General features: G+C 40.3%; 2 protein-coding genes, 2 long non-coding RNA genes and 1 pseudogene across 6 annotated transcripts; 1 reads left to right on the top strand and 4 right to left on the bottom strand.

The window, feature by feature from the left end:
• The first annotated feature begins 10,020 nt into the window (after positions 1-10,020).
• Positions 10,021-46,422, top strand: CNMD (chondromodulin). 2 transcript variants are annotated; one of them, XM_015121147.3, is made up of 7 exons: positions 10,021-10,225; positions 10,679-10,819; positions 16,838-16,978; positions 25,568-25,681; positions 37,104-37,257; positions 41,275-41,441; positions 45,897-46,422. In XM_015121147.3, exons 1-7 carry the CDS (start codon positions 10,073-10,075, stop codon positions 46,107-46,109), a joined length of 1,083 nt encoding a protein of 360 aa, XP_014976633.2. In that variant the 5' UTR covers positions 10,021-10,072; the 3' UTR covers positions 46,110-46,422. The 2 variants fall into 2 exon arrangements, with proteins under 2 accessions (XP_014976633.2, XP_014976632.2); XM_015121146.3 differs by having other exon boundaries at positions 10,024-10,225; positions 45,894-46,422.
• A 14,739-nt stretch (positions 46,423-61,161) lies between these two features.
• On the bottom strand, positions 61,162-97,692 carry SUGT1 (SGT1 homolog, MIS12 kinetochore complex assembly cochaperone). Of its 2 annotated transcripts, XM_077973854.1 has the most exons (14): positions 97,574-97,692; positions 97,429-97,486; positions 92,859-92,949; positions 91,989-92,058; positions 91,206-91,276; positions 89,190-89,283; positions 88,063-88,118; positions 87,645-87,661; positions 86,400-86,422; positions 84,644-84,740; positions 83,464-83,571; positions 73,528-73,618; positions 69,343-69,524; positions 61,162-61,721 (listed from the first exon to the last, which is right to left on the bottom strand). In XM_077973854.1, the coding sequence occupies exons 1-14, from the start codon at positions 97,609-97,611 to the stop codon at positions 61,620-61,622; spliced, it is 1,098 nt and encodes a 365-aa protein (XP_077829980.1). In that variant the 5' UTR covers positions 97,612-97,692; the 3' UTR covers positions 61,162-61,619. The 2 variants fall into 2 exon arrangements, with proteins under 2 accessions (XP_077829980.1, XP_001084516.2); XM_001084516.5 differs by lacking the exon at positions 89,190-89,283 and having other exon boundaries at positions 88,063-88,116.
• An 11,458-nt stretch (positions 97,693-109,150) lies between these two features.
• Positions 109,151-111,376, bottom strand: LOC144336150 (uncharacterized). Its single transcript, XR_013407661.1, has 2 exons — positions 111,235-111,376; positions 109,151-109,853 (listed from the first exon to the last, which is right to left on the bottom strand). It is a non-coding gene; the product is annotated as an uncharacterized LOC144336150 (long non-coding RNA).
• Positions 111,377-117,032: 5,656 nt separating this feature from the next.
• On the bottom strand, positions 117,033-130,262 carry LOC144336185 (small ribosomal subunit protein mS31-like; annotated as a pseudogene).
• A 400-nt stretch (positions 130,263-130,662) lies between these two features.
• LOC144336149 (uncharacterized) lies at positions 130,663-131,458 on the bottom strand. Its single transcript, XR_013407660.1, has 2 exons — positions 131,303-131,458; positions 130,663-130,955 (listed from the first exon to the last, which is right to left on the bottom strand). It is a non-coding gene; the product is annotated as an uncharacterized LOC144336149 (long non-coding RNA).
• Positions 131,459-144,179: the final 12,721 nt, after the last annotated feature.

Below are 144,179 nucleotides of genomic sequence, written 5' to 3'. Positions count from 1 at the left end.
TTATTAATACATTCCAAATATTAAAATTTCAGCCGAAGCACTGGGAAAATCATGGCAGGATCATAATTTAGGGAGGCCAGGTGGCTAATGAATGCTTGGTGCCCAGGAATATCTTGATTCCTCTGCCCCTCTCTCTCAATTAACAAAAGCGCTGATGATCTCGGGGCTGTTTCTGGCCAGCTGGGATAAATCAGCCCTCTGGCAGCTGCTCAAATGATGTATTTTAAGGGCACAGGCCATGTGGCTCACGATTGCAAAGCAATTGGGGTCACTGTGTTTGCATATGGATTAACTTGCTGTGCAGGGATCCTACCCGCTTACTGTGCCCGCTGTGGGTTAACACTCAGTAACTATTCAACAATGATAAAGAGGAGCCGGACCTAATGACCCTTCAGAATGCTCCCCATCTTCATTTCTCTCCATTCCTCTTTTTATTACTTGCAGCACAGAGAATTCAGTTGGCTTTCCTATTTTCAGAGTCCTTATTCTTCTTAGAAGTTTTCTACATTTGACAGAAAAAGGTATCTGGGTGACTATGGTTGGGAAAAAAACATACTGATAGGTTGAAAATTATTGGCCTGGCCCATTCTCCTTGGTGATTCCAAGGCAAGTCGCAAAAGTTAGAGTCGTTTTGAATAAACTATTAATTGGATGCGCTGTTCTCTGGGGAAATCCAGGGTAAGTCCCATTGATGGGCTTAGGTGGTAATTGCTCTGCTGTGAACAGTGTCTAGAAGTTCCCGAATAGTCTGTCTCCAGTCCCCTGAGCAATCATCTGTGGCACCAAGGAGGTAACTGACTTAGTCCCTATTTAGCCATTCAGTAAACATCTACCAGCAATCTACTGCATTCAACACACCATATTAAACATGGGAAGGTTCCTACGATGTAGAAGACAGTCCCAGCAAGCCAAGAGCTTGCTGTCTTACAAAAGGGATCACGGATTCACAAAATAAACACAACACAGTTCATACAGTTTAGGCAACAACAGTTTCATGATCATTGTGATGTGTGATCACAGGTCCTGGATTTTCTGAGCTCATTCTAATACTTCATTTTCTCTGTTATTATCCCCATAAATCAATGAAATATTCCAAAAATTCCAATAGTTAAAAATCCAAACTACATTTCTCAGACTACCTCTACTATTTGAAAGCAAGACAAAAATCCTCTGTTAAGCAGAAGTTCTGGTTTTTACCTAAAATGATGGCCACTGGCCACCTAAGTATTCTTACCATAGGTGACTGGCCCGCTGATGATTCTGCAGTGGTGATTAACAAGGAACATGAGCCTCTTCAGCAAGGTCTTCTGTACAATGACTTGGCGCATGTTTTCAATGGTCCTTGTCCCACTTTCTTTTCTTTTTCTTTTTTTTGAGATGGAGTTTCACTCTTGTCACCCAGGCTGGAGTGCAGTGGCGTGATCTCAGCTCACTGCAACCTCCGCCTCCCGGGTTCAAGTGATTCTCCTGCCTCAGCCTCCCGAGTAGCTGGGATTACAGGCACCCACAATCACACCCAGCTAATTTTTGTATTTTTAGTAGAGACAGGGTTTCGCCATGTCAGCCATGGCTGGTCTCAAACTCCTGACCTCAGATGATCCACCCACCACGGCCTCCCAAAGTGCTGAGATTACAGGCGTGAGCCACCGTGCCCGGCCCACTTTTCTCTTCATGTATTAATTTACTATCCTTCTGCCCAACGAACAACAGTAAATAAGACGCAGACCTGAACTCCCAGAAGCTTACTTGATGGTCTAGTGGGGACAACAGGCAATTAAACAGGTCAAGAGGAAAGCAGGGAAGGGACCAGAGCTTCAGATGTGCTTCAAAGGCATTTGGACTTGACTCTGATGGAACTAGGAGACACAGAAGGGTCTTGAGCAGAGGTGCGAGTGGACGTGAGTTGCACTTCAGAAAAGGTGATGTCACCACAGGGGAAGAGATGAAAAGGAGCAGGACTGAAGACAGTGAGGAGGTTCTTGTGTCATCCCAGAGATGACTGCCTCATAAAGCTCCACTGAAAGCGGTTTGAGTTCTTGAGAGCGGAAGGGTGAGATGGAGTCCACAAGCCAAGATACAGTCGCCGTGAGGGGTGCAGGGGCAGAGCATAGCTCCAATTATTTATACATAGTCTTGTATCACTATGCTCTGTGCAGGTCCTGCACACTCTGGTATTTGAATGAGAAGGAGGAAGCTTAGAGACACTCGGTAAAGATAACTTGAAAATTAACCTATCTGTGTGGACTAATATACTTTTAAAAGGCTCAAAATTTGCTAAACTAAAGGGAAGAAACCCTGTTTTGATGATTCCAAAAGGCAGATAATAAATGAATACCTGGTATTTGGCTTTAGAATATGACATTATTTTTTCTGGAGTGTATCTGTCATCAGTGCAATTTTTTTTTTATTTTGCCAATGTAAAAATGTTCCCTGCAGTAACTCCAAATAGGCTAGACAACAGGAAGTAGAAAAGGAAAAGCAAATAGAGCCCGTGAGCCACAAGGATGTAGGGTCTGTAATAATGCACAAAAAGTTAATTGCCGGGCCGGGCGTGGTGGCTCACGCCTGTAATCCCAGCACTTTGGGAGGCCAAGGCAGGTGGATCACCAAGTCAGGAGTTCAAGACCAGTCTGACCAACATGGTGAAACCCTCTCTCTACTAAAAATACAAAAATTAGCCAGGCATTGTGGTGGGCACCTGTAATCCCAGATACTCTGGAGGCTGAGGCAAGAGAATCACCTGAACCTAGGAGGCAGAGGTTGCAGTGAGCTGAGATTGTGCCACTGCACTCCAGCCTGGGAGACAGAGCGAGACTCTGTCTCGAATAAAAAAAAAAAAAAAAAAAAAAAAGTTAATTGCCTATGACAGCCAGATATCAACGCCCTCTCACCTCCCCTCCACCTAGGTTGTAAACATCAGTATCATCATCAGAAAATTCTAGAGATGCTTCAGTTGCTTGACTGGAGTAATTATGTTAGTGACATGGTGAAATTCCCTTAAAGGCTCTCCTTTATCTTCAACCACTTGTCCCTAAGCACCCTCCTTCTCCTAATCTAAACGCCGAGGTGTTCGGAAAGCTGTAGTGATGGAAAGCTGTACGTAAATGTAACTACAATAATAGTGCCATGAATTGGAGCTCTCCACTGCTTCCCAACCCTTCTGGAAGAGAGAAGCTCTGTATGGATTCCCAGGAGACAAGGGGCTGTTTCTGGTTCTCCACTGTCCATTCCAGGACTTGTTCCAGCACCCTCTATCTGCAAAATCTCTTCTGACATTCATGCATCCATTCATACTACCTTCTTCTCTCTCTCATCTCTGGCTAGGGAGTTCCACATAGAACATACTGCCACTCTCTGTCACAATTTCTGCAACTCCCTCACAGGTTTTTTGGTTTTATCCCTGTCGGGTCCCTATCATGCCCACAGCAACTGCTGTGGTGTAAATGTTTGTGTGCTCCCTGCCACATTCATATGTTGAAACCTAATCCCCAATGTGGTGGTACTGGGAGGAGGGACCTTTGGGAGATGGTGGGTCATACGGGCTCCTAGAATTAGTGTCTTTTTAAAGAGGACTGAGGGAGCTTGTTTGCTCCTTCCTCTGTGTGAGATGCAGTGAAAATGTTCCATCCTGAACCAGAGACTGAGCCCTCATTAGACACAAAGTCTGCTGGTGCCTTGGTCTTGCACTTCCAAGCCTCCAGAACTGTGATCAGTAAATTTCTATTGCTTATATGTTACCCCATTTAAGGTATTTTGTTATGGCAGCCTGAATGGATGAAAACAACAACTTCAAAATGCATGCTAATTTCAACACCTTTCCTTCAATATCCTCAACTCCTAGATGTGTCATGATCTCCAAACCTTTGTTAGTAAGTCCACGCTTTAGACCACATTTTTACGCAAAATTGGTCCACCCCTAAAATCTCAAAGTCTGAGTTCTCCTTCTCTGATTACAGACTTCTTAATTTCTCCCTCTCCTGTCCCATCCAGACACCATCATCATGCCAGTCCTTCCCTATTCCTGGTTCATGAACCTTTCCTCACTTCGTGGACCTTCCTTCCCAGCCCGTGTTCTAGAATCACCTAGACCCTGACTCTCTCTCCTTCTCAAGACAGCCTTCAATATCCAATACCCCACTGGGCACGGTGGCTCACACCTGTAATCTCAGCACTTTGGGAGGCCGAGGTGGGAGAATCACTTGAGGCCAGGAGTTGGAGACCAGCCTGGCCAACATGGAGAAACCCCGTCTCTACTAAAAATACAAACATTAGCCAGGCGTGGTGGCAGGCGCCTGTAGTCCCAGCTACTCGGGAGGCTGAGGGAGGAGAATCGTTTGAACCTGGGAGGCAGAGGTTGCAGAGAGCCAAGATCATGCCACTGCACTCCAGCCTGACAGAGCGAGACGCGTTTCAAAAAAAAAAAAAAAAAAAAAAAAAAAAGCCAGTACTCCTAACATCTTCCACGTTCCTCTAACCTGCTCTGTCCGTTCAGTGCTGATGGGGAGTCTTGGCTCCTTCATGTTCTCCAGCCCCAAGTGGTTGCTGCTCTTATAAATTCTTATTGTATTTCTCATGCAACTGATGTCAACTTCTCCCACACTCCCTAAACCCTGCTGGCTGCTCCAGCCTCTTTGTCTCAGCAGATGGTCTTCTTGGCTTATTTACTGACACTCTCAAGTACAACATCTGCACTTGAATTTTCACAGCTCTTCAACTTAACACGTCCAAAACTCATCCAGTCATCCTGACTTCCTCCCTCACTCACCTCACACTCAGCCAGTCTCCAGAGCATGTTGATTCTACCTCCTGCAGCATGGATCTGAAATCCTAATGGACTCCTTCGGATTAATATTTCTTCCCATCTGTATCACTTACAATTATTCTAGTTCAGACCAACATCATCTCTTGCCTGGACCACTGCAAGAGCCTCCTAAAGGGTCTACTCTTGGCCAGGTTCAGTGGCTCATGCCTGTAATCCTAGCACTTTGAAAGGCCAAGGGAGGAGGATCGATTGAGGCCAGCAGTTCAAGACCAGCCTGGGCAATGTAACGAGACACTACCTTTACAAGATAAATATATGTGTATATTAATTAATCAGGCATGGTGCATGCCTGTAGGAAGCTGAGGGAGGAGGAACACTTGAGCTCAGGAGTTCAAGGTTACAGTGAGCCTTGATCCCACTACTACACTCCAGCCTGGGCAACACAGCCAGACCCTGACTTTAAAACATTAAAATAAGGCCAGGCACGGTGGCTCACTCCTGTAATCCCAGCACTTTGAGAGGCAAAGGCGGGCAGATTACCTGATGTCAGGAGTTCCAGACCAGCCTGGCCAACATGGTGAAACCCTGTCTCTACTAAAAATATAAAAGTTAGCCAGGTGTGGTGGCGAGCGCCCGTAATCCCAGCTACTCGGGAGGCTGAGGTAGGAGAATTGCTTGAACCCAAGAGGCAGAGGTTACAGTGAGCTGAGATCGTGCCACTGTACTCCAGCCTAGGCAACAGAGAGAGACTCCATCTCAAAAGAAAAAAAAAAAGTAAAATTAAAAAAAACTACCCCTTCTATTTCACCCACTCCAGTTTGATTATTCTACTCCACAGTGACCAAAATGATATTTTTAAAATGCAAACCAGATCATATCATTCCACTGCTTTAATCCCCTTAATGACTTCCCAATACTAAAAGGAAATTTTTCAAAATTCTTAACATAGCCTAGAAGACTTTATTAGCCGAGGTAACTGTCTCTCTCTGTAGAGTCATCTCTGGCCACTCTTTCTTTTATTCTCTACAATCTAGCTTTCCCTTTTTCCAATGCCAAACTACCATTTCATGGCCTTCTAATACGCTGTCCCTCCACATTTCCCACACCCTTTCACCCATCTCCTTTCCCATTTGGAAAATTCCATTTCCCATCTGGAAAATTCCTCTGCTCTCAGTTTTCAACCTAAATTACACTTCTTCAGGTACTTTCCCCCTTCCCCACTCAGGGTAAATTAGATGTTATACGATCTTAGTGTAGCCTATGTTTTTTCCTCATACTGTGTGTCACAAATGCAATGACATCATATTTTGTGATTACCTGCTTAATGACCATGTTTTCCACTATTCTATAAGCTCATCAAGAGCAGGAGCCATGTCTCATTTGCTCAATACTGTGTGCCCAGACCTGGCACAGTGCCTGAGAGCAGAGTTGGGTTATAACCTCCAGAGAATGAGCCTACGGGTGGGCCCAGCAGCAAGGTGGGTGGAGGAAAGCAAGCCTGTGAAAGGGGGCACCCCTTTGATTTCATTCTTCACAAGTGTCTAAGTTCATTTTGTGCTGCTAAAACAGAATACCACAGGCCAGTTAATTTATAAACCAAGCTTATTTGGCTTATGGTTCTGGCAGCTGGGAAGTCCAAGAGTAAGGTGCTGTACCTGATAAGGGCCTTCGTGGCAGAAGGTGGAAGGGCAAGAGAACACATGCCCATGTGAGAAAGGGAAAGGGGGCTGAACTCCTTTTATCCTTTTATCAGGAACCCACTCTCACAATAACTAACCCACTCCTGCAGTAGTGGAATTAATCCTTTCACGCAGAGGCAGACCCCTCATGACCTAATCATCTCTTAAAGGTCCACCTCTCGACACCTGCATTGGGAATTCAGTTTCCAGCACATGAATTTCGAGAAACACATTCAAACCACAGCAGTGAGCCTCCCAGTCTTGCTCCCTTACTGCTTTTTCTACTGCCTTTTCATTATCTATAACCATCATCATGTGAACACACCACCTTAAAGTTGTTGAAAATATGCCACTTTAGGAGAATGTGCTCAGAGGAGGCAACTGATTTCCATACCCACTCGTCACCCCTCACGCCCTGGTCAGCTACTTTCTGTATATTATGTGTTAAAAATGTATGAATGAGACAAGGTCTTGCATTTCCCCTGATTCCTCGACCTCTCGTCAATGTCTGTTTGACCCCAAAGTATCCACTCACCACTCATTCCCTCAAGTCCTTCTCTCCTTCTCAAGGTTCATCAAGGGAAGGTGGTACCTTCCTTGATCCTCTAACTCCCCTCATCTAACCTCCTTAGATTCATCCTTCTTCCCCTCAAGTTGAAAGTTCTTGAAAGAATTGTCTCCATTTGTAGCATTCACTTCCTCCCCACCTACTCACTGTTATTTAGTGCTTTATTCACTCAGTTCCTGAGTAGCTAATACGTCTTCACAACATAGAATTCAAAACATTCCAGAAGGTTCACAGTTAAGCATCATTCTACTGGTCTCCCCAAGCTTCACATTTTCCTCAGCGGCAACCCCCACTACCAGCATCTTGTTTGTCTTTCCAGAAAGCATGTACTTACATTTATTCTTGTTTGTGTTTCTTTATACAAATGGAAGCATTTCTATGCATTTTCTACCTTTAGCTTTTTTCACTTAAAGTACCTTAGAGAGTGTTCTATCTACATCACGATATCCAAAGCTGCCTCATTCTTTTAAAGGGCTGCCAAAGCCCCATGGTGAGAATGGATCATAAATTCTCTACTCTGGACATTGAGGATATTACTCGTGCTTTGTTCTAACAAACATGCTGCAGTGAGCATCGTTGCACATACAGGATTTTTCCACCTTTGTGAGTGCATCTGTAGGATAAATTCATAGAAACGAAACAGCACTTTGCATTTTGGAATCAAATTGCTCTCCATAGAAGTTGTACCAATTCACCCACTACAGTAGTCCATAAATTCACTGCCCCTCATATTCCTCAACAGATTGTTTTAACAAGCGTTTTTATGTTTTTCCAGTGAACCAATCTACTTTTAATTTGCATTTCCTTGTATGAATGCAGTTGTTGCCGGGCGTGGTGGCTCATGCCTGTAATCCCAGTATTTTGGGAGGCCAAGGTGGGCGGATCACTTGAGGTCAGGAGTTCAAGACCAGCCTGGTGAACATGGTGAAACCCCATCTCTATTAAAAATAGAAAAATTAGTCAGACATGGTGGCTGGCGCCTGTAATACCAGCCACTTGGGAGGCTGAGGCAGGAGAACCACTTGAACCCGGGAGGTGGAGGTTGCAGTGAGCCAAGATCGCACCAGTGCACTCCAGCCTGGGTGACAGAGCAAGACTCTGTCTCAAAAAAAGAAAAGAAAAGTAGGCAAAACAATGCTGTTGTGCATTCTTCTTACATTTAAGAGCCCTTTGTACTTCTTGTTTCACCAACTCTCTGTTTCCATTCTTTGCCCATTTTTTCTACTACATTTTTGGTCTTTTGGTTTTCCTAGGAAAACACTATACAAGAAAACTAGTTCCTTGTCGTGGTATAAGTTGCAAATATTTTTAATTACTCTGTAACCCTTTGCAATGTGTCTTCTGTGTCCAGGGAAGCAAATGGAACTATTGTCTCGCTGGTTCCCCATGGCCTCCTGGTTGTGCCCTTCCAAGGCCTTTCTCTGTGCTCATTTTTTTTTTTTTTCAGCATTTGACAATGCTGACCCACCCTTTTTGAATGTGCCTTTAAAAATTACATGTACTACTTTGTATTGCACCATCTCCCACCTCTCTGATGGTTACTTCTCTTATTCCTTCACCAAAATTCCTGTGAAGAGATCTTTGAACTCTGCCTCAGCAGTTCCCCAGGGATGAGCCCTGGCAGAAGATCTTGCTGGAGTTTTTTCCAAGCACCTTAAGTCTAGTGTGATGCGCAGACAGCTATTTCCATAGCTGAGTCCAAGGCAGGCTCAGCATATTTCCTTGGGTCTTTTACTTTTCATCCCCACATCAAGCTCAACATGTCTAAAACTGTTCCTTCCAACTTTTTCACTTCCCTGGGGTTCCTATCACTCTCCCAATCCTCCTAGGTCTGAATCCTCCAGTTCCCACAGCCCAGGAGTTGCCAAGTCCTATCAATTCTTCTGTGAAAGTCATCTCCTCCACTTCTGCCCTCCTTCCCAGACCCAGGTCATCATGCTTGTCACCTCACTCTTTATCATGTGTCTTGGATGATTCTTCAACACTTTTTCCTTCGGCAGTCCTGCACATGCAATCTCCCGCTGCCCTTTGGGGAAGCCTCAATCCCTCCCATGCACCAGTGCTCCTCACTTACACCTCACCAGAGGGCTCTGCACAAAGCTAGAATCGAATGTGAATTAAGGAAGCCTGGATCCAAATGAAGTACCATGTATCCTGGAACTGGAAGATGGCATTTCCGAAAGTGAAAATTTTATATATATATACACACACACATATATATACATATATAACATATAGATATATACACACACACACATATATATATTTGTGTTATTCCTTTGGACACATCAGTTCTCTCTCTCTCTCTCTCTCTCTGTGTGTGTGTGTGTGTGTGTGTGTGTGTGTGCTCGCGCGCGCGCTTTGCCATTATTGCTTTTGTTTGCACTTATTTAATTTATTCAACCAACCAGCGTGTACTTTTATTCTGGTCTCCCAAACTCCTTCCCTCCAGCCCCGCTCTACTTAGCTCTCACTTTTGCTGCAGGTGTACCCACCCCCTAGAAAAATTGGTGGCAAGGAGCCATCTCCAAGACCCTGCTCCGTTTTCCAGTCCCAGGGACCATCCAGCAATGCCAGGCCAGTGAGAAGGTGGCCTAACCCTGACACTCTTAGGCCAGTGTCTCCTGTCCACCTGCGCCACTCTGCTGTCTTCTCCTTCACCTTCCATGAGCCATCTTTCCCCCACCCCCACCCCAACACACACATACAAAGACCCTGCAGGAAATGGCCTCCAGCCAGGTGTCACAGCAGAGTCCGCTGACATTCTAAGACATCCTCGGTGCATGGCTAGTTGCTCTGGCACTTGAGTATTTCTTTGGGTCCCAGGATTCAGCATCCCGCTCTGAGGGACGCAACCACCCTCACACATTCAGAGTCACCGGGATGCTGTTTGGGGGTCAGTAGACAGGATAGAGTGAGGAGAAAAGGGGGCATCCGGGAGTGCAGGACGAGCTGCCCGCGGCAGGAGAGAGAAGGGAGGAGAGAGGTGAGGCCCTGGAAGGGGTGGGGACCGCTGGGCTGGCCCAGGCGGGACCGTGCACCCTGTGTGCGCGCGGCGTTGAAATGCCCTGCACGTCGGGGCAGCGGGACAGAGCTCAGGGCGCCCAGGGAGTCTGCGAGCGCCTCGCTCCTCCTGCCGCAACCATGACAGAGAACTCCGACAAAGTTCCCATTGCCCTGGTGGGACCTGATGACGTGGAATTCTGCAGCCCCCCGGTGAGTACCGCCAGGGATTCCACACGCAGGGTCCGGGGTGAGTATCTGGTTCCACAAGTCCGACTCAGGGATGCGTGCCACCGAATGAGTGTGTTGGCGGGGGGGATAAATTTGGGTTCCAAATGTGTGCGTGGGGTGTCGCCCCACGCGTATGAGTGTGCAGGGGGCACGGCATCCACAGGCGGGTACGGAGGGGCGTCCCGTGGCCAGTGGAGGGTGCAGGTCCTGGGGCGAAGGCCCCGCGCTGCGAGGTTTGCTCACCGCACTTCCTCGCCCGATGGCAAAGGACCCTCGGGAGCGAGCGCGGCGAAAGAGGCACCCGTAGAAGCCCGGGCCAGCTGTTTCCCGCCCGACTCCCCACTCCCTGGGGGCCACCGTGTGGGCCCGGGTGCGCGCGGGGCGCAGGTGCGGGCGGCACAAACGTGACGGTCCCTCTCCCACCCCGGTCCGCAGGCGTACGCTACGGTGACGGTGAAGCCTTCCAGCCCCGCGCGGCTGCTCAAGGTGGGAGCTGTGGTCCTCATTTCAGGGGCGGTGCTGCTGCTCTTCGGGGCCATCGGGGCCTTCTACTTCTGGAAGGGGAGCGACAGTCACGTAAGTCCAGAGGGCGGCGCGCGGGGACACCCGTGTTGCTCACGGTGCCCCTAGGGGGAGCCCAAGCGCGGGCCAGCGAGGGGCGCGCGGCGGCTGCCGCAGGACCCCTCGGGGCCAGCGTGAGCTCCCCTCTCCGGTCCCACTCTGGCACGCAACTTTCCGCCTTAGGTCAACTTTGTAGAAAAGCAAGTGAAGGATTCACGGGAGAAGACTGAAGCGTAGAGTAGGGGAGAATGCAGTGGACGGTCCGAGAAAGGCCGTTTTCGGTCATCTCCCGCTAAGCAGTGGCGCGACAGTGGGGAAGGCACGTTACCTTTTGGCCTCAGTGTACTCCTCCTTAGGGAAAAAATGGAACTGGATGATCTCGAAGGCCTCTCCCTGCTGAGAAAGGCTATGGATGTAAAATCCAGGACAAAGATAGTGGAGGAATATTCAGACCCATATTCAGACCCATTGGGAAGGAATTTTTGCCTTTCAGAAGGTTTTTTTGTGACCTAGCCATGAACATTCGCTTCTCTCTCTGGAAAACAAAAACAACAAACAAACAAACAAACAAAAAGTCTAACTTCCTTAAAGGTGGAAAATCTCTTTAACAATTAATTCTGGCCTAGTCATCACATGTGATTTAATAGTAGGTGTTTTACTGACTGCTGTCCTACTTTCTTTGTATGCAACTATTTATTTTAAAGCTCCATGGCTCTCGAGGAGTATAAAGACTGCCTCTAAGTTGACTGGGCAGAGCTCCAGTGTGTTCTCTAAATACTCTGAATGTGTTCACCTATGTAAAAGGGGGCATTTTATCTTGATGACCACTGCCAGGTCTGGTATAAGCTTATTTCGACTAATGGAAAAGAATTCCATCTCCAGGGCACACACAAAGGGTTCTTTCATAATCACTATCCTCAGAGGATCGGTGATTGCTGTTTTTTCCTCTCTCTCCTACCATGAAATGCAAGGCATGAACGAATTCCAGTACTTACAGAAAATGGTGCTGAAAGCAATTCAACCATTTTACACATCACATCTTCTGCAGTCACTGCATAATTTGTATTTTTAACTCAAATGTCTAATGTAGATAAGCATGCCATTTAGCACCGAGTCTGTTTTAGAGACTATATCAAATTTACAAGCATCGATTTGTAAGATCTGAATTGCACTGTATTTTGTGGGTATTTGAAAAGTGCCTTAATGTATTTGTATTTTAAATATAGAAGCTGGGCCAGATGCTCATGTTTGAAACAGCAAATGTGAATAAGAGAATGATTTCAATATCTACATCTCCATTAATAGCGGGGTTTAGATTGTCATCTCTTTGGGGAATTCTGTGGTTTTAGAATGTAAACGATATCTTTTTTTTTTTTTTTCTTTTGAGACGGAGTCTTGCTCTATCGCCCAGGCTGGAGCGCAGTGGTGCCATCTCGGCTCACTGCAAGCAAGCTCCGCCTCCCGGGTTCACTCCATTCTCCTGCCTCAGCCTCCCAAGTAGCTGGGACCACATGCGCCCGCCATTGCGCCCGGCTAATTTTTTGTATTTTTAGTAGAGAAGGGGTTTCACCGTGTTAGCCAGGATAGTCTCGATCTCCTGACCTCGTGATCTGCCTGCCTCGGCCTCCCAAAGTGCTGGGATTACAGGCGTGAGTCACCGCCTGTAGATAGCATTTAAAATGCTATCTTTTAAATAACAAAGCCTCAGTGGTATAGGTCAATGGGGGATAAAAATAGCTATGCTTTTTTTGGGTAAAGATTCTGGACATGATATATATTTTAAAATGAATACCAGTTGGCATTTAATTATTCAAGGTAAACTTCACTAACTGACAAGCTTCTTTTTTTTTTTTTTTTTTTTTTTTGAGACGGAGTCTGGCTCTGTCGCCCGGGCTGGAGTGCAGTGGCCGGATCTCAGCTCACTGCAAGCTCCGCCCCCCGGGTTTACGCCATTCTCCTGCCTCAGCCTCCCGAGTAGCTGGGACTACAGGCGCCGCCACCTTGCCCGGCTAGTTTTTTTTTTTTTTTGTATTTTTTAGTAGAGACGGGGTTTCACCGTGTTCGCCAGGATGGTCTCGATCTCCTGACCTAGTGATCCGCCCGTCTCGGCCTCCCAAAGTGCTGGGATTACAGGCTTGAGCCACCGCGCCCGGCCTGACAAGCTTCTAAAAAGAGAGATTAAACAATCATACTGAATAAGCACAACTCCCTTTTTCATATCTTTTACTTTACTGCAAGATGATTGGTTGTCTGGTTCAGGAGAGCAGTATTAAATTCTAAGAATTCAGAGGAACAGTGACACACATTTTATTGCCAACAATCAAAGTTATTACTATATCCTATACAGACAGGAGAATGAAGAAAATCACGATAGTTTTTTTCTCCCTGATCCATATGACTTAAGTATGAAAAACAAATCACAAAATACTAAATAGAGTAACTTTGGCACCATCTAGGCATAGCACATACACAGGTCTCTTTGCCTGAATACAAATCTAGATAGCTCAGACAAAATGTAATCAAAAAAGGTAAGTCTCTGTCAAACAAAAAGACTTGTCATACCAGATGGATTATCCACTCTTTGGGGATTATCTGTGCCTCGGCTCCTCTGTATTGGTTTATAGAGGAGAACCAGCTATAATTCACCACCTATGCCTTTCATGTGGGGAAATCTCCTTAGGACAGGTTTACTGAAATTTAGTTGGAGGACTATGAAGCACCGGAGTACTAATAATCAGGGTACAACTGAACTGGTCTCCAATATTGAGGCCATTTTTCATCCACATTATTGTAAATGGAACAAGGCACTGAAATATGGGAGATTTCCACCAGTATGAGATAACTGACAACCCCACCCTGTGGGATGAGGGAAGGAGATCATTGCTTGGGGCCTTTCCTCTCAGACTAATTTTTCTAGACATTTTCCCAAACATGTAATTAATCTTATAGAACGTAGGCCTTGTTAAAAACTCATTAGCAAATATCCTTGGCTGTAAAAGGCACCATATTGAGCAGAATTTTGGGAAATAATAAATTTCATCTTATTTGGATAAAAATATCCTTGGGTGTCCACAGTTCCACGGACTTAGAGCAGATAAGGTAAATGCTGCTCCAACAGCCCAGCCTCGTCCCCAGCTCAGAGTCTAGTCTGTTAGAAACTGGACTGCCTCCTCCTCCTCCAACCTCCCCCAGTAGCTTTAAGAGGGCATGAGCTTTTCACTGCTGTCCCCATGCAGATGGCGCGGTGCACATAAAAGGTGGGCTGCAGGCTGGCCATGGTGGCTCAGGTCTGTAATCCCAGCACTTTGGGAGGCTGAGGCAGGAGGATCACTTGAAGTCAAGAGTTCAAGACCAGCCTGGCCAGCATGATGAACTTCCATCTCTACTAAAAATACAAAAAAGTTAGCCAGGCATGGTGGCGCATGCCTGTAGTCCCAGCTCCCTGGGAGGCTGAGGCAGGAGAATGGCTTAAACCTGGGAGGCAGAGGTTGCAGTGAGCCAAGATTGTGCTACTGCACCCCAGCTTGGGTGACAGAGTAAGACTCCATCTCAAAAAAAAAAAAAAAAAAAAAAAAAAAGGTGGGCTGCAGCTGCACAACCAAGATGCCCTACTGCCCTACGTCAAGCTTGTCCTGCATGCGGCCCAGGGCGGTTTTGGATGCAACCCAACACAAATTCGTACTTTCTTAAAACATTATGAGATTTTTTTTTTAGATTTTTTTTAAAAACTCATCAGCTATCGTTAGTGTTAGTGTATTTTATGTGTGGTCCAAGACAATTCTTCTTCTTCAATTGTGGCCCAGGGGAGCCAAAAGATTGGACACCCCTGCACCTAGTTAGGGAGGCTTTGTTGGGGAGAAGACAGCCAGAGGTAGTGGTGGAGGAATTTCAGTGGTGTGAAATTCAGACCACAGACCACTCTTCTAGTGTGACAACCTTGTCTCCTTAAGAACTGCTAAGAATTTAGAAATGGGTATGTTCTTAAATGTTGCATTGCTTCACTAGTAAAAGCTTATGTGCAATGTTCTTAAAAAAAAACAAAAAACTGAACCTCTTGTCACATGAGTGGAAGATATTCACATGGGTGTTGCCTGCCAGGCTCCTTCTGACAGTTGTCACTGACCCACATGAACACTGACTGCTCAGAGAGCACCGGACAGAACAGAGCCTGCTTTCCAAACCTCGCCTGCAGGAGTCTCACAGCCAAAGAAAACAGGTTTCCCAAACCTGGCTGATCATAAGGGCCACCTGAGGGGCAAGGGGAAAAGAGACTGGTGGGCTGTGCTCTAGCTCCACTAAATCAGAACCCCTAGGAGTGGTTCTTGTGATCAGGGAAGCCTAGGAGACAGTAAATTGCAGACATCTAAGTTCCTCCTAAAGAGACAGGGAAGGAGGGGCGATGAGGGACACTGGTATTTTCTGTCCTGCTGAATGAATGCTATTCCTAAAAGGGTGCTGGATAGCAAAGCCATTTCTGTATCTCTGCTGATAATAAAATAGTGCACTGTGGGTCTTGTAATAATGAGTCTTCTGCAAGAAATAGATCCAACAGTAACAGATCCTTTTTCCAGTGTTTGTGCACGTAGCAGTCACTTTTCATAATGAGGAAGAAAAATCAGACTTGAATTGGATGTGAGCTATTTGCAGTTTTGACTGGCTGACCTGACATTAAGTAGCAACAGTTTTTCATCAGTTCTCACTCCTCCCCTTTAAGGATTTATATATATGTGTACATATACATCTACAATTTATATATAAGATATGTAATATATCATATGTAAGATACATAGATATACATCCATATGCATCTAAATCCAAAAAACAAACCCACCTCCTAGCCCTGACACACAGAAAGGTCTACCAGGACAGCAGCACACCGAGCAGGAGCAGCATCTGAGTTATTTTGAAACCAGTGCAGTAATCAGGTGTCTGAGCCCTTTGGGTCGGCTAATTAGTGGCAAACTTAAAAAAAAAATGTTTTAAGTGTTGAAATTTGTCTTTCTAACAAAATGTTACTCAGAAATGCAACACATAAGACAGAAAAAGCAGAGCCACTCTGGTTAGACTGTGGATGGACAGGAGAGAACAGAGTGCTACAGTGCCATCCTCACCTCTAGGTCATGCCCATGAGATCCCAACAGTTCTAAGTACACGGATGAAAGCCACCTATGAGGTCCAACTTCATTCTACACTCGCGGCAACTCACAAGATCCAGAGATGAGTGGTGTGGCCACCTGTTTTCCTGATTCCTGGACCAGTGCTGTTCTGCAGTGCCAGGTCCCTTCCCCTCTTCCACACACCCCACACATCTCATAACAAAATGCCCTACAGCACCATGGGCCTGCCCCATAGAGTCGTTCAGGGAGTACTACTGTTTTGAACTGAAACAAACGTGCACATTGGCCTTCCTCTCCACACATGCTGCTCTATATCAAGCGTACCCTGGTCCTGTCTGCAGTCCTTTTCATATACCTAATACCATATACCATATGCCTAAGGCACTCCATGCCTAATCTTGACCAAAGGATGAAAACAACTTGTGAAACTGAGGTGCCACTGCAGACGTATTCAGCTGGGAGTCCAATTAACCTTCTGCCTCCTCAATTTCCATTTATCCATCAATAGTTCTCAACCCAGTTGCATAATAGAGTTGAGCTTTAGAATAAGAAAGACCTATGCCCACGCGCCCTCCCCACAGCTTCTGATTTGATTTGTCCAGGGTGAAACCCAGGCATGGTACCCAGAGAGTCTACCCAGATGCTTCTAAAGTACAGCCAGCATTACAAATTACTGAGCTATTGGAATAGGTGTCAGAGACAACCAAAGGTTTTACTCGTAAGGTGTTTTTAAGGAAATCATTGCATTAACTGATTGCTGTATGAATGAAGTCTTCGTATATAAATGTATTATTATTAAGGACTATCCCAAGTATCTCTGAAACATATGGACGCTACCTCATACACTGCCGTTCTAAAGATGAGCCCTGAATTGCTCAAAAGAGAAAACATCACTAACTCTTATGCTCACTTTCAGATTTACAATGTCCATTACACCATGAGTATCAATGGGAAATTACAAGATGGGTCAATGGAAATAGATGCTGGGAACAACTTGGAGACCTTTAAAATGGGAAGTGGAGCTGAAGAAGCAATTGAAGTTAATGATTTCCAGAATGTAAGTATATTTCATGCATTTACAGAGTTTAACCAGGCAAGCCTGGGGGACTTTTCTAATTCATGGAGAAGCAGCATTTCTCACACACATCCAAACGGTAACTGTTCTTTATAGCAGCTGTAATGCCACTAATCCACATACGTCATATAGCATATTCTCTTTGAGAAAGGACCAAACTTTGTCCTTCATATTTGCGAAAGAAAAAACAACACTTCAGTTGTAAAATACCAAAAACAAAAAGAACCACATTCATTGAATTCATGTACATAAGGATTTAGCTGTTTTGAAAAATTTTTTTTACTTCTAGGAAACTAAAGGTATTTCCTGGAAATCAAAATAAAACTTGATTTTTAAATGTGGAAAAAAAAAAAAAAACCATAGCACTGAAAAGAACAAGTTCTTCTTAGAATTATATAAAGTCTTGGCAGAAAGACTTGAAGGAGCTACTTCTTTTCAAGCGAATTTCTGTAACATGATGAATGAAATGCTCAAAACTATCCAAGAATGTTGTGAGATTTGAAATTTAAATTTCTGAAGTAGAGGGAAATTTTAATGACCTAATAATCTCATCAGCAACAAGTGGGATCTATTTACATACTTTTCTCAATTCCGATTTCCTATTTAATCCGGAAAATTACCATGAGCAAATTCTCCTATTATGGCATATGTTTTCTGACCATAGCATATTAGAGATAAAACATGCACACCTCCTTTGAAGAGGAGACACTGTTTTGTTTTGATTTTTTAACAAAAATTTCATTTACAGGCAATTTGAGACATTAAGCTGTGCAGCAATGTTTCAGTGTACATCTGCAAACCAAAGTGCCACTCCAGGCCGAATTTCCTGTTGGTCAACATAAATTTTTTTTTTTTTTTTTTTTTTTTGAGATGGAGTCTCGCTGTGTTGCCCAGGCTGGAGTGCAGTGGTGGGATCTCGGCTCACTGCAAGCTCCGCCTCCCGGGTTCACGGCATTCTCCTGCCTCAGCCTTCTGAGTAGCTGGGACTAGAGGCGCCCGGCACCACGCCCTGCTAATTTTTTTGTATGTTTAGTAGAGACGGGGTTTCACTGTGTTAGCCAGAATGGTCTCGATCTCCTGACCTCGTGATCTGCCCGCCTTGACCTCTCAAAGTGCTGGGATTACAGGCGTGAGCCACCGCGCCTGGCCTGGCCTGGCCAACATATATATTTTATGCCCTTTCATGTTTTATGATGAGGAAGAGGCATTACTATTTGTGTTCTCCTGTTAAATCTGCAGATGGAGTAGGTGAAACTTCATAATGAAAAAAGACTCTTGAAAATAATGTCTCTTCTGATAGTTTATTGGTCCACAAACACCTCATCGACCCATCTTCCTCTGATTGATGAGAAAAGCTAAAGATGCTTTTCATTTGAGTGAAAGCACTCCTCTTGTTGGTACCAAAATATACCTCATAAGTCCATTTGAATACCCAACAGATGCTAACATTAGAGCTGCTGTGATGTTAGATATTATTTGATCATGACAAGGACTGACTGACTATGTTCAGAATGATCTCTGCCCTGGGGACAGCCTCTGCAGCTCTGTATGTGCCCAGCTGCACTTTGTTTAGTCATAGCTTTGCCAATGATTCTGGTCAATGCACACGTATAATTTCTCTGCACTTATTAAAGGCTTTTACTGCAAGACACAGGATAGGGTAAAATCATTTTTTCTTTGTACTTCTCAATATAAACTAATAAAATGTGACTCCCCAACACACATTATTCAATCCAGAAATTGAATGCCTGTGGTATGCCGCAATATTAAGATATGCAAAAGGAGCTACAGAGATTAATAAGAAAAGATTCGTCTTTCCTGAGATGTTCATGTATCAAAAATATTCTTCTAACATATTTTAATCCCAAACCTGTATTTCTGTTTTATAATCCTTTGGTTCTTTTCTCATAATGGTATCGATTGTGTTTTGTTCTCGTAGACCAGCAGGGCCACAGATATTTTATAAACTGATCAATTCTCTTTGATAGCTTCCACATTTCTCTAAGTCAGAACTGGTGAGTAGAACATTTTTTTGATGGATAGAACCTGTTGTGGGTTTAAACAAGCCTGAACTTTTGAAAACACATGAATCAGTCACTATGGTACCTATGCTATTACTTTCTCCTGTATTTTGAATCAACAGTCAAATTCAAGAAGCATTTATTGAGACATACTGTGTGCAAGGGATGGTGCTAAGCAGGGGGAATGCAAAAATGATTGACTCTTCCCTCAAGGATCCTTCAGTTCAGTCCAGGAGGCAGACACACACACAGAAATAGCTTCAGGTTCGCCTGGAAAATGTGTTCCAATGGGCTATGAACAGAGAGGAAACATCCTTGCTGAAAAGGGGACTGGAGCAGGTCTTACAGAGGTGGTGATGGCCAAATCAGGTCCTGAAGAATGATTAGGATTTCAACCGTCAGACAGGTAGGGGAGAGCTCTCCAGGCCCAGGGAAAAATAGCGAACATGAATGTGCAGGCTTGTTCCAGGGTTCTAATTCTAAGTAGCCCAGTTCAGCCCAGCTTGGGGAAGGAAAGAAGATGGGGATACAGGTGGGGCTAGATCACAAAAGGTTTTGAATTGTAAATGAACAGTCTCCCCGGTTCATCCAGGACCCCACCAAGCTTTTAGTAGAACCCAGTGGGAAAAAACAACCCCCAAGGAAGGATAGCACTGAAAAAAGTGCTCCAGGCTCTCCACCCTGAGAGATAGAAAAGCCAAGTTCATTCAAGCTGTGTGAGTTACACTCCAGTTATACTCTCACAAACACCAGCGCTGTGCTTTAAGCCAACCCCCTTAGACTGAATGCCCCATTTATATAACAAAAAGCCTTAGAAATTGAAAGAATAAACTGATGGGTATATGGGTGTTCACTGTATAATTCTTTTAATTCTGTGAATATTTGAAATTTTTTATTTAAAAAGCTAGAGAAAGTAAAGACAGCATAACCTATCAATTCAGCCTCCAACTACAAGGTAAAGGAAAAAGAAAATGAAACTAATTTATATTAAAAATATGGACTTCATATGTAAATGTTCAGCCAGATGCACTAAAAGACATAAAGTCAAATACTTATAGTATAGTAGTAGTTGAATGACTGTCAGTGCCACAGCCCAAAATGCAGACAGACACAAGTGTGTGTTGGCAATTTAAATGCTATGTAATTTTCTCAAACAGTGAAGAAAAGCACTGTTTTCTCTCCATTTCACAGTAATTGCATTCCTAGGAAATTTGTTGTACATTAAGACTATGCCAGAAATTACTTTGTGTATACATATAAAACAACATTGAGTGCTAGGCACTGATATTTACAAACAGGTTTTTTTTCCTCCAACCCAGGACAATTAGTTCTTCAGGACTGTCCCAGGCTCTGCAGGACCTGACGTCCCTGGGCCCTGTGCAGTAAAGGTCAGGAGTGCCCCCAATCTTTGTGACAACAAAAAACTCCTCAAAGGATTTCTAAAGTGCTGTCTTGGGGACAGGAACTCCTACCATCCTTGGGAACCTCTGGTTTAAGCCATAGAAATAGATAGATGAGATACGTTAGAAAGAAAAAAACGTGCAGCCAAGGTAAGATTACCTCACTCTTTTGAAAAAAGAATGTTAGATTCTTGGACTCTTCACTCATCACCCTTGCTAGCAAATTTCTTCATTACCACTAGCTTCTAAAGCCTGTTTGTTTGCAAAAACAGAAGGTTTGCTCGGCTTTCTTGTGCTTCTTTCAGTTCCCTCTATTTAATCTCTTAATATATCTGGCTGCTTGATGTGGAGTTTTAGCTAGACATGGTGGTAAATATGTGTGAATTGTTTCCCACACTTCCCACCCCATGGGGGTTTCAGTTCTCGCTGAGGTGTGTCGACTGTCAGAACCAACTTAATACGAGATTCCCATTCAGGGCTGTGAATCCTTCAGTAGAATCAGCTCTCCCCTTTGGGGATATCGTGACGGTTGTATAGCGTTCCCTCCACACATGTCACATTCAGGGGATGTGTCTGAAGTTAAGAGAAAATGTCACATAAGGAGAATCATCTCCCTCCCTGCCTTCTGTTTTTCAAACTATGAGTCCTAAATTTACATGCCAAATAAGAGCAGTGGCCCTACAGGAGGTAGCATAGAGAAAGCAGTTATTCTCCACGTGTATTCCTCAGGCTGCCAGTGGAGCATCACTGGAAGGCTTGTTAGAAATGCAGATTTTAGGCCCCACCCCAGACCTACTGAATGGGAAACTGGGGGTGGGGTACAACACTGTTTAATTTAACAAGTCCTCCAAGTGATTTTTTTTTCTTTTTTTTGAGATGGAGTCTCGTTCTGTTGCCAGGCTGGAGTGCAGTGGTGCGATCTTGGCTTACTGCAACCTCCGCCTCCTGGGTTTAAGTGATTCTCCTGCCTCAGCCTTCCGAGTAGCTGGCACTACAGGTGCATGCCACCATGCCCAACTAATTTTTGTATGTTTAGTAGTGACGGGGTTTCACCTTGTTGGCCAGGATGGTCTCCATGTCTTGACCTCACGATCCTCCCGCCTCAGCCTCCCAAAGTGCTGGGATTACAGGCATGAGCCACTGCGCCCCGCCCAGGTGATTTTTTAATTTGCCTTTTTTAAATTGTTACATAATATTTTATATATTTATGGGTTATATGTGATATTTTGTTACATGAATAGAATGTGTAATGATAGGGTATTTGGTTTTCATTTCTATGTGTTGGGAACAAGTCCTCTCTTATAGCTACTTCGAAACATATAATAATACACTGTTGCTAACTATAGTCATCCCACTCTGCTATTGAACATTAGAACTTACTTCTTCTATCTAACTGCATGTTTGTACCACCCATTAACCAACCTGTCTTCATTTCCCCAGCTCCACCCATATACCCTTCTCAGCCTCTGGTGTCTATCATTTTCTGCTTCCATGAGATCAACATTTTTAGCTCCCACATAGGAGTAAGAACATGTGACATTTGTCTTTCTGTGCCATTTGTTTTTCATTTAACATAGTGACCTCCGGTTCCATCCATGTTACTGCAAATGACATGATTTCATTCTTTTCTATGACCGAATAGTATTCCATTGTGGATATATAGATATATATACCAGTGATCCTTCTCCCTTCCAAGTAGCTGGAACTACAGGCACACACCACCACACTTGGCTAATTTTTAAGTTTGTTTTGTAGAAATGGGGTCTCACCATGTTGCTCAGGCTGGTCACGAACTCCTGGGCTCAAGCAATCCTCCTGCCTCAGCCTCCCAAAGTGTTGGGATTAGAGGCATAAGACACTATGATTGGCCCTTTTTAAATCTTTTTTCTTTATTTTTTTCTGACTGGGTTATTTCAAAAGACTTGTCTTCAAGTTCTGAGATGCTTGAAATAGTCTATTGTTGAATCTTTTTTTTTTTTTTTTTTTTTTTGAGACGGAGTCTGGCTCTGTTGCCCAGGCTAAAGTGCGGTGGCGCCGTTTCAACTCACTGCAACCTCCGCCTCCTGAGTTCAAGCAATTCTCCTGCCTCAGCCTCTCGAGTAACTGGGATAATAGGCATGCACCACCATGGCCAGCTATTTTTTGTTTGTTTTTTTATTTTGTATTTTCAGGAGAGACAGGGTTTTACCATGTTGGCCAGGCTGGTCTCGAACTCTGGCCTCAGGTGATCCACCTACCTTGGCCTCCCAAAGTGCTGGGATTACAGGCGTGAGCCACTGTGCCTGGCCTCTATTGTTGAATCTTTTAAGTGTATATTGTATTTAATTCAATGAATTCTTCAGTTCCATAATTTCTATTTGGTTCTTTTTTATAATATACATCTCCTTATTAAATTTCTCATTCATATTCATATTAAATTTCTCAATCCTAAATTTTCTGATTTGTCATGTTTTTCAGTATTCTCTTGTATCTCATGGAGCTTCTTTAGTATCAATATTTAAATTTTTTTCTGGGATTTAATAAATTTGTTTTTGATTGCGATCTGTTGCTGGAGAATTATTGTATTCCTCTGGAAGTGTCATATTTTATGGCTTTTTCATGCTTCCTGTGTCCTTGTGTTGATATCTGTGCATCTGATGTAATAGTTGCTTATTACAGTTTTTTAAATTTGCTTTCATGGGGTGGACTTTTGGTGTTGGGTAGGTAGGGCACTTAGGCTTTGATTCTGGGTGCACGCAGTAGTATACTCTCTGTATTTTTTTTTTTTTTTTTTTTTTTTAGCTGTAAGCAGCATCAGTGGTGTCTGTGATTTTCCTTGGTGGCTTAAGGTGTGGTTGTTAATGAAGACTTCTGAAGTTTTGCTGGGGACCCAGGGGATTTTTGATACAAGGGAAGGTTTGTGAACCACTGATAAAAAGAAACTTGGGTCCAAAGGTTATTGCAATCATGTTAAAAGCTTTGTTACCTTGAATACCTTTCTCTTTCATATGGTAGTCTTCAACCCTGTCATCAACCCTTTAAATTATAAACACCTGGGGAGTTTTTAAGACTACCATTACCTGGCCCCAAAGCAAACCAATCAAATGGGAATCTCTGGGAAGGGGCACAGGCATCTGTGTTCTTAAACCCTCTCCAGTGAATTCAAGTGCGGTGAGAGCAAAGCCTCAGCAGTAAGCCTCGGAGTTCCTCCCCTTCTGTAAAGTGGGGATAATGCCCCTGCCTCTCTCTGAGTGAGCAGTAGTGCTGGGAGAAATAGGTGAAATGAGTTACATATGTATTCATGATTAATGAAGCCAAATAATGAAGAGCTTGAGGAAGAATGAGCCCTTTCTTCTGTGTTCTGCAGTCCTTTACTCACCAGCTTCTGTAGGACTCCTGGCTCTGGGACTGCATAAGGTAGAGCTATCCATGAATCCCCTCCAGCATGACTTACATTTAATTTTCTTCTTCATTGTAAAGGGCTGAATCTTGAGCCAGGATCCCTAGATTTTAAGTGTTTTCTTCCCCCATTCCTTGTCACTGGACCTGGTACCATTTCTATATCATCCCAACACTTGCCTCAACTCAACAGAGGACTGATAAGGTTCAGATTTGTGCTAGTATCTCCATTATTATACCATAAAAATTGTAGGCCTTTAATATTATTTTAGGTTCACTACTCCTGAAACTAATAGCAGCAGGGGAGAGTAAACATTCTTGGGACAGAACGTCCTGTTACCCATCATGTCCTCTGTGGGTAGAACCGGGGCTGTGCTGTCAGCCAAGACTGGAGCTTTGAGGTTGATGTTTCCCTTGAGGCAGGTTTTAGGCAGACCAAGAGAAGATATTGTTTATATCTCTCAGGAGACAAAAAAAAAAAAAAAAAAAAAAATCCGAGTCCTTGGGTAAGGTATAGAAGGAAAGTTCAGGACCAGGTGCTGTAAAAAGTTTTACTGTTTACTCTGGGCTCAGTAATTTAGGAAAATTCTGAATTCATAGAATTAATTAATTTGACCAACATCTTTCGAGAACCTTTGTGGGATCACCAAAAAAGAAAACAAAAAAGATTCAAATACTGATCTCAAGAAGCTTGTAACTAAGTAGGCTATGTCTAGTTGAGTAATTATCCCAGTTGAGGAATGAAGAGGGGAGGACTTACGGGAAAGCAGAGGAAAGATAGCTGCTTAGGCCGAGATGTTCAGAGAAGGCTGCATGGAGACGGTGGCATTTCATCTGAGCTTGTGAATATAGATGGAATAACTAACATACTCTGTCCCAGCTCAAATATCATGCCCTCACTGAGTCACCTCCCCTGAATATGCTGTCTAAATTACCACCTCATCATTCCTGTCTTATTTTTCTTCATAACAGTTATTACCCGACTTTATCTCTGTTTTTGTTTGTTTCTGTTTTTTTGAGACAGAGACTTGTTCTGTCACCCAGGCTGGAGTGCAGTGGCTATCTTGGCTCTCTGCAATCTCTGCCTCCCAGGTTCAAGCGATTCTCCTGCCTCAGCCTCCCAAATAGCTGGAGTTACAGGAGCTCGCTACCACACCCCACTAATTTTTGTATTTTTACAGAGTTTCACCATGGTGACCAGGCTGGTCTCAAACTCCTGACCTCAGGTGATCTGCCCACCTCAGCCTCCCAAAGTTCTGGTGGCATGAGCCACCGTGCCCGGCTGTTTTTGTTTTGAGACGGAGTCTGGCTCTGTCGCCCAGGCTGGAGTGTAGTGGCGCGATCTTGGCTCACTGCAAGCTCCGCCTCCCGGGTTCACGCCATTCTCCTGCTTCAGCTTCCCGAGTAGCTGGGACCACAGGCGCCCGCCACCTCGCCCAGCTAATGTTTTTTTTTTTTTTTTTTTGCATTTTTAGTAGAGACGGGGTTTCACCGTGTTAGCCAGGATGGTCTTGATCTCCTGACCTCGTGATCCACCTGCCTCGGCCTCCCAGAGTGCTGGGATTACAGGCGTGAGCCACCGCGCCTGGCTGCTCGGCTGTTTTTTATTATTGGTAAATAATGCTAAAAGGTAAGTTCCATCAGGGCAGTTTCATCTCTTTTGTTCATCCCTATCCCCAGCACCCAGAAAAGCATCTGGAACACAGTAGACACTCAATAAATGGAATAAATAAACAAACAGATAGATAGATGGATACACTTTTGTTTCATAGGGCATCACAGGAATTCGTTTTGCTGGAGGAGAGAAGTGCTACATTAAAGCGCAAGTGAAGGCTCGTATTCCTGAGGTGGGCGCCGTGACCAAACAGAGCATCTCCTCCGAACTGGTGGGTACCAACATGCCTGAGACAGTGAGACTGCTAGGCAAACATTGTTCGAAGGCACAACCCTTTCGGTTTTTATTTTTATTTTTATTGAGACAGAGTCTCACTCTGGAATGCAGTGGCGCTTTTGGCTCACTGCATCTGATTCTCCTGTCTCAGCTTTCCAAGTAGCTGGGACTACAGGCACGCCACCACGTCCAACTCACTTGTATTTTTAGTAGATACGGGTTTTCACCATGTTGGCCAGGCTCTTCTCGAACTCCTGGCCTCAAGTGATCTGCCCGCCTCAGCCTCCCAAAGTGCTGGGATTACAGGAGTGAGCCACTGCGCCCAGCCTAAAGGCACAACCCTTTTGGTTTCTAGTATCTGGATAGGTTCATGACTAGATCGTAAATTCTATTTCTTCTCTGCCAAAGGAATTTAAACTGTTTTTGTCCTACTGGGGTCAAGGGATTCTTCTCACATGATATAGCATATTTAAACGTTTTGGGAAGCCACATTTTAAAGTGCATAAAGGGGCTGGGTGCTCATATGGCCTTATTTGCCTGCGGTTAGGGAACTATCTGGTCTGTGGTTAAGACTCCACAATAGAGGCAGGCATGGTGGCTCACGCTGGTAATCCCAGCACTTTGGGAGGCTGAGGTTGGCAGTTCATCTGAGGCCAGGAATTTAAGACAAGCCTTGACAACACAGCAAAACCATGTCTCTACTAAAAACACAAAAAATTAGCTGGCCGTGGTGGTGCGTGCCTATAGTCCCAGCTACTCAGGAGGCAGAGGTGGGAGGATCACTTGAGCCCAGGAGATTGAGGCTGCAGGGAGCTAAGATTGCACCACTGTACTCCAGGCTGGGCGTCAGAATGAGACCCTATCTCCCCAAAAAAACCCAAAAACACACAAAAAAACAAAAAACAAAAAACAAAAACCCAAAAGAGACTCCACAATAAAGACAAAGGACTCCACAAGATAGAGTCTTCATTAAAGGGACCCACGATAGCGAATCACACAGCCTCCACTGGAAAGCAGCCACAGGGCACTCATCCCCCACCCCAATGCCAGCCAGCTTCACTGAGGGTAGTTCTAATTGTTTTGCCCTACATTAAGCTGAGATAGCTCCTCCTACAACTTCTTCCCACTGGTTCAGGTTCAGCCCATTGAAGCTACACAACATATATCCAATTCCTTTTCTATGTGTCAAACCTGTGAGGTTTTAAAACATGTTTCTTTCATTTATTATTAATAACTTGCCTTTGAGCTTGATTTTTTTTAAAATTTAGGAATTGCATACAGTGTTCTAAAGACACATTTAACAATAATACCTTTCTTTTAATAGTGGTTTAGGGCTTACAAAGTGGTCCCGTTGATTATTGTCTTTTATTTGAGTTGTGGCAGGAGAGGGTGGAGAGAAAATGGGCTTTGAAGTCAGAAAGACGTGGATTTACATCCCAGCTCTCATACTCCCTATGGATATTGTCATCTGCAAGCTGGGGGTATGCACACAGTACCCATGGCCCTGAATCTACCTGATGGTTGACAGATGGCTGCTGCTCATTGTTAATTTTATTATGATCATCTTTGATCCTCCCAGTATCCCTGAGAGGAGGTAAAGCAAGTATCAGCTTCCTCAAGGCAAAAGAGGAGAACTATGGGTAAGCAAAGGTGCCTGGAACCTGCCTGATTGTTTGCCCCCATAGGAGCAGCTGCAGGCAGTGTCTCAAAACAGAACAAAACAAAAGCTAAAAAACAAACCTGTGAGTTTGTAAAGCTGGCTACCATTCCTCTGTTTTCTCTTTTCTACTGTTTCCCATCCATCCTGTGAGATGTATTCCAGACCTTCCTTGCTCTGGTCATTCTCTCCTGATGGTGTTCCAGCTGGTTCCTTATGAGCTGTGCTGTTCAGAATCAAAGGCCATCTTCTCGGTGCGAATATGTTATACTAAGTATAAAAATGGGACCAAGACCTCCTTTGTTCAGACCCTTGAACTTCTCTTATTGCATTACCATTTTTTATAGTCATATCCCTCAGTTTCTGTCATGAAGACTTCAGTGAACTATAATCCTTGCCATTTTCCCTATAAATGGACCCAGAACTTGTTCTCTCCTGCCTTCTACAAGGACCAATTCCCCAACAATGGCTGACCCAAATTTAATCATAAGTTTGCAGTATATTTTCTGGGTTTTTAAATATATTTTTCCCTGATTTTTTTTTTAAAAAAGACTTTGTTACTGTAGGAAATTTGAGAGATACATAAAAGTATATATACAGATGGCCAAATAGGAACAGCTCCAGTCTGCAGCTTCTAGCATGATCAACACAGAAGGTGGGTGATTTCTGCATTTCCAACTGAGGTACCTGGCTCATCTCACTGGGAGTGGTTAGACAGTGGGTGCAGCCCACAGAGGGCAAGGCAAAGCAGGGTGGGGCATTACCTCACCCAGGAAGCTCAAGGGGTTGGGGAACTAACTCCTTCCCCTAGCCAAGGGAAGTTGTGAGGGACCATGCCATGAGGAACAGTGCCTTCCGGCCCAGATACTATGCTTTTCCCATGGTCTTTGCAACCTGCAGACCAGGAGATTCCCTTGGGTGCCTACACCACCAGGGCCCTGGGTTTCAACTGGGTGGCCATTTGGGAAGATACCAAGCTAGCTGCAGGAGTTTTTCTTCATACCCCTGTGGGGCCAGGAACTCCAGCACGACAGAGCCATTCACTCCCCTGGAAAGGGGGCTGAAGCCAGGGAGCCAAGTGGTCTACCTCAGTGGATCCCACCCCCATGGAGCCTAGCAAGCTTAGATCCACTGGCTTGAAATTCTTGCTGCCAGCACAGCAGTCTGAAGTCGACCTGGGACACTTGAGCTTGGTGGGAGGAGGGGCGTCCACCATTACTGAGGCTTGAGTAGGCGGTTTTCCCCTCACAGTGTAAACAAAGAGGCCAGAAAGTTCAAACTGGGCGGAGCCCACTGCAGCTTTTCAAAGCCGCTGTAGCCAGACTGCCTCTCTAGATTCCTCCTCTCCCGGCAGGGCATCTCTGAAAGAAAGGCAGAAGCTCCAGTCAGGGGCTTATAGATAAAACTCCCATCTCCCTAGGACAGAGCACCTGGGGGAAGGGGCAGCTATGGGCACAGCTTCAGCAGACTTAAACGTTCCTGCCTGCTGGCTCTGAAGAGAGCAGTGGATCTCCGAGCACAGCACTCAAGCTTGGCTAAGGGACAGACTGCCTCCTCAAGTGGGTCCCTGATCCCCCATGCCTCCTGACTGGGAGACACCTCCCAGCAGGGATTGACAGACACTTCATACAGGAGAGCTCTGGCTGGCATCTGGTGGGTGCCCCTCTGGGACAAAGCTTTCAGAGGAAGGAACAGGCAGGAATTTTTGCTGTTCTGCAGCCTCTGCTGGTGATACCCAGGCATACAGTGTCTGGAGTGGACCTCAGCAAACTCTAGCAGACCTGCAGCGGAGGGGCTTGACTGTTAGAAGGAAAACTAACAAACAGAAAGGAATAGCATCAACATCACCAAAAAGGATATTCACACAGAAACCCCATCCGAAGGTCACCAACATCAAGGAAAAACCAGTGCAAAAAGGCTGAAAATTCCAAAAACTAGAATGCCTCTTCTCCTCCAAAGGATCACAACTCCTCGCCAGCAAGGGAACAAATCTGGACAGAGAATGAGTTTGACGAATTGACAGAAGTAGGCTTCAGAAGGTGGGTAATAACAAACTCCTCTGAGCTAAAGGAGCATGCTCTAACCCAATGCAAGGAAGCCAAGAACCTTGAAAAAAGGTTAGAGGAATTGCTAACTAGAATAACCAGTTTAGAGAAGAAATTAAATGATCTGATGGAGCTGAAAAACACAGCACGAGAACTTCGTGAACCATACACAAGTATCAATAGCCAAATCCATTAAGCGGAAGAAAGGATATCCAAGATTGAAGATCAACTTAATGAAATACAGCATGAAGACGAGATTAGAGAAAAAAGAATGAAAAGGAATGAACAAAGCCTCCAAGAAATATGGGACTATGTGAAAAGACCAAACCTACGTTTCATTGGTGTACCTGAATGTGACAGGGAGAATGGAACCAAGTTGGGAAACACTCTTCATGATATTATCCAGGAGAACTTCCCCAACCTAGCAAGACAGGCCAACATTCAAATTCAGGAAATACAGAGAACACCACAAAGATACTCCTCGAGAAAAGCAACCCCAAGATACATAATCGTCAGATTCACCAAGGTTGAAATGGAGGAAAAAATGTTAAGAGCAGTCAGAGAGAAAGGTCAAGTTACCCACAAAGGGAGGCCCATCAAACTAACAGCGGATCTCTCGGCAGAAACCCTACAAGCCAAAAGAGAGTGGGGGTCAATATTCAACCTCTTAAAGACTTTTCAACCCAGAATTTCATATCCAGCCAAACTAAGCCTCATAAGCAAAGGAGAAATAAAATCCTTTACAGACAAGCTAATGCTGAGAGATTTTGTCACCACCAGGCCTGCCTTACAAGAGCTCCTGAAGGAAGCACTAAATATAGAAAAGAAAAACCAGTACCAGCCACTGCAAAAACATACCAAATTGTAAAGACCATCAACACTATGAAGAAATTGCATCAACTAACGGGCAAAATAACCAGCTAGCATCAGAATGATAGGATCAAATTCACACACAACAATATTAACTTTAAATGTAAATGAGCTAAATCCCACAATTAAAAGACACAGACAGGCAAATTGGATAAAGAGTCCAGACCCATCGGTATGCTGTGTTCAGGAGACCCATCTCACGTGCAAAGACACACATAGGCTCAAAATAAAGGGATGGAGGAATATTTACCAAGCAAATGGAAAGCAAAAAAAAAGCAGGGGTTGCAATCCTAGTCTCTGATAAAACAGACTTTAAACCAACAAAGATCAAAAAAGACAAAGAAGGGCATTACATAATGGTAAAAGGATCAATGCAACGAGAAGAGCTAACTATCCTAAATATATATGCATCCAATATAGGAGCACCCAGATCCATAAAGCAAGTTTCTTAGAGACCTACAAAGAGACTTAGACTCCCACATAATAATAGTGGGAGACTTTAACACCCCACTTTCAATATTAGACAGATCAATGAGGCAGAAAATTAACAAGGATATTCAGGACTTGAACTCAGCTCTGGACCAAGCAAACCTAATAAACATGTACAGAGCTCTCCACCCCAAATCAACAGAATATACATTCTTCTCAGTACCACATCACAATTATTCTAAAATTGAACACATAATTGGAAGAAAAGCACTCCTCAGCAAATGCAAAAGAACAGAAATCATAACAGTCTCTCAGACCACAGTACAATCAAATTAGAACTCAGGATTAAGAAGCTCACTCAAAACTGCACAACTACATGGAAATTGAACAACCTGCTCTTGAATGACTACTGGGTAAATAATGAAATAAAGGCAGAAAGAAAGATGTTCTTTGAAATCAATGAGAACAAAAACACAATGTACTAGAATCTCTGGGACACACCTCAAGCAGTGTTGAGAGGGAAATTTATAGCAGTAAATGCCCACAGGAGAAAGCAGGAAAGATCTAAAATCGACACCCTAACATCACAATTAAAAAGAACTAGAGAAGCAAGAGCAAACAAATTCAAAAGCTAGCAGAAGACAAGAAATAACTAAGATCAGAGCAGAACTGAAGGAGATAGAGATATGAAAAACCCTTCCAAAAATCATTGAATCCAGGAGCTGGTTTTTGGAAAAGATTAACAAAATAGATAGACCACTAGCCAGACTAATAAAGAAGAAAAGAGAGAAGAATCAAATAAACACAATAAAAAATGATAAGAGGGATATCACCACTGATCCCACAGAAATACAAACTACCATACTATAAACACCTCTACACAAATAAACTAGAAAATTTAGAAGAAATGGGCAAATTCCTGGACACATACACCCTCCCAAGACTAAACCAGGAAGAAGTCGAATAACAAGGTCTGAAACTGAGGCAGTAATTAATAGCCTACCAACCAAAAAAAGTCCAGGACCAGACATATTCACAGCCAAATTCTACCAGAGGTACAAAGAGGAGCTGGTACCATTCCTTCTGAAACTATTCCAAACAATACAAAAAGAGGGACTCCATCCTAACTCATTTTATGAGACCAGCATCATTCTGATACTAAAACCTGGCAGAGACACAACAAAAAAAGAAAATTTCAGGCCAATATCCCTGATGAACATCAATGCAAAAATCCTCAATAAAATACTGGCAAACTGAATCCAGCAGCATATCAAAAAGCTTATCCACAATGATCAAGTTGGCTTCATCCCTGGGATGCAAGGGTGGTTCAACATACACAAATCAATCAACATAATCCATCACCTAAACAGTACCAATGACAAAAACCACATGATTATCTCAATAGATGCAGAAAAGGTCTTCAATAAAATTTAACACTGCTTCATGCTAAAAGCCTTCAATAAACTAGGTATTGATGGTATCTCAAAATAATAAGAGCTATTTATGACAAACCCACAGCCAATATCATAGTGAATGGGCAAAAACTGGAAGCATTCACTTTGAAAACCGGCACAAGATAAGGATGCCCTCTCTCACCACTCCTATTCAACATAGTGTTGGAAGTTCTGGCCAGGGCAATCAGGCAAGAGAAAGAAATAAAGGGTATTCTAATAGGAGGACAGGAAGTCGAATTGTCTCATTTTGCAGATTACATGATTGTATATTTAGAAAACTCCATCGCCTCAGCACAAAATCTCTTTAAGCTGATAAGAAACTTCAGCAAAGTCTCAGGATACAAAATCAATGTGCAAAAATCACAAGCATTCCTATACACCAATAATAGAGAGCCAAATCATGAGTGAACTCTCATTCACGATTGCTACAAAGAGAATAAAATGCCTAGGAATACACCTCACAAGGGATGTGAAGGACCTCTTCAAGAACTACAAACCACTGCTCAAGGAAATAAGAGAGGACACAAACAAATGGAAAAACATTCCATGCTCATGGATAGGAAGAATCAATGTTGTGAAAATGGCCATATTGCCCAAAGTAATTTATAGATTCAATGCTATCCCCATCAAGCTACTACTGACTTTCTTCACAGAATTAGAAAAAACTACTTTAAATTTCATATGGAACTGAAAAAGAGCCCGTATAGTCAAGACAATCATAAGCAAAAAGAACAAAGCTGGAGGCATCATGCTACCTGACTTCAAACTATACTACAAGGCTATAGTAACCAAAACAGCATGGTACTGGTACCAAAACAGATATATGGACCAATGGAACAGAACAGAGGCCTCGAAATACTGCCACACATCTACAACCATCAGCTCTTTGACAAAACCGACAAAAACAAGCAATGGGGAAAGGATTCCCTATTTAATATGGTCTTGGGAAAACTGGCTAGCCATATGCAGAAAACTGAAACTGGGCCCCTTCCTTACACCTTGTACAAAAATTAACTCAAGATGGATTAAAGACTTAAATGTAAGTCCTAAAATCATAAAAACCCTAGAAGAAAACCTAGGCAATACCATTCAGGACATAGGCATGGGCAGAGACTTCATGACTAAAATACCAAAAGCAATAGCAACAAAAGCCAAAATTGACAAATGGGATCTAATTAAATTAAAGAACTTCTACATAGCAAAATAAACTATCATCAAAGTCAACAGCCAACCTACAGAATAGGAGAACAAATTTTTGCAATCTATCCATCTGACAAAGGGCTAATATCCAGAATCTACAAGGAACTTAAATTCACAAGAAAGAAACAACCCCATCAAAAAGTGGGTGAAGGATATGAACAGACACTTCTCAAAAGAAGACATTTATGTGGCCAACAAACATATGAAAACAAGTTCATAATCACTGGTCATTACAGAAATGCAAATCAAAACCACAATGAGATACCATCTCATGCCAGTTAGAATGGCAACCATTAAAAAATCAAGAAACAACAGATGCTGGAGAGGATGTGGAGGAATAGGAATGCTTTTACACTGTTGATGGGACTGTACATTAGTTTAACCATTGTGAAAGACAGTCTGGAGATTCCTCAAAGATCTAGAACCAGAAATACCATTTGACCCAGCAATCCCACCACTAGGTATATACCCAAAGGATTATAAATCATTCTACTATAAAGACACATGCATACGTATGCTTACTGCAGCACTATTCACAACAGCAAAGACTTGGAACCAACCCAAATGCCCATTAATGATAGACTGGATAAAGAAAATGTGGCACATGTATACCATGGAATACTATGCAGCCATAAAAACGATGGGTTCATTGGATTTGCAGGGACACGGATGAAGCTGGAAACCATCATTCTCAGCGAAGTAACACAGGAACAGAAAACCAAACGCCGCATGTTCTCACTCATAAGTAGGAGTTGAATAATGAGAACACATGGACACAGGGCGGGGAACATCACACACCGGGGCCTATCAGGGAGTTGGGTGCTAGGGGAGGAATAGCATTAGGAGAAATATCTAATGTAGATGATGAGTTGATGGGTTCAGCAAACCACCATGGCATGTGTATACCTACGTAACAAACCTGCACGTTCTGCGTATGTATCCCATAATTTAAAGTACAATTAAAAAAAATTAAAACAGTTGAACTCATGGAGAGAGAGAGCAGAAGGATGATCACCAGAGGCTGGAATGGTTGGGGGAAGGGAGGATGGTAATGGGCACAAAAAATAGTTATAAAGAACAAAAAATAGAAAAACTAAATAAGACCTAGTATTTGCTAGCACAGCAGGGAGACTGTAGTAAAAAATAATTGTACATTAAAAAAAACTAAGAGTATAACTGAATTGTTTGAAACAAAGAATAAATGCTTGCAGTAATTACCCTCATGTGGTAATTATGCATTGCATGCTGGTATCAAAATATCTTAGGTAACCCATAAGTATATATCTACTATAGATCCACAAAAATTAAAAATAAAAAAGAAAATAGGTGTAAGAATCTTTTTTTTTTTTTTTTTTTTTGAGACGGAGTCTCGCTTTGTCGCCCAGGCTGGAGTGCAGTGGCCGGATCTCAGCTCACTGCAAGCTCCGCCTCCCGGGTTTACGCCATTCTCCTGCCTCAGCCTCCCAAGTAGCTGGGACTACAGGCGCCTGCCACCTCGCCCGCCTAGTTTTTTGTATTTTTAGTAGAGACGGGGTCTCACCATATTAGCCAGGATGGTCTCGATCTCCTGACCTCGTGATCCGCCCGTCTCGGCCTCCCAAAGTGCTGGGATTACAGGCTTGAGCCACCGCGCCCGGCTAAGAATCTTAATTAAAATATGAGTAAAAGGAATATAGCAATATGTTGAAGAAGTAACATGTCATGACAAGGTAAGGTTTATTTCAGGGCTGTACAAATGGTTCGATACTGGGACATCTTAGGGAAAAAAAGTATAGATAATAAAAATTACATACAATTATATAATTCACAAAAAGCTAATGCTAATGTTTTGGTGAATTTTCTCCGTTGTGTGTGTGTGAGAGAGAAAGTGATAGTCTTTCCATAAGTGAAATTATACTGTTGTATGGCTTATTATTGTCATAACTTTAGTTCTTCTAAAATGTAGATTATAATGGACATAATGCTTTATCACATGATTATAATTTTAAAAGTCTTTTATTCTTAAATACTTTAGATATCTTCAATTTTTCATTAGTTTAAATAATAACAATAAAAATTACTATTTTTAAATAACATCATTTACCATGGTAAATAAATTCGCCATGATGGTGAATGCTTTTATATTTAAACCTTTGTCTGCATCTGATTCTTAGGCCAAAGAGGTAGATTATTTGTCGTGTGTTTCAGTTGTTTATGTCATGCATAATGGATCCTCTAGTGGACAGAAACAAATTCAGACAATACATTTGTGTGAATTAGGAATATATTTGGCTGTCAGTAGCAGAAAACTACCCTTAGAGTAACTTACACAAACTGGGATCTGTTTTTCTCCACAGTAAGCAATGCGGAGGCAAGTGGCTGCAGGCATTGGCTCAGTGGCCAGCATTTCTGTGATTTTTAAAAATCTTGCCTTCCAGCTCCAATCGGTTGCCACTGCTCAACCTCTTCCTGACTTCCTTAGTTGGCATTCAAGTAAAAATGCAGGAAAAAAGAGGTTGAGCAATGCCAACCACGACTTCCCTTTAATCAGGAAAAGCAGAAGGCCTCCCAGGCCCTCAGCATACTCTGGATCTCGCTGGCTAGCACTGGTCACCCGGGCATCCCGGATTGCTGGAGAACTAGAGAAAGCAAGTGTCTCTCCTGGGGCTGGGCTCACTGCTGCTTCCAATAAAAGGACTATGTTACAAGGCAGGTGAGGGAGGAAGGAGATTGGGTAGGCAACCGAAAGTACATACTTCAAGATTTATTTAACATCCTTAGCGTGGAGGATGCATCTATATGCATTATCCCAATCACCCCACTCTTCCCCACACACTTTAGACTAAGATGGGGTAGATTTATGTACCACTTGCTTTCATAAATTTTTCATCAGTTTTGTATAACTTTAAAAAGCTACAGTACTCAAAGAGCATTCATTTCCTGGATGCAGCCATTTAATTTAAGGTAAATAACTGTATTACCTGACTGTTAGCTTCCTCCAATAACTTTAAGTTGTTTTAATGCAGCCATAAGCCTGAGGGAGAAAGCATAAATGAAGTACCGCTTTTAGCTAAAAATTAGGAGAAAACATTTTAATTTCTCCAAGCTATTGCAAACTAATAAATACATGAAAGGAACAACCTGGCAAGATAAATTTGTCTCCTGGGTTATCAAACCATTCTCAGCATCTCACTGTGGAAGAAAATCCAAGGTTTAACTTTGAAATCTCAGTGGTGTGCTTGATGCAAGGAACATCTGAAATATGTGTTGTTACAGCTGGGAAATGGAGAAATGGTTTATGTTAAATAATACTTTGAACCGAAGACATTAAAGAGGCAATCACTTGCTTTTTCCATTGTTGTTCAGAAGCTGCAGAACAAAACCCCACAAGATTTTCACTTCAAATGAAGGCTTCCTCTATCCTTTGTAGGATTCCAGGGTTCGTTCAATTGCTTTTCCTCAAAAACATCTTTGATCAAAAACATCAGATTAACCTAAATCTCAAAGTTGGTATCAAGTAATTTTCACTTCAACTCAGGGCACTTATGTTCACACGGTACAGCTATCCAGAGTCAGGGCAACAGGAGGCGGCATGCTGAATATTGTGAAAAGAGCTACAAAGAGAAGAGATTAGAACCGTAAAGTGCACGACTGTACACACGCACACTCGGAATTCTCATTAATTTTTTATAAGGCAAAATAACCTTTTAGCAACACGTGACTCTTAATATGCAGCATGTTTCACTGTCCTCTTTGCTCAAATGCAATCGTTTTTACTTTCAGGAAGGCAAGATCATGCCAGTCAAATATGAAGACAATTCTCTTATCTGGGTGGCTGTAGATCAGCCTGTGAAGGACAACAGCTTCTTGAGTTCTAAGGTCTTAGAACTCTGCGGCGACCTTCCTATTTTCTGGCTTAAACCAACCTATCCAAAAGGTAACATTTTAAATTATCTTAATGCTGTTTACAACTCTCCCTGTTCATGCATGTGAGGTTCCTCCAAGCCCCTCCACAGGCCTGAGCATGTAACAAGGAGGATAAATCAGGATGCATGTGGCAGTATCTCAGTAATTAGCATGAGAGATGAAAGCAGGAAAATAGCCCATGACTATTGTAGGGAAGGGAGGGAGCAGTGGGGTTAACAGGAGGCAGATTGGGAAGACAATGCCAAGGCATTACCTGCAGCTTTTGTTTATGACACTCTCACTTCTTTCTGCTCTGCCCCTTAATCTCAGTTGTTTGCACCTTCCAATTTTACATTTTTTTATTTCTAAGGCATAGAATCAAGGGACTAAGAAACTGTCATACTGCTGAGTCTTTATTGTGTTCAAACCTAGAATTATGGGACAGCCAAAAGCTGCTGTGGGTGTTGGCTGAGATTCCTCAAATTCAGAGCTTGAATATTAGCTTCCAAGTCCAGTGAAAATAAATGCAGACTCCCTGGAGTTCACAGCTAGGCTGGAGCATATCTTTGAGCTATTTCTGGGTGATGAAGGGCAGGTGAGCTCGGTGGACCTCACTCTGCCTCCTGAGTTTCTCCTGTCCCCCGAGTTCTCTCACTATTTCTACTGCAGTCACCACACTGGCCTCCCAAAGGCCTATTTTGTAGCTCTGGTTCAAGTGTGGGAAAAAAACGCCTTTCTCCTAGCACAGCTGAGATAGGCTAATGTTTTCTGAAAGATTTTATGGAACACTAGCAGACAGCAGCATGGAAATAAAGAAAATATAGGCCTTTAAAAGCACTAAGCTTGGTGGGCACGCAGGGAAAAGACTGGGCAGTTAGTGTTTAATAGGTACAGTTTCATGTTTTGCAAGATGAAACATGTTCTAGATGGTGATGATTGCACAGCAATGTCAATGTACTTCATGCCACTGAACTGTACACTTAAAAATGGTTAACGTGGTAAATTTCATTATGTATATTTTACAATTTTTAAAAGTACCCACCAGGCTTAGGAAGTACAGGTCGCTGATTCTGCCATGACTAACTTATTCTTATGGTTCACAAGTCCCATTCTGTCCCAAAGCTGGAGAAGATGGCTCCTCTCTAGCCTGGGTGAGGCAAATAGGATTCAGTGACAAGCCACTGGCAGTAACTGCCCGGCACAGTGGGCTGGGAAGGAGCTCGAGACCATATGCAGGCTCAGTAAGAAAGAATTCCAAACTCAGTCAACACGGGCTGGCCGGCTGAAGCAGGCAGGAGAGGGGCTGCCAAATGGGCTGTGCTGTTGCCATTCCTTCTCTTGCTCCTGTGGGTGGTCACAACTCACAGTTCTATGATGGCTTGCCAAGTTCTGGCTTTCTGTTCCACACCTGCCACCACCTGGGTGGGCCTTCTTACTTTCCATCGCCCAGGAACTCCCACCTTTTCCAGTTGAGGACGAGAGTCTGCAGTGCGCTACCAGTTAGGGCTCTCCCTGATCACGCTGAGGACAAGCCTCTTACCCAGAGAGTTCATTCACTCATTTGACAGCCATTCATGAGGGCCTAGTATGTGCCATATACTTGTCATAGGTACTTGAGGTACATCCGTGAATAGAATAGACAAGAACCCATGCCCTCAAGGAGTTTTGCATTGTAGCAAGGGGAGACAGCAAATAAACACTAAATTAAAATAAGAAAATTGTATAATATGATACAAGGTGCTATGGAAAACACCAGTGCAGGGCCATGGGGTGGGCATTGGCGATCAGAACACAGCATTATCGGCAATGCTAAGACAACTGGTATGATGAGTAATTTCTCACTTGGGGAAAGAGCTTCTTCCCTACACATTCAAGATGTGGTTTGGTCCCTCCTAGCCCAATAGCATGAACACATTTTAAGTATTCAATCACCACAACATCCATACAAGAATCACACATATTATGTACACAAGAAAAGTGGAAAACACCTCAATGCCCCCAGATTAGAAAGGTAAATGTTGATATATCCATAAAATGGAATATCATAGATATGAAAAATGGATTCCCCCATCTCTCATAAGTACAGTTATATTTTACAATACAATCAAGAAACTAAGTCCCCCTCTGATGATGCCAGGCTTCCTACCACCTAATTCTAATAAAAGCACCACAATCCAGGGTCCAGTGGCTCATGTCCTTGGATCTTGAAGCCAGCAGGTCATCAGTGTCACACAGCTGTATTATCAGAGACACTGGGAATGACAGCTGGACACAGGTCAGAAGGGAAGGGGGAGAGCTGACGCCTGCTGAGATCTATGTGTCAGGCATGACACTAGAGCATTACGCTTTGTCCTCATTTAATCTTCGCCAACAACTGTGGGGGTAACTACTCGTTCCCATTTTATAGATGAAGAAACTAAGGTTCACAGAGGTAAGTAATTTGCCTAAGGTCATTTAGTTAGTTAAATGAAGCAGAACTGTGATCAAATCCAGGTCTCACTTGTGCCTCTCCAACCATGCTATCTGTGGAAGCTACCAATGGCTTTAAAGCACATCTGAGTTCTCCTAAATAACAAAGCATGATATAATCCTCATCACCTAATAGTTCAGTGCTTATTATATGCAACACATTGTGCTTAAACCTTTAGACAGATTCTCATTAACCCTATCACTACCCTATGAATTAGATACTATTATTATCCCCATTTTACAGATAATGTAACTGGGTCTCAGAGAGACACCAAAATCCAAGCTGTGTGGTACTTTCTACTTTTTTTTGAGATGGAGTTTCACTCTTGTCACCCAGGCTTGAGAGCAATGGCACAATCTTGGCTCACTGTAGCCTCTGCCACCCGGGTTCAAGTGATTCTCCTGTCTCAGCCTCCCGAGTAGCTGGGATTACAGGTGCCTGCCACTGCGCCCGGCTAATTACTGTATTTTTAGTAGAGATGGAGTTTCACCATGTTGACTAGGCTGGTCTCGAACTCCTGACGTCAGGTGATCTGCCTGCCTCAGCCTCCCAAAGTGCTGGGATTACAGGCGTGAGCTACTGCTCCTGGCCTGTATTTTTGTTAATTGGCAGCCATCAGCCCCGCTGCAGGACCCATGAGGCTGTGTGGTAAACTAGACCCAGGGTGTTCACGCTGGGCACGTAGCTATGCCAACCATTCTGTGATCTTGGCCAAGTCACTTGGCCTTTCTGAGGCTTGATACCCTCATATATAAAAGCATTTGCTTTTTCTATCCCATAGGATTTTTAAAAAGCATAAGCCAAGATATTTCCCTTGCAAACTGTAAAGCTTTATACTGATATAGTCAATCCATTAGGAATACTTAGGGCTATAATTAACAGAATATTTGATCAACAGTGGTTTCAACAAACACAGGTTTATTTTTTTCATATAGCCAGAAGTCTAGAGAGAGGAGGTTTTTGACACTACCTGCTACTCAATGATACGATCAAGTCTCTTCCCAGTTACCATTTTACTACCTGTAGCATGCTGGCTTATGATGCCTATCACTTCACAGTCACAAGTTGACTCTTATAACTCCAGATATCACATCTGTGTTCAAGAAAGGAAAAACAAGACAGAGAAGCCTGTCTGTCCCCTTTTACCGAGAAAGCAAAAGGCTTCCCAGAAACTGCACTAGCATATTCTGCTGATGTCTCCCTGGTCAGATATGTCTCACCTGGCCACTTCTAATTGCAAAGGAAGCTGGGGAAATGAGGGTGTTTTACTTTCTCAGCCCCAGTAGCGAAGGCAGACCAAAAGAAAGGAGGGAGGTGGTGTTGAGGTTTGCCAGGCCATCTTACAATGTCGTCCTCAATTAGTATTACAAAACCAAATTCAGATTATCTGTATGTTTAACTATTAGCCCAAGACTCTAAAACATGCTTTATTATTACAAACATCAGTACAAAAATTTTAAACCATCTGGTTATGCACAAACTTTGATATCCTTTTCTTACGTTTTTCACCCTGATAAACACAGATCTAATTTCCTTAATTATTCAAATAAAGGGATTAACTTACGGAAATTTTTGCAGAAATCCAGAGGGAAAGAAGAGAAGTGGTAAGAAAAATTGTTCCAACTACCACTAAAAGACCACGCAATGGACCACAGGGCAACCCAGGCGCTGGAAGACTGAACAATGAAACCAGACCCAGCATTCAAGAGGACTCACAAGCCTTCAATCCCGATAATCCTTATCACGTGCGTTCCGGTGCTTTATGACATGATTAGACAAATGCATTAAATATAGTGCCAAGGCCAGGTGCGGTGGCTTACACCTGTAATCCTAGCACTTTGGGAGGCAGAGGTGGGCGGATCACGAGGTCAGGAGTTCGAGGCCAGCCTGGCCAACATGGTGAAACCCTGTCTCTACTAAAAATACAAAAAATTAGCCAGGCATGGTGGCACACGCCTGTAATCCCAGCTACTCCGGAGGCTGAGGCAGGAGAATCACTCGAACCCAGGAGGCGGAGGTTGCAGTGAGCCGAGATCGGGCCACTGCACTCCAGCCTGGGTGACAGGGCAAAACTCCCGTCTCAGAAAAAAATAGTGCCGAAATGGTGTTTGTACGTGAGGTTTCAAACGAGCATTTAGGTATTCAACTTAGACTTTTATTCAATTATTTTAAAAATACATTTTCATTTGTTGCAAAGTTTTTTTGTTGTTGTTTCACTGCAACCTCCGCCTCCCAGGTTCAAGCAATTCTCCTGCCTCAGACTCCCAAGTAGGTGGGATTACAGGTGCCCGCCACCATGCCTGGCTAATTTTTTGTATTTTTCTTTTTTGGTAGAGACAGGGTTTTACCATGTTGGGCAGGCTGTTCTCGAACTCTTGACCTCAGGTGATCCACCTGCCTCGGCCTCCCAAGGTGTTGTTGGGATTACAGGCGTGAGCCACTGCACCCAGCCTGTTGTAAGGCTTGTAATTAAGGGTAAGAACACTTAAGCATTACCTCTGTAGTGTAAAATCCTGATTGGCTGGTAACCCTTATTCAGTTGTTTTCTGTGCTCTCTTTTTTGAGTCACAGGCAAATTCATGAAAACAAATTCATATGAGAAATTTGATTATTTGAAAATGTTTCCTAGAGTGCTCCCTGGAGGAAACATATGGAAGTATTCTCCTTCCCCCTTTATATCCACTTTATTCATTCATTCAACAGACAGTCATTTAGGCACCTGCTCTTTCCCAGGCTCTGTGCACAGTCAGGAGAACCTTCTGCCCTCAGGGGCTCTCAGTCCAGTTAGAGGATAGACCCACAGTTAGATGTAAAACGCTTTAGGCTGAAACACTAAAAAGTGATGTTTGTGAGGATGACACAAAGGTGCTAAAAACTCAAATCTTCCACAAAGTATTTACCCTTATACTTTTCAGGGAGTGAAAAAGTAGAATAAGTATTTATTTGTAGCTAGCTTTTAAAATAAAATATACAGGTTGGGCGCGGTGGCTCACACCTGTAATCCCAACATTTTGGAGGCACCCAAACATTTTGAACCCAGGAGACTGAGGTTGCAGTGAGCCAAGATTGCGCCACTGCACTCTAGTGTGGGTGACAGAGCGAGACTTCAACTAAAAATTAAATAAAATTTTAAAATACATGCAGAAATTGTTTAAAAAACAGTACAAAAGATATATTATGAAGTGTTTTCCTTCCACCCAAGACACCCTCCCCAAAGCAACCTATTAACAATGACTATTTGTCCAGTGTCTTTGCTTAAGTACACACAGACACAAGCACACACACTTTTAACACAAAAAAAGTTTTAACACAAAACTTTTATACCTTGCTCTCTTTCCAGTTACAGTATTTTGGAGACTGTTTTCCTACATAGTACCTCATTCATTTAATGACTACTATTCATTTAATAGTAATTCATTGTATACATAAATGTACAGAAATTTAGTTATGCTTTCATGACTATAAATTATTTCCGTCTTTTGCTGTTTGCAAATACTGCTACAGGATACAATCTTGTATATGACTTACAGGATTTGTACAGGATTATCAACAGTAAATCAAGGTAATGCAGGTGGAGCTCTTAGCACAGGGCTTGGGACACACAGGTGAGCAGTAACTTTCTCAATGTTAGCTATTAGTATTGTGCCACTTTGTACACACACGGAAGTCTATGTTTAGCATAAATACTGAAGCATGAGTCTGCTGCATTGAAGTAGATTTACATTTTAATGGAGGATACCAAATTGCCTTTCAAGAAATTACATCAGCTATATGTCTGCAAACAGTAATGGAAGGACCCACTTATTATCAAACTTAAAAAAAAAACTTTCACCAATCTCTTGGGTGTAAATTTTATCTCCTGGTTGTTTATCCTGCTTGTCTTTAATTATGCGTAAGGGTGAGCATCTTTTCATATACTAAGTCACCTGCACGTTTTTCTATGTAGCCTATTCAGTCCAACACTATTTCAGGTGTTGCCAATATATTTCCTAGTTTATCATTTTAAAAATATTTTAGAAAACCTTGGAGCAAAAAGTATTTTCTAAATAACCAAAGGCTCATCATAAAATTCAGGACACCATAATACTACCTTAGCTTGAAGAAGAAAAAAAAAGAATCTGAATAGATGAACAAAATTTAATATTGTTTATTCCCTGGGGAGCTGGGCTGGCTGAATCTGGCTCAAGGGGTGAGGGCATCAGTCCTTTTACAGATGGGCAGGATGTGACTTTGCCTTGGATCCAGTCTTGAGTGACCTGTATCCCTTGAAAAACTCCAATTATATCAATTTTTTCCTTTATTATATGTTGGACTTTAAGCAGAAATGTTTTCAAAGCATTTATCTCCATGATCTCAGTCCTTCAGTTATTCCTTTAAAAAAATGTATCTTAGGGTAACAACATGAGATTTCCTCCCAACCTTTCAATCCTAAAACTTTGTCAGACCCTCAGATAAGGAAGTGCCTCAACCGACAGGCCTTTTAACTCTCCCTGCCCCATAATTAATAAATGAGGTTGTTGTCTTTTTGCTGTCCCAGATTAACTTATTCAAGAAATAAGGCAAAGAACAGAGAGAGTCTGATGAATTAAAAAACGAATGCTTTAAGAGTAAGATAATAAATATTTTGATGACATAATTTGAATATAGGTTGTATCAGATCATGTTAATTTTGTGATAATGGCAATCTGGTTGTAAATTTAGGAAAACATCCTTATTTTGGGGGGCACATTCTAATTATTTATGGATGAAATGTCACAATTCCTCCAATTCTCTTTAAACTCACTTCAGAATTCACTTTAAAATACTAGTTTTGTTTTGATGGACATTATTTCCTTATCTTTTGCTGTTGCAGGAAGGGGAAAAGCAAATTTGACAATAGGTTAGCAATTGTCCAGTCTAGATGAGTCTACTGGTGTTCAATATATTTTTTTTCCTGTACTCTCCAGTATGTTTGAAATTTTTTTTTTTCCAAGACAGTTTCACTCTTGTTATCCAGGCTGGAGTGCAATGGCACAATCTCACTTCAACTTCCGCCTCCTGGTTCAGAAGATTCTCCTACCTCAGCCTCCTGAGTAGCTGGAATTACAGGTGTCCACCAACCACGCCTGGCTAATTTTTTTGTATTTTTTAGTAGAGATGGGGTTGGTTTCACCATGTTGGCCAGGCTGGTCTCAAACTCCTGACCTCAGGTGATCTACCTGCCTCAGCCTCCCAAAGTGCTGGGATTGCAGGCGTGAGCCACTGTGCCTGGCTGAAATTTTTAATAACTTCCTCCCCATCCCAAATTATGATTAAAGACTTTTTGTTTCAACACCAGAATCAGCTAACTTTAGGAAAGAGGCTTAAATTGAATCAAGAATTTTAAGATAAGGGCTTCTTGGGAATGTACTTCAATACTATATTAAAAATAATGCAGAATCTCTACCCTTAGAAGTCCCCTAAAAGGAAAACCAGATATGTAAACTGGGCAGGGTTAGAGGGATGGGAGTTCCTTCCAGTTCTGTAATCTCACCAGCAGTGAAGATGGAGATTTTTACTTCAATATAATCTTGTGTTTATATAACTATACTTACATAAAAAACTAGAAGGTAAAGTTTAAGGTCTTGAATTTTACATGTTTTTGTGGAGTCTTTTCCTGAGACCCCTTTGTCCCTATAGAGATAACATCCCCATTCTGTTACTGAAATGAAAGCAGGAGAAACTAAATGACTTGACAGTGTTCTCAGAGCCAGTGTAACTGGAACTGAAATCTGTCTTTAGCCTAGATTGATGAGTTTCAAAATGTGCTTCTAAAGAGCCTGGAAGCCATTACTGCAAGAAGTCACAAGCATTCAACTGACTTAGAATTAGCAGTGGCAGAAATGCTACTTTTTATCATAATGCTTCCTTTCTTGCTTTCCTACTTAAAACAAGCTGAGTTACTGAGTGGTAACCATGGTTCATTAAAGGCATGGAGAAACTCCAGAATATCATTTTAAAAGACAAAACAACTTTCTAGTCAGTGATAGGTGAGATAGGTGTAGATTCCTTGGTGTCAAAAGGAATTACGAATGACAGCAGGTAAACAAGATCAAAACTCTTTACAGCAGATTACAGTATCTCATAGTGAAAAATTCAGAATCTTACTTAAAAATAACATGCATGCTATGACCTTCTCATTATGCAGTTATCACAAATAATTATCTTTTATTTCACAGCAGCAGGAAGGGGAAAGCATGACATTCGACCCTAGACTGGATCACGAAGGAATCTGTTGTATAGAATGTAGGCGGAGCTACACCCACTGCCAGAAGATCTGTGAACCCCTGGGGGGCTATTACCCATGGCCTTATAATTATCAAGGTTGCCGTTCGGCCTGCAGAGTCATCATGCCTTGTAGCTGGTGGGTGGCCCGCATCTTGGGCATGGTGTGAAATCACTTCATGTATCATGTGCTGTAAAATAAGAACTAGCTGAAGAGACAACCAAAGAAGCATAAGGCATGCTGATGCTGATGGGACCACAAAATATTTTTACACTCTGAGCGGTTCTTCTTGACACTCTTAACAGAATTTTTTTCCAGAACTTTAGTATGTGCAAATGTACTAAAAGGGTAGTTCAAGTCTAAAATGCCATAACCCCTTTATTATTTGTCATTTTTTGCTTTGCTTTGCCATAAGTCTTCCCTTGCTTATATCTTCCAAAGCTATTTTGAAATAAACATGAAAATTTACAATTTGTCAAAAATCTCAATCGTACACGAGTTCCTTTTAATTAAGTCATAATGAAAATAAGTCATTGTTGTTTGTACAGAATTTCTCAATTGTTCTTAATCTTTTTTGCTCTTCCTCTTGTAAACGTGCCCCCAGAATTCCCAGATAAAAACACATAAAAAGGAAAGGATATATAATGGAATCTATCTAAAAGTGAACATTTTTAGCCTCAATGTGGAAGCTCATGGGGAATTATTTGAGTGCACTGGCATGTGACCTGTGTTAAGAGTCACCTCCAGGAAAAGAGCACTAGGATAAAGAAAAATGCAGTCGAAGATAAATCAGACTTGTGGGGAGGAAGGACTTTATTGACATTCTGAAAAGGTGGTCTTCACACCTTTCTCAATCTGTTTTCAATAAGTGGTCACTGGGCATGAAGCAGCATAATGATTTTTACCTTTGTAGTACAAATCAGGCTGCGGCTGTAGTCCAATTACCAATAAGTTACTCTCCTAGTAACAGGGCTGACAGTGTTGCTTGGCAGATACAGCTGAGGAGGAATAGTTTATTTATGTATAATGACATATAGAAAGTCTCTCAGGAACAAGGACTGTCTTTAGAAATTGAAATATTAGATCAAGAAGATGAGCAGGTATATTTTTGACATTTCAGTTTTGCATCCCACAGTTTGAGAGATAAACAAATTTCCTAAGGAAAATAAAAGTAAGTTTTCCAAAACACAGGATTCTGAGATGACAGAAAGGTCTTGATGCCATGATCTCACTACACACTCATATTCAGAATACACCTTATTACTGTGTATTCCACAGTAAATCCCTAATACTGGTGTTTTCCAATTAAAGTCTATAATGATACAATTTTAAAAACCTGGTTTTCAGGTGAACACTCAGATCCCTCCATTTAATGAAATACCCAGCAAGCCTAGGTCTCTGGAGAAAAGAGATGAAGGAAAGACACCGCAATGACATGTAATGGTCACCTTGTTCTCAGGAAGCAGCTACTTCCTACAGCTACGAATTTAACATGTTTAGTCTTTAAAACTGTTGTTACTCTATTAACTAAAGAAATATGCGCCAATGGTTATGCATATCATCTCCCACCCCCATGGCTCAGCAACCTCTACTGGGTTCTAAAAATAAAGAGAATGATTTAGTGATCCCAGCCCAGAAGAGCATATGGTCTCATGAGAGAGACAGATAATCAGGGTTCAGCACACCAGACAAAGCCTTGATAAAGATGGAGGCAATGGGCTCCTTGGAGAATGCCTGCTCTCTAGATTTTCAAGGATGAGCAGGAGTTAGCCAAGTGAAGGTGAGAGATTTGCATTCCAGGCAGAGGGAGTTTGAGTAAGACCAGAGGTGTGAAGCTGCATGGTACAAGCAGGAAAACAGCATTCAGGTCAGGGTAGGAAATATCAAGATGGAAACGTAGGCAGAAGCTTTAAGTGGCATGTTAATTTGGGGATATCATAATTTGGGGATATCGTGTGTGTGTGTGTGTGTGTGTGTGTGTGTGTGTGTGTAGGAAATAGGGAACCAATGAAAAGTTGCAGGCAAGGAGGAAGCTGGTTAAGTTTTCACCTTAGATGAATCCCCCTTGGTGGCTTCCCATGTGAAAACTGAGCAGGTGCCATACAGTCCAAAGAGGCATCTTAGTAAGGACAGCAGGTCATAAGGAAAGGTTGCCTTTTGAAAAGATGCTCCCTTTCAAAGCTTCATAATTAGATGAAAATATAGGAGATGGATCATTTACTTCTAACAGGTAAAGGGACTATGTTATGTTATGAAATGTCATTAAAATACCCAAGGACATCAGTTTAACAGAAAAAAAATCAGGATGATTTAAAAACAGAGGAAAAATTCAAGGTTGGATTAAGGACAGGAATGACAAAGGAGACTTAAATTGTATTCAAGGATGAAAATAAGGGTCTACTTTGAAAGAGAAGTGGACAGATGAGCATTCAATAAAATAAGAAACTGCAACAGGGAAGAATTACAAACTTCTTCACAACTTGGTACTAATTTCCCAAATTACTTTTAACCAGGCCAGTCTAAAAGTTGCAAATACAGCTCAGTTTGCTGTGCTGAATCTTGACTGAAAAGTTAGCATGTGTGTATAGACATATGACTTACTGGTACTTTATTACAGGTACTCACTTAATTCTCAGTAGTGGTACAAGCCAATCCTGATGGAACATCTCAAATTAGATTTCAAGGTCCTAGTTTGACTTGGAAAGGAAGGAAAAATGTGACAACTGCCATTTAGTCAGCATACTGAAAATGTTTTTTTTTTTTTTTTTTTTTTTTTGAGACGGAGTCTCGCTCTGTCGCCCAGGCTGGAGTGCAGTGGCCGGATCTCAGCTCACTGCAAGCTCCGCCTCCCGGGTTTACACCATTCTCCTGCCTCAGCCTCCCGAGTAGCTGGGACTACAGGCGCCCGCCACCTCGCCCGGCTAGTTTTTTGTATTTTTAGTAGAGACGGGGTTTCACCATGTTAGCCAGGATGGTCTCGATCTCCTGACCTTGTGATCCGCCCGTCTCGGCCTCCCAAAGTGCTGGGATTACAGGCTTGAGCCATCGCGCCCGGCCAAATGTTTTCTTTTTGTTTTCTGGCTGCAAAAACTTATGTTTTTACACCTCCCCTTCCACCAACACCTCAAATAACTGTGACGCTAAAAAAATAGATATACTAAGAATAACCACTTAACCCACTCAACAGTTTCTTACATCAGATTTTATTATACTGAAATACAAGCTACATTTTTACAAAATAGAAATTCTTTGTGAGAGTGGATTGACTTAATTTTATTTCTGTATAAGCTAAATATGTTAATCTGTTTTATGAACATATATTTTATAAAAATGGTCACAATATATTTTTTAAGTTAACTGATTTACTGAGGGAGGAGGAAGGAGTTGACCAAAGTCTACATGCACAGACAGTCCTAAAAGTATATCTCAAACATGAAGATGTAAATTTGAGAGTTAATGATACAAATTTCAGCAAGAAAATTTACAGGCAGAGAGTGTTTTGGTGTTTATAAAAGCTGAACTCCTTTTGAAGGGCTTCTGTACATATATGCATGCTCATATACTATATGCATATATAGGTGTGCTTCATTTTGAGAAAGTCCAGTATAATACTAGCATCAAATTTACAAAACAGGTTTAGTGTTGACTGACTGAAGAACTCACTACAGGTTTTACTTCAACTGCTTACATTCAAAAGTATTCAATTTACAATTTTTAGATACTTACTGTGTAAGGTAAGTACATCTATACATAAATACTTTTATGCATGTATAATCTAAACATAGCAAATAGCTGAGGCTATTTTCTAAGGTGTTTGGCTTAGTGAACCTTTTTTACATCTTAATAGTTTTAAAATCAAATACATAGCAGTCTTTATTTGGGTGTATGTTATCACAGAGGGATAAAAATCAGTAATGGGACTGGAAACAGTATACCCACTAAGTTAAATTAAGTCATTGGTTAAAACACCAAACTATTCAAAACCATTTAAGAGATATGCCCCCACTAAATTCCCTCTGAATTTAGTAATTTACAGATGTTGTGTTTCATATTCCTGTTCTCCCCTTTATGCCCGCTCCTTTGCAAACATTCTTTTCACACCAAATTCTTACAACTGAATCAGAACCACAGAAAATCCAACACCTTTTCTCTCCTCTGCACATGGCTACAAAAATTCTAATAGTAACAAGATAGTTTGAAAGACATACCTCTATACACTTTTTACTAGCATTGCATTTGCAAATTTACTTGAAATTACTTTTTTAAAAAAACAGGATCTCTATGGCTTCCTGTCCTTCAGGGTTCCTTCTAAGGTATGAATGCTAAGAATTTTCTTTTCAGCTGCCTATATTTCATCAGCCTAGATAATTAACCATCTTTTATATGAAATTTGCCATATGCTGACAAAGTCAAAGACCTGTAATAAACTAGACAAACAAAAACTTCCTCTTAGCGGGACTAACGCTGTTAAAGGCAAGTGGTTTCGTTTCCATTAAAACTATATTCCTGCCTGTTAAGTTACTGAGGTAACTCTAAAAAATTAAGTAGTAAAAAATATCTCCATGGGATGTGCCCTAACACAAGTTCTATTCTGCCTATTCAACCAGCACCATAATTTTTAACATTCACTTAGCACCTATGGGTAATTAAACAGGCATCATCTGAGAATATTCCAGTCGCTCAATAGTACCTCATTATTAATTAGTACTATGTCATGGCTCTCTATGACTCTTTCTCTGCTCAGTTCTAGTAATATCTTAGCAGTGATAAAGTAGTGTTTTGCCCAAGTAGTTATTCCTATTTTGTTTCACTTTGACTGAAACAAACATCTGATTTTCTTTCATCACGTGCTGTCATATGGCGATATGGATTCAATAACTTAATCATAATGACCCCCAAGGTTAAGAAGAAAAAAAGGATCATTCAGCATCTCTCTTCTAACTTTTACGTTAAGAGGGAAACAAAACCTTCAAAGGAGCAAGCCAAGTAGCTTTTCCCCTTATCTAAACGTTACTGGAAATAAGGCATTAGAGGTGATTAGTGCTAATCTCACTTCTGTTCTCTCCTTTACTCCTTGACATCACTGTGTTCTACATGCAGTCCTCCAGGTCACCTGCTTCAACACCATCAGTTCATTCACAACAAAGATTTACTGGACCCTCAAACGTACTGATTCAAAATCTCAGGAGGCAAGTAATGAAGGTCTACATTTTTAAACGTAAGCTTCCCAAGTGAGGGTTACTCACCAATAAGCTTAAGAACCACTACCCTATATATTATACAAAATAGCTGCCCAATGTTATAATTTTAGTTGTCTTGATATCAGAAGGTCAGCAGAGGATTAGGGTAAATCAGCTAAGCATGGTGGCTCATGCTTGTAATCCCAGCACTTTGGGAAGCCAAGGCGAAAAGGATTACTTGAGGCCAGGAGTTGAGAGAGCAGCCTGGGCAACACCGCAAGACCCTGTCTCTACAAAAAAAATTTAAAAATTAGCTTAGTGCACTAGTAGTGTAGTCCCAGCTACTTGGGAGGCTGAGGCGGGAGGATCACTTTACTCCTGGAGTTGGAGGTTACAGTGAGCTATGATTGAGCTACTGTGTGCCTGGACAGCAGAGCAAAACCCTGTCTCTTAAAAAAAAAAAAAAGATTAGGATAAATAAGTTTTAAGAGAGAGTCTATCACCAACTATCTGAGTGAGTTACATTAAAAACCTGTTACAAATAAAAAAGTATATGAGATGACAGCACTCTGGAAAAAGTGCATCTGTAAAACCAAAGGTTTGGACTACGTAGTATTTAAGATCCATTCCAGCTCTAAAATCCTGACTTTGTTTTTGTCTCCTCATATTGACAGTGGATGGAATGCAAATACATGTTTGCATTCCAGAGAATAAGAGGTTCCAAAGCTACCTCTAGTCTTGGTAGATGGCCCATAAAAACATGCTCTGTTGATCTGATTTTAACAACTCTAAAAAAAAATCCTATGCTACACATATTCCTAAGTCCCTGTTCACAACTGGTCATTCTCCAATCTTGCCTTGGTACTTATTCTGTTGTAACTGTACTTACATTCCAGAACAAGAAATAGCTTTGCTAAACAAAGATTAGACTCACATATGCCATTACCTATAGTTTAATGTGTTAAGAAAGGGCAGACATAAGTTGAGTATTCAGGCTGAGGGCTTCTTTCCACCACCACAAGCTAAGCTCCATGAAGGCAGAGAATTTTGTTTACCTAGTACCTAGCACCTAGCTCAGTGTCTGACGCATATTTGGCAATCAATGAATACTTGCTGAGTGAATAAATGAATGAGTAGATGTCATGAACTAATTTCTTTTTCAGTTACCTATATTATTCTATTACATACCTTAAAGTAAAAGCCCACTCAAAGAAAAAGTATATGGTTTTTGACAGCAAAGACTTCAAGGGCCTCAAGGATGTTAATACTGTTTAAAAATAAAGTATACAACCCTCATCAAAGAGGGCTTTCTAGTATTCAACCTCTCAAAATTTCTTCGGGGATTCCAGAAAAAAAATGGACTGGGGAGCAATTCAGACTTTTGTCTCCAAAGACTGGTATGCTTATAAATTGACTCACTCTGTTTCCAGATTGCCATATATGCTCAAACCTAATTCCATGCCTGGCTTTTAAGATCTTGCCTCCCCTGTACTCCACCCAAGACATTTGGGCTCATAACTTTTTTATGAATGGAGGGCTAACCTAGTTAAAAAGTAAACTTCAGTCTGTTCCATTGAAAAACAAAACAAAACAAAACAAAAATCAGCCAGGCACGGTGGCTTACGCCTATAATCCCAACACTTTGCGAGGCCAAGGTGGGAGGACTGCTTGAGCCCAGGAGTTTGAGAGACCAACCTGGGCAATGTAGGGAGACCCCATCTCTACACAAAATTTAAAAATTAGCTGGGAGTGGTGGCACATACCTGTGGTCCCAACTACTCAGGAGGCTGAGGAAGGATTGCTTGAGCCCAGGAGATGGAGGCTGTAGTGAGCTGTGACCATGCCATTACATTCCAGCCTGGGCAAAGAGCAAGACCTTACCTTAAAAAAAATAAATAAATAAATAAATAAATAAATAAATTTAAAAACTCAGGACACCCCTCCAAAAAATGGTATCTCAACTCCAGCCTGAGCAACAAAGTAAGACCTCATCTTTTTTAAAACAAATCACTATTCTACTTACATTGACAAATACATGATCCACTTTAAGGGGCTGATTTAAAAACAAAACAAAACAAAACAAAAACCAGTTTTAAACACTACAGTTTGGGATGAGTAACTTCCAATATTTGAGTACATACTATGTGAAAGGCACTATGCTATGTATCAAAGATCCAAAGCTTAAGTAACACTGACCAAGACACACAAGGTAATACAGACACAGCTGCAATTAACCCTAAAATATGTGACACCATGAGGTGTCATCATAGAGGCATAAATGAGGCACCTCCACATCACAACTAGAGTGGCAATGCATTTCAGCAGAGGGCTTGGAGCAGGGAATTCCACAAGAGTACTGATATTTTAATTGAGGTCTCATAGAATGAATGGAAGAAAATAAGGGCATTCTGTGCAGTGATAAGACCATGAGCAAAATCATCCAATTCTGAGAGCCTGTTCTGTATGCACCAGGTGCTACACATACAAAGATGGAAGCCAGCCCCCACACTCAAGAAGCTCAGTCACACGGGGGAAGAAATGAATCAATTAATGTACTGATCTGACAAACAAGGAATAGATCAGCACTCTCAAGCATGCTCATGACACACTGTAGTTTTGGTATGACTCCATCAAAGGATCCAATGATGACTCAACCATAAGCAAATAACCCAATCCAATGCCACAAAAGTCAGTAACAGAGTAGCAAAAGACTAGGTTGCTTTCCTGGAGGTAGCATACAAATTCAGTTTTGACACATCAGTATGAAACTGGAGATGCCCAGGAGGGGCAGAAAAAGGAATGAAAATACATAACATATTCAGATACAGCAGATGTCTGAACACTAAAAACAAAGAATACGCAATAGAGACTGTAAGTCTCCTTTAAAGAAAAAGTTTGACTATGTCTAAAAGATTTTTGTGTGTCTGGGAGCTTTAGTACACAGCAAAGCAGTGACAAGAGATGTGGCTAAAAATTTTGGCTGGGGTTGAATTCTGAAAACTCTTGAATAGCAGGTAAATGCCAGACTCACCCTCCTTTGAAGAATTTCAACACCAAACAGGACTGAGGGGAAAAATAAATCAAAGACTTTACACTTAAGTAGCATTTATTGATCACATAATTTGAGTCAGGACTTAGTTATTAAATCCTCACAATCCTGAGGGTTATCATCCAGTGTTATAAATAAGAAAAAAGTTCAGATAAGTCACTTGCCCTCAAAACACACAATTATTAAAGTATCAGAACTGGGATTCTAAGAGTCTAGATTAGTAAGTTACTCCTCCTTCCATTACAAAACAACAACTGTCTCTGTGGTGAAGTATAATTTTTTAAAGTCAATTGTTTTGAAATAGCAAACTAGTAATAATAATAATAATAAAGTCAAGGAAATGCACTCATTTTCTTAAGCATGTTTCATCCCCCACTGGATATATATCCTCGGCCTAAGCTCATTACTTATCAATGTGTTCACTTTTAGTCAATTCAAGTCACAGAAAAAGTTTAGAAAACAGATAATCAGTAAAAAGTGATAGTTGTGAGAACTCCCAGCTGAGAGTGAGCCCATATTAATGTCTATACACTTGTATCTGCTGCACACTGATTCATTTGGGGTAAGAAGAAGATTGATGAACTAACTCATAAAAACGTCTATCAGCTTCTTTTCACTGATGGGAATAACAAGATAATCTGTGGTTTATAAACAGTGTGATTTTGTACCTTGCATTTTTTACAGATCCTAATAGTTTTACCTTCTGTTTTGAGCTTTGCAATTGAAATGAAAACCAGAGAATTTCGGAAGGAAGTCCCTCAACATTCTACAAACAGTTGATATTTTCTGCCACCATTTTATTTTACAACTCTTTATAAAGTGCTGCTGACAATACTTACATAACTAAGATCTCTGTAAGTAAAATTATTAAAATTTATTAAAAACTTTTCATGAACTCTTACGCTCTCCAAAGTAGAAATTTTATAAATTACAGTAACAGTTGTTAACTGGCTGATACACTTTCCTCAGAGAGAATTCCAAATCTTGCAAGACTGAACTTACAACACAAAAAAAGCTTCTCTAGGATTTACACTTTCCAGCCTAGGATCTCTGATGTTATCTGTTACATGAAGCACTGCTCTTTGCACTTCACACACATAGATACGTAATTCCAAAACCTTCAGACCAGATGAGTTTTTGAAGTCAGAATTTTGGATTTTAGAAGATAATGCAATATAGATAGACCATTAATAGTAATTCCCCTTTATCCACGGTTTTGCTTTCCACAATTTCAGTGACCCATAGTCAACTATTGTCCAAAAATAACTGTTTACATAAGTTTTATTGCAGTATATTGTATATTCTATTTTATTATTAATATCTTACTGTGCTTAATTTATAAACTTTATAGTAGGCATATGTGTATAGAAAAAAATGTAGTATATACAGCATTCAGTACTGGGGGTCTTGGAATGTATCTGCCACAGATAAGGGGCAACTGCTGTATTTTGTAACAATTTCAGCAGGATCAGTGCTAGCATTCTATAATTAAACATTTAATATTTCTGCAGCAAAATCTGACTATACATAGTATAAATTCAGGTTGGGTTTTATATCACTCGTCATACAAATGTGCGCGCGCGCGCGCACACACACACTCACACACAAAACCTTAGTATTTTGAGCCTTTTGGATTAAGATAACTGTGGAGTTACATGAATTCATTCAACTCAGACCATGAGGCATGAGGTGGATCCTATTATCTCCTTTATAAAGACACAAAAACTGAGGCACAGAGACATTAAGCACCTATCCACTGTCACCCAGCTAGTAAGCAATGTAGCCAGGATGATCCCCACAGGATGGCTTCAGAGTCCACGAATTTAACCACTATGCAATACTGTCTTTTCATGTACTTAACAAAAGCATTAAATATATATTAATAGTATGCACAATTGTTTATTATTTAGAGCTTTTGTGGCTGCATTGTAGGGTACGGTTTTTAAGAAAACCCCATATAGGTATTAAGGACCATTTTCCTAACTCCTTCTAAAGAAACTGAAAATTACCTTTAGGTAAATAGTAGTGTTTCTGAAACATCTTTTTGTTATAACTGAATCCTTTAATCATAGGAAAAAATAAAGTCAATGATATAGGCAGAAGTCTCAATGTAAAAATAAAACCAAAAATTCATATGTGAAGGCATACCAAGTATCCAGAAGACTCAAGACAAGCCAAAATTTAAAAAAAAAAAGAAAAAAAAAATATATATATATACACACACACAGAAAATGCTAACTAAGTTAGGAAAAAGGAACTAACCTGAATTATTCTAATTTTATTGGAGAAATCAGTGATACACAAATCCTAACATGTCTGTAGGAATAAAACCTTGAAACAATCTCAGCATTTATTTGTACAACGGAACTGGTATGAGAGCTCTCAAGTTAAAGGAAAAAAAGAATTTCACTGACATCATGTGCCAGTCTTCTTACACATGCAACAGTTGTTAAAGGTATACTGTTTCTCTGTAATCTGGATTTGAGAAAAACATCACCCTCTCAAAAATCAGACTACTTCTTTGCATTACTTTCTGTATGAGGCAAGAGATTTGGATTCCTAATAAGCTTTCCTACTTAAAGTGAGGATCTCTAGGAACATATCTTCCCAGCTCATATATAAGAATTAGTTCTTGGCTGGGCACAGTGGCTCACACCTGTAATCCCAGCATTTTAGGAGGCCAAGGTGAATGGATCATGAGGTCAGGAGTTCAAGACCAGCCTGACCAACATGGTGAAACCTCGTCTCTATTAAAAATACAAAAATTAGCTGGGCATGGCAGTGTGGCAGCACACACCTGTAACCCCAGCTACTCAGGAGGCTGAGGTAGAAGAATCGCTTGAACCCAGGAAGTGGAGGCTTCAGTGGGCCGAGATTGCACCACTGCATTCCAGGCTGAGGAACAGAGTGAGACTCCGTCTCAAAAAAAAAAAAAAAATTAGTTCTTTAACTTGCATATTCTCTGCTTCCATTTCCAATCAGCTGATTTGGTAATAAAAATCATTCATTCCACATCTGATGAGAAGACTGCAGTTGTATGGGTAATGGAGTCTGACAGGTCTGGGTTCAAATCCCAGCTACTGCAATTACTTACTAGTAGAGTGACTTAGGCAAAGAGCTTTACTTTGGCCCCATTATCTTTCTGATTTGCAATAATGGGATGCTATTGAAGGGCTATTAAAAATGAGATAGTGCCACCCAGTCCGTAAGAAATGCTAGTACACAGTCACTACCACTATTTGCAGTAACGGGTTAGAATTGTATATGATTTTAGCTGACTTGGAGTGGCAACTTTACTAAGGTAGGAAGTGAGGCTAAGAGTTAAATTAATCTCAGAAACAAAACACAAGGATGGCTCCAAATAGTAACATTTGTAGGTAAATCAATATTTTCCCCACAAGTTCCGAAAATAAAATCTCTCGGTGTAAAATGATCTTACGATTTAAAAAATGCACAGATGGAGAATGGGAAACCGCATCAAAAGAGATGATCCCTTTTATTTAAAACTACGTATGACCCTTCCCTGCACAGAAACCAGCATTTTGTCCTTCTAGCTTTTATCATCTCTCTAGTTCCTCTAGGCAGAAATAACTTAAATCCATACTCTCATATGGTTACAGTAGCAGGTATGAGCAAAAGATGTACTTCTTTAGAGCTAGTTACAAAGGGTAAGTGGCTCTAGGAACTAAGAAAAACAACCACCACCTAGAAACCTTCTACCTTTTTTTGGAAATGTCAGTAAAGCTACAAGTTCAGAGAGATGCACACTAATCTGAACAAGAAAGATTCCAAAGGAATTTAAGTGCATTAGGCCGATTAGATGGTAAATTAATATGCAGTTTTGCTCTGGGTCAGAGATATATCTCAGAGATCAATAATCTAATCCAGTATGTAGGTAACTGAGGAGGGAGTAGAGAAAGGTAAAATGGGAAAGCATAGCCAAAAAATATTTAAGTACTGAACTAAATTAACATTTCTATCTAAATAACTCATAATAGCATTGTGATGTATCTCCATTTTAAACATTTACTTGAAGTTCATGACCGGGCCACTGTAGTGGCTCACTCCTGTAATCCTAGCACTTTGGGGAGGCTGAGGCAGGAAGATAACTTGAGCCCAGAAGTTCGAGACGAGCCTGGGCACACAGTGAAACCTGGTTCTACAAAAAAAAAAAAAATACATAAATTAGCCAGTCGTGGTGGTGCATGCCTGTGGTCCCAGCTACTCAGGAGGCTGAGATGGGAGAATCATTTGAGCCTGAAAGATCAAGGCTACAGTGAGCCAAGAAAGAAAATGTGGGCCAGGCACAGTGGCTCACACCTGTAATCCCAGCACTTTGGGAAGCTGAGGCAAGAGGATTACTTAAGCTTAGGAGTTGGAGGCTACAGTGAGCCATGATTGTGCCACTGCACTCCAGCCTGGGTGATACAGCAAGACCGTGTCTCTAAAAACTTTTTTTAAAAAGGAATAAAAATGTTCTTAAAAGCTAAGTTATTAATGCAAGCTATCCTCTTTCTCCATTCCATTTCATTCCCTATAGAGAGAAAACAGATTGGCCAGTAAGTGTCAGTGCTAAAGACTGAGTTTGTTAGTTGGCAATCAACTCTGAATGGGTATTAAGACGTAAGACAGGAAATTATCAAAATTGACCTTGATGTTTCAAACTTGTGGTATAGATACCTAACGAGATTACTAGATAGCAGAGTTCAAAGCAGCAGATAATTCTCTTTGAAGACAGTGGGAGAATTCTGGAGTCATCAAGGTGCCAATTATTATGGAAATCAGAAGAGATGAAGTCTATAAGACCAAGAAAGATATGTATTCCAGGGCTAACCTTAAAAGGGAAAGGAAACACTTAAGAGGAAAAATATATACATTCTGAACAAACAAAAGGCTACTAAGAGCACTAAGAGAACCAAAATTTGAGAAATGAAAATTGGAGTCTAGAAACAAAGAGGGAACAATTAATAGCTATAATGAGATAGCAGAGAATAAGGATAGAGTTAAGAGGCTCTCAATCAGAATGAAGTTTTTTGTTTTAACTTTCTGGAGGCTTACAAGCTTCCATTATCTAGAATGATTAAACAAAGCAGTACTTTAGAGTGGGATTCTTGAGCAGCAAAATCTAGCTTACTTTTCAAAATTCCCTTGACCTATAAATCTAATGTATTTGACAAGGTGCGTTTTATAATGCTTTCAGTCATGTGTTTTACAAACTCCCTTTAGACCAGCAAAATCCCAAATCCCACAACACTTAGCAAATCTAGCCAATAGGTAAGCATATTCTAGATAATATGTCCTTTAAAAACAACCAAAGATAGTACTATATTTTTTTTAAAAAGCAGCTATTTTATTTTTTTTGAGATGGAGTCACCCAGGCTGGAGTGCAGCAGCATGATCTTGGCTCACCGCACCCTCTGCCTCCCGGTTCAAGCAATTCTACAGGTGCATGCCACTACATCTGGTTAATTTTTGCATTTTTAGTAGAGACAGGGCTTCACCATGTTGGCCAGGCTGGTCTTGAATTCCTTACTTCAGGTGATCTGCCCGTCTCTGCCTCCCAAAATGCTGGGATTATAAGCATGAGCTAAAGCACCTGCTCAAAACAGCTATTTTAGTAGTGTCATTTTTAATAAAGAAAAAGTTAAGCGGCAAAAATATGCTTCTGTATTTAGAATCATGGACCTTTAATTATAACACTTAAGACTCTATGGATTATTTACAAAGGAACTAAGAAAGGCCTAAACCTGTTGAAGATTATGAAGGCAGCAATGACAGAAGATCTGCTAGAGCTAAGCATTCCTGTTTCTGGTGTAGTGCTGTACGTCCTCAACTATGCCTCTGCAGCAATAGCCTTCCTCCTCATCTTAGGATTATTGGTACTGAGAAAATTTAACACACAGAATACAAAAGTCACTATCCTATTTCCCTAAGGAGAAAACTTTAGAAATCCATCCAACCAAAAACTTAATTTTGCCTTTTCCTTCAGTGTTCAAGAACAAAAAATGTATCTAGTAGCTCTAAGTGGACAAAAGGACACATGAAAACTCTAGAATGCTTAACCAAGCTATAACAGGTTTGGGCACTATCTGGTATCACCCTACTGAAACTTTCCTTAGTAACTCCCCTACACCCCACAACAAAGGACTAGAAGGAAGGAGCTGAATTTCTACTGTTTTGGAGGCTGAAATGATGACCTGTTTGCCTCCCACTCACCCTGCTCTGATGGTACAGGGTAGTGCTTTGCCATAAAAATGTTACTGACACCTAACAGAGCTGAGACCAACCTCTGGGGTATTACAGTTGAGAAAATTATGGTGAGAAAACAAAGTCAGATCTACAGGTCATCCATAGCCTATACTTTATAACAGCTTAGACTGTAAACAATTTTAATCACAGAACACTTTCCTGTCCCTAAAGTGTATTTATGCTGAGTTCAGCATTCAGTCTTTACACAGTTCCTTCATGAATGTTATTTTTTCCCTGCTACATTTATAAGCTCTTTGAAGTTAATAATCATGTCTCTTACTTTTTGTATTTTCATGATATCTATATATTCTAGGCACAGAGTAAATAATAAACATATACACATTAACTTACTCACAGCAGTTACCATAAACCAATGAAACCAAAGTAATCATGGGGACGTGACAACAGAGATTTTCTAATAAAGAAGAAAAAAACACACCAAAAAAACCCACCAATGCTGTAATTTCAGGAATCCTGCTGTGATAAAAGCAGCAAGTGGAGTTGGGCTTTCCTAGAACCTTCTTTGCCCTACCTTTGCAGATTACCCTTAGTATAAACTTGCAGTGTGTTAAAACTCAGGTATCTATATTTTATACAGAAATTTGCAAGGTAAGGACCAAAATATCTCAGTGCAATCAAAATTACAAATTCTTCCCATTAAAAGAACTAAATGGGAACTCCCTGTGATAATTTCTCAAAGTTCTCATTAAAAACTTAAGAAAAAGGTAAATAAACCAAACGTCTTCATAGAAAAATTGTATTTACAACTCCATTCAAAAGCAGTTTTTAAAAGCAAACACAATGTAACACTGAAGGCGAAAAATCTATGCTCACCCAAAGCTGCCAGATCTAATAAATTACTGACAGAATACTGCATCAAAAATAAGGCAATAACCCAAAATATACCATTAAAGATTTCTCCATCCCCACAACTAGATAGAATGAATCTATCTAGGAGCAAGTGATACGCTTTATTCAGTTTCACCATGTCTGAAATCTTTAAGGACAGAAGTGATAAAATGTTATCTTCATTCTTCATTAGACTTGAACACTTGAAGGAAAATAATTTCTAAAGCACAAAGAGGTAAAGAGGTATAATCTTTCAAAAAGATATTCAGTGTTCAAAATTCAAGAATGCAATATCAATACACAACGGGCATTAGGTGAATATACATAATACAGTGAGAGCAAATTAATTTATTTAGTACTTTTTCCATTCCATATCATCAGGAGGGTTGATTTCAACTTTCCTTTTACCTACATCAGACCAGTTGGTACTCAAAACTGTACCACCCGACTCCATCTGCAATGAAAAATTAAAATGAGATTAATTCCTGGACCATATAATCAAAATAGAATATTTTTCTAAAAATGTTCCAAGCATAGAGCCCCAAATATTGGCTATTATATACAGCTCAATATAAACTCTATACAATACATATATATAACAGATTACACACAGACAAAATACATAGCCCAATATAAACTCAAAACAGTATTTTTATTTAATTTTAGGCATTCCAGAGGTTAACAAGTTAAATAAAATCTGAAAAGGAAATCCTAAAGTAGTCAGGGAGGTGCACTACATCCTTTGCTAATGAGCATAGACATATACGGGGAAAAACGACCTTCAAATGAAGGTTCAAATTAAACTACCTTCAATTATTAGCTCCCCCAAAACAGTGATTATTGTAATTTCTTTTGCTGAAGACCATAAAGACCAGTCAAAATAATCTCTTTCTATATCAGCTGAAGAGAACTTTAAGGCCTCTACTTTGTGCTCTCTTTGTGCCAAACACAAGCAAGTTTATCCAAAATTCTTTAAAAATCAAGGTACATATATGCAGGTATAGAAAGTCAGTGTCTCAGTGAAAAATTGGTCATTTATTTACCATCTACTGAATATACCACCCACTAACAACCCAAGAATATTCATTAATATATTTAAAAAACATCTGGACATTTCTTATTTTAATATGATAAAAATCAATGGATTTGAACCACAGCAAAGAATAGTGCAAATTATTAAAATATAAACACTTAAAAATAACCAACTGGGTTAGTGGCCAATGTATACAGCTACACATCCTACACACTGGAACCTCAATGTAACCCCATGTCCGACACGCTCTACTGAGCTCCCTTACATGGGCTTTTTTGCACAGCTGTGAGTTTTTGTGTCCTTAATCATCTTCCAAACATGAAATGTCATCACCTCTCCGTGGCTTTACTCTGACCTCTTATTTCTCTATTCCTGTAAATTCGTCTACGTAAGCCTAATTACACTTACATAACATGTGTCCCACTGCATTGTTGCAATTTAAGGTTCTGTCTTCTTATATCTGCTTTCCACCCTCGACTTCAACTAATGCTGAGAGCTCATTAAGGGCAAGGAGTACATTTTACTAATATTCATATCCCAGTTCTAAACACAGTGGCCTAGCACATAGTAGGCTTTAAATAAAATGACTGAATTACATTTGACAAATCTGTATAATAAACTACCCCAAGGTTGAGCGTAGTGGCTCACGTCTGTAATTCCAGCACTTTGGGAGGCTGAGGCGGGCAGATCACCTAAGGTCACGAGTTCAAGACCAGCCTGGCCAACATGGTGAAACCCCGTCTCCACTAAAACTACAAAAATTAGCTGGGCGTAGTGGCACGCGCCTGTAGTCCCAGCTACTCCAGAGGCTGAGTCATGAGAATCACTTGCATCTGGGAGGCGGAGGTTGCAGTGAGCTGAGATCGCGTCACTGCACTCCAGCCTGAGTGACACAGCGAAACTCTCTCTCAAATAAACAAACAAACAAACACAAACTACCCCAAGAGGACCTTCAGTTATAAAACTGAAAAAAAGTAGATTAGTTTACAATCTGACCATATTTGCTGATGACACTTATCGTGCTCCGCCCCCTGCCACCGCATCTCTAATAGACTGCAGGGCAATTTAGCATTTCCCTGTGATTATTTTGTATATGTTGGTCTTTTGTCCCAACTAGATAAGGAGATTACAGAGAAAGAGGTCTAGTTTCTTTCGTATTCTCACAAGGACAGAAGCCCCTGGTATAGTCCAGATCAATGTTGCTGCACAGATGGCTTATTTTATGGGTATACATAATTTGGTTATAATTGTCAAAGTTTCTATATGAAAATGATTGCAGATTCTATCTTTGATTTGATGTGACTTGACATCTTTGATCTGATGTACTGCTACTTTTGTCTACCATACTTTCAAAAGTCAAAAGTGAGAACGACTTCTCCTGGGAAGATCGAGTAGATGTACTTTTCCTATTCTTCCCAGTAGTAAATCGACTAAACAGCCTAGACGCTACATATGAAACAAAGATAAAATGACTCTACAAGGGGCCAGGTGCAGTAGCTCACACCTATAATCCCAGTATTTTGTGAGGGCAAGGCAGGAGGATTGCTTAAGTCCAAGAGCTCAAGAACAGCCTGTTCAACACAGCGAGACCTTATCTCTATACAAAAAAAAAAGAAGAAAAATAGCCAGGTGTGGTGGCACACACCTATAGTGCCAGCTACTGAGGAGGCTCAGGTGGGAGGATCACTTGAGCTCAGGAGTTCAAGGCTGCAGTGATTCATGATCGCACCTCTGTATTACAGCTGGAACAACAGAGCAAGATCCTGTCTAGAAAAAAAAGTAAAGACACCAAAAGGTAAAGTGAAGACAGACCTACCAAGGACCCTGGGACTCAAGAAATGACGTGGTGGCAAATTCTGGGTTTTCCTTTTGCCTCATATATCCTAGACTTAGAGCTGAAGAAGCTGGAAACACCAGGGAGGACAAACAAGAAAAAAAAAGTCCCAACAAACCCCTGCTCTCTCTTGCCAAGAGATCAGGAAAGGACGCTGCCTAGGAAAACAGAAAACTTTCAGACAACAGGCCAGGCATGGTGGCTCATGCCTGTAATCTCAGCACTTCGGGAGGTCAACATGGGAGGGGACTGCTTGAGCTCAGGAGTTCAAGACCAGCCTGGGCAATATGGGGAGACCTCGTCTCTAAAAAAATTTAAAAAAATTAACTGGGCATGGTGGTGCATATCTGTGATCCTAGCTACTCAGGAAGATTACTCGAGCCCAGGAGGTCAAGGCTGCACTGAGCCATGATCGCACCACTACACTCCACCCTGGCGACAGAGGGAGACCCTGTCTCAAAAATGAGTGAATACATAGAAATAGATAGTAGATAAATGTACATCTTAAGAACCTAAAAAAATAAGAACAAAATGCACCTAAAGCAAGCAGAATAATAATAATAATAGAAATGAATAAAATGTAGAACAAAAAATAGAGAAAAAAATGAAACAAAGAGCTAATTCTTTGGGAGAAAAAATTCAATAAAATAAGCAAATCTAGCCGATGGGTAAGCATATGCTAGATAAGGTGTCCTTTAAACCTCTAGGAGACTAAGAAAAAAGAGAAAAGACACAAATTACCATTATAAGAACGGTAAAAAAGTATCACTATAAACCCTGCAGACATCAAAAGAGTAAGCAAGGCCGGGTGCGGTGGCTCACTACTGTAATCCCAGCACTTTGGGAGGCCAAGATGGGTGGATCGCTTGAGCTCAGGAGTTACAGACCAGACTGGGCAACATGGCAAAACCCCATATCTACAAAATAAAATAAAATAAAAATACATTAGTTGGACATGGTGGCACATGCCTGTAGTCCCAGCTACTAGAGAGGCTGAGATGAGAGGATCACTTGAGCCTGGGAAGCTGAGGCTGCAGTGAGCTATGATCATACCACTACACTCTAGCCTGGGTGACAGAAAAATGCCATCTCAAAAAAGACAAAAAACAAACAAAAAGAATAAGGGACTAAATAAACACTGACAACTTGGACACAATGGATCAGTTTATCAGAAACACAAACCCCAAGTCACCCATATGAAACAGACAATTTGAACAGTCCGATAAAAACTTTAGGTTAACTAAATTCATAACTTTAAATCTCCTAGTAAAGAAATCTCCAGTTTCACTGGTGAGTTCTGCCAAATACTTAAAAAAAGTTAATTAACACCAATTATACACAATATCTTCTAAAAAATCGAAGAGGATGAAATGCTTCCTAATTCATTTTACAAAGTATTACTCTGACACCAAACCAAAGATAGCACAAAAAGTACAGACTCATATTCCTCATGAATATAGACACAATAACCCATAACAAAACATTAGAAGATAGAATTGAGAGATACACTATATGACAAAGTAGGGCTCATGCAAGACTGTCTCAATACTTGAAAATCAATCATATTAATCATATAAAATCACATTAACAGGCTAAGGAAGAAAAATCATATAATCCTATCAACACAGAAAACATCTGACAAAAAGTCAATGTTAAAAGTTAATGATAAAAAAATTTCAGAAAAATAGGAATACAACAGAACTTTCATAACTTGACAAAGATCATCTACCAAAAACTTACAGTTAACATTCTACTTAATGATGAAACAATAAATACTTTTCCCTTAAAATGGGAAGCAAGGGGGATGTCCACTCTCACTACTCTTACTCAACACAGTGCTGAAGTTGCAGCCAGTGAAACACAGCAAGAAAAGGAGATAAAAGGCACACAGATAGAAAAGGATGTAATAAAACTCTATTTGCAGATAAATAAAACTTCCATATTTGAAGATGATTGTCCACATTAAAAAAGTAACAATCCAAAAATATTCCTACAACTGAGTCCAGCAACGTCATAGAATACAAGATAAACATAAAATTAACTGTATGTCTAGATTCTAGTAATGAACACCAAAATTACATATACATCACTTTATTTTAAAATTTACACAGAAAGACAAATGAGTTAGAGTATCTAAAAACAATTGTGAAAATAAAGGATAAAGTAGGAGGAATGAGTCTGCCCAATTTCAGACTTATACAGCTACAGTTCAAGACGGTGGGACTGACAGAGGAACATACATATAGATCACATACAGCTCAATCTAACAGAACGGGGAACTTAGAAATAGACACACAAATATGCTCAACTGATTTTTGAGAAAGGTGCAAAAGTGATTCAATGAGAAGAGATAGGTGCCAGAACACTTGAACATACTATCCACCCCACAAAAAGGAATCTCAAGTTAAATCTCACACTTGACATAAAAGTTCAAAATGCATCACAGACTTAAATGTAATATGTAGGCCAGGTGCTGTTGCTCACACCTGTAACAATAGCACTTCAGGAGACCAAGGCCAAAGAACTGCTTGAGGCCAAAAGTTCGAGACTACCCTAAGCGACACAGAGACCACCCCCACCCCCGATCTCTACAAAAAATTTTAAAAATTAGCCAAGCATGGCAGCATGGATGTGTAATCCCGTCTACTTGGGAGCCTGAGGCATGAGGATCACTTGAGCCCAGGACTTTGAGGTTACAGTGAACTGTGACTGTGCCACTATACTCCAGCCTGGGTGACAGAATGAGATCCTATCTCTAAATAAAAAATAAATGTAATATGTAAAACAATATTACTTTTATTTATTTTTTAAATAGGAGAAAGTCTTTGAGATCTAGGACTAAGCAAAGAGTTAACAGACTTGAAACTAAATGCATGATCCATAAAAAGCAGTAAATTAGACTTAATCAAAATGAAATCTTTTGTCTCTATGAAAGACCCTGCTAAGAAAATGAAAACTACAAACTGGGAGAAAATATTTGCAAACTACATATCTGACAAAGATTGCCAGATGTGTGATCATCAGGGATCATGGAAGGGTAGAGGTGGGGTGAGTATAGCCATAAAATAGCAACATAAGCGATCCTTGGAATCCATGAAAATGCTTTCTGTATCTCTCTCTCTCTTTTTTTTTTTTTTTTTTTTAAGAGATAGGGTCTCACTTTGCTGCCTGGGCTGAGTGTAGTGGCATGATCATAGCTCACTGCAAGCTTGTACTCCTGGGCTCAAACAATACTCCTGCCTCAGATGCCTGAGTAGCTGACAGGGGCACAACACCATGACAACAAGCTAGTTTTTAAATTTCTTGTAGAGACCAGATCTTACTACATTGCCCAGGCTGGTCTAGCCTCAAGGGATCCTGTGGTCTCAGACTCCCAAAGCACTGGGATTAAAGGTGTCAGCCACTGCATGCAGCCACGTTCCCTATCTTAACTGTCAATATCATGGTTGTGACATTGTACTACAGTTTTGGCAAAATGTTTCCATCGGTGGAAACTTTGTAAAAAGTAGAAAGAATCTCATTTCTTAGGATTGCATGTGAATCTACAATTATCTCAAAACTAAAAGTTTAATGAAAACTTTTTTTTTTTTTTTTTTTTGAGAGGGTCTCTGTTGCCCAGGCTGTAGTTCAGTGGCACAAAAAATAACCCACTGCAACCTTGACTTCCCAGGCTCAAGAGATCCTCCCACCTCATCTTCCCAAGTAGCTGAGACCACAGGCACATGCCACCAGGCCTAGCTAATTTTTTTTTTTTTCTTTTTTTGGTAGAGATAAGGGTCTCTCTATGTTGCCCAGGCTGGTCTCAAGATCTTTAGCTCAAGTGATCCTCCCACCTCAGCCTCCCAAAAGTGATGGAAAAAAAATTTTTAATTAATAGTGAGGCTGGTTGAGGTGCCTCACGCCTGTAATCCCAGCACTTTGGGAGGCTGAGGTGGCTAGATTGAAGCCAGGAGTTCGAGACCAGCCTGGGCAACATGGCGCAACCCCATCTCTACAAGAAATAAAGTAGCCAGGCGTGGTGGTGTATGTCTATGGTCCCAGCTACTGCAGAGGCTGAGGTAGGAGAATCACTTGAGCCTGGCAGACAGAGGCTGCGGTGAGCCGAGATCACGCACTGCACTCAAGCCTGGGCAACAGGGCAAGACCCTGTCTCTAAATAAACAAACTGTGAAAAGCACAATCATGACCAATTACCACGTATTTCTTAAGTGTGAAATACCTGAGCCTCAACCACATTAACTAAATATTAAATTATTAAATACTAATTTTAACTTTCTACTGTAAACACGAATGTCTTAAAAGAGTCATATTTCCAGAGCTACTGGTATTAATAAAAGTCACATGATTACAACTGCAAGCTAAATAATCTATAAAGTTCTACAGTGACGAATTGTTACTAAAATCTTGAGGTCTAATTTAGGTATTTATGCTGCCCTGACAAAAAGCCTGAATTCTCGGCCGGGCATGGTGGCTCAAGCCTGTAATCCCAGCACTTTGGGAGGCCGAGACGGGTGGATCACGAGGTCAGGAGATCGAGACCATCCTGGCTAACACGGTGAAACCCCGTCTCTACTAAGAAATACAAAAAACTAGCCGGGCGAGGTGGCGGGCGCCTGTAGTCCCAGCTACTTGGGAGGCTGAGGCCGGAGAATGGCGTGAACCCAGGAGGCGGAGCTTGCAGTGAGCTGAGATCCGGCCACTGCACTCCAGCCTGGGCTACAGAGTGAGACTCCGTCTCAAAAAACAAAAAAACAAAAAACAAAAAAACAAAAAAAAAAGCCTGAATTCTCTTAAGAGAGTTGTTAAACCAATGAATAATGTGCACCTTCTACTTGCAAACACTATTCTGGAAAGTTTCACATCTATATTCTTCATCTCTAACATTGACACTACATACGAATCTAGAAGGGACACAACAGAAGTTCACTCAGCTACTGTGATAAATCCAAGTAAGATGACTCCATATCAATCTAACTCATTGATAAAAAATACCTACTCAGGATAAACTACTTGTTTCTCATCTCTTCCATAAGTTTTCAACTTCCTCAAAAATTACTCTTAGAGCAAAAAGAAACGTTCAGACAGACCTTATTCAAAAAGTTCTCCCAGCTATAGTACACGCAATTTGGTCTCACATTACCAATTTTCTCTTTTAAAATATGTAAAATTTGCTCCCATATATATATCTTAAAAAGTTTATATTCTTACAAAGGATTTGTTCATGGCACGTTTCACTTCATCAGAACCATCTGAATAGATCTGCTGAAATAATCTGTTTAAAGCTGCATCTCCCTCCAACTTTTCATTCTTTTCTTCTTCTTTGATCTCACCAACCAATTTATCCCAATTTCTTGTATAAGGAGATGATGATGGATATAGGTTCTTTACATCTGTGAAGTAAAAAAGGCAGAAGTAATTAATCAACATATTTCAATTATGTCAAGAATATGTAAACTTTGTGACTATGTATATGGAACATCTTAGCAAACAGTTTAGGTTACTGAATTTCACGTATGCAGTAAGTGTCTTTCTGGTATACACATCAGTAACAAAATTTACATTTCTAAAAACTGAGTCAGTTACCATAATGTAAAATCTGGGGATTTCTTTTGAGTACAATAACTCAATAAAGTGTAAACTTCTGACACATTATATAAAATTAGATTAGATTAAAAGCAGATTCTTCATGCTGATAACAGGAGAAACTAGACGAAAAATATACAGAACTTTTATGTTTTCAGAAAAGTTGCAAAGACAGTACAATTTTAAAAATAAAAGTTTTTTTAAAGGATACCTATGAAATCTTTCATAACTAAGATTTTAATAAATGTTAAAAATGTGGCTTTTTCTAAAGTATTTAGTATCTTTCAGAGTATAAATAGCCTGAAAATATAAATAATCATCCATGCCACTGCATACTCTCCCCACATCAAAAATATAAGATTATTTCAATAGGCAGTAACAATAAGTAATGCCTAAATGTTTAAAGTACTACACTTGATGATCTGAAGTTCAATGTCCACATGCCATACACCTAGCAAATAACAGTATTTGTAGGGCACACTGGGGTTTGTAAACAGAGGCTGCTTGCAGCCAGAAAGGCCACTGGCCCAGGGGCTCCGGGTACTGCCAAGATTGCTCCAAGGACCAAAGGCATCAAGATCTTGGCACACAAATAATTAGAAAATAACTAGCCAACCTAGTAGCTATAGGAGCAGCTCTGTTCACTGTCCAATAAAAATATGACAGCCTCAAATGCGAGTCACATATATAATTTTAAAATTTCTAGTAACTACATTACTAAAAAGAATCAGGTGAAATGCAGTTTAATAATATATTTTATTTAACCTGATATATATCACATATAGTATCATTTTGACATGAAACCAATAGAGGCTGGGCATGGGGGCTCACGCCTGTAATCCCAGCACTTTGGGAGGCCAAGGTAGGACGATTGCTTGAGGCCAGAAGTGTGAGACCAGCCTGGGCAACATAACGAGAACCCATCTCTATGGAAAAAAAAAAAAAAAAATTAGCTGAGCATGGTGGCACATGCCTGCAGTACCAGCTACTTGGAAGGCTGGGGTGGGAGGACTGCTTGAGTCCAAGAGGTCGAGGCTACACTGAGCCATGACAGTGCCACTGCATTCCAGCCTGGCTGACAGAGCAAGACTCTCTTTTTTTAAAAAAAAAAGAAACCAAAAACAACAAAAAGAATATATTTTACATTCTTTTCTTTTTTTCATACTAAGTCTTCAAACTGTGGCATATATTTCACATAGCAGATCTCAATGCAGACTAGTCATATTTCAGGTGCTGAACAGGTAACATGTGGCTAGCAGCTACTGTGTTGGACAAAACAGCTGTAGTCTTCAAAAAACCCAATTCAAAATTTCCCCATCAGCATGTATTAGGATACATTAATACTAATCTAAATGTTCCTCCCAATACTGCTCTCTATATCCCTTTTGTCAAAATAGCTGAGAAACTATTTAACATCCACTGTTTTTCTACGCTTTCTCTTCACTTGTAAACCGACTTTCTCCCTGCCCATTCCTCCTCAAAACAAGACAAAACGACACACACACCACCAACACATAGTTTTTTTTCAGGGCCAAATATATTGTTTTGAAAATCCTATCCACCTTCCTTCTACTAGACATCCTTCTATCTTTGTACATTTTCACTAGAAGCCAGATAAAACAAAAAAATGCATGCCATGGTAAGTTAAGAGCCCGGGAAACATGGATTTAATTAATCCTAACGCTGACTCCCAGGAAGCATGAGCACAGAGGTTTTAATCTCCATTTTACAGATAAGCAAGCTGGCTCTCAGATAGGTTAAGTGACTTGCCCTTATCTACAGTCTCCAGCTTGCAATACACAGGAATCTGACAAGCATATTAATTTCTTACAAAAACAGGACAGGAAGAATATCATCTTGAATATCTAAGGTGTTGAGTTTAGAAAAAACATGGTAACTATAACACTAAAAAACCTTGATCTTTAATCTCAGAAAAACTTTTAACACCTGGAGATGGTAGAACTACTACTGAGAGATGAGTAACCTCCCTGCTCATTCACTATAATATCAAATAACTGGCCAGGCGCAGTGGCTCAAGCCTGTAATCCCAGCACTTTGGGAGGCTGAGACGGGCGGATCACGAGGTCAGGAGATGGAGACCATCCTGGCTAACACGGTGAAACCCCGTCTCTACTAAAAAAATACAAAAAACTAAGCAGGCGCCTGTAGTCCCAGCTACTCCAGAGGCTGAGGCAGCGTAAACCCGGGAGGCGGAGTTTGCAGTGAGCTGAGATCCGGCCACTGCGCTCCAGCCCGGGTGACTGAGCGAGTCTCCGTCTCAAAAAAAAAAAAAAAAAAAAAAAAAAAAAATCAAATAACTACATAGATACTCATGTCGGCAAAGACTGTTTCCATTGTTAGAAAATGCAACAACAAGCCGTATGCAACGAGTAGACAAGGGGTTAACAGAGTAACCGGAACCAACTGAGAAGACCTAGATTTTAGTCCTAGACAATGAGAACTGCTGGATAATCTTGAGCTTAACTTTCCTGAGCCTGCAAAATGGGAGGAGTACTAAGGGGCTGCCTGTTATGCAGGGCTGTTAGAATCAAGTAAGATGCTACATTTAAAATGATTATATTTTTTTAAATCTTTCAGCTACATATAAACCTCAGCCTCAAAATCTCTTGGAGTCAGTCCTAAAAGAAGCACATATATCTTTCCAATAAAGTGGGAAGCAGATGCTTAACTAAATACCTTAAATACCAACTAGATATACTTCAGTCCTTAGAAAGTATCTGTTGGTGTTAATACCCTGATTTTGAAAATTATACCATAGACTACTTAAGAGGTAATCATTGGACTAGTTAAGACCCTATCACCGGGGGAAACTGGGTGAAAGCTACATGAGAATCTCTTATTTTTGAAACTTCTAAACATCCAAAATTATTTCTAAAGAAATAACTACATACACACACACACACACACACACACACACACACACGAATGATCTGTTGAATAACTTGGTGTTTTCTAAAAGGTGCCACAAGGAATATGTGTTTTCTGTTACAGAAGAAAGCAGTCAAAATCAGAAAAAGTAGCTGAGACACATGTTAGCTTGTTTCAGTCATTAAATCAGACTATTACTTCTAATAAAAAGAAATTTCCCTCCACTCATTAATGAGGCTATTGCTATAAAACATAATCTTAGGTTGTAGTTCTGAGTGTGCTGTGAATTAGTCCATTACAAAAATTCTTATCTAGTTATTGCATATACTTAAAATTGACCTCAACACAAAGTTCTGTCTGTTTCTTACAGGACTATATATACAATGAAGCCTGGTTTTCTACTCTTTTCCTAGACTTTCCTTTGGCATTTATTACCTATTTGTGTTCATCTCTAAATTAGCAATAAGAAATGGGGTAGATACCGTACCCTGTAAAGCCCTGAAAAATCCAGGAAATCAGATGACAATATCAGTAGAAGGAATAGAAAGGAGTAAGTGAGAGAGGGAGAGGGAAGAGGGGGAAATACATCAGCTGAGTAAACCAACTTACAACCCAAAAAGAAACAACAGGAGGGGCCAACACACAAAAATAAACATCCTTCAACTGATGTCATAAACTTTACGTGGTAAACAATAAATCCGAACTCCCTCTGGGATTTTGCTGCCATTCATTTTACTCTTAGAATTTGAGACGTTAGAACTTTCAACAGAAAGGCTACTTTATATTCATTATGGAGCAACCTTATTATACTGAATGTATCTTATCTTCAGAACATAAATAATGAAAGCAAAAAGAATGTTCATTACTATTTAATTTCAGTTACACAACACAATATGAATATAAAGCTATCAGAAAACAAACCTGCTACGAATTGTTTTGGCGTAGGCACATCTCCTTGCCCCTCTAGCTTTTCCCATCTCACAGCCTCTGGCTTTTTCAGTTTAATTTCAATCTGGAGGAAACACCAAATAAAATCCATTACTCGATGTAAAATACACAAAACAGTAAAAAATGCAGTTTCCTTAAATTACACAAGGTTAAATTTGAAGAACTATGAAACAATTTTGTTTCTACACTCAAAATTCACCCTTGAAAAAAACAACAAACATACTATACATAAGCTACAATCAAGAAGAGACTTGAAATACATATGCTTTTTTTCATCCAAAGCAATCTGAGCCAGGGATGATTCTGCCACCCAGGGGACATTTAGCTATGTCTGGAGACACTGTGGGTTGTCATACTGGAGTGAGGGAAGAGGTGGTAGTGACATCTAGTGAGTAGAGACCACGGTTGCTACTAAACATCCTACTATGTACCAGGCAATCCCCCAAAACGTCAATAATGCCACTACAGAGAAATCTGATTCTAAAAGAATTACTGCATTTACATGTGCATTAACCTGTTTTACGGTGGAGAAACTTATTTCACTGTATAAACATAATACAACTAACACTAACATTCTGGCAATCATTCATTCAACAAATAATTACTAAGCACCTGCTATGAGACAGTATAGTCTTCAAGGCTGTGGGAGGTTTTTGTTTTATTTTTAGAGACAGGGTCTTGCTCTGTCTCCTAGACTGGAGTGTAGTAGGACGATCACAGGTCACTCTAGCCTTGAACTCCTGGGCTCAAGTGATCTTCCAGCCTCAGCTTCCCAAGTAGCTGGGACTACAGACAACTGCCACCACTCCTGGCTAATGTTTTTAAATTTTTTTGTAGAGTCTCACTAGATTGCCCAGGTTGGTCTCAGACTCCTGGCCTGAAGCCATCCTCCCACCTCAGCTTCCCAAAGTGCTAGGATTACAGGCATAAGCCACCATGCCCGGCTGGATTTTTAAAATACTAAACACACATCCTCGACCATTTCTAAGTATGTGAGATACTTTAAGAAAGTTACTAAAGTTGTAAATAAGTAAATGTTCTAAAAGCTCAGGAGAAGCACACCTGACTGTGAAGAGGAAAGGCTTTATATGCCTTGAAGGGCTTTGAAGGGTAGAAGCGTTTGCAAGAGTGAAGGCGTAGGTCTGCAGAGGCACAGGGAACGGCCTAACTGGAGCACGGGTAGAAAGGACACTGCATCGGGGAGCACTGTGAAGACTAAGTTCACTTATTTACCGAAAAGACTAAGTTAACTTATTAAAATGAAAAGTTGGCCAGGTGCAGTGGCTCACGCCAGTAATCCCAGCACTTTGGGAGGCTGAGGCTGGCGGATCACGAGGTCAGGAGATCGAGACCATCCTGGCTAACATGGTGAAACCCCATCTCTACTAAAAGTACAAAAAATTAGCCGGGCGTGGTGGCAGGTGCCTGTAATCCCAGCTACGCAGGAGGCTGAGACAGGAGAATGGCGTGAACCCAGGAGGCGGAGCTTGCAGTGAGCCGAGATCACGTCACTGCACTCCAGCCTGGGCGACAGAGCCAGACTGTCTCAAAAAAATAATAATAAAAATACAATGAAAAGTTAATAGTATCCTAATGGTATCTCTTACTCTAATTAACGCTAGCCCCCAGAGTCTATCTTTACCCCTAACACACACAATCACATAGCATTTTATCTACCTTTTGTTTTCTTTATTCAAATAATGCTCCCACCTCTATTTTAACAGGCTAAAATAGCATTTTTAGTACAAATATTAAAGCAAGGACTACAATAAACATTATATGAAACACTTTAAATGAGCAATTGAATTAGAATTTTATATTCTCATGTTATTTTCCTATGAAAAGGATCACAACTTTTGTAAGCAGAATTAAAAAATCAAAAGGCAGACTTAAAAAGAGAAGCCTATTCACCCTTTGGTTCTTCTATCTTTTATCAGATGACTCATTTAAACTAGCAATTCCTGGTAATATTTATACCAAACGCATTCAGCAAAAGGACCTTCAAAATTTGCACCTTAAAATACCTTAACAAGTGCTAACACAGGGAAAACTGCCAGTATTTTTAATCAGAGATAAAATGATGGTATATGTATGTGGCGTATGTGGTCTCAAGTGTTTATTTTTATTTTCTTTAGGAGCAAAGAAATGTAATAAACAACTGTTTTCGTAATAGGAGAAAAATATGAAACAAATGTCACTGGGATAAGAGCTAAGAGTAGTAATCCCGAACGTTAGGAGGCCGAGGCAGGCAGATCACCTGAGAGCAGGAGTTCAAGACCAGCCTGGCCAAAATGGCAAAACCCTGTCTCTACCAAAAATACAAAAAGTAGCCAGGCGTGGTGGCAAATGACTGTAGTCCCAGCTACTCAGGAGGCAGAGACAGAATTGCTTGAATCTGGGAGGTGGAGGCTGCAGAAAGCCAAGATTGTGCCGCTGCACTTCAGCCTGGGCAACAGAGCAAGACTGTCAAAAAAAAAAAAAAAAGTATAGTATCTTTGGTGTAATTTACTTGTTTAAACTCTACATACATAAAAACATATTTCATAAGAATTTCTAGAATTCCCTAAAGTGAACTACAATTAATTTTTTATAAAGTAATATACCACCAATATTTTCTGTATTCCGGTTACTTGGTCAATGCTATGGTATTTATTAAGAGGGAACACAAATCAAATAGATGGCAATGACACAGCAACAGTTACTGAAAAGAACTATTAATATTATCTGAAATTAAAATTGCATCTTCTTTAATTTTCAGCTGTCTAAAAAATGAGGGTCTGGAAAATACTGTGTACATCACCACATTAAACTTGGCCACAGGCCACCCTATATTCACACTTCATGTTCCTGTAACTATGAACATACTGTCTATAAAAAGTTCCTTGTTTCACCTGAAGAGCAGCACAGAGTAGCATTCGCATCTACTGAAAACCACTATAACCTGAATAACTGTGCAGTATGAAGAGGACTTTATAAAGCCAAAGGCAAAGCTCTTAGTAACAACCTGCTTCAGCTGAGACAAGCTGACCTCAACTTGAAATTACACTTAATACATTCATTAAAATAGCTGCATGTAATAAACCACTTAAAGTAGCTTTTTAAAAAAGGTAAAAGGGGCCAGGTGTGTTGGCTCACACCTGTAATCCTGGCACTTTGGGAGGCTGAAGTGGGAGGATCACTTGAGCCCAAGAGGTTGAGGCCACAGTAGGCCATGATCACTCCACTGCACTCCAGCATGGTCAACAGAGTGAAACCCTATCTCCCCCAACAAAAAAAAAAGTAAAAGAAGGGAGGGACTATTTCCTATGAAATCCTTTTTACCCTTAATTCACTTTCAATGTTTGTACATGCTTTTAAAAATGAAGTTTTAAGTCTTGATGATTCTGGCACATAGGTCTAGAATTAGCACCAGTCCAATTTCAGAGGTTTTTATTGCAACCATTAACAAACCATTCTATTTTCATTTAAGTCAAAAATACTTTAAAAGTAACTTAAAACTTTGGTAGTTTGCTTGAATGTTGTTCTCATATGTACAGGGAAGGCTCTCAAGGTGCTAATATCCCAAAAGAGTATTCAGTTTACACATAAGAATCCTTTCTGTGCTGGATCATTAGTTCTCAACAGTATATGTATTACCATCCACTTCTAAAGTCTCCTCTGCATAGCAGTTTAATTCTTTCCAATGAAAGAAATTTCAGATTTAAAGAGATGTCATTACGCTTAAGCAGTCATGATATCCTGACACCACCATCTTAAGTGGTAAGTCAGATCCCACCTACCACTACAGACTGACATGAAGGGATCTTTCCCAGAGACTAAAGAGCTGGGCCAATTTATTGGCAAACTTTTGAGACCCATACACTTCAAGACTGTACTCATTAAATAATTGTTCCTCTAATCTTCAGAATACAGTCTTCCCAACATACTCTTACTGAGCTGTTTGCACGTTTAATTGCTACATCAAATTCCTTTGTCTGATAATAGCTCAGTCTTTGAACCCAGACTAATACATCTACCTTGATTTTACACTAAAATATTTCTATTATCATTTCTTAAATGCAAAAAAATGGCAATGAATGGAGAAGACTGAAAGATCTTCTCCAAACTTCTAACAGCTCATTTCAAATATTTGCTGAGTAACGACTCTGTGCCAGAAACAGTGCTGGTACATAAGGACACAGCCTCTGTTCTTAAATTAATCAATCAGGAGAGACATTCCCATAAACAAAAAGATTCCAGTATGTGTCAGGTGTAGTGACTGACCTATGTATCAGGAAATACCGAGTTATCTGAAAGGAAACATGCTAGAATTTCATCTGAGTGGTGAGTCTGAGTGATTACTTCCTAAACTCCTTTATCTTTTCCAGATTTTCTATGATACGCATTTGCTGAGTTTACAGCCTGAATAAAAATCGAAATAACTAAAATAAAACAGTAAGAAAGGTACTAGTAACATTTATTGAGTTCTTATTACATATCCTGTATGCCACATGCTTCACATATATCATCTTACTTAATGGAATCACCCTACAAAAAAAAGATTGTTATCCATATTTTAGAGATGAAGGAGCCAAGATATGAAATAATTTGCTGTAAGTGCCTTTTTCAGCTAGGATTTTTACTTATTTCCTCAGAAACAAGCAGGGGTTGAGAATAAGACAAAAACAATCAGTTGTATAATTAGAAGAGTCACAAATAGGTGCCACTGGTTGGATGTATGATCACAAGCAAGCAACTCAATCTCAGGGAGCCTCAGTTTCTCCTATAAAATGAGAACAGCAGGCCCTGACTCATTTAGGGTTCTCAAGAAGATTAAATGACATTATGTATGAAAAGACTAAAGAACCGTGTCTGGCAAATAACAACAGACTGATATTATCAATATCCTGATCAGTATAATCGGTTAAAAAACCTGGGCAAATTATTGAACATCTCTGGGTTAAGTTTCTCTACCTGTAAACTGGAGATAAAAATACCTACACCATGCAGTAACTATGAGAACTACATGAGATAATACACAATACAGTGCCTGACGTGATAAAACAGTCAAAACACCTATTCTAATTCTCCACAGGTCAAACAAAATGGGACTGACTAAATAAGCTACAGTATATGCATATGCCGAAATGCTTTGCTGTTGAATATGTAAGGATGTGATAAAAATATCAACAAAGTGTAGCTGTTTGAAAATTATGTAGAGTAAATTCTTCTTTTAAAAATGTATGAATATACATTACAAAATATACAAAAAGAATACATTCCAAGATCTACAATTGGTGATCTTTTTAAACTAATTCAGTTAAAAAAAAATCAAATCTCACTATTATCACCACCACTGTATTAAAAAAGCAAAACAAAACAATAATTTTTAAAACTCCCATATTTATGTATTCAGACCAGCAGAAGCATCACGCCCAAATACCCCATTCCATTACATTATTACCAGGACTTTTCTTTAACATACATACATTCTTCTATGAACATTAAGAAATAGGATTCACTTCTCAAATTTTAGTGGGAGAAGAAAAAGGAGGCTATTTTGTTTCTAAGATACACATTTTTATTTCTCACAATTCCAGGCCTTCATATTTTATATTGTATACATTACTGTGACTAAAAATAAGAACACAAGAACATTTTCACAAGGACAAATTCACCCCAAAAGACTGAGAATTCTAATTCTTTCTTTTCTTTTGGAGACAGAGTCTCATTCTGTCACCCAGGCTGGAGTGCAGTGGCACAGCATGATCTCGGCTCACTGTAACCTCCATCTCCCAGACTCAAGTGACTCTCCTGCCTCTGTCTCCCGAGTAGTTGGGACTACAGGCACCTGCCACCACGCCCAGCTCATTTTTTGTATTTTTAGTAGAGACAGGGTTTCACCATGTTCACCAGGCTATTCTCGAACTCCTGACCTCAACTGATCCACCCGCCTTGGCCTACCAAAGTGTTGGTATCACAGGCATGATCCACCTTGCCCAACTTGCAAATCCTAAATCTTAAAGTGAAGGAAAATTAATTTTTAAAATGCATGTTTCACAATATGGGTGCCACTAAAGTCACAATTCTAAGATTGTGACCAGAGAATATTGTCATGAAATCAACAAGATGAAATGAAAGACATATAGTTTCTTAATTTATAAAAAATTAATAGGCTGACATTAAAGCTGATATTCAGTAAAAAGTAGCAATAACTATCAGAGATACTGAAAAAATATGAATCCTGGCTTGGAAAAACATATTGGATACTATATTGTAAAATAGTTGAGAAATGCTATTTCATTAATTTCAGGGTTTTACCTCTTACTACTTTCATCACTAATTACGTATCACTCAAATTAGTAATATTTAGCCACCACTGGTTATACATGGATATGCAACATTCAATCTTGAAGGTGGGAAAGAAAAGAGAATTCCCAAAAGCAAAGAAATCGCCCTTTTAAGCTGCAAATTTTACAGAATCTCTACTATTAAGCAGATTCTCCTCTGCAAAATGCATCCTTTCTCAATTCACAAAGGTCCAAGACATTAGAACAATCAAGATATCTGAATACATGAAAACCAAATTATTTTAGTACTGCTGTCTCTTAAGTGTCCACGAAGTAAGCCTCAGTAACCCAGAGATTTTACTTTCAGTATTTTAATATTATCTTCCTCTACTGTATGAAAAAGGAAATTCAAAGATTTTATCAATTATTTCCCCAAGACATAATTAAGAAAACTTTTTTCAATTTGCTTCCCCCCAAATAGCTTAAGAGTAATCTAACAAGATTATGTGTGTACACACACACACACACATATGATATATAAAATATGGAGATTCCAGGGTCAGGACAAGAAAAATAATAATTCTTTAAAACATATGCTTAGAATCTAAGTTCTCCAATTCAAAACTTAGAAAAACCTAAGCAAAGATGCACTAGTTTGGTTGGCAGTCAGAAGTGTATCTATGTCTCCTGGGTCAGGCCAGACAATTTACTTAACCAGGTAAACTTGGGGAAAGTATTTAAAGTCCATTAACCTCAGATTTTTTTTCCACCTGCAAAACTAAGAATAAAAATACTCTGCCAATGTCATGGGACTAAAACCAAAATCCAATTTTAATTCATTCACTGAACTAAGCACCCACTGTACAATGTATGTGGTGAGGGCTGCCAAGTTTGACAAATAAAAATATAGCATGAAACATACTTACATAAAATATTCATTGTTTATCTGAAATACAAACTTAAGTGAGCATCTTGTACTTTATCTGGGGATCCTAACTGGGGCACGTACAAAGATACAAATAAAACATGCTTCTTATCCTCAAGGACTTGCATAGAAATGAGGGACATGAAATGTATACATAAACTACTATACAAGAAAGAAAAGCAGTCACTTAGTATTTAAAGAGGAAAGGGGCAGAAGAGGCAAACTGAGAACACAGTAGTATGGTTGAAGAATGGTTAAAATTAACAAATCCAAGACTCAAAAGAGAAAAAAGAGGTAAGAATGCTTAATTATCCTCGACTCTTGCCACACATCTGTGTATTTGCCACACATGATATTCTTCCACCATAGGAGGTGGCTCAGTAATATAAGTTCTTAAGTCATTTATCATTTATTCACACTCGATTTAAATAACTCCAAATGGACATGCATTAACTTTTTTTTTTTTTTTTTTTTGAGACAGAGTCTCTCTCACTGTTGCCCAGGCTGGAGTTCAGTGGCGTGATTTCGGCTCACTTGCATTAGCAATCTCGATAGACATATCAAAAAAAGTCAAATTCATAATTTTCTGAACTATATCCCTCTCAAATCTACCTATTTTGTGCTTGATTACTCAAAATAATTCTTTTATTAAACAAATTCTATACTATGTGGATAGGACCAGTGACAGACCAAAATCCTGGTAAGATTTTGTCCCTTTCCTCAATTTCTACTGTCCCCAGCAGCTATTTCAAAAATCTGCCTCATAATTAACCAGCTTTGTTCTTGACAATCTTCAAATAAATAGGCAGATCCTTTTTAACTAGATGCAAAAACTACTTCACTTTGCACTTCCTTCTCCAACACTCTGCAGCTGTCTCCTTTTTGCAAGCCCAAATATCATTCTTCACGACACAGGCCAGCCCCGATCCTGTTCCACAACAGGAAGCTTCACATGTCCTTAGAGCTTCAACCTAATAAATAGTAGCACAGTATGCTGCAGGACTTGTGTATAAAAAAGTAGTAGGCCAGGTGCAGTGGCTCACATCTGTAATCCCAGCAGTTCGGGAGGCCAAGGTGGGCGGATCACGAGGTCAGGAGATCAAGACTATCCTGGCCAACATAGTGAAATCCCGTCTCTACTAAAAATACAAAAATTAGCTGAGTGTGGCAGTACGTGACTATAATCCCAGCTACTCAGGAGGCTGAGGCAGGAGAATCACTTGAACCCGATTCAAGGAGGCGGAGGTTGCAGTGAGCCGAGATCACACCACTGTACTTCAGCCTGGTGACACAGCTAGACTCCATCTCAAAAAAAAAAAAAAGTAATGGAAAAAGCCTACCTATATCATTTATTCCCATTAACTCATTTATCATATACCTTCACACAATTCTACAGCTGAAAGGACTCCAGAGTTCATTTGGTCCACAGCCCTCCTTCAAAGGTGCTGAAAATTCAGTCTTATAGTCATTTTGTGCCTAGACTAAATTCACAGGGCAAGCAAAGATCCAGAGTCAGATTTTTAAATTTTCAATTCAGTATTTTTCCTACTAAATTACACTACTATCTACATCTTTTGAGTGATACTCTCTGAACATTAATTCTATTGTATATCTCTACTTCTTTTAGAAACTATAAAGGAATCTAAAAACTACTCAAACTATAATTTATTCATTGTTCCCTCATTACAAAGTAACGTAAAATTCATTTTAATTAAAAAAAAAAAAAAAAAAAAAAAAGGACAAGGTCAGGACCTGCAGACCAGCCTGGCCAACATGGTGAAACCCCATCTCCACTAAAAATACAAAAATTTAGCAGGGTGTGGTGGCACATGCCTGTAGTCCCAGCTACTTGGGAGGCTAAAGCAGGAGAACTGCTTGAATCCAGGAGGCAGAGGTTGCAGTGAGCCGAGACAGTGCCACTGCACTTCAGCCTGGGCGACAGAAGAAGACTCTATCTCAAAAAAAAAAAAAAAAGAAGGATTCATCTTTATAGTAGTTTGTATTTTTAACTGCATGAGGTAGGGTGAGAAAAGTATGTGTACATCAAAACAAACAAAACTGACAAGTTCAAGAGAAGAGACACTGTCGGTATCCAATCTTTTTTTTTTTTTTTTTTTTTTTGAGACGGAGTCTCGCTCTGTCACCCAGGCTGGAGTACAGTGGCCGGATCTCAGCTCACTGCAAGCTCTGCCTCCAGGGTTTACACCATTCTCCTGCCTCAGCCTCCCGAGTAGCTGGGACTACAGGCGCCCGCCACCACGCCCGGCTAATTCTTTGTATTTTTAGTAGAGACGGGGTTTCACCGTGTTAGCCCGGATGGTCTTGATCTCCTGACCTCGTGATCCGCCCGTCTCGGCCTCCCAAAGTGCTGGGATTACAGGCTTGAGCCACCGCGCCCGGCCAGTATCCAATCTTAAAAGATAGGCTCATTATTGTATCTTTTAAAAAAATCTCTTTATTGAAAAACATTATATCTGTTTTAATAAGTGCACAAACACCACACAAGCTAAGTGGATTTTTACACTTTACTGTACTAGAATTTGAGAGGTAAAATAACCCTTACACTCAAAAGTTATCATTCTTCTTTTCCCTGTCCCTTGTAAATATAAAGGGCTGAAAGAATCTACAAGCTCATAAACACATCGGTGATCAGTTCACCAGTATTTCTATAATTCTGAAAATATTACTAGCAACAAACCTTTTCAATTGTCTTACCTTTGTTGAAAGTACTTTAAACGTGCTCTGTTCTGGTATTATAGGATGAAGAAGTTCCAGTTTCAAATTGTAATCCTCTCCAGAAGGAAGTTTAACCAAAGCAGACAACTAATGAACACAAAATTACCATCACATTTTGCAAATGTATATAATGGAGGGTAAAAAACCTAGACAAAATAATTATAAATCTTCAATGTTACAAATTATTTTAAACATTACATATGGGATTTTAGATTTAAGAACCTCAAAAGGTTCTGAAAGATTTAAGAACCTTTTTTTTTTTTTCCATCTGTTATCCTTGACATGAATTCTTATATATATCATTAAACAGCAGAAAAGAGTAAGTTTCATAATATTTGTCATATAATCACACCTATTTGACATTTAAATCTCAAGAAAACATACAAAAGCAAAATGATATATAACAAAAAGTAATTCATCTGCAAAACATACAGCTCTATCACTATCTCTTCGAAATTATCTATTAAAAGGTTCTCTACTAAATGCTAAGAAATCAAGTTGTTAAAAGTCATACTCAAGAGGCTGGGCACAGTGATTCATGCCTCTAATCCCAGCACTTTGGGAGGCTGAGGTGGGTGGATCACTTGAGGTTAGGAGTTCAACAACAGCCTGGCCAACACGGCAAAACTCCATTGCTACAAAAATTCGCCAGGCACAGTGTGATGGGCCTGTAGTCCCAACTACTCAGGAGGCTGAGGCAGAAGAATTGCTTGAACCCAGGAGGAGGAGGTTGCAGTGAGTCTAAATCGCGACACTGCACTCCAGCCTGGGCAAGAGGGACACTCTGTCTCAAAAAACAAAAAAAAAAGTCACACTCATTTAACATGGTTAGTCAATTCTAAGACATGTGTGATCACAAAACTAGATCTTTTTCATGAAGTACACCACAAAAGTATAAACAAATCACATTATCTTACTAATGTAACAAAATTCTGCTCTAAATTTCAAATCTGAAGGGAAAAAAAGCACATCCAGCTATAACTTACCAACATACATATTCTTATCTCAAAGCAATGGCTTCAGATTTTACTCAGCGTTTTCCACATCATCTCAGGAAGAAATGACATTTATCTGATAAAGTGTTATAGATTATTCTGCAATATACTAAATTTACAAATAATAGTAATTAACATTGAAAAATGATTCAAAGTCTACTGACCTCTTTTTCTGAAAATTCCACATTTACATCATTCTTCTGAACATTCTTGATCATAAGTGTAATAACTACTTGAGATTCGGTTTGATACCAGTCATACCTATTAAAAAAAAAAAGAAACTTAAATAACACTTCTAATTTTTTAAAGCTATTGTCAAAACAAAAACTAGTCTGATAAACAACAAGAGCTCCACCTGGAGGAAGAAAACAGCAAAGCAGCTATTGATTCACAGAAACAACTTTACTTAACTAGTTTTTTATGCTCTGTACTAAAGGGAAAAAATGGTAAGGTAGATGATGCTCACACCTTTCCAGCAGACTTAAATACTTGCATGATTTTCTGGGTTCTGACTCATCTCCAACACTGTTGTGCTTAAACTAATATAAATATTAAAGATACCATTTATTTTAAACAGCTAATATTTACATGTCATTAACAGAGTTTTTACACTCATGTCATCCAAATACTAAAGATAATCACTTAAATCCCTATTTTACGGATGATAAAACTTAAACTCAGAAAGGTGAAGCAATAAGCCTGAGTCAACACTCCAAGCTCTCATAACTAAAGTTGGAAGCTGATAGACTTTAGCACAGGAAACAGGGGCAAATGAGCTAAAATTAAAATCATATAAAGTTTAACTATGTCAGGCACAACACCATATAGAACACTTTCCTTCAATTTCAAGATACATGGGAAGACTAATGGGTCTAGATTCTAATTATGTGCACCTTTTGTACTGAAACTCTAAGAGTTTTTTCCTACTAAATTACACTACTATCTACATCTTTTGAGTGATACTCTAAAAATGTGAAGAGTTTGAAACTCTAAAAACAGAGTTTCAGTACAAAAATAGGGAATTCTCACTTTCAAATTAGACTAGATTAAAAATTCCCTGAGGGCAAAACTGTTAATCCTGTCACTATTACATTCCTAGGACAAAGCACAGTGTCTGGTACACGTAAATTAAGTCAGATGTTGGATTATTTTATGCTCTGAACACCTTATTATTTCATGGTTATGTGCCCTACCCCTGCTGCTGCCGCCAGGGCAAGTCAAAGTTCCTCATCTACTAGGTACTTGGAGTTTTATCCTGTATCTCCCCACAATCACCATGAATAGATTGTTTTTAACATTTCCAGGCCATTTTAGGTAATTATATCCAAAACCAACTTGATTAAAGAAATTAACTTTAAGAGTCTCAGTTTCCCTTTGCAATTCAGTAAGGATGCAAAGCTCCAGAGCAATGGCTTGTTTCTGTTACAGTCCTAAGAATACAAGCTGTACACAGGCTAATGAATAATTAAAAGTCAGAAACTTGCTAGTTGCTTATTCATTATTATAATTGCTGCCCTCAGCAATTAACTTTCAACTCATAGAGAATGTTCCTATAAAAATTTGTTCCAAATACAAAAGGCAGGGTAAGTTACAATTCTGTTAGGTCTACTACTAACTTGTTTATCTGTGTAGTACCATAAACTTAACTGGAAGAGACGCTCCTTAACATATGCAAAGGTAACATAGTATGAAATCAAGTGAAGCAACTTTAAAGATGAGAAATGATTTGAATTTAACTTAAGTATAAATATTAATTCTTAAACAGCCTTAAAATTAGCTTTACATAAAGCTATTACCACAATCTTAGAAAACAAAAACTTAAAAATCACATGGTAAGAATTTACTTACTATTAAACTACAGGGTTTCTTCTTCTTTAGGAATATCTATCATGCATTGTTTTATGAAAAAGAAACACTTACTTGATTTTTGACTGGTGAGTCCACTGGGATGCAGATTGATTTCGGCAAGTTGAAAGAGAAAGATTTTTACAAGTCAGTTTAGCAACTGTATATTAAAATGCACATATTAATTTATCCAACACTGCAGTTATTTTGATACAAAATAACTACATGAAAATTTTATTCAAAGTATGGTAATTGTAATTGTTAAATACGACTAGTTTTCAAAAAAAATTAGAATGTTCAGCACTTAAAAAAATCTTAGTTTCAATTTCATAAAAGATTTTTCGGCCGGGCGCGGTGGCTCAAGCCTGTAATCCCAGCACTTTGGGAGGCCGAGGCGGGTGGATCACGAGGTCAGGAGATCGAGACTATCCTGGCTAACATGGTGAAACCCCGTCTCTACTAAAAATACAAAAAACTAGCCGGGCGTGGTGGCGGGCGCCTGTAGTTCCAGCTACTTGGGAGGCTGAGGCGGGAGAATGGCGTGAACCCGGGAGGCGGAGCTTGCAGTGAGCCGAGATCACCACTGCACTCCAGCCTGGGAGACACAGCGAGACTCCGTCTCAAAAAAAAAAAAAAAAAAAAAAAAAAAAAGATTTTTCCTCTAAAACAACAGAGCTTTAAGTAACAGAAAACTTCTAAAGGCATGATTAGAAAAGGTTGCTTATATAAAATGGCCAGTTCTAAGATTGAGCAACTCCCTAAACTAAAACAACATTGTTTTAAAGAAACAGAGTATATTAGCCAGGTTTGGTGGTGTACACCTGTAGTCCCAGCTACTTGGGAGGCTGAGGTGGGAAGACTGCTTGAGCCCAGGAGTTTGAAGCTCAAGTGCACTATGATGGCACCACTGCACTCCAGCCAGCATGACAGGGCAAGACCCTGTCAATTTCCAATTTTCTTTAACTTTTGTCTTAGACTATCACAAAAAGCCCTTCAAGTGATTCAAACTGTTTAACCTAAATAAATGCAATAAGGTTTTAGCAACAAAAAGATAAATAATCATCCTGACCATACTAAAACACACGAAATCAACTTTAACCACACACTAAATTCATTAAAATAGGCCAATAATTTTCATGACTGGAAACTTCTATATTCATCAAAAAATGATTTTATTTCAGTTCCTAGAGGAACCAGCACTTAAACGAAATTACTCAATATTTAATTATCAGACAGCTCATCCTGAGTCTTGTCTCAAATATATTTGGTATTTGAAATTTAAAATAATAAAATCACGAAGAATGAAAACTGTGGACTTACCACCTCAGATTCTGAGCCTATTAAAACATAAAAAGGAAACATTTTCAGGTAACAGTGCATTTATAAGCAAAGTTATTTATATGATTCCTATAGCACAAACATACTGATTAAGCAAGCAAATTCTACATACTTTTCAACTAAAGAAAACTAACCAAAAGAAAGTGGTTTCATTTTGCATTCTGAACTCATCTTAGACTCCTTGTAATTTCTTACTGATACACCACACAAACAAATCCACCCTAATCTCCCATTCAACATAAGAAGCTATGCAAAAACCAGTGTATCTTTGGAAGTCCACATCTAAGGAAACATATACTATTTAAAAGAAATTATAAAGGTAAAAACAAATTTGTTTAAACCGAAAAAAATTCAGATGTTTATTTCTTTTTAAACTAAATACCAAGGGAGACCCACATACCATTCTGAGCTTCTTGACACCTTTTAATCCAGACACTGAAATTAGCATCTGCACCTAGAAAGAAAAAACTGACTATAACATCACTCATCTGCACAACCTATTAATCAACAAATACTTACTGAATACCTACTACATCCCAGGCACTGTTCTAGGCACTGGGGAGTCAGTAGTGAACAAAATCTGTCTTAACAGACCTTATTGCCAACCCTTCTATAGTTATGAATATACCAATAGTTTAACATTTAGTTGTTCATCATGTAACATTTTGATTTTTAAAAAATTTTAACTACAGTCAACCTTATTAATTTCACAGATAAAAATAATCTACATTTCTCCCAATCTCGCTGCTCTTAAAGAAGTTTCCTCACACACACAACAAAATCAGATGTAAATCAAACTCTCAATATGCCATCAGTTAGGGTGGGGAGGAGGCTTGGTAACTGGGAGCTGAGTTGAGGTCCAAAAGGCCTTCCCAGCCCCAGCTTGCTCTTCAATGCAGATACCTATTCAGTCCACTATTCTCTCAGTGGCTTTATCTGTTACCATGCCCTTCCTACCAACACTAAGTATCCTTAAATTCTGTGAAGTTTGTCATATCTCCAAGTTACACGGCAGTCGAGGGGCTATAGGTGATATATTATATATTTACAGATAACAGTGTAAATGAATGCATAAACAAATTATTCATTTCTGGAGACACAGAACAATGATTACATTTAAACAGTCACTGTACATAGTAAGATATGTTAAAAATATTAAAAGTACTCTAAAGAAAAGCTTATTAATTCAAGTTAACTTCAGGGAAGATTAATTTGAAAATTTTAAGTTAGAAATTTCTTAACAAAAATTTCTACTTTACTAATATATAAAAGAAATTCAACTATACCAGCCTTAATAAAAATTCTAAATACACTCTCTCACACACACTGTATTCCAGAGAACTATTATATCAAAATCTTAGATTTGAGTAACCTATTATTTTAAATAATCAGTAACTAAAACCAACCAATTTATCACACAAAGAGGGGAAAAGGTAAAAATTCTTTACCCTGTCTGATAAAAATAGAAGCCTAAAAGCTTAACTTAACTTTTTCCCAGATTTTGGCCGGGCATGGTGGCTCATAGCTGTAACCCCAGCACTTTGGGAGGTCAATGCAGGTGGATCACTTGAGGTCAGGAGTTTGAGACCAGCTTGGCCAACACGACGAAACCCCATCTCTACTAAAAATACAAAAATTAGCCAGGCATGGTGGTGCATGCCTGTAGTCCCAGCTGCTCAGGAGGCTGAGGCAGGAAAATCACCTGAACTCTGGAGGCAGAGGTTGCAGTGAGCCAAGATCACACTACTGCACTATGGCCTGGATGACAGAGTGAGACTGCGTTCCAAAAAAAGAAACAAAAAACAAACAAACAAACAAAAAAACCCCAAAAAACAACAAAAAAAGTCTTCTGGATTTAAAGACAAATTTATTTTTAAGTGAAATATCCTCAATAGCAATTTTACCAAACAGGTCCTCTTCTGAAGGCCACCTCTGAAATAACTAAAAAATAAATGTCAATGGCATGATATTAAGATCTTAAGAAAAGAATTCAGGGGCCAGACACAGTGGCTGGTGCCTGTAATCCCAGCACTTTCGGAGGCCAAGGCAGACAGAACACTTGAGTCCAGGAGTTCAAGACCAGCCTGGGCAACGTGGCGAAACCCCATCTCTGAAAAAAATAAAATGCAAAAATAAGTCAGGTGTGGTGGCATGTGCCTGTAGCCCCACTTACTCAGGAGGCTGAGGTGGGAGAATCACTTGAGCCCAGGAGGTGGAGGGTGCAATGACCCGAGATCGCATCATTGCACTCCAGCCTGGGCGACAGAACGAGACCCTCGCTCGCTAAAACAAGAAAGAAAAATGAAAATGTAGAGAATGGTATGACTCATGTTTCTTCAGGATTTTCACATATGTATCAAGGCACTACATAATTTGACTCTAGAATTTGCTAAGTATCAAAGCACTACATAACTTGACTCTAGAATTTGCTAAGAGTGCAGATGCCCTGTTTGCTGACTGAATAGCCCTAATTATTCACGTACCAAAACTGAGATAAGCAAGTTTGAGAATAAGCCTTACCACCCAGACCTCTCCTTTTTTAATCTGTAGCTTCCATTTGCATAGTCAGTGCTAAAATCCTTTTTTCTGAATAGGTACACAACAGAAAAGCAAACATTCAAAACAGTAGAGTAAGAATGTAACATAAAATACTAAGAGTGAAGTTTCTTATTTTCAGCACTACCGACATTTTGGACCAGATACTTCTTTGTTAGGTAGAACTTTCCTGGGCATTATAGGATATTTAGTAGCACCCCTGGTTTACACTCATTAGATGTCAGTAGTACATCCCCCTCCACCATTCATGATCATCAAAAATCTCTTCAGACACTGCAGAGTTTCCCGGGAAACAAAATTGTTTCCAGTTAAGAACCCCTTCTTTAAGAGAAATGTGATAAAACTCTATCATAACATAAAGATAAAATGATAGTACAAGTAGGATTATGTAGTTTCCAATTTTCTGAGATTACTCACAATCTCTTAGTATTTTTCAGATTTAAAAATTCTTGGCTCTCACAATTTCTGTATGTCCAGATATCCCTACCACTGTGATACTTTTCATACATTTCCCTCAAAAATGTAACATTAAAAGTCACAATACTCTCAAAACTGTGTTTCTTCTGTACCCTCTCATAATTTATTCAAATATACACTTCACTTCTCCATAAAAACCTTTAATGTTAAGATTTCACATCTCAGCAATCTGAATAACGTAAAATGAACAGACTTCTGACCAAGAAGGCAAATTAAACTTTCACTTCTCCATTAGAAAAAAAAAAGCCAGACTAAGTAGAGACAGCATAAGTGTTTCCATAGAGTTTTTTACTTCTAATGGTAAAGTTCATCTGTGATTTAAATGCCAAAAGGCTAATTTAATCAGTTTTAAGTGATCTCATATCTGCAATCAATATGAAATGTAATTAAGATGAGAAAAACAGGTATTGGGTTTCTACAATTAACCTGAAATTAACATTACCAAAATTCAGCTTTGGTATTTAAGACAGAAATAGATAAGTTTATTAAAGTATAATTTTTAATACTTACTATCTAACTTTTGTCCTTCTGTAAAAGTTTCTAGGGCAGCAGCATAGTTTTTTTCATGGTATTCACATATTCTGCATGAATGTATTTAAAACAAATTAAGACACACAAAAAATCTGGAAAATAGCCTTCTTTCTAAATAAAGAAACTTAGTATTTTCTACTGTTGAAATAAAAAATTTATTTTAAATATATGTTAATAAACCAAGAGACTTTCTAATATACTCTTAACATCTAGTACAATTCCTAGTAAAATTCAGTTTTGGAACTCACTTCAGAAAGAATCTGACTTTAATTATACAAACTTGCTTACTCCAAAATATAATTATACAAAGGAATTAAAGAAGTTTCTTAAAGAATAGTTATACTTATCAACAGAAACAAGATGGGACATAAAGTACACAGATATAGAGCTTTCACAGCATTAAATGTCGCCTATTTGGCTTGGCAGAATAGGATGCTGTCCAGTCAATTAAATACAGTAAATTCCAAATGATTAAAAAAAAAAAAAAAAAAAAAGGAATGTGAAATCTATCAGCTTCATCTATACCTTTCAATTACTTCAATCATCACTTTTAAAATTTATTAAGTATAGATCTCATATTATGTATTATGGTTAACAAAATAATAGAACCATAAGTTGTATTTAAAATTGAATCATATCTCTGCTATATAACGTATAAATACAGAATTTTACAACTTATATAAAGCTTGCAATGAACTCATTCAACAAATTAAACACCTACTATCTATACTAAGCTCAACAAGAAGAGTAGCTATTGCATACCCTTTTCTCAACAGAGCAGTGGAATTATTTGGATTGAGTATGAGAGACTTCTTTGCATCAGCAACAGCAACTATGTAGAAAAAGATGGGTTTTAGTCAGTTATTTACAGATCCTAGCAAATACATATAACATATAAATCAGTTTTAGATTTCTAAGTTTTCAAGTTGGTAGAAATGCCAAATGGTTTTAAATTAGGAAAAGCTAATACAAGATAGAATTCAAATAAATTATTACTCTTGTATCTTCCTTTTGGCTTAACATTTAGCTTCCTTCTTAAAGCTCTTCAGTCAATGAATACAGCTGTGTCACAAAATTCACCTCCTTGTCTCATTAACATCGTCTACGTAATTTTACTCAAGGTATTCGGTTTTACCCTATTCAGATTCTTGATCAGAATAATTTTTTAAAGTTACAAAACACAGAAATATATTACTTTTTAAATATAGGTGGTCTTGTTATGTTGCCCAGGCAGGTCCTGAACTCCTGGGCTCAAGTGATCCTCCTGCTTTGGCCTCCCAAAGTGTTGGGATTACAGGCGTGAGCCACCATGCCTGGTCATTCTTTTTTATAAAAAAATACAAACAAGCATTTCATTTTAATACTCTGTCAAATAGTAAATGTGATGCTATTTTTTATCAGCATACCCAATAACTATGAATGAAATCTGTATACATTCTCCACCCAATGAAGGAAAAAGCGACATCCATAAAATTTAAATGGGTGTTGCTCAACGTGTCTGTCACATTTGAGCTACTTTACCTTGTATCAAAGACCAATTTAAAAATTCTCAAAGACACCCTTTAATTTGTCATGGGTAAAATGTGTAAGTAACTTATTAAAAAGGGCAATATACTTTGTAAGAAAAGTTACCACAATAATTCCCAAGAAGAATGTGACAATAAGCTCTTTGACAATAATACTGTGCATCATCTGGTTTCTCTTCCAAAGCCTTAGTCAGCTCCTACAAAAACAAACATGTTGAGTGTCAGTAAAAGTTTGTAAAAAGCCATCAAATTCTAATTAAAACATAATTTTTAATCAAGTAACTTATTGTCAGAAGCTATTTGGAGGAAAGCTAACAGGGATATAACCTTGGAGTTTTTCCTTATAAAAGGATCAGTATCTCCCCCACTTCTCTTGCCCCTCCTCCCAAAAGTAGACAATCTAATGTAGTATCTGTGTACCATAAAGTATTTAGTTCCTGGTCTACAGAATTCAATAAATGATCATTATTATCACCTCATATATTCTTAAGAGTTTAATTGTTATACATTGACCATTACAGATTTCCTCCTCCTAATCTGAAGAAGATTCAAACACCACATAGAATTTGAGATTCTAGAAAATGTGAAGCTGTGCAATAAAAAAAAGACGAGAAGTTAAATCTAGCACTCAGGGAGGTTAAGACAATCAATACATACACAATCAAGCTTACCTGGCCCTCTCCTACCCTCTATCAATAGCACACAACTCTAATAAAACCCAACTAAATATTCTGTTCAAAGCCCAGACACAATCTAATAGATGACTATGTCAACTATCAAGAGTTAACATTAGAGACTGAAACTTTTTCAACCCATGCAGTCACAACATATAGGTGTGGTAGCTGGAAAAACAATGATGCAAAAGATTACACAACTTGGGAGATCAAGGACAAGTGCAGGAACACTTTTATTTTCTGCCAACTGACTACAAACTCTAGGGATTTGGTAGTTTTCTTTAATGGTAAAATTATTTCAAGAGCCACATGTATCATTGACTTTGCTTTAACCTAGTAGTGTGACTCTCACAAAGCAACATGTACAGATGCTCCTCAAATTACATGGGGTTACAATCAATCAACAGAAAGTGTGGCTCAAACCAAGAAAGCAAAGAAGCTGTAACCTGCTACACTTCAAGGGCCTCACTTTGTAGGCTGCAGACTGTATAAGGAATTTGGACCTTAGGTGTGATGGAAAGCCATGGAAAGTTCACTGTAAGAGCATGGTCCAATTTACTATTTTTTAAAATGTCATTCTGGCTGCAGTCTGGTGAATACATTATCAAATCAGGACTGGAAACGGAGACTTCTTAGGAAACTACTAAAGTCTAGGTTAGAAAAGCATGTTAGCCACAGAGGTGACGAAGAGAAATACGGTAAGTTGGAACATATTAGAAGCAGCGAGACTTGCTAATGGGTGAACATGTGAGATAAGATAAATTGAAGATGACTGCAGGGTGCTGGGCTTGCCTAGATCTGTATGTGGCATCCAGTAACCATTCAATGAAAAGTATTGATTTTTCTCCTTGCAGATTTTTTTTCAGACCTTTCCCTGGTCTCTGCTTTGACCTCATCTTCTTTGCCACAGAATACAAAAATATTTGCCTCTCTAGTCTTAATCTTCTCAAAATCACTAATAACCCCTTATCAAATCCAACTGATTCCTATCTGACTTGATCTCTCTGCGGCCCTTGACAATAATAACCAGGCCTTTCGGCTTACCATTCTGTTGCCTCTTAAAAACTAATGTTCTCCTTGGGATCAGTACTTAAGGCTTCTTCCCCTCTACAAACATTCTTTGATTCCTTAACTATTGGGGGGCTTCACATATGTGTTGATGCATGCTGATGACTCAAGTCTATTTTGAGCCTAGACAGTGCCCCTGAGCAACAGCAGCACATAGTTTTCTCTAGACTACCTGAAATGTCCCAGGGGCAACTCATGTACAAATATTCACAATCTAAAACTACTTTCTCTCCTCAAACCTGTTCCCCAATGCTGAATGCAATCTTCTAAGTGCTATCATCCTAAATGCTATCTAAATGAATAGCACCAGTTCCTACTACATTCCCCCAGCCAGAATCTCAGGAGACATCCCTTATATTCCAATTGTTACCAAGTCCAGTGCATTTTACATAAAACAACTCCCCTTCATGCTCTCAATCACTACCCTACACGCAGATATTATTCTTCGATCCGGTCAGCACCACCATCTTCCTGCTACCCACTATCCCTTGTTCCTCCTCCAATTAACCATCTATTCTGCTTTTAAAGTAGGTTTTGTAATTCAGAAAATTTCATTTTCCTTTCTCCAAATTCTTGACACATCTCCACGATCATGTAAAACTGAAAACGCTGTGCCGGGATTTAATGCCTTTGATGGCCGGACCTCACTGTCACCTGGACTGGAGTGCAATGGCACGATCTCAGCTCACTGCTACCTCTGCCTCCAGGGTTCAAGCGATTCTCCTGCCTCAGCCTCGCGGGCAGCTAATTATGGCTGCCCACCACCACGCCCGGCTAATTTTTTGTATTTTTAATAGAGACGGGGTTTCACCATGTTGGCTAAGCTGGTCTCAAACTCCTGACCTCCTGATCCGCCTGCCTCGGCCTCCCAGAATGCTGGGATTACAGGTGTGAGCCACCGCACCCGGCTGCACTTCTAATTAATTGCCAGGTGATACTACTACTGCTGGTCCAAAAGCCACACATTAAAAACCAAGGTACTAATACTAGCCACATGACTATCCTAGGCAATTCTTCTCCTAGGTACATACAACCAAAAGAAATGCATGTGTTCACCAAAATACACGTACAAGAGTATTCACAGAAGCTTTATTTATGCTAGCTAATAACTAGAAACCCAGATTTCCACTGTTAGAATAAATTGCGCTGTACTTACAGCTATACAACATATATTTATACAATGGAATATTACACAGCAACGCAAAAGAACTACTGCTTCACACAATATGAATGTATACTCACGTAACGATTAAAGCAAAAACAGAGTGCCTACATTCAACAAAGCACCTACTGTATGATTCTGTTTATGAGTAAAGAACAAGCAAAACTAATTGATGGTGATGGAGGTCAAAACAGGAGTCAGCAGGACAATAAGAAGAATTACTGGCTCAGAAGGAGCACGAAGGAGCATTATGAATGGAGATACTCTGTATCTTAATCTGGTGGTGTAAACATGTGAAAATTCATCAAACTATAGATTTAAAATTTGTGTTATTTACACATATCATATATGCCTCCATAAACATTTTTAAAAGTACAGTAAGATGGAAAGTGACAATAAAATTCATTATGTTAATATTGTTTAAAAGCAACTTTTATATAAAGCGGATTTCCAAACGAAGCACTAGGTCTAACAGGACAATAACAAATGTAAATTAAAAGTAATAGCTGTCTAGCTAATACAAGGAATTATGGAGAAAAATTATCAGTGCTTTCTGTAACATTATCCCCAAACTGATCCCAGAAGCCTTACTCCCAGTATCTAAAGGTCTATATATTTAGGTACAAAAAACACCTGGACCCTAAAAGGCCTTATAGGACCTGGCTCCTAGTTTCCTGTCCAACCTTATCTTTTAATCAAATGGGCCCTCTAATAAAAAGAGCCTTTTTGTTGCTTCACATACAGGCCCAACTTCATTCCTACCTCAGGATCTGCACTGGCTCTTGGTCCTGCCTGGAATACTCTTCCCCCAGAGCTTCCAAGTAATATCCCTTGTTGCTTCAGATCTCAGCTCAAAGATCTTCTCAACGGAGGCTCTAGTACCATGTGGCACATTTCTTATAAAAGTCATAGCTAGAAAAAACGCTGTCTTGCCTCAAAGTGTTAAACATAACAACAAAACAGGTTTCCTCTTCTCTGTGATGTAACGCAAAAAACAAACTCCTGGCTAAATTCTGTGACCCACACCATCATTTATCTTTAGGTTCTCCTCTAATTCTTATTATTTAATTCTTGCTCTTTTACATTCCTTTACAGCTTTATGGTTTGTCTTCACTGCACACCTACAAAAAGTGATTTCTAAGTTAGCTAAGTATATAACGAAGACTTTAACCCATAGCAATCAGCGCCTTTGCACACTGCCACTCAAAAACAATTTTTGATGTATATACAAATGAGTGAATAATGAACTGTGATAAGACATCTGGAAAGTTTCAGGGACGTGAGGGAAAAGGTTTTTGCTCCAATAAACCGACTTCATACCGACACTTTTACATAAGAGTGGCAAGAATGATTGTCAAACGAAAAACTTAACTTCATCGAGCCCAGAGTCCACTTTTCTAGTCACAAACGTCATTAAAAAACAAAAATCCTTTCAGCCCAGCCCAGAGCCCACTTTTCTCTTCTAGTCATAAATGCCATTAAAAAAAAAAAATTCTTTCAACCCAACTACAAATGCCAACCATGCTCCCAAGAAATACAGGTTTTTCTCAGGAGCTGTAGGGAGTGGAAAGGGCGAGATAGGAGTCTAGGGTAACGCGGCTACCGTGGAACAGAGAAAGGAGACCCAGAATCTCAATACCGGGGCTGAGACGCAGCATCAACAAGAGCCTGGGTCCCTGTCCGGCGGTGCTGGGAGAAGGCGAGTCAGCCGGGCCCCGAAGTGGCCCAGTTCCCCTAAAGAGAGTGGAGGAAGCAGAAATGGGCTCTCTCACCTCTAACGCCGCCTGGGGGTCCTCGTCGATTAGGGCATCCGAGAAGCTCTGCAAAAACCTGTCAGGAAAACAACGACTTCAGCACGGCTCACTAGCCAAGGAAAGGGGGATAAAATAAATAGCAAAGGGAAAGAAAAACACGCACCTCTGGGATGTTGCAGTTCCTGCTGCAGCCGCCGCCATCCCTCGTAGTCACTGTTGCTGCCGCCGGAGTTGCTACTATCGCGGTTACCACCTCCACTACCGCCCAAGGGGGAAACTTCTGGAGAAACACCAACCGAGCTTCCGTCCTAAATAGCCAACGAGCAGCCACGCAGCGTGCTGCTAGCGGAAAGGGAGGCGACACGCCGGCGCGGGGCCAGCCGGGACAGTGGAGGACCGATTCCTCCCAGCCCCACCCCGGCCCAGGACCAGCGCTCCCAGTCCCCGCCCCTCGCAGCCATGGTTACTGAAGCCTGGGGCGTACACGTTCTCCCTCCCTTCCACGGCGCCCACGCCAGCGGGCACTCCCACGGAGCTTTCAGTAGTAGTTTAGAAGCACTTTTGTAACGTACTGTCATCCCTCAGGAACGTGTGGCGGTTAGGGGCGTTTGTATGTCAGTTAATAACGCAAGCTACTTCGAGCTTCCATTTTCCCTAGTTTCTATCATGGCTGCCACAGGTGGCCAAGTCCTTTCGCTTCCATTACCTCATTCGCGGCTGCGTTGTCGCTTCCGGGAGCAGAGGCCCGGATGACGCTTGGATTCCCGCGATCTTTGGGCTGGGAATTCTAAACCGCTGGGACTCACCGGAAGTCATTCTGCCCTAATAGCGGCAAAAAGCCTTCTGGTTCCTGGGGCAACGCGCCGGGCGGCCCCACAGCCCAGGATTTCTTCTTAGTGGGCTTCCCAGACCAAGAAGGGAAACCTTTTCCATCCGAAGGTACTGAGGGGAGGAAGGTGGCCTAAGTTATCTCAGTGCCGCTTTGTTTCCCACGCCAGTCGGTCAGCCCTTCCTCAGCGCTCTTTACGCTTGCAGATCGGATGGAGAAAGCTGCCAGCATGTTCCAGGGATGGGGGCAGATTGAGGAGCGAGAGGGAGTAGTGTTTGTCTAACTTTATACCAGTACCAAACTGTGTTAACTTAATGTAGTTTTATAATAAATCTTTAAGTCCTGTAACTTATTCTCCCAAGATTGCTTTGGCTCATTCTACGACCTTTGTATTTCTAGGTGAATTTTGGAATTAGGTTAAATTAAAAAATGGGATTTTTGCTGGACTTGCATTGAATCTATAGATCTGTTTGGGGAAAACTAGTATCTTAACATTAAGTCCTTCAATCCATGAGTATCATTCTACCCCACCATTTATTTAAGTGGTCTTTAATTTCTCCTGGCAATGTTTTGTAGATTGCCCATATATCTATATTTTAATGCAGCTGTGCTTGGATAGATTGCAGTATAGAGATGATACATATCTTTCATTAGATTTATGTTAAATGGCATTTTGACTTTTTAATATTCTGCTTGTTGTAAGAATAAACTATTGATTTTTACATACTGATCTTATATTCAAGCATCTTGCTAAGTTCCCTTGTTACTTGTAATAATACTGTGTAGATTCTTTCGGAATTTCTGCGATCAAAATCTTGCAATCCACGAATAAAGATGGTTTAACTTCTCTGTAACCTTTATACCTTTTATTTGTATTTATTTTTGCCTTTTGTTGCTGGCTAGTATTTCCACTATTGAGTAAAAATAGTGATAATGGACTTCCTTGTCTTGGTCGTAACATCAGGAGGAAAGCATTGAATATCAAGTGCTTTTTCTGCCTTTATTGAAATGTTCATTTGTATTTTTTAATGTTACTGTGAATTACACTGGTTAATTTTCAGATGTTATCTAAATGGCCAATTGTTCTTCTGGACCCACTGACTCCAGTTGGGATGGCACTATAAGAAGAGAGGCAGAGCCAGTGAAGGAGACAAGGTTTATTCAGGACTTACATATGAGGGTGGTCCAGTGGTGGGCTGGCCTGGAGAACTGATACCATTTGTAAAAAGCATGTAGTGTATATACCATTTTCACTTAGCACCCTCCTAGCAACCTCCATTTAACCCAAAAACAAAGGGCCTTGATTTCCTGTACAGCCTAAGATATGGGCCAGGGATGTGGATGTCCTTCATAGATAAGGAGTGAATCTCTGGGTTGGCTATTCCTGGATTCCTCAGCCCAGGACTCCAAACGTAGGTTCTTCTTAGACCACAGGGTTAGTCTCAGGTATGCTCCAGTTATGGCTCTGCACTAATGTGTGTACACCAGCCTCTGCCATGCACCAATACACATAAATGTATGGCCTCTGAAAGGGTGAATTCCAAGACTGACCTATAGGCCCAACATGAGAAAAAGTTGTATATATTATGGACATTGAAATCAATGAGTTACCAAGACTACCACCAGAATGGCTTAAATTAAAAGGACTTCCAATACCAAGCATTGACAAGGATATGCAGCAACTATATCTTTCATATATTGCTGGTGAGAGTTTAATCATTTTGGAAAACTGTGGTACTATATGTCTGTTCTTGCATTGCTATAAAGAAATACCTGAGACTAGATAATTTACAAAGAAAAAATGTTTAATTGGCTCTTGGTTCTGCAGACTGTACAAGAAGCATAGCAGCTTCTACTTTTGCAGAGACCTCAGGAAGCTTCCAATCAAGGCAGAAGGCAAAGGTAAAGCAGCCATCTTACATGGCAGGAACAAGTAGGGTGGGGGGAGGTACACATTTTTTAACAACCAGATCTCACAAGAATTCACTGTTGCGAGGACAGTACCAAGGGGGGTGGTACTTAACCATTCATGAGAAACCCACCCCTATGATCCAGTTACCTCCCACCAGGCCCCACCTCCGACATTGGGGATTACAATTTGACATGTGATTTGGGTGGGGACACATATCCAAACTATATCAGACACTACTAAAGCTAGTTATACATAGACCATAACCCAATAATTCTACCACTGGGCATATACCCAAGAGTATTTATTATTTATGATCATGTATAAGAATATTCACTGCAGCATTACCCAAGGTAGCAAAAACTGGAAATAATCTAAATGTCCTTAAATAGGAGAAAAAATATTATATAGCAATGAGTAACAATGAACGACTACTACACACAACGATATGGATGAACATTATATACATTAAGTTGTGGTAAAAAAAAAACAGACAGAGTACATCATGATTGATTCCACTTAGATGAGAGCCTCCTGGTTGTCAGGGAGGGTGGGGAAAAGGAGCATGAAGAAATCTTCTTGGATGCAGGAAATGTTACATATCTTGATCTGGCTGGTAATCACAGCAGTGTATTCAAACAAAATTTTATCAAGTTATGCACAAGATTTATGCAGGCTGGGTACACGCTCACGCCTATAATCCCAACACTTTGGGAAGCCAAGGCAGAAAAATCACTTGAGCCCAGGAGTTCAAGACCAGCCCAGGCAAGGTGGTGAGATCTCGTCTCTACAAAAAATAAATTAAAAAGCATTAGCCAAGGATGGTTGTGCGTGCCTCAGCTACTTGAGAGGCTGAAGCAGGAGGATCACTTGAGCCCAGGAGGTTGAGACTCTTACCGTGTTACTGCACTCCAGCCTACATAACAGTGTGAGTCTCTTAACAACAACAACAACAAATTGTTCACTTTGATTTTGCAGATTCGTTTGAGAAGAAATGATATCTTTCCCTTGTATTGCCTCTTCCAATCCATGAACGTAATTGCTTGCTTCATTCAGTTACTCATATCTATCTTTCAGTAAAGTTTTTATAATTTTCTCCATAAATTCTTGGCATCAGTTTATTGAAGTCTTGGGAGGAAGGAGAGACAAATGCTTAAGAAGTCATTAATAAAATGTTTTCGGCCGGGCACGGGATTACATGCCTGTAATCCCAGCACTTTGGGAGGCCGAGGTGGGCGGATCACCTGAGGTCAGGAGTTCGAGACCAGCCTGGCCAACTTGGTGAAACTCCGTCTCTACTAAAAAATACAAAAATTAGTGGGGCCATGGTGGCAGGCGCCTTAATCCCAGCTACTTGGGAGGCAGAGGCAGAAGAATCATTTGAACCCAGGAAGCAGAGGTTGCAGTGAGCTGAGATTGAGCCATTGCACTTAAGCCTGGGAGACAAGAGTGAGACTTCTCTCAAAAAAAAAGTTAAAAAAAAATGTTTTCATATGCAAATGACATAACTAAATATGCCAATGTACTTAGCTTTGGTAATTTAAAGAAGGGGAGGAGTAACCATGCTGGATTAAGTGGGCATTTATTGAAGATAATTCGTCTTCAAATTGAAGAGTGAAAATAGTCATCTATACTGTGTTACTTAACATCTTCCTAGGAAAAGGATCCTTTCATTTAAAAGAGAAAACCTTCCCAGTCTAACATTGAAGCCATCCTTAAGTGTATTATACTTGATAATTTCAAACTGAATCTAACAAAATCTCTTATTTGTGTCTTTTTCACAATAAAGCTTTCCCAAAGAGAAGTTTTTTTAAAAAAAGAAAATTTTAACAAGATTTGTGCACTTTACAAAGTTTATATTTCAATAGAAAAAAGATTTAAAACAAACTCAGTAATAATCAAAATTTAAAATGCTAAAAGCCATGACATTTATAGTAACATCAAAATATTAAATACTGAAAAAAATCTGACAAAAGATATGCAAGATGTGCACTGAAAACTAAAAAATATTGCAGCCAGGCACGGTGGCTCACGTCTGTAATCCTGGCACTTTGGGAGGCCGAGGTTGGTGGATCACCTGAGGTCAGGAGTTTGAGACCAGGCTGGCCAACATGGCGAAACCCTATCTCTACTAAAAACACAAAACAAATTAGCTGGTTGTGGTGGCAGGTGCTTGTAATTCCACCTACTTGGGAGGCTGAGGCAGAAGAATTGCTTGAACCCGGGAGGCAGAGGTTGCAGTTAGCCGAGATCGGGCCATTGCACTTCAGCCTGAGCAATGGAGCAAGACTCTGTCTCAAAAAAAAGAAAAAGAAAAAAAAAACAACAACATTGCCGAGAGAAATTAAAGAACACTAACAAATGGAGAGCTCCTCCAAATTCATGAGTCAAGAAGACTCAATATTGTTGAGATCTCAGTTCTTCCAAGATTGACCTATAGACTCAACATGATCCTAATCAAAATCCCTAGTTGGGCATGGTGGCTCATGCCTAATCTCAGCTCTTGTTGGGGCTGAGGCAGGAGAATCACTTGGAGGCAAGGAGTTCAAGACCAGCCTAGACAATAGAGACCCCATCTCTGAAATAAAATACATTCAAAAATCCCAGAGCTTTTCCCTTTTAGAAGTTGACAAACTGATTCTAAAATTCAAATGGGGGAAAAAAGTCAAACGAAAATGCAAAGGACTTAGAATAGCCAAATCAGCTTTGAAAAATAACAAAGTTGGAGAGATAACATTACTTGATTTCAAGACTTGTCAACCTTGTGGTATTGGCGCAAAGATAGACAGATTAATGCAACAGAGAATCCATAAACAGACCCAAACCATATGTAGACAACTGATTTTTAACATAGGTCCAAAGGTAATTCAGTGGAGAAAAAAAGAGTTGAAAAGGAGAAACTTTACAACAGATTGGATATACATGTGCCAAAAAGTGAGTTTCAATGTATATCTTGCACCATGTAAAACAATTCACTCAAAATGGATTATAGGGCTACAACTCCTATAAAACTTCTAGAAGAAGAAAATCTTTGTGATCTTGGGTTAGACAAAGATTTCTTAGCACACCAAAAGCATGATCCATAAAAGAAGAAATTTGCAAATTAGACTTCACCAAAATTTAAGAGATTCTACACTACGAAAATATTTGCAGTCACATCTCTGATGAAGAGTCTGCATCCAGAATATCTGAAGATCTCTCAAAACTTAGAAACTGTAAGTCAATAGGGAAATAGAAATTAAAACCACAACCATATACCACTACACACCCATTTAAATGGCTAAAATGAGAAAGACTGACCATGTTGGCAAGGATGTAGAGCAACCGGAAGACGCATACGCCACTGGTAGGAATGTAAAAAGGCACAACCATAAAATGACTTAGACTGCTGCTACACAATTAGCACCCAAGAGATATGAAATAACATGTTCATGCAATGTTTGTACAGGAATGTCTGTTTATAGCAGTTTTAATGGTTAACAGTTGAAAACTGGAAACAACCCAAATGTACATCAACAGGTGAATGGATAAACAGTAGTACAGCTGGCCGGGCACAGTGACTCATGCCTGTAATCCCACACTTTGGGAGGCCGAGGCAGGTGGATCACCCAAGATCAGGAGTTCGAGACTAGTCTGGTCAACTCTGTCTTGTCTAAAAATACAAAAAAATGTGACATGCACCTATAGTCCCAGCTACTCGGGAGGCTGACGCAGGAGAATCGCTTGAACCCAGGAGGCGGAGGTTGCAGTGAGCCAGGATCACGCCTGAGTCACAGAGCGAGACTCCGTCTCAAAATAAACAAACAAAAAACAACAGTAGTATAGCCAGTATAGCCATACAATGGAATACTGCTCAGCAATAAAAGGAATGAAGTATTGCTACACACTACAACATGGATGAATCTCAAAATTATGCTAAGTGAAAGAAACCAGACAAAATTAGTATTATTTTGTATGATTCCATTTATATAAAATCCTGAAAAATTTTAAAACTCATCTGTATGACAGACAACAGATCAGTGGTTTCCTGGGTGGGGGTGGGGGTTGGAGAGCAGGGTGGAATTTTAAGAATAAAAGGGGCATTAGGAAACATATTGGGGTAATAGGTATGTTCACTATCTTGATTATGGTGATGATTTTACGAGTGTATACATATGTAACACTTCAAAATGTACACTTTAAATAATGTGTGTGGTTTGCTTTATGTCAATTATAGCCCTATAAGTTTTTTTTTTTTTTTGAGATGGAGTCTCACTCTGTCACCCAGGCTGGAGTGCAGTGGTGAGATCTCAGCTCACTGCAAGCTCCACCTCCCAGGTTCACGCCAGTCTCCTGCCTCAGTCTCCCAAGTAGCTGGGACTATAGGCGCCCACCACCACACCCAGCTAATTTTTTGTGTTTTTAATAGACATGGGGTTTCACCGTAGCCAGGATGGTCTCCATCTCCTGACCTCGTGATCTGTCCACCTCAGCCTCCCAAAGTGCTGGGATTACAGGCGTGAGCCACCACGCCCGGCCTAAAGCTATTTTTTAAAACACATTTAGAGCTGTAGATAAGAGTTGATAGTCATAAGCATATGGACGGTGGTAAGCAACATGAGAACACTAGCACAAGGAGGCCAGGCATAGTGGCTCACACCTGTAATCCCATCACTTTGGGAGGCCAAAGCAGGAGCATCCCTTGAGTCTAGGAGTTCGAGACCAGCCTGGGCAATACGGTAAAACACTGTCTCTACAAAATACATTAGCCAGATGTGGTGGTGCATGCCTGTAGTCCCAACTACTCCTGAGGCTGAGGTGGGAGGATTGCTTGAGCCCAGGTCGAGGCTGCAGTGAACCGTTACTATGCCACTGCACTCCAACCTAGGCAACATAGCGAGACCCTGTGTCAAAAAAGAAAAAAAAAAAAGGCAAGAAGAAAATTTAGTTTTTTCACTTAATAAATACTGAATCCCTACTACGTATAGATATTATGTGAGGTATTAGGGATACTAAAATGACTGCAATCTTGGTGCTTAATAATCTAGTGTTGGAATCACACATACCAACAGGCAGTTATTGCAGTGTCATATATGTCTAAATGGAAGAGAGTAAAGGGTTCTGTGAGAGCAGTCAGAAGATTCTGAAAGCTCAGAGGAAGTAATGTCTCAGCCGAAGCCTGAAGAACATATAGGAGTTAACCAGCATGAGATAAACTGCTGAGCAGAGTGGGCTGGAAAGCAGAGGTAGCCCAGTGATTTGGGAAATACAGCTTCAGGGATGTTTATTTGCAAAAGCCCCTTCAAACCCTCTATCTAATTTGTTAATATAATTTTGTATGTATTTTTCCTAAATAAATCCCCTCCCCACTCCCACAACCCCACCAAATTGTGTAAATTTTGGCCCCACAAAACCTGGATTTGTCCTTAAGTAGGTCTTTCTTTTGGGTTATTTAGAATTCAGCTCTTTCTTATGTTTGGGGAATTCCTTGAGTCTTCCCACTGAGCCAGTCTCCCTTTATAAAAGCTGAAAATGCAAACGACTTAAGTTGAACTTGTACATACTTTAAAATTGGTAGCTAGTTAACAACAATAAATCAAGGAAGGACCTTAGTGTATCCTCTCCAGATGCAGTAGCACATGTGTCAAGATTAAATTCCCAAAGCAGCAGATAGTATTACAAAGCACAGTGTGTCAGTGCTTGGCAACAGCGGCTACAATCTCCTCACCCAACCAGTTATGCAGTATAGTTCCAGGATTTATTCCCAGCCGTGTGGCTCAGACTGATGCTGATTCTCTAGTCCTTTTGGCCATTCAGCGAGCAGCACAATATTCTTCTAATACAATTTATCTTATGCTGAAAACCAGAATCCATCTCTGTTGCTTATGACTAAAAATCCAAACTGACAGACAATTTGGTATTTGGAAGTGGAGTACTACTAAACAGACCTGGAATGGTGTGTAACTGGCTGAGTGGGAAAGGCAGGATGGAGGGCAGAGACACAACTGTTTCGGGCTAGGAAACTAGTGACTCTGAGACAGGACACCAAGGTCACACAATCAAGAAATGTACTCTAAAGCTGAGCAGCCTTAGAAAGAGTCTTCCCAGTGCTCATATTAGATGTGGCTGTTGAGGACAGAACACCAGAGAGCCACAGCCACCAGTTGAAAAAGCAGCCTGTGTATTCCACCAGAGATCTTAGACATGAAGCTGGATAGAGTATCTGGATGAGATTCTGGTTGATTCTCTTTGGGAAACAAATACATTTTTCATATGGGCATGAACATTTTTCAGTGTATGTACAGGAAGGACAAGTATACCTAACAGTAGGATACTTCACTTCTCCTCCCTTCTTCCTTGCTGTGGAGCCCCAATTTTGTTTCTCCAGCACATTACTAAGTCATTTGTGGTAATCCCACAATCCACACTATTGGGATCCCCAACCCCACAGTGGCCATTATGGCCAACAATATGGTTTACGAAGGGGTATATAACTAATCTAGCCATTTAGGCCATGCATGAGATATCTGCTCAGGGATTCTGGGAAAGGTCTCCTTATTGATAAACAGAAACATAGAATAAATTACTGCAGCTACCTTTAGCAGTAGCCATCCTGGAAGACCAAACCAATATCCCAAGGAAAGTGAAAGCAGAAGGATGGAGAAACCTGGTTCCTCAGTGTTACCACTGAGCTCCTGAGTTAACCAACCCAGAAGCCTCCAAACTCTTGACTTTTTGTTTTGTGTTATTTAATAATTTTCAGTTAGGTTTTTCTGTTTGCTTCTTGCAATTGAAAGCATTCTTATTCTAATTGCTATTATGTCTGGGAGTGTAGAATTTGATCATAAGGCTGGTGAAATAAAGAAGAGGTGAGACCACATAGGGCCTCAACTCCATTTGAAAAGACTAAAAAAACCACTGAAGGCTTGACATAATTAGACCGACACTCCTGTTGCATTGGGGAGAACAGATTGGAAGCGGACAAGTTGAAAGCAGAGAATAAGAACAGTGACCTTTAGACAAAACTTGGGAGAACTCCAATCTTTGAAAAAGTCTCTGGAGCAACCCAAAGGGAACATTAGGAAATTATTTTTTACATGGTAAAAGGGGGAAAATATTACAGAAGCAGGAGGATAGGAGAGTTGGGCACTTCAGATTGGGCAAAACTGAAGGCAATAGAGGGTTTAGAAGAAAAGTGAGTTATGAAAGGTTATCAATTGATCAAGAGGTCCAGGAAGAGAAGGAAGGATGGGATTCAGCGATATGGAAATTGGTTACTCTTAGTGACCTTTGCAACAACAACTTCAGGGTAATAAGTCAAATGCAATACTACAGCGGGTTAAAGAATAAATGGAAAGTGAGGAAGGCAGCAAGTTTACAGGTTAAGGACAGTGACAATAGCATCACAGGTCCTTCCTTAATAAACAATGTTGAGTTAATGATTTGGTGTGGAGAGGCCAAGTACTGAGAGCCATGTCCTATTCAGGAGCTGATGACTAGATTATGTTAGGGCTACAGAGAGTCAAGACGTAATATAGGGACAGATCATGCTGGTCCTTGTAAACCCTGTTCAGAAGTTTGCATATTCCTGGTAAGAAATCATGGTAACTTAAACTAAGGTAGAAACATGAAGATGAATGACACATTAAAAGCTTTTGAGGAGGTAAATTACCTGGGCTGCATGATTGATGGGATGTGGATCTCAGATGTGACTGAGCCATGGAAATAGATGAGATTCTCAAAGGAGCATGTGCAGTGGGAAGAAAGCCAAGAATGGAATCTTAAGAAATACCAGGATATAAGGCAGAGCTCCCCAACTAATGTACTATGAATGGGTTATGGCTGTGCCCAAAATACTGATCCCTTTCGTCTAAATGGATGGTGAGAGTCACTGGCTGGTCACACGCAGCAGTAAGCAACTTCACTGGTTAACCCCAGTGTGTCTCTGGAGGGCAGACATTATATTCTGTCAACTTTGTACTACAAGTTCCATGACTATGTGGAGCCATCCTTGATACCTTACCCAATACATGTTGGTTAAATGAATAAATGTAGAGCAACATTGAGGGACAAACTTAAAATGATAGGTTGGGGCCAGATCAGTTATTCTTAAACTTCCAAGTGTACATTAAGATTACCTAGTGCTTTTCAAACTTGAATGTCTATATTATTCTGATTCATTAGGTCTGGAGCAGGGTCTGGAGTTCTATTTTTCTAAAATGTTTCCAGTGATGCTGATGCTAATTTGGGACCACTCTGAGTAGCAAGAAATAAACAATACTAGTTAAAAATACAACCTGTACAGCTTTCCCATGAGAGAGAAATTCAGTAGGTATGGGGTGGAGCCAAAGAATTCGCATTTTAAGAAAAACATCAGCTGGGTGCAATGGCTCACGCCTGTAATCCCACCACTTTGGGAAGCCAAGGAGGGGTGGATCCCTTGAGCCCAGGAGTTGGACACCAGACAGGGAAACATGGTGAAAACCCCTTTCTACAAAAAATACACACATCTATTAGCCAGGTATGGTGCAGGCCTGTGGTCCCAGCAACTCGGCAGGCTGAAATGAGAGGACTGCTTGAGCCCTGGGAGGTGACACTTGCTGTGAGCCAAGATTGTGCCACTGCACTCTAGACTGGGTAACAGAGCAAGACACTATCTCAAAACAAACAAACAAAAACAAACAAACAAAAAAACAAGAACAACATTAACTCTGCAATAGTCGGCCTAGGAACCCAGTTTGATGGAGAAATTTGAACGTTAAGCTAAGGATTCTGGACTTTATCCTACAGGTAGCAAGAAAGGCATTGAGGTTTTCCATATACAAATACTACGTATTCCCAAGGGATATTTTTAATTAATTAATTTATTTATTTATTGAGACAGGGTCAAAGAGAGAAGAGAACAGAAAAAACGAGAGAAAAATAAAGGAAGGCCAGGAGTTGGCAAGCAAAGACACACTCAAGAGTGCTTCTCTTTGCTTCCTTGCCCTCTGAACTGTTCAATAAATAGTGAAGAACACAAAGCTAACTGCAGTATTTATTTCAGACCTGCTGCTGCTCTCCAATTTAAAAGCAATACAGGTTCCATTAAATTTGTCACAGTTGAAACTGGTAAAGGTAGACCTCTACAGGTGCTTCTCGACTTACAATGGGTTTATTGGGAGGGGAAATTGTCGTAAGTCAAAATGCCTTCAATACACCTAACCTACTGAGCATCAGAGCTTAGACTAACCTACCTTAAACGTACTCAGAAGACTTACACTAATCTACATTTGAGCAAAATCATCTAACATAAATTATTTTTTATTATAGAGGGTTGAATACCTCATGTAATTTATGGGAACAACGTCCTAAACATGAAAAACAGGATAGTTGTATGGGGACTCAAAGTTCACTTTCTTCTGAATGTGCATCACCTTTGGAACCATCATAAAGTCAAAAAATTTTAAGTCAAACCATCCTAAGCCCCGGACCGTCTGTATATGAAGTGCTCCCTAAGGGGCACTATGCCAGATACTATGCCTAAGTGTTTTCCAACTTCCTGTACCACATTCAAAAGGAGCATCTTCATAAAGATGTTACTGACATCATGGAAAATATTAGTCCTTCCTTTCTTTGCAGCTGACAGGATTTTTAAAAGAAGCTCTAAACCACAAGCGTATTCCAGCAGCTGTTTGTTCTTCCTGGTGTGAGTTACTTCCTCCCTCTGCCACTATCGCTTGTATTCTGGTTTGAGGAAATATTAAGCAGCACAGTAAATCGATCTGTTTTCAGAAATTGCTTAGTCCTGGAATTAATACATTTTACAAAGCAGGTTTGCTTTAGCTCCTTAAGATTTGGTTACTTAGAATAAAATCTTCCCAATTTAATAGCCAATTTGCATACATGTATAAATACATGAACTTTAAAAGCACCTTCAGGATTAAGAGGGTTTTGTTATCTGTTTTTACAGAATGTAAAGCTGATTACCTCAGCAAGTTTTAGAGCAATTTTAAGAATAGTAATAACACAAGAATCTTAAGATAATACATTCTTTAGAACCAAGAATCTAAGGATAATACATTCTTTAGAACCAAATGTGTAAATGGTTAAATAAAGGATGTTTTAACAACATGGTCTCAACTGTGGAGGTATCATCATCTTTCAAAGCTACCTGCAAAAAAGGGACAATGTCCTCACTGGCTAGTAAAAATCAGAAAAATTTAAGAAATTCTCAGCAAATTTCTTATCTTTTAAAATACCCATGGTCATCCCCTAAGAGGGTAAATCCACGTGTCATTAATAAGCAAGTAAGTGAGTTCATAAGCCATACTAACCTCCAGGATTTTTAATTTCTTGGTAGGGATAATGGACATTAAAAGGAAGCTTATACTTTCCTATTAATAAGGAGATTTATTTACAACAAATTTCTACTTCAAAACACTTCCAAGCATATAACAAATACCATCCTTAAAAGAGGGATTCCCTATTTGATTGTCTCAGTTTATTAGAATATGGATGGTCTTTTCATTCTAAATAACATGTCCTTTGTTTGCTTGTTTTTGTATAGGAATTATCCTGGAATCTGATAACGCTGGGACCCTACTGATGGCTAGGCACTGCGTATCTTCGTTATGTGCCATTTCCATTCATTCCTTAAAATATTATGAAACATTGTTACAAACAAAAGAATATCATGTATAATTATAATATGGATAACACATATTATAGTATAATATATACAACATATAATAACATAAAAGCATGACGAAATGACCACCTGTGAACCTGCCGTCCAACTTGAGGAACAGAATGTAGTACTGTCGAAGCCCCTGGGTGTCCCTCCTCAATTACTCTGCCTTCCTGAAATACCGTGTTATGTTGATCATTTTCTTTATAGTTTTATCACCTTTAGAGCTAACAAAGTATATTCAAAATTTGGTTTTTGAATTTTATAAAATTCTATTATATTGCATGCATTCTGCTGCAACTTATTGTCTTTAGGACACCGTGAAGATATCGACAGAGTGTTTTGAAATTCATCTAAGTATCTACACTCTAAAAGTGAATATCTGACAGAAATAATCTCAATCAATGAATTTTATAAACCCCAGCAATTAACACTTACCTGCTTCATTGTCAATCGGGAACTCTCAGTTTCCCCTCTTTTATCCACTGGATCAGCACTGCAATCTCATTTTAAAGGGGTTGTTCATATTCTGTGGCTAACTGCTTATCAAATTCCATATCCCAAAGTGAAGGTGATGTGTCTGTATAATAAGACATTTTAAATAAGAACAAGTCAATGTAAATATCTTTTTAAAAAATGTTATAACCAATCCTGGATTGATCGTGTATTTTTCATAACTTGACACTCATAATTACAGTATATAACAAAAAGTTACTCACTGAGAGATAACAGCAACAAAAATTATAGTAAAGATTATAACTAGGCTGGGCACAGTGGCTCACACCTGTAATCCCAGCACTTTGGGAAGCCAAGGTGGGGAGATCAGGAGTTCAATACCAGCCTGACCAACATGATGAAACCCCATCTCTACTAAAAATACAAAAAATTAGCTGGGCACAGTGGTGCGCACCTGTAATCCCAGCTTCTTGGGAGGCTGAGGCAGGATAATTGCTTGAACCCGGGAGGCGGAGGTTACAGTAAGCCAAGATCGGGCCACTGCACTCCGGCCTGGGTGACAGAGCGAGACTCTGTCTCAAATACATACATACATACATACATACATATACACACACATACTACAACTATAATAATGGCAAGCTTAACTTTGGTTTTACCACAATGTCAGGTAATCACTATCCCTTCTACTGGAAAAAAATAAATAAATTTGTATTTTGTTTAAAGGTATTTTTATGAATATGAATATTTTTATACAATATGTGACTTTGATTTTTAAAATCTAGGCTGTTTACTTTTTACTCTATCAAAATTAGTCACTAATGTACTACTGTTCACAACCAAAGAAGTTAGATCAACAGAATAACAATAAAACTGCTAATGAACACTGAGTACTTCCTCTTTGCTTAAATGTTTTTTATGCATTAGTACATTTAATCCTCACAATCAACCCTATGAGTTGGCTAATTACCACCATCACATTACGTTTCAATAACTTTTTTACTTTTGAAATTTCAGATCATCTTCTGAGAATGAGCCATATTCCCACCAGTTACTGCTGCTGGGAACATAAAATGGTACAAACATCTTGGAAAACAGCTTGATGGCTTCTTAAAAAGTTAAAAATACATCTATTATTCATCATAGTTATTTCATTCCTGGATATTTACCCAAGAGATAATACATGTCCATACAAAGACTTGTACACGAAAGTTCATGGCAGCTGTCTCTGTAACAGCCAAACGTGGGTTGTAATTTGGGAAACAATCCAAATATCCACTAACAGGTGAATAGGTACAAAAATGTAATACATCGGCAGGGCACGGTGGCTCGCAGCTGTAATCCCAGCACTTTGGGAGGCCGAGGGATCGTGAGGTCAAGACGGATCATGAGGTCAAGAGCTCAAGAACAGCCTGACCAACATGGCAACACCCCGTCTCTACTAAACATACAAAAATTAGCTGGGCATGATATGGCAGCTACTCAGAGACTGAGGCAGGAGAAATGCTTCAACCAGGACCCAGGAGGCGAAGGTTGCAGTAAGCCGAGATCGCGCCGCTGCACCCCAGCCTGAGCTACAGAGCGAGACTCCGTCTCAAAAAAAAAAAAAGTAATACAGCCATACAACTGTATACTATTCAGTAATAAAAATGCATTAGTAGTATATGGAACAACATGGATGAATCTCAACTCATTAGCTGAGTGAAAGAAGCCAGACGCAAAAGAGTTCATACTGTGTGATTTCATTTATGTACAATTCTAAGAGATGCAACCTAATCTATTTTAACAGAAAGCAGATCAATGGTTGCCGGCATTGTGTGCCTGTGTGTGTGTGTGTGTGTGTGTATGTGTGTGTACTGTAAAAGGATATAAGGAAACTTTTAAGGGTTATGAAAATGTTCACAATTGAAAGTGGCAGTTTCATGGGTGTATCTATTTGTTAAAACTAGTCGAGTTACATACTTTAAATGTGTGCAGTTTGTTGCACACAAATAACTTAATAAAGTTGTAAAAGGAAAACGAATATCAATATCTATCCCTTGGCTACTTTTTTCCCTAATTGTTGGTCCTTAATTAATTTTTCAAACATTTTTTATCTTTCTGGGCTAGAGGTATACATTGCATATGATTTATCCTCCAGCCTACCTGTTTATACACTTTTGTCAAGCCCCCTAAAGCATGTCAACAAATGGCTAGCTCATTTACTCTTCCACGTGGGTAAGCCTTATTTTATCTATTTGCTTTTTCTGAATCTGTTTCTATAAGCCTTTGTGTGCAGAGATGTGTCTAACCACATGCTGACTAGTAGATATTAAGTATTTTGGCCTAGATCATCTGATACTGAGTAACTATTACAATTGTTAGCCACATTTACAGAGCAATCACATCAATAATATAACTATCTCAGTTATCTTTTACTTGGTGGACATTGACCGACCTATGTCTTTTCTATCATCATTAGGATCATCATGTTTTTACACTTGCTAATAGTTGCAAACATTTATTAAATGTGTACTATGTTCCAGGCACTGTGCCTCACACTTCTCAGATGACCTCATTTAATCCTGGAGATGTATGTACCAACCTTTATTTTACAGTTGGGGAAACGTAAGTGCAGCAGAATCGGAATTTGAATCCAGTTCTACACAACACCAACACTCTTTCTGTTAAGCTATACTGCCCGTCGACTCTAGGATAACCAGTAGGGCCTATGACTATATCCTTTGTAGCAGTGTAAGAATTTAGTAGGGAACAAGACGTGGGAATCATGGAACAGAATAACTCATTCAATCGGTCAATAAAAAAATTACTGCATGCCAACTATATTTCCAGCATTCTTTGGGATGGTAATATAACAACAGTGAACAACTGCTAAATTTAAGTTTCCATATTTTGCTATTCTTGTACTTAACTGGAAACAAAATCATTCTTTAGACTCATGAAAGCATAGCACAAACAGTACCTTCATTAGAGTAAATTATTACATAAATTTGTGTGCTACTTTCCTCACTACAGTATAATCATTTGATACTGTTTTATAAAATACATAAAATTTCAATGCCTCCTTGCCAACTAATTTCAGTTTTAGAAATAAGATTATTTTAAAAAGCAAGCTGGCTCCTTCAAGAATCCAAGTGTCTTGGCTGGACAACAGCAGCTGCCCTGACAAAAAATTCCTTTCTGATGCATACTTAACGGACACGATTTGAGCAGGGGAGAGGTGATTCATTGTCCCTATGCATTTTGCATTTCCTTTTTATCATACACAACAGAATGCAGTTTTTGTAATACAAGGGGGTTGTTCTTTTAGCTTCACCTTCAGTTCTAATGAACAAACGTTAACTGAATTAACTACTTTCCTTTAGAGATGTATATTTTATAGTACAGTTTGTTCAAAAAAGAATTTAAGATTTAAGATAACTAGTTCCTGTGATCTGTAATCCACATGAGTAGATGCTACAGGGTATACAGTCATGAATGAGATCTAGCCTCTAATATAGTTTATTAAATAGGGGGAAAATCAGAAGTTCATATAAGTAACTGCTAGAAAGATTAAGTGAGCCATTAGAGGCTGACCTAGGAACTTATCTATCACATATAACATTTTTCCCCCCTTTGAGAGGGGATCTCGCTCTGTCACTTAGGCTGGAGTGTTATGGCACAATCGTAGCTCACTGCAGCATCGAATTCGGGGCTCCAGTGATCCTCCCACCTCAACCTCCCAGGTCGCTAGGACTATAGGCATGCACCACCATACCCAGATAATTTTTTTCTATTTTTTAGAGAAAGGATCTCACTATGCTGCTCAGGCTGGTCTTGAACTCCTAATCTCAAGCCACCCTGTTGTCTCAGCCTCCTAAGTCCATATACAACATTATTTCTACCAAAATCCAAAAAACTAACTTCTATTCGTAGAAATGCTCATCACTTACACTCTGGAGAACATCTGTATTGAGTTTCTTCATTTATATTACTAGTAAACCAAATTTAATGTCAAGCAAGAGGACACTCATTTCTCTTTTAGACTTAAAATGGTAAATTTCTTACCCAAAGAAAAGGGGAAGAATAGAGAACAAAGACCAACCATGTGTTAAGAAAAAAACACTACAAGTCTGTTATATTCCTTCAATGTTCTTCCCATCTCCTGAACAATCACTAAATCACTTCAATAAGTTATTTTATAAATGCTAGCTCCTCTTCTAGATAGCAAGCTGCCTAGGGGCAGGAACCAGTATATCTTTATGTAATAGCATAGAGATACGCTGCAAATGATAGGTGATTAATAATGTTCTAACCCAAATTAATGGCTAATCTGGACCTCTGGATTCATGTAATTGGTAGTACTTACCTCCCATTGTCTCACAGAATGCAACATTTCAAGGGGGAAACCGAACCACAACTAGCAATATCAACAACTGTAGTGTGGTATGTCCCCCACCAGGTTACTGAAGGGTGTATATGTGTTGCTTGAACCCTGAAGGCTCGGCAGGGAGCCAAGACCATAATGCCTAGCTGAGGGGCAGGTGTCCCTGACAACCCAAATATCCCAGGGCATACCTCAAAACATATCAAGCAAAACAGTCTCATCGTGCACACACAGTAGGCAAATAGCCAGAATATAAGCTTAAAAACAGCTTAGAGATAAGAGGCAGGTTGACTCCAGAGCTGCCTAGAAAAGTCCAGTATGTAAATCCTAGTAAACTCATCTATTCATCAAGCTGGACTTGCCCAAATTATTCTTTGGTCCCTCGATGCCTTCCCAATTTGGGGGACGTTACAGTCCCAAGTTTTCCTTCTAACAACCGCCACATTCATGATTCGAATCCAGGCCAATGACAGGCGGGAATATTAAAATATCCAACTATTACACCATCAGAACACTAAGGACATCCTGAAAAGATGGAATATTTTTCCACCTGAGAAATAGTTATTCTTAACAAACCTATTCAGGTGCTTATCTTTAGTAACTGCTATAATGTTAAAACTATTACGTCTCTTCCCTGTGAATATATTTTTCCATATATATATATATATTTTAATGAATATAAACTGTCAACAAAAATTATGAAAAAAAAATTCAGTGAAATATTATACATAAAAATTAAAAATAATTCCACTGATGCACATTAAACGTCTTAGCTAAACTGCCACATTTTTAGGACTGATAGGCTGAAAACAGAAATGTTCACTTGAAGTTTTGCCTCATAATACAACAAATCAGTTACAGCAATTTAATTTCCAAAATATCTAATTGAAAAGATTAGCTTAATTTGCCATAATTTTTATTTGTTCCCTTTTATATTAAGTTTTAAAAACTCCATGTTGTGAAAAACTATAAAATTATGCTAAAAAGAAGCTGTTAAAGTCAACATTTGTTTTTAAGGGCAGAAAACACTGCAATGTTTAATTACAAATTATAATTATAAAAGAATGCGTAGGTAAATCACAACATTCCCTTTCATAAAGCAATCATTCTGTAAAATAATTAACTTTCTTTACATGACTATTTTTAATGACTGAAATTAATATCAGAGTTAATAGGTAACATTTTCTTGCACACTTGATAATCAACTGCTTTATACATCAATTTACATATTTACTTGGATATACTTACTGGCAGATTAAAATTCAGTTTATAAACTGGAGGGTTATTTTTAAAAATTTTAACTTCTTTTTTTATAGACTAAATTACTTTTCTCTACTAAACAGAATTAACTGGAAAAAACGGAAATATCATATGAACGTTAAATAATGTGATCTCAAGTCATACAAGTTTTCCTCTAGCAGGTTCCCAAGTTACTTGTAAACAAAGGCTTTTCTGCTCCAGAACTTTCCTCAGTCCTTGCATTCTTCTCCCTCAACTGTATGTCCGGTGAACAGGATGGTGGATTAAAGTAAGTCACAGCAGACAGGGAATGCCTTGGTAAAGCACTGAACTTCAAGAGAGGAATGTACAACAAAGAAAGGGAATGGACATTTGCTGAGCACCTACTATGTACCAGATAGTTGATACGTGTTTCTTTTCTATTCCTCAAGAAAGCCATTTCAGCTAGGTTTCACTTTCAGCATTTTATAGCTGGGGAAACAGGCTGATGGAGGCTATAAAAGATGCCCTGGTCACAGAATTAGTCAGTGGCAGTGCCAACATTCTGAGGCAGGCCAGTGTGAACTGTCAATTTCCAACAGAAGCAATCAGTCCAGGCCTGGGTTGTCTGGGGTTGATACCCTAGACCCTGCCCGAGTCATAGCAGCGTGAACAACTTGGCATCACACCACTGCTTCCCCTTATTCCCCTTTAGCTGGCTTCTTAACACACTGAAGGCACAGGAACCCCTTTCCTACTTGTTTTAGCTTCTCCTTTGCCACTTAATTTTCAAAATATTAAATATCTAATATTAAAAATCAAATATGCCATCTCGATGTAGTTGCACAGTATTATATGCAATACGAATAAGTTCAATTTTCTCGAGTATTAAGTGACTCAAATATTCTAAAGTAAAACTCCAAGAACACTTTCTACTTTATTCAACAATATCTAACAGATACTAAATCACTTTAAATTAGTAATTCAAATAATATTCCAAAGTCACCATAAACTCTTGAACTTCCTGTGTTAACTGCTGACCACCTTTTCCAACTTTCCTCTATAAATCAGTAATTTAACACCCAGGAGTTAACTCAAGTGCCTGATTTTACTTAAAACAAATCTACGGAATACACAATGTATTGAAAACACTCCAATTGCGAGCATATCCAAGTATAAAGACAGGTTAGGCCAGGTGAGGTGATTCACGCCTGTAATCCCAGCACTTTGGAAGGCCGAGGTGGGCAGATCACTTGAGGTCAGGAGTTACCAGCCTGGCCAACATGGTGAAACCCCATTTCTACTAAAAATACAAAAATTAGCTGGGTGTGGTGGCACGTGCCTGTAATCCCAGCTACTGGGGAGGCTGCCAGGGGAATCACTAGAACCCAGGAGGCAGAGGTTGCAGTGAGCCGAGATGGCGCCACTGCACTCCAGCCTGGGCGACAGAGTGAGACTGTCTCATAAATAAATAAATTAATTAATTAATTAATAAACAAACAAATAAATAAATAAAAGACAAGTTAATTTTTGTCAGGCCATGCCAAATATCTGGGTCCTCCTTCGCAACTACCACTTTCAGGGTTTAAAGGAGAGAAAGAATAGAAACTTTATGTAAATACAGAACAACTTTAGATTCTAAAATAACTACGTAAGACATGGCTCGGCATCTTTAAGAACTTCAAATCAGTAATTTCAAATGGCCACAAATAATCTACCATTTTAAGGTATAGGGTGCAGTGGCATGATCTTGGCTCACTGCAACCTCCGCCTCCCAGATTCAAGCAATTCTCCTGCCTCAGCCTCCTGAGTCCCTGGGATTGCAGCCGCTCACCACCACATCTGGCTAATTTTTGTATTTTTAGCAGAGAAGGGATTTCACCATGTTAGCCAGGCTGGTCTCGAACTCCTGACCTCATGATCTGCCTGCCTCGGCCCTCTAAATTGCTGGGATTACAGGTGTGAGCCACCACGCCGGGCCTACGCCTTTCTTTCTTTTCGTTGATGGTGGGTCATTTCTAAGGTGTAACAAAAGATAAGCATGTACAGAGATATAAAGGGTAAATGAATACACGGTATTAGGCATTTATATTTAAAATGAAAAATCATGTTCCTCACAAAATATTCGTTTGTTCAGAATTCAGTCAGCTCTACTTATTCTTTGTTTTGTTTTGTTTTGTTTTTTTTGAGACGGAGTCTCGCTCTGTCGCCCAGGCTGGAGTGCAGTGGCCGGATCTCAGCTCACTGCAAGCTCCGCCTCCCGGGTTCCCACCATTCTCCTGCCTCAGCCTCCCGAGTAGCTGGGACTACAGGCGCCCGCCACCTCGCCCGGCTAGTTTTTTGTATTTTTTAGTAGAGACGGGGTTTCACCGTATTAGCCAGGATGGTCTCGATCTCCTGACCTCGTGATCCGCCCGTCTCGTCCTCCCAAAGTGCTGGGATTACAGGCTTGAGCCACCGCGCCCGGCCAGCTCTACTTATTCTAAATCAAAGGACCCCTATTCACTGTGGGCAGATGTGAAGCATGGCCCAGTTTGATTTAAGGTATAGAAAAATGGCTGGCTAAATCCAGCACATGGTTCCCTCTCTAGGAAGTGGTATACAGAGAGTAAGAACACAGATGTAAATGCGTTCATAATGCTCACAGTATCCAACAGCAATAATACACACACACAATAAGGTAAATCTACAGTTAAGGTAAAACCAAACTACACAAACAAAACCCAGCAGACTACAAAGCCTGATACCTGTTTCTAAGATCAGCGGTCTTCTCCTGGTCAGGATAATTGTCAAAGACTTGGTCAAACTGAATCTGATGCTCTGGTCTTAATATTAACTCTAGTTGTAGCACATCTGGCAATTTTCGTATCTGATATTTTGTTACTGAAACTGAAATAATAAAAAGGTCAAGTGCGTTAGAAATCTTAGCTACTGCCGGGCGCGGTGGCTCAAGCCTGTAATCCCAGCGCTTTGGGAGGCTGAGACGGGCGGATCACGAGGTCAGGAGATCGAGACCATTCTGGCTAACCCGGTGAAACCCCGTCTCTACTAAAAAAAAAAAAATACAAAAAACTAGCCGGGCGAGGTGCCGGGCGCCTGTAGTCCCAGCTACTCGGGAAGCTGAGGCTGGAGAATGGCGTAAACCTGGGAGGCGGAGCTTGCAGTGAGCTGAGATCCGGCCACTGCACTCCAGCCTGGGCGACAGAGCGAGACTCCGCCTCAAAAAAAAAAAAAGAAATCTTAGCTACTGTGGGGCGCAGTGCCTCACGCCTGTAATCCCAGCACTTTGGGAGGCCAAGGCAGATTACCAGAGGTTGGGAGTTCAACACCAACCTGGCCAACATGGAGAAACCCCGTCTCTACTAAAAGCACAAAATTAGCCGGGCATGGTGGCAGGTGCCTGTAATCCCAGCTACTTGGGAGGCTGAGGCAGGAGAATCACTTGAACCCGGGAGGTGGAGGTTGCAGTAAGCCGAAATTGTGCCTTGCACTCCTTTGTCTCCAAAAAAAAAAAAAAAAAAAAAAAGAAACCTTAGCTACAGAACAGTAATAGACTTTCTGAAACAGAAATGTGATATCATTTAACTCTTATTTCATTTTTATCCACTAATTATATAGCGTACAACGTTATGTTTAAATAAAAAACATTCACATAACACAGAACATTACAATTTTTGTTTATTTGCATCTTTTAAAGATGTTCTTCAGAAATCTTCATTTCAAACATAAAAGTGTCACATGAAAAATTACTCCGAAAAGATGAAAGTACAATCAGTATCTGTATACCTATCACCTACATTCAATAACTAAATTAAAATCAATAGATAGATATATTTATTTACTGCCGTGTATTTGTTCAAACACAAACAAAATGAGTCACTGAACTGACATTCCAGATACCTATGGTTTTTTCTTTTAAATATAATTTCTTTCAGAGATAGGGTCTCACTCTGTTGCCCAGGCTGGAGTGCAGTGGTGCCATCATAACTCAGTGCTGCCTCAAACTCTGGACTTAAGCCATCCTCCTGCCTCAGCCCCCAAAGTAGCTAGAACTACAGGCACACGCCATCATGCCCAGCTAATTTTTTTTATGGTTTGTAAAGATGGGGTCTTGTTTTGTTGCCCAGACTGGTCTCAAATTCCTGGCCTCAAGTGCTCCTCTTATCTCAGCCTCACAAAGTGCTGGGATTACAGGCATGAGCCACCACACGATGCCATTTCTTTTACCTTCCTGAAATACATCTGGTACATATGCTCATTGGGAACAACAGATTTAGATCATTTTCCAAAATGAAGCAGTGCTACCACTTACTACAATGTAGGCAGCAAGGAGTCTAACATAGTATAAAATAATGAGGGATGAAGAGAGTAAGTGGAAAGATGTCAGCTTAAACATAAGAATAAGAGGAAAAAGAGAAGGAAACAGACCTGAAGATTGCCATACTGTGCATAATACCAGCAAGCTATTTAACTGAAAAAAAAAAAAAAAGTACTTTTCTCAGAAAAGCTATCTTATTCTGTTATTTGTAATAACGTTACTGAATTTATCATTTCTTTTTTCATGGACAAGAAACTGTAATTTCCTAAAAGGAAAGTAACCAATTGGTCTCTTAAAACTATAATCTTACTTAAGACATAAATTTTTTAAAATCTTGAATTGCTAAAATTCCACTTACATGGTATATTCTTTATGTAAATTCCCTTATGTGGTATATATTATATGTATTACTTACTAGGCACATGAAAATGGCCTATTTTGAGATATAAACATTACTGACCTAATGGTTTCATTCACTTACCTAATTTTAGGTCTTTCTCCACCTCTCTGTGCCCGACTCTTCCTCATGCTACGGAGCTGCCTGAGCAGCTCTGGCTTGTTTGTCAAAAGAGGGCAGCAGATGCAGCTGCCACCAACTCAAGACTCAGGGTCTCATTTCTGAAAAAGAAAATGAAAACCAAATGAGAAAGAAAGAAAGAGAGATTGATTACTATGCCATTAGTTTAGTGAAAAGTAAAATGATTTTGGGGGGAAAATTTTCTGTTGATCAAAAAAGTATTCAATTCAATTTCTGACAAAAGTAGGAATTCTCAACTATTAGGTACCAGTTTTAAACAAACTTTGAAATGTTAGCTCAAAACAATACATTAACGTGGAGGGATGCGGGATCAGCCTCAAAAATTATAAATTAGTGGAATTTTCAATTAGATGCTATTGTATTTCAAAAACAATATATACTGCAAGCAAATATTAAGGCAGCTTAACCTGCTCACGGAAGTTTTACTCATAATAGCCCCAAACTGGAACCAATCTAAGGTCTGTTGTTAGAAAGAAAAAACAAACTGTAGGATATCTAAACAATGGAAGAGTACTCAGCTCATGCCAACATGATTGACTCTCATAGACATTAGATCAAGTGAACGAAGGTGGACACAGAATATATTCTGTATGATTCCATTTCTGTCAAGTGCCAGAACAGGCAAAACTAATCTGAGGTGAAAAAACAATCAAAACAGCAATTGCCTCAGGAGAGAAGGCTACTGACTGGGAAGGTGAAAATGGGAAACACAGTGTCTTGGTTAAGTGTGTGGGTCACATGGGCTTATCCATTTGTCAAAATCCTCCAGCTAAGATTTGTACACTTTAATATATGTAAATTTTACCTGAAAAAAAAAAAAGCCATCAATCATTATCAAGTAGGAGATGGAAAGTGGGTGAAGGTATAGATAATACAAGAATGGCAAAATGTTGATCATTGTTGAAGCTGGGTGACAGTATCAAGGGGTTCACTGTACCATTTTGTGTTCTTTGCATATGATTTTTTTTTTTTTTTTTTTTTTTTTTGAGACGGAGTCTTGCTCTGTCGCCCGGGCTGGAGTGCAGTGGCCGGATCTCAGCTCACTGCAAGCTCCGCCTCCCGGGTTCACGCCATTCTCCTGCCTCAGCCTCCCGTGTAGCTGGGACTACAGGCACCCGCCACCAGGCCCAGCTAGTTTTTTGTATTTTTTAGTAGAGACGGGGTTTCACCGTGTTAGCCAGGATGGTCTCGATCTCCTGACCTCGTGATCTGCCCGTCTCGGCCTCCCAAAGTGCTGGGATTACAGGCTTGAGCCACCGCGCCCGGCCTTGCATATGATTTAAATTTTTCATAAGAAAAAGCTTTTAAAAACTTCCTAAATTAGAGCAAGTTCATACAAAAACATTCTATTATAAAAAGTAAGTAAATTATATATAACATTTTTTCCTTTTTTTTTTTTTTTTTTTTTTTAAGAGATGGGATCTCAATACATCGTGAAGTCTGGCCTCAAAGTCCTGGGTTCATGCAATCCTCCCACATCATCTTCCCGAGTAGCTGGGACTACAGGCATCTGTCACCATACCTGACTATTTGCAACATTTTTAAACTCACTGAGAACTGCCATCTCAAAATTAATATTTTATTATGCCTGGCTTTCTATATTATGATCTATTACCTAATACGCAAATTAAAGTTCCCAAATTCCTACAGTTCTTGGAAAAAGATTTTAAGGACTTAACTAAGATATGGAAGATCTAAAATCTGATAGGAATGGAGAAAAATAGAAGAATGAAAAAAGGGGTTGAGCATGGTGGCTCATGCCTGTAATTCCAGCACTCTGGGAGGCCAAGGAGGGAGGACTGCTTGAGCCCTGGAGTTCAAGACCAGCCTGGGCAAGATGGTGAAACCCCATCTCCACAAAAAGAAAAAAAAAAATTAGCCAGGAGTGGTGGCATGTGCCTACAGTCCCAGCTACTTGAGAGGCTGAGTGGGAGGATCACTCGAGCCTGGGAGGTTGAGGCTGTGGTGAGTGATGAGTGTTCCACTACACTCCAGTGTGGGCCACAGAGCAACACCCTGTCCCCCCTCCAAAAAAAAAAAAAAGAAAACGAAAAAGAAAAAGAAAAAAGGAAATATAACAGTTAAAATGAAATGTACTTTCAGAACTGTTATCTGTAAATAAAGCTTTAACCTTATTCCACGTCATTGTTACTTCTTTCATAAACCACTTGTAAACTTCATTTCCAAATTTTAACATATGTATTTGATCAGAGTATGCACAGAACATAGATGAATATTCATTTTCTAGAATCATGCATTTCATAACAATGGTTTCCTTCATAGTTATAGTCTCTGGCTTTATAATTTATAATGTTCTAATTAATAAAAATTGTAGGGAGCCTGTGTCATTGAACAAGATAATTTTTACATACAAGGATCTTTCTTCATAGATTTTAACAATGTAAAGAAAACTTGTTAAAGTATCTTTTAGGGCTGTGTGGTGGCTCACGCCTGTAATCCCAGTACTTTGGGAGACCGAGGCGGGTGGATCACCTGATGTCAGGAATTCGAGGCCAGCCTGGTCAACATGGTGAAACCCCGTCTCTACTAAAAACACAAAAAATTAGCCAGGCACGGTGGAGTGCACCTGTAATTCCAGCTACTCGAGAGGCTGAGGAAGGAAAATCGCTTGAACCTAGGAGGCGGAGGTTGCAGTAAGCCGAGATCACACCACTGGACTCCAGCCTGGGCAAAAAAAGAGCAAAACTCCATTTCAAAAACAAAAAAGTATCTTTTCACAATCTATTCAATCCTGTAATTAAGACTATTTCATGAATACATACTTTTCTCCTTCATAACCTTTTTTTTTTTTTTTTTTTTTGAGACAGGGTCTCACTCTGTTGCCCATGCTAGAGAGCACTGGCACAATCTCAGCTCACTGCAATGTCCACCTCCCAGGTTCAAGCGATTCTCCCACCCTCAGCCTCCCGAGTAACTGGGATTACAGTCACATGCCCCCACACCCAGCTAATTTTTGTATTTTTTTGATAGACATAGGGTTTTACCAGGTTGACCAGGCTGGTCTCAGCTCCTAACCTCAAGTGATCTGCCCTCTTTGGCCTCCCAAAGTGCTGGGATGACAGGCGTGAGCCACCGCTCCAGGCCCCTCGAGAATATTTTTAAATCATCTCTAGATTACTTGTAATACCTAATATAACAAATGCTACATAAGTGGTTGTTATACTGTATTTTTTAATTGGTATTTTTTTCTGTGTGTTTCTCAAAAAATGTTATCAGAGGTTATTTGTAGATGCAGAACCTACGCATAGAGAGGGCCAACTATATATTGCTCCATTCCTATCAATGACTTTATCATTGTTAAGATGGTTTCTCAGAAGTGGTTGTGGTAAAAGCAAATATCCCAGGAAAATGAAAATCAATGTGGAAGAGGGTAAACATGGTAATGTCCAATCTTATATCAGCCTAGGTCATTAAAAAGAAAATACAACTGGCCGGGCTCAGTGGCTCACGCCTGTAATCCCAGCACTTTGGGAGGCTGAGGAAGGTGGATAATGAAGTCAGGAGTTCAAGACCAGCCTGGCCAACATGGTGAAACCCCATCACTACTAAAACAAAACAAAAATTAGCCAGGCATGGTGGCAGGCACCTGTAATCCCAGCTAACTCGGGAGGCTGAGGCAGAGAACTGTTTGAACCCAGGAGGTAGAGGTAGCAGTGAGCCAAGACCATGCCACTGCACTGTCTCCCCTTGCCTGGGAGACAGAGTGAGACTCTGTCTCAAAAAGAAAAAAAGAAAGAAACAAAATACAACTTCTTCTTGGCTCACTTTCTCTTGAGACACCCACCCTGGAACCCAGCACCATGCGGTGAGAAAGCCCAGGCCACAAAGAAAGCCACATGTAGGTATTTCTGCTAACACCCTCAGCTAAGGTCTCAGCTGACAGCGGCATCAACTGCCAGACCTATGAGTGAGCAAACTTCAGATGATTCCAGCCTCAGACTACTAAGTCTTCCAACTAAGGCCCCAGATATCATAGAGCACAGACTAGCCTTCCCCACTGTGTTCCAGCCAAATTGCTAACCCACAGAATCTGAGAGCATAATGAGTGAATGTTTTATGCCACTAAGTTTGGGAGGTAGTGTAACCATGATAACCATATCAATGGGGATTTAATATACGATACAAAGAAAGAAAAGTAGGCTGTGCATGAAGCTATGATGACAGTGCCTCATGAAGCAAAGATCATGACTAATCTAATCCCATGCACCCTGGAGTCCTTGAAGAGCGGGAAGGGGAGGCAAAAATAATTACAAGACACCTTCCAAAAACTCAAAACAAATGCATCTCATTCACCAATCTTTTGATGTAGGACCAAAGCCTCTTTTTGAAACACAGGACCACTGATAAAAGGTTCTAAGACATATCTTTTATATATATCACACCCATCTGGCAATATTTTCAATTTTGGTTTAAGTGGAAAAGTGGACCAAGAAAGTAAGAAAGCTTACAAAGCAATCTAAGGGTAAAATGATTTTGGGGGGAAAATTTTCTGTTGATCAAAAAAGTATCATTCAACTCAATTTCTGACAATAGGGTCATAGTAGGGAGAAGGTCAGCAGAAAGACATATGAATAAAGATCTCTGTGACATGAATCAGTTTAATGAAAAGTGCTGTGCTTTGATGTGCATATATGCAAACATCTCCATAAACATTTTCAGTGCATAAAGAACAGCATAGCCACTAGCCCGTCCCAACTCCAGCCCTAAGGTGGTTTTCTCCTATCTCAAGTAATTATTAGAGTCCCTGTGTTTACAAGCTGATATTTATTCTTCATTAATTTAACATCTCCCAAGTACTTGTATTAAAAATATTTTCTGCCAAAAGAAAAAGCTTACTGGAGTTTCAAAAATTAGTTTCAAACTGCCAGGCACGGTGGCTCACGCCTGCAATCCCTGCACTTTGCTTGGAAAAAGCAATTTAAATAAAAACGAGTTTAGGAGGATTTTTATGTAGGTTTCAGTTCTCAGAATAACCAAGTATGTGAGTTTTGCATGTTGTTATTCAAGATTCAGGGGGCAGGCACAAGGTGGTTGGAGCTTGAGCTTCGGGCTAGTAAATTGCTTACTTTAGGCCCCAAAATTAGGTAGGTTTGAAGAAATTAAGGAGGTGTAAAGAGACAGAGTATGGGAAAACACATTCTGTGGAGCGAGAAAGTAAGAAAGCTTACAAAGCAATCTAAGGGTATGATGCTCCTGCGTATGTATATTTGTCTCACTCGTGCCTAATTGGAAATAAATTTTTTACATGACCTTTACTGACTCTTTCCAAAGCATTCAACTCACTTTACCATTTCTGTAGTAGTTAGTTAAATTATAATAAAGGGCATGAGGGTTCATAAATAGGTCTGGGAGCCTTAAAAATGTCATTCTTGACAAGTATTTATGTATGTTTGCGTGTGTTATTTACTTCCACACACTTATATATAACTGTTTTGTTTCTAAAGGAGTAGGAGGAGGAGGAAGTATCTATTATGGGTAGTGATTATCTAAATTAGCTTACTCTACCACCCAATTATACTTTCCAGAGGTATTTTTGATACCATGTAGAAACCAAGAAGTTCCATTAAAATGTTAAACCATTCTGGGAAACAGAAGCCTATATTATCTGTTTGTTCTGACAAGAGAAGTCAGTGATGGGTATCCTGAAGCCACACACCTCACTACTTGAATTAATGACATCACTGAAATACATCATTATGTATCACTAAAAAAAGTACTGCCATTTAACCTACAACACAATGCCAAGATATCACTGATTGCACTTAGAATTAAATGTAATACCCTTTTGACAAGCACAAGTAATTATAATGCTCTGAGGAAGCCAAGAAAGCTGAAAGCACTGACAGTTATTGGTGAAAGGAAGTCATATACAGCAGTTGTAATCAACATGCTAAAACTTTATTCCAGAAAAAAACCTTTAAAATTGAAAATTTCAAATAAGCAAGTCCTTTACAGACATGAGGCTACCTTCAAATCAAGATGTAAATGACAGTGTTAATTAGCAGCTTAAAGAGGCAGTTAAGTGGCAGTTAATAACACTGATAAATATGTAAGAGTGTGGAATTCTCAATGAGATCACTTCTCTTTTCCTTTCACTGGATTGTGTACAGATATCCTCTTGTTATTTAAATATAATACAATCACAGCGTTTGTGAAACGCTGTCTCTACTAAAAATACAAAAAATTAGCCAGGCGTGGCGGTATGCGCCTGTAGTCCCAGCTACTCGGGAGGCTGAGGCAGGAGGATGGCATGAACCCCGAAGGCAGATCTTCCAGTGAGTGGAGACTGCACCACTGCACTCCAGCCTGGGTGACAGAGCAAGACTCTGTCTCAAAAAAACAAAAAAATTAGTTTCAAACAACATTCAAATTACAATTAAATTTACCTCTTCTTTGGAGCATGTTCTGCAGCTCTTTGAGGCCCGCCAGTTGTAGCTTTTAAGTGGACTTCTGCTGGGTGGCTTTGTTGTTTGTACATTTACTGTGCTCAATTCAACTTTCTGCCCTTAATAAAGCCTAACAAGTCTTTTTTCCTGTTTTCCTTTACACTGTCTTGGTTCTCTGAAGTCTCCTTGGAAGTCTCAACAGTTCAGACCACTCAACTTCCTTGCTACAGATTGCGCCGTTAGTGCCAAAATATCTTTGGATATTATTTTTTGTCCCGGAAAGATGCGTTAAAGAAAAAAAATGAAAAATACAATGCAGGCTAATAAAGCAAAAAAACATGTATCTAAAGTTTTTTTCAATTCAAGCCCTTTCCATTTGTTTGTATAATTATTGTTAAAAACCGTAACAGCACCAACTTACCATTTATTAGCATACACTACATGCCTCACCTTGTGCAATATGTTTTATGTACATTTCTCACACCCACATTAACTCCCTAAGGTCTCCATTTTGCAGATAAGGAAACTGAAAATCAGGGATGTAACTAACCCAAGGTCATGCACCTCACAGCTCACTAAAGCCTAAGACACGCTGGCGTGCCACAAATAAGTAGAGGTGTGCTAAGATATTGATCACCTGCTCCTTGGGGTGGCCAGGGGACGCCTGGGGGTGCTGGTGCTCCCAAATCTGTTCCTTCCATTTACCTCAGAGTTTGGTAGAAAAACTCTGACATGATTAATAAGTGACAATTTATTATTCTCAAACCCAGATCTGACTGACTGCAAGTCCTTGCTCTTAACATGATATAATACCTCTTTAAAAAGTTATAATTAAACAATACAAAAATAAATTTCTATCAAAAAGATTACTTTAAAAAAACTGAGTGGGTCTTATTTTAATCTGATCAACATTCTCATCGAGCTACATGCCACTTAACCCATAACCACTTGTAAGCTAAGCTAAAATGGAACAGAAAAGAGAATAATTGAAGGCTAGAAATGTCATTTTTGCTTTCTTCATTAGATACATTTATGAAAAAGAACACTACAAATGATTACATCTATATCAGACTCATGCAAAAGATGTCCTAAGTAACCCAAATATCCAATTTTATTCTGTGGGGTTAAAAACCTCTTTTGGCTTTGATTACTGAAGAACTTTAAAAACTCTGAATGTGTTAGTTTCCGTAAGAGGGTATAATATATTTTAAAGATCATTCATTAAATACAGTGAATATCTACCCTGTGCTGGGCATTATATATTAGTAAATAAGAATTTCATGGTCCCTACTTTTATGAAGCTGATATGCTACAGCACTGCTTCTCAAACTTTAATATGAATAGAAATTATTATTTTTTTTGAGATAGGGTCTCGCTCTGTCACACAGGCTAGAGTGCAGTGGCATGATGTTGGCTCACTGCAGCCTCGACCTCCCCGGGCTCCAGTGATCCTCCCATTTCAGCCTCCTGAGTAGTTCGAACTAACTTTTTGTAGAGATGAGTTTTCCCATGTTGCCCAGGAACTCCTGGGATCCGACCACCTAGACCTTCCACTGCCCTCCTAAGCCTCCCTAAGTGCTAGTGTTACAGGCATGGGCCACTGTGCCTGGCCCATAGAAATTATCTATGCTCCTTGCTAAAATACAGATTCTTTGGTCAGGAGTTGGAGACCAGCCTGACCAACATGGAGAAACCCCGTCTCTACTAAAAATACAAAATTAGCTGGGGCATGCCTGTAATCTCAGGTATTCTGGAGGCTGAGGCAGGAGAATCACTTGAACCCGGGAGGTGGAGACTGTGGTGAGCCGAGATCGTGCCATTGCACTCCAGTCTGGGCAACAAGAGCGAAACCCCATCTTAAAAAAAGAAAATAAATAAATAGTTAATATTAAAGGTATTCTATCAAAAAGGTGGCAATCAGGGTAATGAATCTCATATAATCTTTACTACAATGTTTTCTTTCAAGACTGCTATCATACCACAGAAAGCAATCTACATTACAGGAAAATCATGTATTATACAACTCCGTAACACTAATATAATAAAATTCTAAACCTACCCTCCCACCTGAGTTTGTTTCCACTCACAGCATTTCATCAGTACTTCAAATGCAACACCTTCAAAACGACATTCAAGACGTCCCCTTTCAGACTGACTTTCCATTTTTCACACTTCTATATTAAAATGCCCCCTGACATAAACAGATATTTTTTTGTTTTCCAAAAACTATAACATATGTAAAAATCTTTCTCAACCCCGGCTCTGCATTCTTCTGCTAACATTAAGGATACCCTAATCCTCCAAAGCAGCCAGCTGAAATCTTTGCTCTCTGTGACCACCCTACCATTATCCCATGATGTCACATCCCCTTAATTCTACCTCTGCAATTTTTCTCCTCCATTCAGTTGGTCCGTCCCGTCTTCATGGCTACTAACCTGCTTCAACACTGTACTTAACCAAACTGGCTTCTGAGTGTTATGCATGGAATTTATACAGTGGAATTAGGCTTTCATAACAATAAAGTACTCGGAGGATACATAGCAAAACCAAGTATGCCGCAACACCTTTTCTTTCCTGGCTAACTTCAACCAGTGGTCCTTCAGATTTCATCAGATTTTTCTTCCAGAAAGGATATCCTGAGACGTCCCTGCGATGGTTAGGTGTCCCTATTTGCTCCGCCAGCAATTACTTGTTAGATGAATAGTGTACTCTGTGCTTCCGTACACTATCAGCAATTACTTCACTACACAGCCCTTGAGGTGTCTACTTGCTGGAACTACACGCTCCGTGATGGCAAGGCTCTTACTTGGGGTTTATAATCAGTACTGGCACGCTGTAAAGTTTTTCAGTAATGAACTAAAGAATGAAGGAAACAGAAACGCGACTATTAAATAAATATTGGGAGGCAAAAGATAAAACAACTTCGCTTTTGGAGCTTGAATAAACTGACAGGAGTTGATGACAAGATGAATGAGGCACAGCGACCAGGCTTGTAATCGGAGCTGTTTTCCACGCACGCTATGACCTTGGGCAAGTCATCTTATCTTTCCGGGAATTTCCTTTTCACAGATTTAAAGCAATGGCTTCTAAAACCCAGAAGGTAATAACACTGTTCCCAGGAAGTCGGAGGATAACTGCATGTACAGGACGGGGCACTGGAATGCCCGAGGACCTGCGGGGCCAAGAGCGCTAAACTGCGGTACCTGACCGTTCCATGCCGAGCAGCGAGTAGCAAAATTGCAGCCGCTGATGTCTCCGGACTTCCAGTGGACAAAGGGTGGCAGGAAAGGGGACGAAGAGGTAGAAACGCCGAGACCGTAGGAAACGCCGCCGACACACAGTCAACCAAGAGCGCAATTGAAACACTGCGTCCCCATGCCAAAAACATCCCCTGCGCTCTCTTCCGTTTCCGGTCCGGCGCGTTCCTCACCCTTTGCGTTCCGGTGGGCAACAGGGGCAGGTAACTGTGTTCCGGACTCGCCCGCGGCCGGGTGGAGCCAGCTACCTCCAGGCGACCCCACCCATCCGGCGATTCTGTTCCTAGAGGTGTTCCTCGCCAGTGTTCAGAGGATCCCTGACCGCCGAACGAGATAGTGGAGGGCGTGATTAGTAGTGCGAAAACTACAGATGATCAGTCTGTTTTTATGCTTGCTTTTTTTTTTTCTAAGACGAGTCTCCCTCTGTTGCCCAGGCAGTGGCGCGATCTCAGCTCACTGCAACCTCCGCCTCGCGGGTTCAAGCCATTCTCCTGCCTCAGCCTCCTGAGTAGCTAGGATTACAGGCGTGCGCCACCACGCCCGGCTGTTTTTTTTGTTTGTTTGTTGTACGTTTAGTAGAGACAGGGTTTCACCATGTTGACCCGGCTGGTCTCGAACTCCTGACCTCGTGATCCGCCAGCCTCGGCCTCCCAAAGTGCTGGGATTACAGGCGTGAGCCATTGCGTCCGGTCGATCAGTCTGTTCTTTAACAGCACTACTGTCCATTTGGAGGGAAAGGGTCTACAGCGTTCATCACGTTCTCAAAATGCGCCATGGCCACCAAAGAGGTTTAAAAAAGTTATCATAGGACCTGCTGCCCGATGAAATAGCGTTTCTTTTCCTTCTTTATCCTTGAGGTAGAGTCAAAATAAGACATACGTTTCATTTTTCACAAGTGACTTTAGGCCGGGCGCGGTGGCTGATGCCTGTAATTTCAACACTTTGGAAGGCCGAGGCGAGTGGATCACCTGAGGTCGAGTTCCAGACCAGCCTGGTCAATACGGTGAAATCCCGTCTCTACTAAAAATGCAAAAATTAGCCCGGCGTGGTGGCGCACGCCTGTAAATCCAGCTACTCAGGAAGCTGAGACTTGGACCGATTCCCCGCGGGCGCGCGGGAGTTGGGCAGGCAGAGGCGGGTTCAGGGAACAGGCTGGGCGGGAGCGTGGGAAAAAGCTGACGCGCTCTCCTGGGTTCCCACTTAGGGAACTTAAAGGAGAGTTTTAATTTGTCCTCCCTGCAGTTAGGGAGCGCGTACGCGTGTGCTGCCCGAGCAGCCCGCGGTGTAGTGAGCCTCGCCGCTGCCGCTGCCGCTGCCCCCTTAGGGCCACTCAGAGGGTGAGTGGGAGGTGACCCCGGTCACCCTTTCCCGCCCCTCTGTGTCCTGCTGCGGTGGGGAAGGCAGAAGACGCGAGGCAGGCCCGTGGTACATGGTACTCCTGGCTTAACCGCACCCTGCGTTGGCTCCAGGGGCTGGCCAGGCTTTCGTGTCGCAGGTTCCCGCGAAGTGCAGGATTCAGATCTTACCATGGTTCTTTTTAATAGTGAGGAGTTGCCTCCGTGCAAGATTAGGGTGTTGTATTACTCTTGTTAATGGAGCTTGTGCTGTCGACCTGTGAGATCTCAAAGTTAAGTTTTAATTTGATCATGAACATACACAAAGCAAAGTCTTATGGATATTAAAGAATTATTTATATATTCTAATTTTCATCATAGTTTTAAAATCTTCATAGAATCTGTTATCAGTGAGGGACTTTAACAAGGAATTTGAAAAGGAAACCAATACAATCATTGGATTTGGGTTCAGTCTTTAAAAATAAATTTGCAAAAAATTCATTCTACACCTATTTTTATGAAAGTATTTTTCCCCTAAGGTCTAGGGACTCCTATTTGGAAATAGAATTTTTATTAAACGCCTGTGCAGGCTAGGCGTGGTGGTTCAGGCTTTTAGTCCTAGCACTTTGGGAGGCCAAGGTGGGCGGTTCACTTGAGGCCAGAAGCTGGAGACCAACCAGCCTGGGCAACATGGTGAAACCTCATCTCTGCTAAAAATACAAAAATTAGCCGAGCGTGGTGGTGCACGACCGACCGTAGTAGTCCCAGCTACTCGGGAGGCTGAGGCAGGAGCTAATCTCTGGAACCCGGGAGGTGGAGGTTGCAGTCAGCTAAGATAGTGCCACTGCACTCCAGCCTGGGAGACAGAGCAAAACAACGTCTCAAAGAGAGAGGAAAAAAAAAAAAGATAAAAAGATGCAAGAGAGAGACTTGGCTTTTACCTGTCCTTCATGAAAAAGGGAACTGTGACCCAGAAAAGATGTAGAGATGTAGGGTTCCCAAACCTGGAAGGGCATGAGAATAAACCCGGCAGGAAACTTTGGCTAATGGGGCACATGGGAACCACTAGCCTAAAATTCCATAAAGGCATTCCAAAGTTCACATCGACATTTTCTCCGTCCTGGCAAAAATAATCAAGATGGGGAGGTGAGCTTTTGTGAGGCTGAAAACACAGCTTACTTTGAGCAGATCTTCCTAAGATCCACTCACGCTAATGGAACCTTTGTGACTGAATGCTATACACAGTACCCTTGGGGATGCTTACTTTGTTTTATTTGTAAAAAAACAAACTTTTTTTTTTTAAATGAAGTATAACTTCGTCAAAAGACAAAATTATGGTAATTTTAGTTTAATTGGTTTTTATTTGTGATTATAGAATAGGGCAACATCTCCTTCTCTATAAAGTAGAATGAGTGTTCCAGTGAGTTGAGCAGAAGTGTTTGGCTTTATAGGCACAAAAGGACTGAAGAAAATAGAAGGAACAAAAATCAGATTGGTCATTTCAAAGTTACCTTCCTTATAGGGTTAAAACAGAGAGGATTTCCTTGTCATGCTGGCTCAGGTAAACTAGGCCCCCTCTGATTGGTGCTGCAAGTCTCCTGCTTTTGGAAAACTGGCCCTGATTTCAAAGTACAATTTGATTACTTGGCACTTAACACAAGTGACTATTCTGGTTTGGTCTGGTGTACTGGGGGCTAGTACAGAAAGCTTGTCCAAAACTGTGGCCTCCTACAAACTTTAGCATCTTCAATATGGAAAAGTGCCTGAATCTTAAGTATGTTGATGAAAAAAAATTTTTTTTGAGATGGTGTCTCGCTCTGTCACCCAGGCTGGAGTGCAGTGGTGTGATCTCACCTCACTGCAACCTACACATCCTGGGTTCAACCGATCCTCCTGCCTCAGCCTCCCAAGTAGCTAGGACTGCAGGCATGCACCACCACACCAGGCTCATTTTTGTATTTTTAGTAGAGACGAGGTTTTGCCATGTTGGCCAGGCTGGTCTCAAACTCCATCTCAGGTGATCTGCCTGCCTCGGCCCCCCAAAGTGCTGGGATTACAGGCGTGAGCCATCACATCCAGCCAAAAATGTGTTAAAGGAATGATCACAGAGTTAATTCACCCATGTAAACCTCCATCTGGATCAAGAAATAGACTATTAGCAGTAAGGCATACTTTTCTTGATACCATTTGAATACCCAGTGGAAAATCCATTCTTGAATATAATAAGCAGTCCATCCAAATCACATTTAATAGTTACTTCATCTTTTTTCAATTTCTTATAATGGTCTTCAAATGGGTTTTTTAAAACCCAAAAAACTCTTGACAAAGGAGATAGAAACTTCCATCTCAATTTCACAGTTTTTCTAGGGGAAGATCTTGTCCCAGTTATCCTGTTCTTAATCTACTCTAAGGCAGTGCAGATACAGTAAATTACCTCCCTGCTGCAAGAGAGCAGATAGGCTGAGACTATGTGAAAGCGCCTGGCTGAGGGTCACAAGCGGGAATTGAAATTTAGCCTTCTCTACCAATTGGTTCCTTCAATTTTACTTTCTTACAAAAGAGGCTTTCTTTGATTACCCTGGTTAAAGTAGTCTCCCGCCCCATCTAGTCACACTCTCTGGCAGGGATTGCTGTTGTCCACTTATATCCATTCTCTTTTGGAGTTTTATCGAAACACATGGCCACAGAGGTAGAGACTATATTGCCCAGCATCCCTTGCAGAAAAATGTATCATGGACCGGAAGTTCTAATCAATAGACTCTGAACAGAAGTGATGTGCCCTTAAAAAAATGGGCTCATATTCCCCACAAACGTTTTCTCCTTTCTGCTAACTGGAATACAGACCAGATGATAGGAGTTGAAGCAACTAGACAACCAAAACATGAAGTTTACAGAGATGAGAGTGACAAAGGCATTCTACATGTGTCTTTCACCACCTCCTCCAGAGAGTTACAGAGGAAAGAGGAGGAATCCACTTCCATCTTGTTTAAATGTATCTGTGAGTCTCTTTGTTACAAGTAGCCTAGGCTGTACCTTAACCAATGTATCCTGTATGTCAAAACATTGTTTCATTATACAGAGTATTTTCAATGATCTGCAATTATCTCATATATTTATGTGCTAAAATGCTTATTATGTACCTTGCCATGATAGAGTATGTCCTTCATGAAGGCATGGACTTTGTCTTATTAGCTGCTACAATCTTACTTCTTAGAACTGTAGCTAGATTTAACAATGGTCCTCAAAAAATATTTGGCGAATAAATTAACTGTTTCCAAGTCAAAAGGAAGAAACAGGTGCAGAGAGGTCTTAAGTAATTTGCCCAACTTCATAAAGCTAGTAAGTGGCAGAACCACATTCAAACTCAAGTTCATCTGACTCTGATATTCTCATTAATTCTGGAATAGCTGAGGATCTCTTACTTTAGTCATGTGAAAAAGTCACATGGGGGTGTTTGTTAACATACATTACTGAGTAGTAGCTCAGACACACTGACTCAGTGGATCTCCATCTGAGAATCTAACAAGAACTCCAGGTGATTCTGCAAGGGTTCCTCTGACAGAGCTTTGAGAAACATCATCATGGCCCTGTGGCTTATTTAGCTATTCAAAACTCTGCCTGTCCTTAGAATACACATAAAGAGAAAGCTGAGAGATTGGTACAGTACTAAAGGTAAAAATCTGAAACAACATGGATGGATCTCTAAGGCATTATGCTAAGTGAAAGAAGCCTGATATAAGAAGACCAGTCCTGTACAATTCCACTTACATGACATTGCAAAGACAAAGCTACAGGGACACAAATCTGCTCACTGGTTACCAGGGGATAGAGATGGAAGGACAGAATTGATGACAAAGAGGCAGGAGGAAACTTTTGGGGGTTATTGAAACACTCAAATAAGAGATTGCTAAGACTCTGGTAGGCTTATATGACCGTTTACATTTGCCAAAACTCATAGATATGTACACCTAAAAATTGTGAATTTTACTACATATAAGTTATAACCCAATAAACCTGACTTTTAGGCTGATCATGGTGGTTCATGCCTGTAATTCCATCACTTTGGGAGGCCAAGACTGGAAGATCCCTTGAGCCCAGGAGTTTGAGACCAGCCTGGGCAATGTAGGGAGGCTCTGTCTCTATAAAAAATCAAAACCGTGGCCAGGCATGGTGCACTTGTGGTCCTTGCTAGTTGGGAGGCTGAGGTGGGCGGATTGCTTGAGCCCAGGAGGTCGAGGCTACAATGAGCAGTGATAAAGCCACTGCACTCCAGCCTAGGTGACAGGGTGAAACCCTATCTCTAAATAAATAAATAAATAAATAAATAAATAAATAAATTTCACTTAAAAAAATAGGATAGTTCTAGTTGGCCATAAATTAAACCATAAAGAGAATTTCAATAAACTTCCCCAAATTTTAAAAGTCTGTCCTTTGAAAAACTATAATTTGTCCAATGTTTGTCCAGAGCGATCATTTATGAGAGTGACAAAAATAAAGCCAGAAAGTAGAAAATGTTTTTCTTTCTCTAACTCTCTATTATGATATATGATTCACCAGTCATTTTCTTCCCAGGAATCCCTGGAAATGCACTTTTTAGAAATAAGTGACCTTTGGCAAGAAATAGCAACTCAACTGAGATCGGTCCTGATACATTAGAGATCAGTACTTTGCACTAGCTATCTCATGAAATTCTACACTAATAAACTCAACAAACCTTACAGGAAAATGAAGAAACAAAATCATCCTATGTTCCAGTTATCCATTACCGTGCAACAAACCATCCTAACACTCAGTATCTTAAAACAGCAACTTACTATCTCTCCTGGTTCTGTGGTAGATGGGCCTCAGCTGGGTGGCCCCTACTTTGATCTCTCATGTGGTCGCCATCAGATAAGACTGGATGTCCAGGATGGTTTCTTCACCCACACATGTGATGCCTCAGCTGCAGTAATTGGAAGAAACAGGGGCTGGCTGAACCTCTCTCCACACGTTTGCCCCATGACCTTTTTTTTTTTTTCTTTTTGAGATGGTGTCTCACTCTGTTGCCCAGGCTGGAGCACAGTCGTTCTGATCTCGACTCACTACAACCTCTGCCTCCCAGGTTCAAGCTATCCTCCTGCCTCAGCCTCCAGGGTAGCTGGAACTACAGGCATATGACACCACACCTGGTTAATTTTTGTTTTTTTTTTTAAATAGAGACAAGAGTTTCACCATGTTGGCCAGGCTGATCTCAAACTCCTGACCTCAGGTGATCCGCCTGCCTCGGCCTCCCAAAGTGCTGGGATTACAGGCGTGAGACACTGCACCCAGCTTGCCCCATGACTTTTGTACCTGGCTGCTTGGGCTTCCTCACAGCATGGCCTCTCAGCATATTTGGATTTCTTTTTTTTTTTTTGAGTGTCACTCTCTCTCCAGGCTGGAGTGCAGACTGGAGTTACAGGAGATGGGACAGAAGAGGAAGTGGTTTCATGCCCTTCAAATTAGATTGTCTAGGTACTTGTCTTTCCCCTCCACGTAAGATGACTCACTCTTAGTATATTCATGTGTAAAATTGCTTTGGATTTTAAGTGCATGGAAGACCAGGATCGTGTCACACTAGTGTGTATTGCACAGCATATGACATAGAACTATGTTGAAACAGTGCTTAGAACATGACTTTTGGAGATGACAGAGATAGGACCAAGCAGAACTGTCCTCCGGTCAATTTCTAAAGTACATGAGAATACTCTGGGTCCCCCAGCCCATCCTCTTGCCTTCTTGTATTCATTCTTCCCTGTCCCTTGGCCCCTCTCTATGTTGCCTTTTAGCTTCTCAGAGCCTCCTTGCTTTGGTTCTCATCCAGTCCAGACATCCTGGCCGAGACCTCTCTAAATTAGCCTTCCGTCCCCTCTCCTACCAGTCAAACTCCTCTCTCATCTATCCACCAAGGGGAGGGCTATGTTGTTAAACTAACACTAATGTATGAAAGCCCACATTGCCAGCTTACACTTGCACTATCTCATAAAAGTTAATTTTTAAATGAGGTGCTTTCAAATTTCAATAAGCAAAGGCTTCAGTTGAGATTATTTTCTTTTTGCTTTCCTGGCCCTCTGAAGTTATGCTTTCAGGAAACTGCTTCTCTGAGTGTTAACTCAAGCTGGCCCTCAGATGCATTTGTTATGTTCAAGTGCCCTCTGGAGGCAAAAATAGTCTCCTGTTAGATAAAAGACATGCCTGCCAACGACCCACAAATGATTGGCCCCTGTGCTGTGAGGTCCATTCATTCCTTTCTTTGTGCATTCCCAGCACAGCCCTGCCTCGGGGCCTTCAGCTTAGGCATGGAAAGTTCTTTGGCCTGGAATAGCTGTCCCAAAGACTGTCCCATGACTGATTCCTTCACGCCATCCACTTTAGCTCAGCAGTGCTTTCTCAGCCGTGCACCACATCTAGTCAAGTCGACCTTCCCACTCTGTCATGTCGCACTGTTTCCTTGTCTTCCGGCACTCAGCACTATCTGAAATAATCTTCCATTCACTCAACACGTTCATCGAGTGCCTGATCTAGGCTCTGTCTCATGCACTTGGGATAGATCAAGGTACAAATGCAACACGTTCCCTGCCCTGGTGGAATGTACAGGTCTTGGGAATCACATTGTTTCTTTTTTCATCATCAGCCTCCCCCCTGGAATGTAAGCTCCATGAGAGCAGGGACCCCTGTCAGCCTCATTTACTACCTTATCCCAGGAGCGTAGAACTGTGCCTGGTACATCCTGGTCAATCAATATTTGTGGAATGAATAAACAAATGTTTATATTAGGCAGGCACAATGGCTGAGGCAAGAGGTTAGTTTGAGGCCAGGATTTCGAGACCAGCCTGAGCAACATACTGAGACCCTCATCTCACAAACGAATCTTTTTCAGTTTATATTTTCTATCGGGATATACAACTAACATTTTAAACTTATTTTGCTGTGACAATGTGTGGGGAAAAGAAAGAGAGATAAGACCGTTACTGTGTCTATGTAGAAAGAAGTAGACATAAGAGACCCCATTATGTTCTGTACTAAGAAAAATTCTTCTGCCTTGAGATGCTGTTAATCTGTAACCCTATCCCCAACCCTGTGCTTGCAGAGACATGTGCTGTGGTGACTCAAGGTTTAATGGATTTGGGGCTGTGCAGGGTGTGCTTTGTTAAACAAGTGTCTGAAGGCAGCATGCTTGTTAAAAGTCATCACCATTCTCTTAATCTCAAGTACCCAGGGACACAAACACTGCAGGGACCTCTGCCTAGGAAAGCCAGGTATTATCCAAGGTTTCTCCCCCTGTGATAGTCTGCAATGTGGCCTCATGGGAAAGGAAAGACCTGATCATCCCCCAGCCCGACACCCATAAAGGATCTGTGCTGAGGAGGATTAGTGAAAGAGGAAAGAAGGCATCCTGGCAGTTAAGATAGACAAAGGCATCTGTCTCCTGCCCGTCCCTGGGCAATGGAATGTCTGGAACCTCTCCTTGTGAAACCCAATTGTATGTTCTATTTACTGAGATAGGAGAAAACCGCCTTAGGGCTGGAGGTGGGACATGCTAGTGGCAATGCTGTTCTTTATGCACTGAAAATGTTTATGGAGATGTTTGCATATATGCACATCAAAGCACAGCACTTTTCCTTAAACTGATTCATGTCACAGAGATCTTTATTCATATGTCTTTCTGCTGACCTTCTCCCTACTATGACCCTATTGTCCTGCCACTTCCCCTTTTCCCAGATGGTAAAGATGATAATAAATACTGAGGGAACTCAGAGACTGGTGCCCGTGTGGGTCCTCTGTATGCTTAGTGCTGGTCCTCTGGGCCCACTTTCCTTTTCTATACTTTGTCTCTGTGTCTCTTTCTTTTCTCAAGCCCCTCATTCCACCTGATAAGAAACACCCACAGGTGTGGAGGGGCAGGCCACCCCTTCATCTGGTGCCCAACGTGGGTGCTTTTCTCTAAGGTGAAGGTACGCTCGAGCGTGGTCATTGAGGACAAGTCGACGAGAGACTCCCGAGTACGTCTACAGTCATCCTTGCGGTAAGCTTGTGCGCTCGGAAGAACCTAGGGTAACGATGGGGCAAACTAAAAGTAAATACGCCTCTTATCGCAGCTTTATTAAAATTATTTTAAAAAGAGGGGGAGTTAGAGTCTCTACAAAAAATCTCATTACGCTATTTCAAACAATAGAACACTTTTGCCCATGATTTCCAGAACAGGGAACTTTAGATCTAAAAGATGGGGAAAAAATTGGCAAAGAATTAAAACAATCAAGTAGGGAAGGTAATATCATCCCACCTATAGTATGGAATGATTGGGTCATTATTAAAGTAGCTTTGGAACCGTTTCAAACAGAATAAGATAGCGTTTCAGTTTCTGATGCCCCTGGAAGCTGTGTAATAGATTGTGAAAAAGAGGCAGGGGTAGAATCCCGGAAAGGAATGGAAAGTTCACATTGTAAATATGTAGCAGAGCCGGTAATGACTTGGGCAACGCAAAATGTTGACAATAATCAATTACAGGAGGTGATATATCCTGAAACATTAAAATTAGAAGAAAAAGGTCCAGAATTAGCAGAGCCATCAGAGTCTAAACCATGATGGCCAACTCCTCTTACAGCAGTTCAGATGCCTGTAACATTACAACCTCAAATGCAGGTTAAACAAGTACAAACCCCAAAAGAAGATCAAATAGTCTCTGTCACGGCAATGCCAATCCAAATACAGTATCCACAATATCAGCCGGTAGAAAATAAGACCCGGCCACCAGTAGCCTATCAAAACTGGCCGGCAGCCGAACTTCAGTATCGGCTGCCCCCAGAAAATCAGTATGGACAGCCAGGAATGTTTCCAGCACCACAGGGCAGGGCGCTATAGCCTCAGTTGCCCACTATGAGACTTTATCCTACAGCACCACCTAGTGGACAGGGTGGTGCATTACATAAAATTATTGATAAGGCAAGAAAACAAGGAGATACTGAGATGTGGCAAGTCCCAGTAATATTAAAATCAAGGCCACCTGGAGAAGGGGCTCAAGAGGGAGAGCCTCCCACAGCTGAGGCCAGATATGAGTCCTTTTCTATAAAAATGCTAAAAGATATGAAAGAGGGAGTAAAACAGTATGGACCCAACTCTTCTTACATGAGAACATTATTAGATTCCATTGCTCATGGACATAGACTCATTCCTTATGATTGGGAGATTCTGGCAAAATCATCACTCTCACCCTCTCAATTTTTACAATTTAAGAGTTGGTTGATTGATGGGGCACAAGAACAGGTCCGAAGAAATAGGACTGCCAATCCTCCAATTAACATAGATGTAGATCAAATATTACAAACAGGTGAAAATTGGAGCTAGTCAATTTTGTAGTCAACAAGTAATAATGCAAAATGAGGCCATTGAGCAAATTAGGGCTATCTGCCTTCGGGCCTAGGAGAAAATCCAAGACCCAGGAACCGCCTACTCCTCCTTCAATACAATAAGACAAGGCACTAAAGAGCCGTACTCTGATTTTGTAGCAAGGCTTCAAGATGCTGCTCAAAAGTCAGTTACCGATGAGAATGCCCATAAGGTCATAGTGGAGTTGATGGCATATGAAAACGCCAATCCTGAGTGTCAATCAGCCATTAAGCCATTAAAAGGAGGGGTCCCGGCAGGATCAGATGTAATCTCAGAGTACATAAAAGCCTGTGATGGAATTGGAGGAGCTATGCATAAAGCTATGCTTATGGCTCAAGCAATCACAGGAGTTGCTTTAGGAGGACAAGTTAGAACATTTGGGGGGAAATGTTATAATTGTGGTCAAATTGGTCATCTAAAAAAGAATTGCCCAGTCTCAAATAAACAAAATATAACTACTCAAGCTACTGAAAGGACACAAAGATAGATGTGTACCCGCCCCCCCCCCCGCTACACCCTTTGTTCTGCTCTCTAATCTTTGCACATACCAGAGATTTCGTAAGTTCTGTGAGTACCTGTTTTTCTGCACGTACCAGAGATTTTGTTTTGCACATACCAGAGATTTCGTCAGTTCTGTGAGTACCTGTTTTTCTGCACGTACCAGAGATTTTGTAAGTTTTGAGGCAAGGTCACAAGACGTGTTTAAGTAAGATAAACTCTTGCTGCCATAAACCTGCTCTCCCGCCTCAAAGGTTGAACCGAAATATCAGAAATGGCGGGAACCAATCATAGTTAGCCAAATCGCCTTGTTCAAACACTAGCCAATCATATATCTGATTTGTATAATAACTCTATGCCCACTTTTCTTAGACTATATAACACTGCTCGGAGCTCAGTGGGGGAGCTCTCCTGCCCGTCTCGTTTCGCGAGCGAGGGAGAGTTCCAGGTTCGAACCTGTAATAAAGATCCTTGCTGCTTAGCTTTGACTCTGGACTCTGGTGGTCTTCTTCGGGGAATAAACGGTCTGGGCATAACACTACTACAACAACAGATAAGGAGCTACCTGGCCTATGTCCAAGATGTAAAAAAGGAAAACATTGGGCTCATCAATGTCGTTCTAAATTTGATAAAAATGGGCAACCACTGTCGGCAAACGACAGGAGGAGCCAGCCTCAGGCCCCGCAACAAACTGGGGCATTCCCAATTCAGCCCTTTGTTCCTCAGGGTTTTCAGGGACAACAACCCCCATTGTCACAAGTGCCTCAGGGAATAAGCCAGTTATCACAATACAGCAATTATCCCCCGCCACAAGCGGCAGTGCAGCAGTAGATTTACGTACTACACAAGCAGTCTCTCTGCTTTCAGGGGAGCCCCCACAAAAAAATCCCCACAGGGGTATATGGCCCATTGCCTGAGGGGACTGCAGGACTAATATTAGGAAGATCAAGTTTAAATCTAAAGGGAGTTCAAATTCATACTGGTGTGGTTGATTCAGACTATAAAAGCGAAATTCGATTGGTTATTAGCTCCTCAATTCCTTGGAGTGCCAGTCCAGGAGACAGGATTGCTCAATTATTACTCCTGCCTTATATTAAAGTTGGAAACAGTGAGATAAAAAGAACAGGAGGGTTCGGAAGCACTGATCCAGCAGAAAAGGCTGCATATTGGGCAAGTGAGGTCTCTTGAGAGCAGATCTGTGTGTAAGGCCATTATTCAAGGAAAACAGTTTGAAGGGTTGGTAGACACTGGAGCAGATGTCTCTGTCATTGCTTTAAATCAGTGGCCAAAAAATTGGCCTAAACAAAAGGCTGTTACCGGACTTGTCGGCATAGGCACAGCTTCAGAACTGTATCAAAGTACTATGATTTTACATTGTTCAGGGCCAGATGATCAAGAAAGTACTGGTCAGCCAATGATTATTTCAATTCCTGTTAATCTATGGGGTCGAGATTTGTTAAAACAATGGGGTGCAAAAATCATTACGCCCGCTCCATTATACAGCTCCACGAGTCAAAAAATCATGACTAAGATGGGATATATACCAGGAAAGGGACTAGGAAAAAATGAAAATGGCATTAAAGTCC

This window comes from Macaca mulatta, chromosome 17 (genome assembly GCF_049350105.2).
Source record: "Macaca mulatta isolate MMU2019108-1 chromosome 17, T2T-MMU8v2.0, whole genome shotgun sequence".
Classification (NCBI taxonomy): Eukaryota; Metazoa; Chordata; class Mammalia; order Primates; family Cercopithecidae; genus Macaca; species Macaca mulatta.
Note: the sequence above shows the minus strand (reverse complement) of the source record. Positions and strands in the feature narration are given on the sequence as shown.

Excerpts from the sequence above, each read along its gene's own strand:
- CNMD (XM_015121146.3), top strand. The coding sequence starts at position 10,073 with ATGCCCTGCACGTCGGGGCAGCGGGACAGAGCTCAGGGCGCCCAGGGA. Across the intron at positions 10,226-10,678 it reads TGGAATTCTGCAGCCCCCCG|GCGTACGCTACGGTGACGGT; the intron begins GTGAGTACCGCC and ends CCCGGTCCGCAG. Across the intron at positions 16,979-25,567 it reads AAGTTAATGATTTCCAGAAT|GGCATCACAGGAATTCGTTT; the intron begins GTAAGTATATTT and ends TTTGTTTCATAG.
- SUGT1 (XM_077973854.1), bottom strand. The coding sequence starts at position 97,611 with ATGGCGGCGGCTGCAGCAGGAACTGCAACATCCCAGAG. Across the intron at positions 92,059-92,858 it reads TCTTCTTGGGAATTATTGTG|TTGCTGTTGCTGATGCAAAG; the intron begins GTAACTTTTCTT and ends TTTTCTACATAG. Across the intron at positions 61,722-69,342 it reads GTGCCATGAACAAATCCTTT|ATGGAGTCGGGTGGTACAGT; the intron begins GTAAGAATATAA and ends TTTTCATTGCAG.